This window comes from Lytechinus variegatus, chromosome 19, assembly GCF_018143015.1.
Source record: "Lytechinus variegatus isolate NC3 chromosome 19, Lvar_3.0, whole genome shotgun sequence".
Lineage (NCBI taxonomy): Eukaryota > Metazoa > Echinodermata > Echinoidea > Temnopleuroida > Toxopneustidae > Lytechinus > Lytechinus variegatus.
The window spans coordinates 15,598,820-15,742,998 of record NC_054758.1 but is presented as its reverse complement, the minus strand read 5'-3'; the positions used below and the strand labels follow the sequence as shown (position 1 = coordinate 15,742,998).

Below are 144,179 nucleotides of genomic sequence, written 5' to 3'. Positions count from 1 at the left end.
ATTCAGACATCCAATACTAGTCCATTTTCAATTTCGAACGAAGAAAATCGACCTTGAAATAAGGAAAGTAAGCGAATAAAAATTACGGTATGCTTAGCATGCAAGGACCGCGATGCATGCATAGTTTCTGTCCGTCCAGCAAGAAAATGGGTTCACTCGCGCAATGATACAGTCTTAACGTTTGAAAAATAGAAGTAATGGCATACCAACATACAAAGTATAATAATCATGCTGCTGATATGCACAAAAATATGAAATCATTATTTTTTTTACCCCAAAGTCTTATTCATAATTTAAATACAAACTATGCCTGTAACTATTTTTTAATCGCAAACGTATTATTGCACCATACGTGGTTCTCCGGTAAACTGCCCATGTGCGCTGCATCCATTCCACCGTTTGTTTTGGGTCGTTTATACTTTTAGTTTCCACCATTAAATGTCTAACTTAGATATGTTGTGCTAATTTTTTTGTAAGTCAAAATGTTCATCGTTGGAGAGCGAGTTCAGGCGATTGATGAGTTGGGAAGATGGAGTGTTGGAAAGATCGATCACGTGTCTTAGTTTACAAAACCGCGTGCCCGTTGAACCCCGATCCCTTCAGTGCCCATTTTTAATATGTTCCCCTTCCTCAAGTACATCTTGTTGAATAATCACTTTAAAAAAAGTTGTTTTTTTGCCCCCCCCCCCCCTTAGCCCCCTTTTCATAGTGAAAGTTCCTTTGCAGTGTCCTTTTTTATCTTTGATCAAGCGACCCATTTGAACATGCCCATATTTGATTGTGATAAATGTCTGTTTTATTTTCTAGTTCAAAATTTATCATTCTGCTAATATGAGGTGATTAAAATTAGCGCCCTGTCCTTTTTGTCGGGAGAAAGAGAGAGAGAGAAATAGAGATGGGGTGGAATTTCCACCCCATCTCTATTTCTCTCTATATATCTTTAACAAGGGCGCCGGAAGCGAGGGGGGCAGGGGGCACTTGCCCCCCCCCCCCCAAATAAATTTTTTTGGGGGCAAAACGAGATTTTGCCCCCCCCCAATGTGCCCCCCTGAAAGTAGAAAAATGATAAATTTTTAAATATTTAAAGGACAAAAGTATACGATGAAGGCACTTTTATGCCCAAAAATTGTCATTTCTATTGTCAAAAATGAACAATTTTGCCCCTGACGGAGCAATGACATTATCATAGTAAGCCTGGCGTCTTTTGACGAACAGTTCCTCTGTGAAACATACCTTTGAAAAGCCCTTTTCCATCTTATTACAGTGTGATAACGTTTAACCTTTTAATGAATACATTTCAGACTAAAACCGAATGGCAAGCTAATTTTCTTTAATATCTAAACCTACAAATTATGAAAAAGATGGATATCTTCTTAGATAAATGATTTGATTTTATATATTTCGATCCAAAAAAGTGAAAAAAAATCAAGCACGTTTTGAAATAAAAAGATGGCTGTGTATTTATGCAAAGCGCAAGCGATTTTATTATTTTTATAACATGTCCTGAAAGTTTTCTTTTTTCCCAATTATTCACCTCCCTTCCATCATTCAACTTTCTTCCCGGTCCTATCTTTCTTCTTATTTTTCGCCTCACCTTCCGCCGCTTCGCCCCTTGATCTACCTATGATGACCCCTCCCACGGCAGGAATTTTGTGTAAAAATGGAGTATAAGTCTCGTTAATAGAGTGTTTAAAAACAAATTTGGGGGATAAAGCATAGTTAAAGTTCATTGTGAAGGATTAATCATAACTCATGAAAACTATTCTTTATACTGAGTACGCAAACAATGAAAATATTCTCAGTATATTCCAAGTAAATTTGGAATAAAGGGAAAGTGAATTGGATTAACAAAGGTATGATTTTACTGGGTATGGAACATTCTCGTCTAACCGTCTATGCACTAAATTCAGAGGCGATTTTCTTTTTTCATCATTTTTATTAGTTATGAAATTGACAATGGCCATCGATGTCATCAATGTCATCACTCTTTGGCTGGTATAAAGGGCTAGATGAGAGTTGGAGAATAGTTGGGCCGGTATGCCTTTTCTTTTCCTAACCAAGTTCTTAACAAAAACTATCTGTTTATATATATTTCGAAATTCGAGGATATAATTTCGATTTGAAATTATGTATTTTTTCCATAATAAAAGAGCACAAATAGTAGGGGGACATTTGATATTATGTACCCCTTTCCAAAATGGTAGGGGGACGCGTCCCCCCTGTCCCCCTGGGATTTCCGCCCATGGTGATGGGGGAGCTTTTGCATTTTCTAGAATAAAATTGAAAGATTTCGTGCACACTTTGGGTGAATTTTGCCCTCTCGATCGGTGGCCCCCGGATGCATACGGTCATGCATGTTTGTCATCTTAAAGTCTTTAAAAGGCCTATATTACATTGGTTTAAAACAATAGAGTTTGCAATAAGGCTCGTAATTTGCTGGAACTGCGACCCTGATCATGAAGAAACACCAGTCTGGGTCAGAAGGGAGGAAACAGGATCAAAAAGAACCCCAAGACTGTTTAATTCTCAAGAAATTTATTTTTGAATGCTCTTAGAAACGCAACTTTTACACTCAATTTTTACACCCTCAACCACACCCTCTCCCGCTCGATCGCTTCCGTATCTCACGCTTTCAAAAATATTGTGCCCCCTTCGGGATTTTGCCCCCCCCCAAAAAAAAAAAAAAAAAACTGAAAGTGTTCCGGCACGCCTTGGTGGAAACAAATCTGAAAGAAAACATGAAACCAAGAAAGGTATTTCAGAGGGAGGTTTACCGCATACACAGGCTATAGGCCTACAAAATAAGAACAATAATGGGAGATAAAGAAGATCACCTGCTAATAACGCATGTGAATTAGAAAACGTTCTGAATAGATATGAATAGAACATTGAAATGCTATCCAAACATTGTGATTCATAATGCTGGTCTTTGTATTTTAATGTTCTATGTATAGGCCTACACCTCAGCTTTGAGAAAAGGACATTCATAGGCCTTACTACAGATATGATTGGCAAATGCACGTTCTTTAGAGGTGTAGATCAAAAGGGGGTGGATGAAGAAAATAAGTCTAGAAAGAAAAGAATTAGACAGCCAGACAGAGAGAAAGAAGGAAAGAAAGGAAGGAAGAAAAAACTTTCTATCAACGCGTGTATACATCCATGGCCATGCGCTCGCCGGAACTACACACATTGCAATCCATCGTGTGTGGCCCCCTGCTGTGACCGTAGATGCTGGGGTGAATTATCTTCGCGGACCGAGGTCAAGAAACAGGTGTTTCTATACTTAAATTTAATCTCTTGAGGGCAATAGGATTTGTATTACTGGGAGAAGATATTTGTTGATAAGGAAAAATGGGGTATACAGCCCTCAAACGAGAGATTTTCGTCATGTCTCCCATGAATATTCCACTTGTCAGGCCAGATATTGCACTCATCTTCCACTTGAGTATTTATTTAATACCTCAATACTCGTGGAAAATTTCTGATATTTCATTCTGAGCCATGAAATATATAAATCTGGGTACCTTCTTCAAATTTGTACTCATGAGTAATATCCTCCCGGCACCGCCATCGGCCCACGTAGCCGCCTGGTCCCAATGGGAGTTTCTTCGTACTGATGAACTTCCCGACGACGTTCTTCTTCTCAGATAATATAGTCATTTCCGGTGGAAGTCCAAATCCTCTTTTGGTTGCCAACCAGGTTATGCGATCGCCATTGACCTCTGCAAATGCAAATCTACATGTAGCAAAAAGAAAATATACAACATACTAATATCAAACCGTTTTTTTTTTTTTAAATTAGTACTAAATGCTTTATTGAGCTTTCAAGGGGAAGTTCACCCTGGAGAAGTTTTGTTGTAGAAATAGCAGAAAAAATAATTAAAGTATTGGTGAAAGTTTGAGGAAAATCTGTTACAGATTAAGAGATGTATTAGAATTATAAGTTTTGGATTTGTGACCACATAAACGAGCAGCTGCCCCACATTTTATGTTATTTAAATGCATGAATTTCATTTTTTATGGTTCTTGATGACTTATTTTTGTTTTCTTTTTATGATCAGCTGTAAAATGATTTGTCTATTGATATAGAAAAGGTACAATAAAAAAACATTTTCAATTTTCTGAGAAAATAAATTTTTATTGATTTGTTACCATTCCCTATGTAGGAATGCTGCCTGCATATGACGTCACAAATCAAATCATCAAAATTGTAATAACTGTTTAATTCTTTAATGGATTTTTCTCAAACCATCAGCAATAATTTTTTTATTATTTTTTCTGCTATTTTTACAATAAACTTTTTGTCAGGGTGAATATCCCCTTTAAATATAATCACACGTTATGGATCATTATGAATATATAAATGACAATATAAAAAATATACAAACTGTTGTAAATTTATTCTAATTTATTCTAAACTCATAAAAAGATAATCATGATTTAAAATAATCCCTCCTTCCATTGATGATTTGTTTCATTCTTTTTGACCAAAATGATGGTGATAACCATAAAAGCCGAATTAATGGATTACTGGAAGCAAGGTCTGGATTTGCTCTTGATTTTTGTGTACCATTGGAAAGAGAGAAACAAGGACCATATTTTTTCTTTATCTTGGACGTGTTACATACCTCAGCATTATGTAGGGCTCTCATAGCATAGGGCTAGACAAGCCTCTAATCACTGATTATTATATTCACTATTATTATCATCATCATGACTTTGGCAGATTCACCAGTACTATCACATCTTCATTAATTTTACAAATGTCTAAATAAAGAGAAAGAAAGAAAGAACTCACTTGGTGTCATATTTCAGGTAAGTCAAGCCTTGCTTGATGGCAGTTTTTGGCGAAGGCCCCATCTGGAAAAGACCTGCATGGACAAACACAGATGGTATGGTTAACCTAAGACAACTCAATGTCGCATGATTCAATTTTAAAGAGGTTGAATCAAAACTTAGGTCCTAATTTTTCTATGTTTAATATCAATTTGATAACTTTGTGTCTAACTTGAACTTTATAAGTCCGATGAAATAAAAATTGAAATGATATTGGTCATTCAATTTGGTTAGGCCGTTTTCATGACGTCCCAGAGCAAAAACAAATTATGTCTCACTTTAATAGACTAGATAAATATTTAACATTAATAATAATCATTTCAGTTGGCATCCCCCTAAGGTTTATAAGAAACAGGATGTACTGTAAATTGAAAACTCAAACTATTTTACCAATGATATACATGTATAAATGTGGTGTCCATGACTTTGGTGAAAGAATCAGTTTGAACTGCAACAAATCTTTAAAGAGATTTCAAATGAAATCATGGATTGCTATCCTAGAAGACGTAACTGATATTGACACATCAAAAGTTACATGGCCACATCTGCATTGATCGTCACTTTGAAATGAAATGGTTGATACATATGTTACTTGGACATCTTTTAATCTTTGCCCCCATGCAACCCCAAGGAATAAACCACAAAAAGATTTTAGCTTTTGGATTAAAATAACAATATCAATAATGATAATATAGCACCTAATAAGAGCTCACTTTGTAATTATTATTACCCAAATCACCAGATCCTTGCTCGCCCTCACACAAGGTATGCCCTTTCTCCACACCCTGGGGAGCATTCCAACAAGAGTTCACAACTAAATTGCTAGGTATACTACATAGGCTTTCACATCCTACCAGGTGCCCAATTAACACCTGGGTGGAGAGTGGCAAAGTGTGTATCAACACCTTGCCAGGTAGTGATGGGATTCAACACATGCCCTCTGATCACTAGACAAGAGTCAAAACCACTACACGAACACTTTCATCAAATCTTATCTTTGTTAGTTTCTTGAGGAGTCTTACCTTTGCTAGTTTCTTGAGGAGTCTTACCTTCACTAGTTTCTTAGGGATACTTACCTTCACTAGTTTCTTGAGTTGTCTTACCTTCACTATTTTCTTGAGGAGTCTTACCTTTGCTGGTTTCTTGGGGTGTCTTACCTTCGCTAGATTCTTGAGGAATCTTACCGTTGCGAATTTCTTGAGGTGTCTTCCCTTTGCTAGTTTCTTGAGGAGTCTTACCTTTGCTTGTTTCTTGAGGAGTCTTACCTTTGCTTGTTTCTTGGGGTGTCTTACCCCACTAATTTCTTGAGGGAGTGTTACCTTCCTTAGTTTCTTGAGGAGTCTTACCTTTGCTTGTATCAAGGGGTGTCTTACCCCACTAATTTCTTGAGGAGTCTTACCGTCCCTAGTTTCTTGAGGAGTCCAACCCTTGCTAGTTTCTCGAGTAGTCATACATTTGCTAGTTACTTGAGGAGTCTTACTTTCGCTAGTTTCTTGAGGAGTCTTATCTCGCTAATTTCTCGAGGAGTCTCACCTTCACTAGTTTATTGAGGAGTCTTCCTTCGCTAGTTTCTTGAGGAGTCTTACCTTCGCTAGTTTCTTGAGGAGTCTTACCTTTGCTTGTTTGAGGAGTCTTATCTTTGCTAGTTTCTTGAGGAGTCTTAATACCTTTGCTTGTTTCTTGAGGAGTCTGCTAGTTTCTTGAAAATTCTTACCTTCGCTAGTTTCTTGAGGTGTAGCATCGATGACCTGCCACCCGCCCATCATGAAGGGGAGATCAGGCCGGCTGCAATAAACCTCATTCCAAACGTGAAAGTTCCACACAGAATCTTGACTGAGATAGTCAATCTGCACACAAAAGAGGAAATCATGTAATTGTTTTATAAGTAGGCCTATTTGTCATATACTACTGGAATTCACATGGGGAGCTTGGAGAGGCCAAAAAAAATTTCATCATAAAAAAAAAGAAAAAAAGGAAAGAAAAGGGAAAGTACAATGTCATTTTCTAAATATGTCAAAATTAATGACAAAATTTCGCCAATAAAACAATATACCATCGAGTCCGAAAATTCATGATATACATTACGTTCATTATGAACTGCAAATCAGTACAACTTTGGAAAGTGGAAAAGAAGAGTAAGACATTGGTGCTTGTCTTTGAAAAGTGGACATTAGGGTCCCAACTTAAAAAGTTCTAAATTGGTTTAAAACAGTGGCAGATGATGGGAGGGGGAGGGGGTGGGGGGATACGTCTGGCCCGGCCCATCTCCCCCCCCCCTTTGAGAGCCATAATCAAAACATGTAATGTAAATATGCCGTTCTTACACAAGTGTGCCCCCCCTTTAAGTAATCCTGGATCTGCCCCTGGTTTAAAGCAATACAGAGCAGCACTTGTGTTCAATATTATAGTGATTATTAAACTTCTTAATTGACAATATTTTGGCCCAATCATGTTACCGCGATACATTTCCATAATCATGAAATTATTATCAAATATCAATATTTTTTCAATACCAGCAATTTGATTTATTTGTTTCCACATTCAAATAACAAAAGCATACACAAGTGTAATCATTTCTTTCTAGCAGAACATAGCAATAAGCAAATGACATTCGTGTAATAACATACATGTATGCATATATACAATCAAATAATCTAATTTAAATATATGTTAACCTGATAAATTTCTTTTTTTATCATTATTAAAACAAATAGCAGAAAAAATTATATATATAATACATTTGAAATGTGGGAGACCTTCATCTTAAGCTTATATATAGAGCTTGAAATTGATAAAGGCCTCAAAAGGAAAGGAAAATCAGACAAACAGTGCAATAATTTCAACTAATAGCGAAAAATCGTCCAGCGGTAATGAGATGGAATACCTCCTCTTCTGTTTCAGCGTCCAGCACAGTATCCACAGTCATGCTAGCATCGGTGTCATGAGCCGAGGAAAAGTTGGTCACACTTCGGCAGGGAATACCTAGGCAACGCATGACGGTGCACAGCACCCCGCTGAACACCCAACACTGGCCATACTTGACAGCCTTGCCTGACTTAGCGTACGTTTCAAAGATTTTGGTACTGCCAGTCCAAGTTGTTGGTTTCTCACCTGAGAAGTAACAAAGGATACACCTCATGATTAAGAGATTTGCTGTAGTTCTTCAGAAAGCTGTACAGAAATTGCATTAAAAATGTACAAACTTGTATAAAATTGCAGAAAATTGTATGATATTGTATGAACAGCTCTGTCAACTCTTTCAAAAACTTTTCCAAAACCATGTTATTTACCTCTTGATTCTTTATGATGGGGACATCTTTAACCCATCACCTACTGGAACCAGATGGTCCCCTGTACAAAGCCTATGGGAATGGCAGAATTCAGTCGTCAATAGGTTAATCCACTGCCTACTGGAACCAGGTAACCCCTGTACAAAGCCTTTGGGAAGTATATCATTCAATGATCAGTGGGTTTAAGAGCCTACCTCCTTCATAATCTCCGCTCCAGTTTCCGACGAGCAATCCTTGCTTATCACTCCCAGAAGATGAATTCACAAAATGGGTGAACATTCTGGAAACGATGACTGGGTCACGACGAGATTTCTCTCGGACCCATCTAATGGTTATAGAAAAACAATTACATTTCCATTTACACGTCCAGTTTCATAAAGAATTAAACCTAATTCAACTACTTTAAAGGCCATCGCACACCTTACGACCCGACTGGTCTATGACTGGCTTGCCACAGAGTGAGGGGAGATGTGACGTCACAGCTCTTTTCAGTTCGAGAGTCGCAGACCGGTCAGAGACAAGTAGTAAGGAAAATCGTAAGGATTTGAGATGACTGGATCTCAAGCGCAATCCAACTTCCAGCCAGTCAGACAGCGCATATACGCAGTAGTAAGCGCACTTTCTCAGTTGATATGGCAAAAAGCAAAAAGCGCATGCTTGAGTTGCAGACACCATGGTAGTCGGATCGCAAGGTGTGCAGTGTCGAGGCTTATGACTACCTTGCCATTCATCTCTACTCACTCAGTCGCAAGCCAGTCGAAGACCAGTCGGGTCATAAGTTGTGCAGTGGCCTTAACAATATTATTACCCAATTATTACTACCATGGAACTCTTGATTGTAATTGGCTGCCCTCTTACCATAGTAGTATGGCAAGGTTACCACCGTGAAATTAACAAAAGGCTGCCAAAAATGAATTTTTGAAAAATTTATTGGGTTTGAAAAGGCACATTCTAAGCTTTGAAGGGATATATAATTTTGTTTAAATTGACCAACAATAACCCATTTAAATACTGGTTTGAATGGAGAAATTTGGTGAGAGCTTAAAAAATTAAAGACAAAAGAAGTTTTAAAGATTGTGGCTCACTCAAGCATGAGATATGTGCACACTGTACAATCTCCGTCAAACTTCTAAGCAGTAAGTCCAGGAAAAATTGAATAGGAAAAAATCTTGTCTGTTATTAACTTTACAAGTTTTATTTTTACTTTTTGAAGAATGTATTATTGTTTGAGAACCTTGGTGACTTTACTGTTGACTCTGATGTGGCTCATCACAAGCAATCCAAACAGGCCCTAATGGTGTCAACAACATTTATAACTATAGTTCCCACTGTCACAATTTGCGCCACGATTCTAACGGAGTACTTAATCGTAGAGTAATCGTATTGATGTTATAAAGTCGTATCAGATCATATCAGACCAGTCGTGGCAATCGTATTGACCGTAGAGAAATTTTGAATGGTTCAATAATTTTTGTGATTAGTTGCGAAAGGCCAATCGTGGCTTTTGGAAAAGGATCGCATGACAGTGTGAACGAGGTATTAGTCAGATTCATTTCTATAATTAAGTATGGAGAAAATGCAAATATCAGATACAACTTGAATTCATTTGATCAAAGCAAAAAAGATGTACAGACGCTTGAGCCCTGGTCTCACGAAGCAACAAGTTATGCCAGTCTAGTCTCAATCTTGATCTGTGTGTGCAGACTATGTTCATACAGGGTATTGATTTGCACCTAAATGCAGGACCTACTGCAACAAAATCCAGTAAGCGACAAAGGTAAAAAAGGCATACCAGTAAGAAAATTAGTCCAATTTCCCAAACCTACATTAACTCAAATCCCCAATAAGAAATATACAGTCAATAGTGCTTGTATGAAAATGGAAATATCTGGGTTATGGATATGTAAACTAAATCTGTATTAGAGACTGGCATGCATGCCCTAGTCTCCTTGCTTAGGGTGCTCTTTCAGGAGCAATTCTCATGGATTCAGCTGCCCGCTTTTCAATGGAAGTGACCGCCTGTCACCATATCCAGGAACACATTAACGTTTTCACCAAAATTTTTAGAAACAAATAACGATGGCATCTTACGTTTCTAATAGATCAAACACCACTTTGGTGGTTACATCTCCAAATTGGCCAAAGACCCACGGTCGAGCAAACTGGTTTCCAGGTTGATCCCGTCCAAAGAAGATGAAGCCGTAGTCGTTGAGAACGTACTCCCATTTTTCAGTGTCTCCGTCCATATGGACGCCATCCTCACGGCACCACGCATTGAAGAGCATGTAGATTGGGTCAGTCTGTTTGAAATATCTCGGTTCTACAAGGAATAAAAAATCATGAAATATTATTTAGAGGGTGTCATCTTGATCGTTGTCATTGTCATCAAAGACAGCAGCTCTGCAGCAGCGCTGTCATCAACGGCACCATCATCAGCATAGGCAACATCATCATCACAGGCATCATCGTCATCATCCTCATCACCATAATAGGCACCATTATCATCACCATAGGCATTACATCATCATCAACATCATTGTCACAGGCATCATCATCATCACAGGCACCATCAGATCATCATCACCATCATCATCACCATCATCATCATCACCATCATCGTCATCATCATCATTGTCATCATCATCACCATCATCATCATCGACATCATCACCATAGGCATCACCATCAGCATTATCATCATAAGTATCATAAGTTTTATCACAATGCACTGTTATCATCATCAATTTCATTATCATCACCATCGTCATCGATATCATCACTACAACCCCCCTCATCTATTTTTCAGTACCATTCGGGATAAGAACATTCTGGATAAACTCACATGTAAACCTGGTTTTTCTGGTGTTTCATAAAGCTGTTCGTAATTTAAGAGCTACTTTAAGAACGACTGGTGAACCCCCCTTGTGGTTATTAAATGGTATATACCAGAATGTTCATTGGCGATGGTTTAGAGCGTAGGAAAGGACCACCAGTCATTCTTAAAGACGCTCTTAACTTACAAATAGCATTATGAAACAGACCCCCTGAAGCAATATCCCTGCCCTCCAATTTTCTACCCCTAAGAAAACAACACCACCCCTTTATTTCTGATGATATCCTCTATCAAATGAAAGACCCTTTCCTCCTCTCAGGATAAAACCACATACCTGCATCCACTTTATCCTTTATGATGACAGAGGCGAGATACCGGCCTACAATGGCATCCGGAGGACTGCTGACCAGGAGGGAGTACTTGGCACCATCGACGCCTCGAACGTAGACTCCCCAGTCGCCTCGGGTTTCTGACTCTGACCGACTGAAGGGCAAGCGAATCACCGTTCCGCGATTTTCAGAATAAACTTTTGAACCTGACAATTGTAGAAATAAAGGAAAATATTCATCTCACTCTGGTTCCCTAGTTTTTCCCAAATCTGTTAAGACATGGGGGCACAGGCTTTTGCTCACGCTGGCCCTGTTCACTGGAATTATCTTCCCCTGGTTATCCGTGAACTTCCTGTACTTCCAATGACACATTTAGAAGCTACCTTAAGATGTGTCTATTCGATGCTTCCTATTCTTAATTGTTCCTGAATCTATTATTAATATATTTGTAATTTTCTCTTTCTTGCTTTCGCTGCATCTTAGGCACTCTGCCGAGTGGATTTGGTGCATTACAAATCCAATCTATTATTATTACATATTGTAGTGGTAGTGGGGAGTCAAAGTCTGGGCCCTGTCTAACAAAGAGTTAAGATAGATCCGATTAATCTCAATCTCATAATTATTATCAGCAGGAAATTTGTACAATATCCATTATAACCAAAGAAAATCTCACTGAATTTTCAAGAAAATGATAGATATATGAATACCTGTACTCATCATATCTAGAAAACATTTCTAACAAACATTCATTTCAGAACTGAAACTGAAATATGGTATCAAAATGGTGAAATGCAAACAAAACACATAATTGATGATGTCACATTTCGGTACTCTATACTAACCTATAACAGCCAACTGAAGCGTCAATAACTCCTCTCTTGGGGCCTTATTGAAAGTGACAGTAAGCTCAAAGGGCTGCCCTCGCCTGACGAATAGGTTCCTGATCTCATAGTCTGCGGTGTTGTGATGTTTACGGTTTGTCACCAACTGTATTTTGAAAAGAGGGCAAAAATTATTCCATTCATATTATCATTCTTAATTACTGAATTTCAATGTTGATAGTTATTATCAACATTAAAATTCAGTAATTAAGAATGATAATAGTAAGACTTGCTTACATAGCGCTAACACTTTATCAGAAGTCTCTCGGCGCTCTACAGTAAAGCAGCATTACCTACCCTGACTTTAACAGCTAGAACAGCTGTTACACGCACTACGTTTCAAGGAGTAAATTCCTGCCAGGTACCCATTTATCTCAGCTGGGTCGAGTGCAGCACATCAGGGATTAATTTCTTTCTGAAGGAAATTTCACTAGATATGGGCTACAACAATCCAGAGCATTTTTTTCATCCGAAATATATGATTCTATGAATGATTGAACTTTTTGAAAAAAAAAGAATCTGGTAATCAACACCACCTCCCTGCAATTCCATAGCACAATAAGAATCTATGCAGTAGATTCAAGAGAATAAAATAATTCTCTTGTTGACTATTATGTGTTGACCATATGAACACACTGTGTTTACTATGTGTTGACCATAGTAACACACTGTGTTTACTATGTGTTTACCATAGTAACACACTGTTTACTATGTGTTGACCATTTAACACACTGTGTTTACTATGTGTTGACCATAGTAACACACTGTGTTTACTATGTGTTGACCATTTAACACACTGTGTTTACTATGTGTTAATACCATAGTAACATACTGTGTTTACTGTGTTGACCATAGTAACACACTGTGTTTACTATGTGTTTACCATAGTAACACACTGTGTTTACTATATGTTTACCATAGTAACACACTGTGTTTACTATGTGTTTACCATAGTAACACACTGTGTTTACTGTGTTGACCATAGCAACACACTGTGTTTACTATTTGTTGACCATTTTAACACACTGTGTTTACTATGTGTTTACCATAGTAACACACTGTTTACTATGTGTTGACCATAGTAACACACTGTGTTTACTATGTGTTTACCATAGTAACACACTGTGTTTACTATGTGTTGACCATTTTAACACACTGTGTTTACTATGTGTTGACCATAGTAACACACTGTGTTTACTATGTGTTGACCATAGTAACACACTGTGTTTACTATGTGTTTACCATAGTAACACACTGTGTTTACTATATGTTGACCATTTTAACACACCGTGTTTACTATATGTGTTTACCATAGTAACACACTGTGTCTACTATGTGTTGACCATTTTAACACAAGTGCTGTGTTAACTATGTGTTGATTATATCAACACTATGTGTTGGCTATGTGTTACCCATATTAACACACTGTGTTTACTATGACCATATTAATACACTGTGTCTGATTTCTTTTGAACTTCTCTATTCTGTCATATATCTTTCTAATTCCATATTCTTCTTATATTTTTAGCTACACCAGAATGTCTATTTTCATTACATGAACGTGCTACACTGTACAAAGTAGTAAAATTTTATCAAGGGACATCTTTAAACAATATGAACAGGGAGAGTTTAGGAGTATTATTTAAGTACACTTATCTACATAAAACAAATCCTGCTAAGCCTGATCTTCAATGTAAATTTAACTACAAAATATCAGTAATAGTTTTAACCAAGGAGAAGTCAACTGTACCTTTCAGGGCATGTTTTGAAGCTAAAAGAAATTATAATTAAAGGCCTAGCAGAAAGAAAATGATTTTGATGTACACACATATCCTCACCTCTTAAATCCATCCATATTTTATTTTTCAAAATGGACATGAAATGAAATAGTCTGAAAAATTTGCTTTGCCCGTAATGAACATTTGATGACCCAATATAAACATTTATCTAATATCAAAGCATTGCTGATTCCCTACCAATTACAGGCTTGATAATTTACCTCAAAGTCAAAATTCTTCACGCCGAGTTCATCAGGTTTGGAGGGGGCTTCCGCTCGATCCCATCTCTCTCCGAGATATGCCCTCTCTGCCTCGGCTACGTTGACAGAGCGACCTGCAGCCGGTGGTGGAGCAAGTCTTATAGAAGCTTCACTCATTTCCATGGTGTGCTGTGTAGTAGGGAGAAAAAATGTTTGATATAGGCCTTTTTACATAGATTTCATATCACCGCAACTATTAGATTGAAAGCTTCAGCCTCTGTACAATTGGTTGGTCCACTGATCCTATGTTAGCTACACTAGTCAGTACACCAGTCCGGGGATGATAGTAAAATGTCGGGAAATTGTTCATAAATCCCCAGAAAAACCTGTCTACTCAACTATCACAATCATCAAACTGTCATCTTGCACGTACACCACGTCAGCCTAATCCGGTTTTACAGCAACCTGCATTATTATCACGTATGAAAATCAAAATACCACAAATTTGCATTTTTTTTCTCTATAAGTCTCCCAATGAAATGTGTACCGCAACGCATGATCAACCACACCACAAGCTCATACATACCACTTGTCTATATTCGAGTCCCTCTTGCCCTGTGGTCGTATTAGACTCAAACATTAATACTATAATTTCATTCAGTAACAATCACACCATACCCAATTCATCATACAAAACTACAACTGACCTAGCCTAAAGCACTCTCCAACCAATCGTAGTTTGACTATAAGCTTATAGGCCAGTACAATATAACAAACAGAGCATGATATATCTCATAGTCAATTACCTTACCTATGTACATGTAGACCAAAATTCAATGTCTATTGCTGTTCTGTTAGTTTCACTCTCAATACTGATAAACCTTCTGAGGCACCCATGCACGATCTCGAGTTTGTTGTCATTATATAGGCCTAACTGTGAGAGAGAATTACACAGAACCAGCTCCCCTCCCCTACACACCCATGCACTTTCGAAACCCCACTCGCAGCCCCTTAAGCAATAATCATGAAAGAACCAGCAAGAAGCCCATCCCCCTCACCCAACAACACACACTTTTGAAACCGCTTGGCAGCTCCTGGATAAATCCGACCTGAAATTTCTTTTTATTGTTTTCTAATTAATTCCCCATACATGCCCTTATAAATTCTTTCTCAATATGTTTTTCCTTCTTTTTTAAAATAGTTTGTCCTAGCTCTCCTTCCCCTTTTTCCTTCTTCTTGGTATTTTTGGGCTCACCTTTAATTTTGCCATGCACAGGGAGAAGGCTTGCTGCTTTGCCCCCCCCCCCCCTCCCCCATCAGCAAAGTGCAGAGCCCTGAATTTGAACGCATTAGTCTCCTTCAGTGTATGGAAGTCAAAGGGGAGATGTCTGACTCTGGGGTTGGTAAAATCAGTCGTGCAGGTATTTTGATTAACAAACCCTTGCTACTTTAAAGGGGAATTCCACAGAAGAGAAGAAAATAGAATGGAATCTAATAGAGCATAGAATAGAAAAGAATAGAATAAAATAGAATAGAATAGAAATGAATAGAGTACCTTATGCTTGGCACACGTACTTTGCATGTTTACCAATGTCCCTCTAAAATCAAATTGCAGAAAATTAATGTTTAAATGTTTACCTAATTCATATTTGTTGTGATCAACCGCAGCTGTTACAAATTGAAACAGCTGCATCTCATTAATGTGTCTGTACATGTACATGATTACAGCATTGACAAGCCCGTAATTTACTGCCGATCCTGGAGTTCTGGGGGACTCCATGACATTTGCTCTGGCGACAAATGCTCCACTCTAAATTCCACACTAGTCAAAATAACCAACTTCAACCCTGGGTTTAACACTATACCCTACCCTAAACCTAACATAAACCTAATTATTGCAAGTTTGGAACCCTTACACCAACCCTCCTTCTTAGACAAAATTAAGCCCAGAGCAATTGTCGCAAGAGCAAATGTTGTGTCACCTCTGAGGGAGGTACAATTATCCAGGGTTGTCACTGACTGCATGCAGCTATAATAATCAGTAGTCTGGGCTTAAATTAAGTCAATAATACACAACATCATAGGGGCGTGATGAGCCAAACATTTTGAGGGGGCCAGATGTGGCGTATCGGGCAAAATTTATAGAAAGTTGTGAGCGACAGAAAATTTTGAAATTCTTATTAATTACAAAAAATTCAATGTTATGATAGAATATGATGTAATATCTGAGAAAAAAATATATTTCACCCTTCTCTCTTTCTATTTTTTTTCTCCTTTTTTGGGGGGTCGTAAAAAATTTTGGAGGGCAAGGAATCCCAAGCCCCCCCCCAATCTGAATGCCACTGCAACATCAAAAACACAAGGACTGTGTGTAAATGTGAAATTCACTTGGGCCTTTGTGAGATATTCATGCTGGAAAGAACACAGTGTCTCAAAGTGAGTTCACAATGTGTTCACCGTGTGGGCTGTGACGATGTGAATCACACTGTTAAAATGCAGTGCAGTGTGAAAATAACTTCACAGTGTGATCATATGGTGGACGGTTTGAAGATGTGATTCACACTGCTTGAATTTAAGAAATATATAATGGAGAAATCCCTGAAACATTGGAAAGAAAACATTGAAATAAAAAAACATTGTTCACAGTGTGGGCTATGGGAAGATGTACAAAGTTATGTGGAAATACTCAAATTTCAGTGTGGAGATAAATTCACACTGTGGACACCTACACACTGTAAGCCTTCACATGGAGTGTGTTCACATAATGGACTATGTGATATGATCCACAATGGAAAAAATGTTCAAATTTAATAACAGTGTGAACTTAATTCCAAACAATGGATAATTGAATATCATTCTCAACAGTATATATGAATCTTCAGATTGTGTTCACATAAAGTGAGCTATATGTAGACATGTGATTTAAACAAGGCAAACGCCAAGCGTTGTCTCGCCTGCATATTGCAGTCATGAAGAGAATGTATGTCAAAACTATGCTATTTGACTTCCAAGGCTGTCAGCAGTTTAGGGGGTGAATTGTGGTTGACAGTTTACATATGCAATAATGCTATAGGCCTACTTTATCCCTAGGAAATGAGATAACACTAAGAATGCTGATAATATTATGAAGCTATAATGATTTCCATGGAAGTAAGGAAGTGAATGTTAGTGAAAAAGAATGTAATTCATAATAATGTGAGTGAAAACTTTGACAGCTTTTCTATTGTACCTTTGGCAAATTTGTGTGAATATTATAAATGGTGCCAAGAACTATAGCTCATTAAATAAATAACAACAACAGCTTTTAAAGAATAAACAAGTAAAACACAAAATCTGGTTCAAGTATAGAGAGTACTGAGTTCTGAAGTAAAATGTTCATTGACCTTTGACCTTAATCAAATTCAACTCACATTCGAACTTGACCTGCACCTTCAAAAGATGGACCTCTTGTATGAATTTGGCAATCCTACCTCGAAGCTGTAGAAAGTTATTGGGTGTACAACACAGCACAGTGCCAGTCATGGAAAGTTCATTGACCTTTGACCTTTAACCTTATTCAAATTTGACTCATATTCGAACTTGACCTGTGCCTTCAGGAGATGGACCTCTGGTATGAATTTGGCGATCCCATCTCGAAGCTATAGAAAGTTATTGGGTGTACAAAACAGCACAGTGCCAGTCATGGAAAGTTCATTGACCTTTGACCTTATTCAAATTCGACTCATATTCGAACTTGACCTGTGCCTTCAGGAGATGGACCTCTGGTATGAATTTGGTGATCCCACCTCGAAGCTATAGAAAGTTATTGGGTGTACAACACAACACAGTGCCAGTCATGAAAAGTTCATTGACCTTTGACCTTATTCAAATTCGACTCATATTCAAACTTGACCAGTGCCTTCAGGAGATGGACCTCTGGTATGAATTTGGTGATCCCACCTCGAAGCTGTAGAAAGTTATTGGATGTACAGCACAGCACAGTGCCAGTCATGGAAAGTTCATTGACCTTTGACCTTATTCAAATTCAACTCATATTCGAACTTGACCTGTGCCTTCAGGAGATGGACCTCTGGTATGAATTTGGTGATCCCACCTCGAAGCTGTAGAAAGTTATTGGGTGTACAACACAGCACAGTGCCAGTCATGGAAAGTTCATTGACCTTTGACCTCATTCAAATTCGACTCATATTCGAACTTGACCTGTGCCTTCAGGAGATGGACCTCTGGTATGAATTTGGTGATCCCACCTCGAAGCTATAGAAAGTTATTGGGTGTACAACACAGCACAGTGCCAGTCATGGAAAGTTCATTGACCTTTGACCTTTAACCTTATTCAAATTTGACTCATATTGGAACTTGACCTGTGCCTTCAGGAGATGGACCTCTGGTATGAATTTGGTGATCCCATCTCGAAGCTATAGAAAGTTATTGGGTGTACAACACAGCACAGTGCCAGTCATGGAAAGTTCATTGACCTTTGACCTTATTCAAATTCGACTCATATTCAAACTTGACCTGTGCCTTCAGGAGATGGACCTCTGGTATGAATTTGGTGATCCCACCTCGAAGCTATAGAAAGTTATTGGGTGTACAACACAACACAGTGCCAGTCATGAAAACTGAAAAGTTCATTGACCTTTGACCTTATTCAAATTCGACTCATATTCGAACTTGACCTGTGCCTTCAGGAGATGGACCTCTGGTATGAATTTGGTGATCCCACCTCGAAGCTGTAGAAAGTTATTGGGTGTACAACATAGCACAGTGCCAGTCATGGAAAGTTCATTGACCTTTGACCTTATTCAAATTCAACTCATATTCGAACTTGACCTGTGCTTTCAGGAGATGGACCTCTGGTATGAATTTGGTGATCCCACCTCGAAGCTGTAGAAAGTTATTGGGTGTACAACACAGTACATTGCCAAGGTCATGAAAACTGAAAAGTTCATTGACCTTTGACCTTATTCAAATTCGACTCATATTCGAACTTGACCTGTGCCTTCAGGAGATGGACCTCTGGTATGAATTTGGTGATCCCACCTCGAAGCTGTAGAAAGTTATTGGGTGTACAACATAGCACAGTGCCAGTCATGGAAAGTTCATTGACCTTTGACCTTATTCAAATTCGACTCATATTCGAACTCGACCTGTGCCTTCAGGAGATGGACCTCTGGTATGAATTTGGTGATCCCACCTCGAAGCTGTAGAAAGTTATTGGGTGTACAACACAGCACAGTGCCAAGGTCATGAAAACTGAAAAGTTCATTGACCTTTGACCTTATTCAAATTCGACTCATATTCGAACTTGACCTGTGCCTTCAGGAGATGGACCTCTGGTATGAATTTGGTGATCCCACCTCGAAGCTGTAGAAAGTTATTGGGTGTACAACATAGCACAGTGCCAGTCATGGAAAGTTCATTGACCTTTGACCTTATTCAAATTCGACTCATATTCAAACTTGACCAGTGCCTTCAGGAGATGGACCTCTGGTATGAATTTGGTGATCCCACCTCGAAGCTGTAGAAAGTTATTGGATGTACAGCACAGCACAGTGCCAGTCATGGAAAGTTCATTGACCTTTGACCTTATTCAAATTCGACTCATATTCGAACTTGACCTGTGCCTTCAGGAGATGGACCTCTGGTATGAATTTGGTGATCCCACCTCGAAGCTGTAGAAAGTTATTGGGTGTACAACACAATTGTTGACGACGCCGACACCGGAAATAGTGATACCTATGTCTCGCTCCGCTACGCAGGCGAGACAAAAATGATCAAATTGAACAGCGTGAAGATGAATTGACATGTCAAAAGTGGACTTTGAGAAAGTTTGATTCTCACTATGCAATTATGTCCAAATGAAAAATTATAATTTCACACTGTAGAAATCTCATGTAGACATCTCAACAACATGAGTGTTCGCTGCTTTTTCGCATATTTAATTATGCGAATTATATGATTCACTTTCATAAAATGTTGGAAAGAAGGTAGGTACACAGTACACACTGTGGACATGTCAGTAGTTGGGTGTACATTTTGTGATTCACACCAGTTGGTCAAATTTACCAGTGTGAAGATGATTTCACACTGTGAACATATCAACAGTATGATTGTTCACAGTGTGGTCATATAGTGGAAAATGTGAGAATATGAACCACACTGTTCATATGATGAAAAATGGACCAGTGTGAAGATAGTTCCAAACTGTGAACACATCGACAGTATGATTGTTCACAGTGCGTTCATACAGTGGAAAATGTGAGAATATGAACCACACTGTTCAAATGGACCAGTGTGAAGATAATTCCACACTGTGAACACATTGACAGTATGATTGTTCACAGTGTGTTCATACAGTGGAGAATATGAACCACACTGTTCATAAGATAAAAATGGACCAGTGTGAAGATAATTCTTTACTGTGAACACATTGACTGTAAGATTATTCAGTGTGTTCATATGGTGGAAAATGTATGAATATGAACCACACTGTTCAAATAGACCAGTGTGAAGATAATTCCACACTGTGAACACATCGACAGTATGATTGTTCACAGTGCGTTCATACAGTGGAAAATGTGAGAATATGAACCACACTGTTCAAATGGACCAGTGTGAAGATAATTCCACACTGTGAACACATTGACAGTAAGATTGCTCAGTGTGTTCATATGGTGTAAAATGTATGAATGTGAACCAAGCTGTTAAAACAGACCAGTGTGAAGATAATTTCACACTGTGGAGACCTAACAATATGTTCACAGTGTGCTCACATAGTGGAACATGTGATTCACATTGATAAAATGATCAGAAATGTAGCAGTGTGAAGGTGATTCTAGCCTGTGTTCCACACTGTAAACATACTATGTGGCAGTGTTTTCTTTCCTGTACATAATTCTCATTCAATCCATTCATTCAAGAATTAATATTACTATATTTTTATTCAATTTTCACAAAATGCCAATTCCCACATAAATAAATCATACAAGATTATTTATCAAAAAAGTACTTTAATTAACTTGAAGTTGAAGAGATTGTTTTACCAGAATATGGCATGACCATACATAAGCAATAAAGAGTAGCAGAATACACCTTGTACACATAAACCATATACTAGTAATTCAACAAGCAGAATAGAGAGGACAGACATATTTACTCTGTTTTCTCAATTTGTTTGGACAACAAGGTCAATTGGAAATCAATGAATAGGGCCTATCACAGGAAAGGTAGCTAAATTATCCATGATGATAAACACATGATATTGATATGTAATCCGGCATGTAACTTAAGTGCAGTTTCAAGGCCATTCGTGTAGTACTTGACTTCCCACAAACAGGATATAAACAGGACAGGCCTATAAAACAACAGTGCAGTGAACATGAGTTTTTTCTAACATACAATTCAGTGAATGAGTGTGTGTGTGGATGTGTGTGATAGAGCAGTGCATGGGATGATGGGAATGTGTGATATTTCATGTTACTGGTACGAGACCTTGTAAAACTAACAAATCAGGGTATCCAATACAAAAAAATCAGAAAATGTTTTTTTTAACTCCTCCAAAAAATATAAATCTAATCCAATAAATAGGCCCTACCTGTCAATAACTAGTACCTACTTCATTGTCTCAGATACATGTAGTATTATAGAACTCATATGTATAATCATTATTATTATCTGAAAATAAATTAATTTCATGCATAACCAGGTTTATATAGTTATTTTATAAGTTTTATATAGTTTTATATCTTTTATATATTTATACGTTTTGTTTTATAGTTACATGTTTTATATAGTTATTAGTCAAAGATTATAGATACTTTAGTTCACACTAGTTCTCATTGTTTATACCTTCTAATTCTTATGCATTATTCAGATTGATATTGTAGGCCTACTTTAAATTTGACTATGTATTGTTACTTTGATTTTGTTGTGCTCTGTGAATGGAAAATAAAAAAAAATCAAATCAAAACCATTTGTAGGTATGATACAGGTGACATATGACAATACTATTCCAATGTCCAAATCCAATTTGAAATTGTCCTATGGATTCAGTAGTCCAGTAGGAACCAGTTTTCTATAATAGGCCTACACTATTGACATGCAATCCCAGCACAAAACACATACACACACATCCTTACACCCTCACACACCCCCATAATGAAACAGACTGAAAAACTAGTACAGTGTTGATTTAACACCAGCCCGACACCAGACATGCCTGAGAAGTATTGAAGCAACACCAGTACCAGTTTGGAATCAAACCATTGCTGATAAAATACTAATTGGTGTTGTATAAACACCCGCCCCCCCCCCCAAAAAAAAAAAAATGATGTACGTTGCTTAACACTTCTCTGGTGTGGATGATATATGATATAGATACACATCAGGCTAGTGTGTAAATCCACACCGATATTTTGCAGTGCAGCTGTACGCTATCATCAATTCACAAGCAAATCATTATATATCTCCCTACCTATCCAAAATTGATGAAAATCATACTCACATGTTAATAAAAAGGGGTATTCTCCACAACAAGAGTCAAGAGGAGAGCTCCCTCCGAATCCGTTACAAGGCTTGCAGATTAGAATGATTTACCATGCAAGGCCGGCCAGGACACGAGATGAATGGGGCGAGTGGCAGACGATTCAACCAGTACGACAGCCTATGGGGTCATCGAATTCATAGTCCACGTTTGCCAACAGCCGTACCATATGGAGCTCCGTGATTCCTGATTGCACTATTGGAACCACCCTGGCATTGAATATCAATTACTATCTCTGCAGAGGCTAACTGTCAATTACTTTCATTCCAGAACGGCCACGTCCTCATCAGACGAAAGTTGTAGGCATTTGTTCATCTGAGTCAATCTGATCCATCAAAATTAAAACTGTAGATTAATTATGAATGAATATGTAATGGGTACGTAGTTTCGTGGGCAAAATTCTACCTCAAGTTACCCACATTTTTGTGACTTGCAAAAGTTCTTTTTATCAAACCAGGTTTTGACCCTCTGAGCTACTGATCTATTCAAATAAGTTGACCATCAAAACGTGCGCATATCCAGGTTTTTGCACACCGGGGCCCGACCTAATTTTGGTGCCTCTGTGAACTTTTCGAAAAATGGCGCCTCCGCCAGGCAAACATAGGTGCCTTAAACATGTTAAATGCATGTTGAATTATCTTTTTTTTATAATCACGTGAAAAAAGCAATCGAAGATCACTTTTTTTAATGTATTCATGAAAAAATATATATCCATGAATATTTGGTAATATCACTTGTTGAAAAGAATGCGACCAGAAAGCATCTTTAGGCTCCTAGAATTTTAAGCACTTTGGGGTTTTAATGAAGTTTAATTTATCGTTAGAGTAGGCCCTACTAAAATTATGTGAGCAGGAGTTGCATAATTTCTTTACCCGGGGCGGATCTAGCTTTCTAACTCTTTTTTTTAATGTATTCATGAAAAAAATATATCCATGAATCTTTAGTAATATCACTAGTTGAAAAGAATGCGACCAGAAAGCATCTTTAGGCTCGTAGAATTTTAAGCACTTTGGGGTTTTAATGAAGTTTAATTTATCGTTAGAGTAGGCCCCACTAAAATTATGTGAGCAGGAGTTGCATAATTTCTTTACCCGGGGCGGATCTAGCTTTCGGCACTTGGGGGGGTATTTTCATCTGTTTCACGGTCGGACGTTCTAAACACTATTTGTAACCGTGAAAATAATGGGTATACGTATGAATAATGATGCGATCGAGCGCGAAACGCGAGCTCAATCTTTTTATACTATGACCTAAACTTGGGAAAGTCTGTAAGCGCTTTTGGTATGCAGGATGCGTATCCATCATCAAACATTTTATGCGAGGGCAATGAGCGCGAGATAAATTTGTTTGATATTCCCACTTAAATTTGCACATGCTAAGCACTTTTTGTAACCATGAACATGATGGGTATATACCTGAATAAATTATGCGAGCGCGAAGTGCGCGCTGAAAAAGTCATATTTTGACCTAAAATTGTTACATACTAAGCACTATTTTTAACAAGATAATAATAATACATAACATGTATAAGGCGCTTACTACTGGTGTTTTTAAGTGTGTTGTTTTCTGTTTATAGGTTGCACTTGGGATTAAAAAAGGTGGCAGGATGGGTATCAAACAAATCATTTCATGCGAGCGCGAAGCGCGAGCTGAATTTTTTTTTATATTTCGACCCAAATTTGGACATTTTAAGCACTTTTCCAACCATGAACAGGATCGCCATCTAACAATCGATGCGAGCGCGAAAGGCGATATGAAAACTTTTGATATTCTGACCTGAAATTGGGACTTTGGCGTTACTGAGTTCAAATATGAATTTGCTGCCCCTCCCTAGGTTGAACATGAATTTGGCGCCCCATGACAAACATCAAATTAGCTCCCCATTATGTCGAACATCAATTCGGCGCCCCTTTAGGTCGAACGTCAATCCGGCGCCCCTTCTCTCTCTCTCTCTCTCTCCCTCTTCCTTCTCTCTTTCTTTTTCCTTTTCCTCTTTCCGGTACCGGTCGTGTTACTCTGTACTACCCCGGCTATTTTAATACAAATTAAATTTTACCCAAAACATATGACGTCACAGTAGGTCGCCCCCCCCCCCATCATAATATCCTGATGACACCCCTGCTATATATACACTCTAAACTTCAAGGATTTACAATAAATCCAGATCGGCTATGGCGGAAGTGACAAGTCGGGTTTGTTTTTAAAGGTCAGGTCCACCCCAGTATAAGTTTGATTTTAATCAATGGAAAAAAAAATCAGTCAAGAAAAACACTGATTTTTTTTCATTACCATCAGCTGATAATGAGAAAAATATGACACTTTTAAAGTTTCACTTGTTTTTCACAAAACAGTTATATGCACAACTCAGTGATTATGTAAATGAGAGGGCCGATGATAGTTTTACTCGTATCACTTTGTTTTCTTTCATTCTTTGAATTATACAATATTTAATCTTTTATTATTATTTCTTGTACAGATTTGCAAATAGTAAAAACCCTCTTGATTGGAACAAAAAATATTGGTACTTCGCATGTTAAGTGAGGAATAAAACTGTTTTTTACATGTCAATAAGGTGAGAATTTGAATATTCAATATTTCATTTACTAAAATACACTAGACTAGCTATAGTGAGTGGGTGATGTCATCAGTCCCCTCATTTGCATACTGACTAGGATGTTCAAATACTTTATTGTGAAATTCTGCGAGAAAAATCGAAATATCACAACTTTCTTTAATAATTTACATAAGATTTTAATTAAATTTTAGTTTTATACTTTTATATTTGCATAATTTTATTCAAATAACTCTAGTTGGGGTGGACTTGCCCTTTAAACTTTCAAATCTCAAAAGATTTAAATTAAAATATTTTGGCCTTATTAGTTTCGGTCATGTTCGCTCATTTGGTTTACGTAGCAGACGATACTAGCCTGTTATACCTACGCAAACCCTATTCAAATCAAAATCAATTCCGGACTCGATATTTGCTTCCTCAAACTGTTACAGCTATTACAAATATCATTAAGCAAAGCTTCATAGTACATGAACGGCTACTTTCAACATTAAATGCGTAAATTTAGTTTGTTTGGACTGTATTAATTGTTTCAAATTAAAAGGGTCTAGGAACGGAAGCTATCATACATTAGTCACGTGACGTACAAAGAGATATGGCGTGTTCTGCCTGCTCGATCTCAAAGTTTGGGGAAAATGAGTATACATCAAAATGTAGGTAATCTATTAGCATTGAGATGACAATCAATCTCGACCTTTTTTACCCTTATGGATATTCCAATGGAAAAAAGGTGCCAGTGTCTCGAAAATATGGGGTGATTTCAGACCGTTTGCCAAAGCAAGAGTTGTGAACATATAGACATTTTCAAATGCACAGCGAGACGTAAATAGGGAATTAATTGTAATAATATTTACATCAAATTAATGAAAATGGATACAATTTTCACACTATTGTCAATCTGGTGTGAGTTATAAAGATATACCGGATTTCTGCAATAATATTACGTTCATGAAAACCACTGTTCATGTTGAAGCTGTGTGTGTGGACTTTCGGACACTCAAATGTATGCGATTAACCATTTTGATTTATTTTAATTATGTTTTAGTTATTTCTGGCATGTACATAGTAAGGCATCTTTGTATACATTCCAGAAATAACAAAAATTACTCAGCGTATTAAATATAGGCATGCCTAACAAAGCTTTACTGAGATATTATGGAATAATCTTAATCACTCTATGCTATGAATATCCTTAAAGAGGAAATAACTAAATAAATGAATGTGATTGCTTTTACAATTATTATATATAAATAAACATGATGACTCTTAGTCTCCCAATGACTTTGTACACAGCGAGCACACATACACTGACACGTACGAAGAGAGAGGTGACTTATTTCAGGATATACAGGGCATAAGTGCTGTGAGTGCCTCCCATTCTTATTATACTCATACCTTGGAAAATATCATTCTCTGACCCTTCATTGTGAAAAGGTCAAATTCTTCATTTTGTTTAGTTCCCATTTGAAGAAAAAAAAGGTTTTCCTTTTTTAATTTGATTTCTCAGCAATACCGTACTTTGGTCGCATGCGGAGTCTATAGTTTCGGTATACGGTGGACTCGGAGTCGAGAGCCCGGGCACAAGAGCTGAGGGAAATAGGTTAATATCTAACGTTGAAAGTCTACTCTGATAAGTAATTGACGAATAATGAGGTGAGTTTTGTTGTTTTAATAATCAGGTGGTAGGAGGACGGAAATCTTTGTATAACGTTTGACGATTCTAGAATGTAGTGTTGGTCAGTAGTTTGTCTTTGTCCTAGGGCTAGCCTAGGCCAGGCTGCCGCCGCCCTGTGCCTGCGCCTGCCTGGCTGGGGGTCGGAGCAGTGAGCCGAGGCGAGGAGCAGGGGGATTTTGGTGAGGCATGTAAGTGTACCTAGCCAGGAGGCGTTCTGGGGTAAAAATCATAGTACTATTCGTACCTTTTACCCCCTAACGCCAGGCGCTTGCAGGTATAGGGCCGCACGTCGGAAAGGAAAATGCAACTATACAAATGCACCAAACAGCGCCTTATAATTTGAATCTGACGTTAACACTTCTGTACATGGGTATAAATATCGGTTAGGAAAGTTTGGTATGTTTGGTAATGAAAGGGAACAAAAATCGCAGAAATGGGATGAAGAAATAAAAGTAGAAGAGAGTTTCCTACTCACATTTGTTGTCTTCGCCATCTTGGATCCATTGTTAATGCAACCTAGTTACGTGACGCTTATAGAGGGCGGCAAAATCAAGTGCTAAAATGTCCCGCTTCAACCACTGAACCAGGGGGGTGTTTCATCAATATTGTCGCGCGACAACTATCAGCGCTGACAGTTGTCGCGTGACAATATTGATGAAACACCCCCCTGGTTCAGTGGTTGAAGCGGGACATTTTAGCACTTGATTTTGCCGCCCTCTATAAGCGTCACGTAACTAGGTTGCATTAACAATGGATCCAAGATGGCGAAGACAACAAATGTGAGTAGGAAACTCTCTTCTACTTTTATTTCTTCATCCCATTTCTGCGATTTTTGTTCCCTTTCATTACCAAACATACCAAACTTTCCTAACCGATATTTATACCCATGTACAGAAGTGTTAACGTCAGATTCAAATTATAAGGCGCTGTTTGGTGCATTTGTATAGTTGCATTTTCCTTTCCGACGTGCGGCCCTATAGGGGGTAAAAGGTACGAATAGTACTATGATTTTTACCCCAGAACGCCTCCTGGCTAAGTGTACCAACAACCATGTGTACGCTTTCGCGCCCCGCCAATTTTTGACCGTTCCGAACTCGAAGCCCGCTGTGCCAGGATTCAGGAATATGCGGCGCGAATTTCAAATTCTTAGAGCTATTTTGGCACATTGTGTTACTGTAGATCTATTTCAGTATTTGGAGATCTAATTCTAAGTTGTTGTTGACGTTAGCACTAGATCTATTTCAACTTCAAGTACCGAACATTTACCCAGCATGCCCAGGCCTGCATTTAACAGTCATGACAGACAAATGACATCAAAATAAGTTTGAATCAAAAGACAAAACAAAATAAAGTCATGTAAAAAAGTTGCGGCATAATTTCAGCAAGCCAAGTGAAAGAGCGTTTGTTGCATGGTGGCGCTATCCACGCAAATAATGTTACGCAAAGGAAAGCCTATGATGATCGCAATGAAACGACCACTTTCATTATGGGGAACCATATGTACATACATTACAACTTCATGTGCGTGGTGTCACTTGAAACCTTTCCTAGGCTTTCTTTTTAAAAATTGAAATTCATTGTGTTTGATACTGGAATCTGGGTTTAAATGTATCTTACATGTAGCCTAATCATAATGTAGGGGACTGTCATTGTGATGATATTTTTATAATTTTTGTCTTTTCATCAAAGAGCCTAGACACGGGCTATATACTACTACCTGTGTTTCAAACATGGTAAACATTGATGGATTTCCCAAGAAAATCCACTTTAAACACTTTCATTTTTTTTAGAAAAGACAAAATTTATCCCCTTTTTCTCACAAAGAGCAATCATTGTATCAATTTTCATTTGCTCATTGCAAGCAGTTATATCATAACCTTGTTCATTGAATGAGTGATTGCAAGTATGAATTCAGTGCTCAAAGATTTTCATAATTTTCTAGAGCTGAACTCGAGCAGTAAAGTGAACAGTTTACCAGGTCAACAAGGAAAATCATAATTTTCCAGTAGAATCTAGGCTCTAAAGCCTTTTGATCCCCTTTTCATGAGAAGAAACGATGACTGAATTTGAATGATCTACATGCACTTTATAGTCTATGCGTGAATGGTGTATGAATGTGTTTGAGATAATGTTGAGCTGTTGCATTTCAAATAGTTTAAAGATGTTGAATTGAAAAAAAATGGGAATGTTGATTCATTGTTGTTGAACACATCTCATTCTTTAAAAAGAAAGCACCATTCACCACAGACATTTTTGCAAAACATTCCTTGTCGCCTGCATCATGGGCAAAATTCTAAAGAAATGGAGACCCCGGTTTGATAGAAAACAGTGCATTTTGCAAGACTTAACTTCTGACTTTGCCCTATTCGTCAGTGTAATTGCACATTCCATGATTACATAATCACAGCAGATGGCACCTCATTGTGAAGAGGAATAATGAAGCATTCCAATCATACCAGTTTCTCCTTTGTAGTTTCAGTAAAAAAAAAATCACCCCTCAAACTTGACTTGCAGAATTTATTTTTTAAGGAGTTAATTTGCATCTTCCATCTCTCTTTCACTTCTGATAGCTTTCTCACTTTCTATTGAAAATATACAATTATTTTTCTGTTATAGAGTACATCTTCAGTCACTCTTAGTTTCATCCATAATTTTGCAGAGCATTCATAAAAGGGCAAAACCAATATTTTAATCCTACAATTGACAACAATCGTTGATTTACTATTCATTTTCATACTTTGCAATTACATGCAAGTAAAACATTGGTATAAACAGCAATCAAAATAAGAATTGATTTACTGATCAGTTGCCTATTTGCATTTTTAAACCATGATTTTCTATTTTTCATTGTATTGCCAATTTAGAATGAGCAATGATTAGCTCAAGTTAAACAGCTTTTATTCAGGAAGGACACCAGATACTGTATTGGGAATGATATCATGTGTGGGAGTAAATTTTTTCTCTTTCCAACAATATTCCATTTTCAATTGCTAATATTCAGGACAATGTGAGATTTCAAAAGGAAAAGGAGGTTATTTAGCCCCTGAATGATCAAAGTAGACCTGGAAACTACTGGGCGTTGTGGTGTGCGCCTGTAATCCAAGCTGTGGGGAAGTTACAAATTGATGCAGAGGTTCGAGTCCTGGTCACGTCTTTGGGATGGTGACGTTAAAGGTCGGTCCCAGACGTAAATAATTATCTTGGCAAGTACATGTACAAGAAATGGTCACCCCAGAAGGCAAAATTTCATCTTTAATTTAAGAAGTTATCTTTGGTGGGGTAAGAAAGCCCAAGTGTTGAATTTTCAAATTTCATTAAGAAAAATTTGATAATATGCATATTTATGCTAATTTGGGGCACCTAATTTGCATAATTGTTAAAATGGGCGTTACGTATGGGACAATTATAAAAACTCATAGAAAATAAAAACAAAACTTCTGAGATTTAGTCATAGGTGGGACATGGACCCCCTAACATCTTATTACTTTTGAGGGAAAAAAAGTGGTGTCATCTAATTAATTATGCAAATTAGGTCTTGTCCAAGGATGGAATGTCCCATACGTAACATTTTGAGGATGTTTTTTTATAAGTTATTTCTCATAATACAATACTTGAATTGTTGCATCTCTGGGAAGTTCTAATTTATTAAGTATGAAAATGTTATACCACAAAAAGTTTCAAAAATAGAGTTTACTTTTTAATTAAGAGTTAATTAAAAAATTGTTACGTATGGGACAACATGTTACGTATGGGACATTTACACACAATGTCAATTGGGAGATTTGTGTACAAAGTGAATGGAGAAAAACAATTCTCAAGAGTGCTCTAAAAGGTGATTATTTACCTTTTCTTTGGTTTTTAAAGACTAATTTGTTATGAATACTGATTAATGAAAACTATTGAAGCAAAAAAATTGTGAAAATTGAAAAATATGAAAAAAATAAAAAACAATAGAAATACATAAGAAATTCATGAAACCATGAAAATCAAGAAAAAAATGTTGAAATTACCAATTTCCTTTTCAGTCATCTCAAATATGTCTCAATAGAACATTGTAAAAGAATGACACTCTTGTTATTTCTATATTTTAAATTATTTCAATTATTTGAATTATATGGAAAATTGTGTACGTTCTCTATGGGGACAAAATGTCCCATACGTAACTGTCCCATACATGTACGTAACATGTCATTAATTTGTTTAATTAGAGTCTGTAATTAGAAGTATTTGGCATATGACATGAAACTTGCCTTAGATATACTATAGTATTGTGACTTCTATCACACTAAGTTACAAGTTGTCAAATGAAATACTTTCAGAGAATTCTCAACTTGAAAAAATGTTTGAAAAATTGTCTTTTTTCTGCGTCCCATACGTAACGGCACATCTTTTCTCTCTAAAAGGTCAAGGTCGAGGTCATATGTCGCCATTTTTTGCATGATTATTCTCCTACATGTAGATGTCTAACATCATGAGGGTATTCAATCTAATCAGTCATTTATTTTTCAGGTCATTAAAGCCTCTGAAATGTCCCTTACGTAACGCGCGCAAATTCTTGGACTTGCCCATATTTGATTGATACACGTCTGACAAAACTCAAATACACAATCATAATAATTTAATGATGCAGATGTATGCTGTTTAGTTTTGAAAAGGAGCCCCCCCCAAAAAAAAAAAAAAAAAAAAGATCTAAAAATTTCTTTTTTACCTGGGTCAGACTTAGTGATTGAACAAAAAAAATTTTGACAAAGTTATTGATGTGAATTTATAAACAATTTTGTTGCTTTCACCATGTTGACAATTTATAGTGTGAGGACTAGCTCAAGTTAAACACCTTTTTTTTTCAGGGAGGATACCAGACGCTGTACTGAGAATGGTATCATTTTTTGGTACTTATATTTTTCTCTTACGAAACTATATTCCATTTGTAATTTGCTAACATTCAGGATAATAGAAAAATGTCAGTGTCTCCTATAAAAGGAGACTGTAAATCTATGGGTTGATTTGATTAATTCAGGTATTTTGAATCCTTCAGTTCCACAAGCTATGCCATTGTGTGCTTGTATTAAAATATCTGAAGGAAAACAGTCTATTATCATAGACTATGTCTGGCAGCTGGCCAGAAGGATGCTTTTTGATCACTAGACCATCAGATCAACTTTTGAAATTATCCTGGCATTTCTGGTCTGGCGCAACAGAACAAAAAAGAAAAAGAAAAAATTCAAGGCTGTTTAAAGATCTGATTAATTATTTAATGAGATATTCAAGGTTTTGACTCTAGTACGTTTCTGAATCCATTTTGGATTTCCTTTTTTGAATTTTCAAAACCTTGTCTTTTGCTACATATGTATTTATAGTTTTTATAGCATATTACAGAAATAGGCCTACAGTTCATTGATCCATTATGTTGATTTTGTTACACATATAAACATAATGGAGACTGTGATATTTGATTTAATCAGGCCAGTGAAGTTGCCGTTGATAAGTTGAAGGACAGGCTGTAGATATCAATACTGATGTCATGTATCGTAACCTTCATTAGCAAGTTATCTTTCTGTTAATTGTGTGATATTATTTGTGAAGCCGATATGAAACAAATTTCGATATATATATTAATAGACAAATATATACAATTCAATTGACAATGCACTTGTTTCGGCTTGAGATTTTTCGTACAGGTATGACCCCACCTACAAATTTAATCAAGGATCCGAAATAACTGTGTATGCTCCTATAAAAGCCCATGAAAGTTGATATTGAACTATTATCAGGCTGCTGAGTTGCAAGGCACAGTGTGGATTGATTTCTTGCTTTAGGAAAAATGTTAACAATTCCATGACTGGGTTTCGATCCCATGACCCTCGGTTTCAAAGTCTGGCAGACTCAGTACCCGGTAAGGCGGTAAGGTTTATTTATTCAGACTGTCTATGCCTCATGAGTATTCATGGAACAGAATAGGCCTATAGCGTAACTTCCAATGTATCGATCTTCTCGACTGGCGTGGCGCGATTGCAAACTGATGCGCTATTGTGCGAGTTTACTGCAGTCAAGATCATTATCAAAGACATAGTTTTCAATTTTCGAGTCTCGAAGTGAACGATTATTGAACAATTTTTCGATGTTTTTTTTTTTTTATTCAAAATTGAGCTAAACCTTGAAAAATAAAAGTCCAAGATTTGTAGTCAGATGTAAGGCCTCCAAAACAGAGTTATCCTTTCATTTTGTTGTGAATCTGCCTGATGGATGCTATTATAGTCTTAACCATTATTAAGGCAAAAATCTTTGAATTGTTCAAACTCTGGCTGGTTGAGAGAACTCCCTTTAATACATGTATGCCAGTGGGTATGACCATACTTTTAGGCTTTTTACACAGGATTTTCTTAACCTCGGACTATCGCTAACCCCGTACTATCCTTAACCCCGTACTATTTATTTTCCTTTTCACACATGCCAAATTGTTTTTGCTAACCCCGGATAAGGAATGCTTGCTTTTTACACACGAAACTCGCTAACCCCGCACTATTGGTAGCTCATGAATATTCACGAGCGCACTGAGGGGTCATTCGGGTCATATCCAAAATCGCTGACTTCTGGCGCGCGCTTTTTTTTTTCATCGCTGTGATCGCTGTTCATGAATATTCATTATACTTACCTCTGATTGGACAACAGGGCCGGCTCTGTTGCGGAGCATGAATGGGAGCGCTTAGCCCACTTTCGTTTTACACATGCGATCTTAACCCCGTACTATTGCTCTTAGCACCGCAATTAGTGGGATAACCCTGCTTTTTTGCAGGGCCAAATAATCCCGTACTATAGGTGGGGTTAGCCCACTTTGCAAAAACGCTGTGTAAAACGAAAGTGGGCTAAGCTTAACCCCGTACTATATGTGGGGCTAAATTGTCATTTAGCCCCACCAATAGTACGGGGTTAAGGAAATTTTAGCCTGTCCAAAAAGGGTAATAGATATAATTGCCAACTACTGTTAGCCTCTTGAGGCCTTTGCCTTGTAATGATAGATGGTAATTGATATTACAGTACAAGGATGTTTTCATCTGGCGGTTAAAGATACTGTATTGCCAGTTGTGGTACTGTAAGAGGCCGTTCTCATTACGTTTTCTATAACTAGTTTACTGGAAACCAGTTTGGAAGATCACGTTGCTAGCGTTCCCAAAACACGTAAAGCAATCTTGTTGCTGTGGAACGCTCTCAGTGGGATAACACGTTGCGCAAAATTCTACACCGCAGCATAGGCATTCTACACCTGTCGTGTGGAGGAGCATGCCCAAAATGTGCGAAGAACGGTTGTGTCCTCTTGCTGCAATCAGTTTAATGAGGCAAAGCGGTCTTCAAAACTACATTGCATAGTGGTTTCTGAACCGATTTGGAAGATCGCTTTGATCGTTCTCACTACACGTCAAAAACTAGTTTGCACTAAATTAGTTTTAGGAAGGTAGTGAGAAAGGTGTCAAACGCTCTCTACTGAGATGCACACCGTATGTAAACAGATTTCAATGTTGAACCACCACCTTTGTGTAGTGCTGCAAGTCAGGCGTCATGTTCGGGTTCGGTTCGGTTCGGCAGGGTTCGGCAATTTTTTTCTGAACTTTGGTTCGGTTCGGGGTTCGGCAATAAATGCCAAATTAAATTAACATGTAAGAAATAAAGATCGCCGACCTACAAACAAGTGATCTCATGGATGAACTGTCGTGTATTAATAATAAATTTTGTTTCTAAAAAGAATAGTTAAGATAATTGTTGAACTTTCTTTTGTTTTAATAAACAAAAAATAAGTCATTTCTACTTTCATTTTTAAAATGAAAATAAAAAAATCAAAAGAAAAAAATATTGATAACGAGAGAATCAGGACAGAAATAGAATTACAAAGATCAGAATATTTTTTTCACGATTATTTCATGTAGCTATGATCATGATCGATTACGATGTCATTGCAACGCAGCTTCTCAAATTGGAAAGTGTTGATCGGGAATGTCGAAATAGTAGACAAACAACCTCCACTCAACTGTTATTATACCGGTAAAATTCACATTCCAAAGAATATGAGTGTTTTAGAAAGTCCCTATTTCCTGAAAAGTGGTAAAATCTGGTCAATGAATTACTTTAAAAAGATAAAATATCAGTCCATTCTTGGTCCAGAAAGATCGACGCTACGTGACTTCAAACATATTTCTAACACGAAAATGAGTACATGGGACTGTACTGCGTATTTTAGTGTTGTGAAATCACTCGGCGTTGATCGTCAGAACTAAGACGGAACTGATAATTTATCATTTCATTTTCAGTAATTGGCCAGATTAAACCACTTTTAAGAAAATATTGACAATAGAAAAACGTTTCAAGTTTGGAATACGAATTTTACCTGTATAATAGCAACCGAGAGCAGGTTGTTTGGACTTCCTGTTTCAACTTTCCTTACCAACCATTTCCGGAACATCGATCAGGGAACATGCGTTGATTTGGTTTGAATTTTTATCTTTTTTGTTTTTTTCACCCTCATTCCTTCATCTCTTATTTATTTATCTTTTATATTATTATGGAAATTTCAGAAGGTGGAATATATATACTTTACCATTACTTTGTCAGTCACAAGGAATTAATTTATGTCTTTTCAATTAAATGTACATCCGATTACAGCAATACGTAATTCAACTACACTTTTTAACTGAGTTAAGCTTAAAATGTCCCCACATTTTATAAGGAAAAAATATATTCATGTTTAGGCCTGGGACGATTGTTATTATTACCATTCGATTATTTCCTGGAAAAATAATTGAATGATTCGATTGTTCGTCGGGAATCACGTCTTTTAAGTCACAATAGTTGACCTACTTTATGGTGACCCCCCATGAAGAAATCTCCATAAAAGTCACATGTTTAGCATAAATGAGGCCCTTTTCCCCCTTCATGATTTTTTTTATATCAAAAGAAACTTCATGAAATGAGATTAAATCTTTCAGTTTATTGTTCCAATGAAAATCTTTCCTAAATTAATACTGGTACCCTGGTATTATGCATGCATCCCTCCAAGTGCTACACCCCTGCATATAAATGAATCAGCCCCGCCGAGTCCAAAGACGTAAACAACTCATTCATGAAGTATATTCTTTGAGACTGAGCCCAGGTGGAGCATTTCACTTGAAAAATTTCATCCCTTGCCCACACCATGTCCCCGCCTCCACTTGTGGCACTGCCCACGATGCTACACATGTATTTAAAAAAAAATATTTCATTTGAAATACCTTTCAAAATTACGATTTTTATCATTTGAACCCACATGTATAACTGGGTCTATTTTTGGAGACTAGTCGAGAAAGTACTGGTGAAGGCGGGCGCGTGTTGGAATGTAGTTTTCATTGGTTGAGGGGGATATAAAAAAGGTTGCATTGTTCTGAAACATGAAAGAAATTCTCCGGCTCCCATCCCCTATCCTTCCCTCTCTCTTTCCCTCACACGCACACACACACACACACAGATGGGGGAGGGGTCAATTTATTTCTGAAGTCATGACCTTTCCTGATAAGGGAACCACATGCCTTCCGCTTCTTTGTTTCCCAAAGTTTCATTGGCTATCCGAAGGTCCAATCAGCTCAAGTGAGCTGGTTATGTGTTTACTTATTATTGTGCATGCACACAATGACTTATTTTGTGTATGAGGGCAAGGTCGGGTGGGATTAACATTTTCGGAGCGCTATCATGTTGGTATGTAACTGTGAATGTGATACAATCATTGATAATTTTGAAACATTACCTCGGTAACATAATTTTTTAACCTGTAAAAAACAGCTGTCATCATAGTTTTCTTGTCATTTTATTAGGTGGTCTGTCTTTGACAGATCACCTCTTAATTTTGTCGAAATTTTTTTATTATTATTTATTTATTTTTACGGATTTTCTTGTCGCCAAGTTATCTCAAAATGGACTTGGTCAATTTCATTGAATTTCATGTCATCTATAGGATCTGTCATGGACACGTCAAAATAAGCTTTTCAAGGTCATCAGGTCATGATGACGTCACGTTTTGTAAAATCACATTATCAATCATATCTCCATTATCAATAATTAAAAATCAATCAAATTAACATCACATCAACTTCAGGTTAAGGGTCATCAGATCATGTCATCAAAAGTCACCTGGAGGTCACGACGCGCGCGTCAAAATTTCAAAATGCTCAAAATCACTTTTTGACCAAACGAGAGTACGTTTCAGGTCATTTTAAGCATTTCAAAATTTTGCGCGCGCATGCACGCATGCGTTTCCGCGTGTAACGCCTTAACGCAACATAGAAACACCGTTTTTTTTACATCATTTCATTAATAATAAAATTCTGAACAATTTGATACCTTGATCATCCTTCTACGACCATTAACAATGAAATTAACAACCGTTAAAGTTTGCAGCACGTGTGCGCGCGAGCTCTCACTATAGGCCATATATGGGCAAAAACATGCCTATTGAAAATTCACTGTAGCTCTTTAAATAGTCCGTTGACCCCCAATTTTTTTTTCATATATCGATAGAGTATGAGTTGTAGATTTGATTTCATGTCACCATTGTCCCTAAATTATATCGTGACGTCATCAAAATGGCGCCTAAACTAAAAATTTCATTTTTTCAAAAATGACGTCATCAAATTTATGCAAATTTGGTTGTAACTTCTCGAATATAGATCATTTTTCGCCCAGATTTCGATATGTTGTAGTTTAGAATGTACTCTTTCTCGTCAGTAAACATGAATATTCGTTTTGAGAAACGCATCATTGCGTAAAACAGCGATGAAAAGAGGCATGTCATTTTTCCTCATTTTGCGTGTAATCTCTATGGGACATGACTTTTTCTCAAAACTAGATTCGACATTCCTCTATTTCGTGAGCCATATCTCCATTTTTTCTTGTCAGTTTTCTTTAAGCTTTTAGTATGTTGTAGCTGAGATTCTAAGCTTTCGCAGGTGTGCCCTTCATTTTTTGATCAGATGCCGGGATCATGCCCGTATTTCACTTGCAAAATTGGACTTGTAATTCTCAAAATTGCTTACGTGTATTCTCTATGGGGAATATCGTGGCTTTGACTGCTTTCTAAAGGGCGCGGGTTCGAGTCCTGGGGTGAACAAGATGATTTTTTTTCAATTTTTTTTTCTTTTTGCCACCTCTTACATGATCCTTTATGATAATTAAAAGGCATAAAAGTTTAAATTTAGCAAGATAAAACAGATTATAATTGCTTTTTTCATATCACAGGTATTTTGCGTGTAATCTCTATGGGACATGACTTTTTCTCAAAACTAGATTCGACATTCCTCTATTTCGTGAGCCATATCTCCATTGTTTCTTGTCAGTTTTCCCTGAGCTTTTAGTATGTTGTAGCTGAGATTCTAAACTTTCGCAAGTGTGCCCTTCATTTTTTGATCAGATGCCGGGATCATGCCCGTATTTCACTTGCAAAATTGGACTTGTAATTCTCAAAATTGCTTACGTGTATTCTCTATGGGGAATATCGTGGCTTTGACTGCTTTCTAAAGGGCGCGGGTTCGAGTCCTGGGGTGAACAAGATGATTTTTTTTCCATTTGTTTTGTCTTTTTAACACCTCGTACATGATCCTTCGTGATAATTTAATGGTATAAAATTTAAAATTTCGCATGATAAAACAGATTATAATTACTTTGTTTCATATCACATGTATCGTCATACATGAAGAGACCCTTTTAACAGTGCTTCATCATCTCCCGTTTTTCACAAGTATTCCATCCATAATGAATATTCCGTCGTCATCATGAAGATCATATTGATCTGCATGAACATGGTAATAGTGATTACGATGGCGAGAATAAAGACAGACCACCTAATTCGTCCGCATGACGAATTAAATTCTAGTTATTATTATTTGGGTATTAGAGTTATGCCAACGTCATAATCGGGATCTGCCGAACATTCGATTAGTGTATATTTTGCTAATCGATTGGTGATTGGCGGCATGCCAATCGAACCATTCGATCAATCGATGTTTACTCCCAGGCCTATTCATGTTTATAAAAAAAATTGAAAATGATAAAAATTTAATCAAACACGAGACCGCGAAACTGTCATACTTTGTCATTTACGAGGAATGAATTTATGTCTGGTTCTTTTTCTTTATTAAATACAAAATGATTAGGTCCGATTACGATCACGATCGATTACGGCAATACGTAAATACACCACACTTTTATACCGAGTTTAGCTTCAAAATGTCCCCTCATTTTATCAAGAAAAAATATATTTATGTTAATAAAATATTCTTAAGTTGATAACAGTTCAATCAAAGACGAGATGGGAGCTATCATGGTGGATTTTAAAAATATATTGAGTGGAATTCTCTTTGTGCACAATCGCTAACCAAAATATATTTTGTTAATTTTATACTTAAATCTATGTAGTCATCGGATTCACGCATTGCATGCAAACATACTGTTTTTTACCGAACTTCCGAACCAGGCCTTTGAGTTCGGTTCGGTCCGGTTCGGAAGTGCCAAGTTCGGCGAACTTCCGTTCGGTTCGGCTGCAGCACTACCTTTGTGTTTTACATACTTGTATGATTAGTTTAGAAAATATGTGCTAAATGAAACTGGAAGAAAATTGTGTGATTTCTGAGATATTAGCAAAATAAACTTGACATAAGTCAGATGCTGGGTCTCTTCCATGCAACAGTGATAGGCTGTTTATGTCAGCGATCTTCAGCCTGCTCATTACTCAGCTGAGATTTGATGAGTTTGATGGTCTGTACACTTATTGTACAGTGGATACAATCTAGAACCATGATATGGTGACAAAAAAGTTAAACTTTGATTTTCTCTGACTTCAAGACTTCTCTCTCAAGAATCATCGCTTGCTTCATCAATATTCTTAGCTTTTTAAAATAAATTTATGGTACTAACTATATGAACATGTAGCTTGGCTGTATGGAAGCAAATATGTACTAATTACGTGCCCCCTGTAAGCTGTGTCGAACTGATTAAGCTTTGGCTGTATATATGACGTGTCTGCCATACGTCTCCCATTTCTTTTGTCTAAACATGATTGTCTGTATTTTCATAACATTGGTTTAAAGGGATGAGTTAACTTTGTCAGTAGAAGAAAAATAAATTTGCTACTGACAGAATACATGGCTCCTCCCGTCCTCCATTTTGTAGTCAACATTACCCAAATTAATCCTCTTGTGTGTGAAATTAAAAAAAAAAGGGAAAACTGTCCGAAAATCTTTAGCCCATGATATGTTTTTTTTTAGGGAAAGCTGTTTTTGCTATCAATTGTTTTTTAACTTTGGCCTTGAAGGGGAAGCTTTTCCCCTTGTAAAATGGCAGATCTCTCAAAAAATATTGGTGACGGTTTGAGGAAAGAAGATGGAAAGAGACATTTAGAATAGTTTTTGCTTTGTGATGTCACATCATAAAGCGAGCAATTTCCCCATTGTATTCTGTTACAATCAATGAAATATTGTTTTCTCCAGAAAAATGAAAAGATGATCTATTCACACCTGCTCCTAAAAGGAAAACAAAATAGTCATCGTCATCCATTACAGAAATTTATGCATTTTATATATTTTTAGTGCTTGTATGACATCACAAAAGAGCTGTGTAATGGATTAATTTTTTTAAATATCTGAAAATAGCTTTCTTTTCTTTTTTCTTTGATAGATTTTCCTCAAATTTTTACCAATATTTCTTTATTACGTTTTCTGGTACTGTACAACAAACTTTTCTTCAGGGTGAACTCCCACTTTGATTCTGGAAGGGGGGGGGGACTGTTTTAGCTACCAGTTGTATGCCTAAACTTTTGACCTTGGCTGTACGTGTTAATAAAATATTTTCATCAAGACCTTGAACAGAGCTGGAAAATTACAGATTGGTTCCTCCTCCAGCTTCATAACATGCACAATGTCTGGGATTTTCCTGTTGTATTGTATATTTGTAGGGAAAAAAGTACAGCATTCTATATATGGAATCACAATATGTGCATTTACTTTCAGTTTTGAAGTCCATTGAATTTGAAATATTTTTTTAGTAGTACATGTAGGGATATCCCTGGTACAGTATAAGAGGTGTTGTCCTTGCTTGTACTACATTATAAAACAGATATTAAAGGATTACATCAATCAGCTTCAAATGTCTTCTGCACATATAATCCAAAGAAATATAAAGTGCGATTGGGCACTGTTTAGTAGAGATCTTAAGTGGAAAAAAAATAAAAATTGAAGTACAAATGTACATGTTCTAAAGTACATAGTACTAATTTAATGTCGACTATACACTGGCATTTTAGGGGAAGAATAACTGAAATAACTGATTTTTAAATTGTGCATCTTAAAAGCTTTGTTTTACCAATCAGAATTGATTATTTAAATTGTTGTTTTGAAACTGAAAACACCAGAATCTACAGACAATTTGATTTTTGATTCTTGATTTTTGGGATACCCATTCTGTCAAAAATGTCCCATTGAAATTTGAGTATTTTTATGCATTATGCGGTTATGCAATCAGCTAGGCACGTTGCTACGTCAGTACATTGTTCTAAAGGCATGCTTCAGGCCTGCATACTTGAACCCCCCCCTCTGCTCTTTCCTAATCTATGTAATACCGATTTTGACAATGGCAAGACCTTCACAGAAGAAATTTCATAAGAACAACGAAAGCACCTTTAATCAGTTATGCAACCAGCCAGGTGCGTTGCTATGTCAGTAAATTGTTCTAAAGGCATACTTGCAGCCTCCCCTCCGACTCTACTCTTTTCCATCAAACCTAAATACTGATAACTTGCTTTATTTGACAATGGCAAGACTATGAAGGCAGGAAATTCATAAAATTTGTATTGTTTTATTCTCCGTTCGGAGACAAAAGGTTTTGGATACAAAGCTCCATGGGATACCAGTTTGCATGCACCTTTTGGGTTTTGAGGTTCATTGAATTTCAAAAGGAGATTTTTAACATCATTGGAGAGTAGACTTTGAGGGTGGGCAGGGAGAGAGAGAAGGGTGAGGGGGGGGGGGTAGAGAGGAGATGGGTCGAGTCACTGTATTAGTGTACTGTTTATTTCCAATTGGTCTAATTACCAACTCATTTACTATCATTTGGTCTAACATCGATTTGTCCGCTATCCACATGGTCTACTTTCATTTAGTCTAAAGCCATTCCGTCTCATAATTAGATCATGGGCCAGTGCCTTTGACATGTTGTCCATATGGTCTAATTGGACTACCGGTAAGTGTTAATTGTGCAAAATGAATGAAATGAAATGGATATTAGACGAACTGGTTTATGAGACAAAATGGTCAGAGAAGAAATGGTGATTAGACAAAGTGATGATTGAACCAAATGGTTTTTGGACCAAATGGTTAATGCGAAAGATATTGTATGTTTGATTTTGCCAGCGCCATAATGAGGCTGCGATGAATGCAAGGAATGCTCCCCAGGGAGTGGAAATTGTGCACTTTCGTGCGGGATTGAAATGAATCCAATGACCGGGGTAATAATATGCTGTAACGCGCTTTGGGCCATTCTGGGAAAACCGCTTTATAAAAATTGGGTATTATTATTATAATGGACCGAATGGTTGTTGGACGAAATATTGATGGACTTAATGGCATTTGATTAAATGAAAGTAGACCATGTGGTAAGTGGACGAGTTAGCAGTAGACAAATTGGCAATTTAACGAAGGGTGGGGGGGTTGGAAGGGAAGAGGAGACCGGTCGAGTCACTGTATTAGTTTACACAGGCGTGACCAGGAGCCTGCTTTATTATCAAAAGCACAAACGGACTGGCAGCCGTAATAGTGCCGCCTCAAGTCTTCAACTATTCACATCTGACCAGCCTAATGCAACATTCTGAGCTGTGTAGTCTTGTAATATAGACCCACTTGAATGACAATACAGTCTTCAACTATTCACATCTGACCAGCCTAATGCAACATTCTGAGCTGTGTAGTCTTGTAATATAGACCCACTTGAATGACAATACAGTCTTCAACTATTCACATCTGACCAGCCTAATGCAACATTCCGAGCTGTGTAGTCTTGTAATATAGACCCACTTGAATGACAATACAGTCCTCAACTATTCACATCTGACCAGCCTAATGCAACATTCTGAGCTGTGTAGTCTTGTAATATAGACCCACTTGAATGACAATACAGTCTTCAACTATTCACATCTGACCAGCCTAATGCAACATTCTGAGCTGTGTAATCTTGTAATACAGACCCACTTGAATGACAATACACTAAATATGCTTTTCACACTACAGAAATTTTCCTTAGCCCTGAGAAATATTAAGGGGATGCCTTTTATATATAGCCCCACTAATTTCCTGTGGTTGATGTACAGTGTATGTAGGAACCAATGCAGAACTGCCAAGTAGTACAGATTTTCAGTATTTAGTACTGAAAAATAAGAAGGATACAGATGGTTTCATGCCAAATAATGAATTCTAAAGTTTCCGTTTTATGTATTGTCTTATGGTATTTCATTGAAAATACTAATGTCATCATCAAAATACTGATTTTCAGCTTTAAAAATACTGAAATGTTCTTTTTCAGGTTGGCAGCTCTGACCAATGTACAACATTAAAAACAGAACAGAAAAATATGAAAGAAATTGGAAAGGTGCTCTTGTGAAATGCATTTCTAGTTTTGTTCAAGGATTTTCCATAGTTGAATGATCTTGAATTCACTACACTGTGTTGTGTACTGAAGAATGGTGTTGGGATTTTAATGGTCATTCATGTGAAATCATGGGTGACGTTGTTTCCACACTCATTCTGTGATCAATGTCCCTCGAAACAGAAAGAACTAGCAAGCAATGAACCTGTACATGTATGTACATGTATCTCCATCATTGAAACCTATTCTAGTATAGTAAAGAATTTTACCTCCGACGAACATTCTGCTAGGATCGAAAGCTTAGGCCCCTTTTGACTCTCTAATTTACTTCATTGGCTCTTTTTTAGATAAGCAGTTTTCAGCAGCTTCTTTTTGCCGTAGTAAAGAATTGTAATAAAAAAAACAAGAATCTTTTGAAGAAAAAAAAAACCTATTTTAGGTCTTGTGATTTTAAAATGATCATGTCTACACAATAGTGCATTAGTACTTCAAAGTAGCAATGTATTTAAGTACAAGAACTAAGGCTTTGTCCACGTACCTACAGGTACTGTACTAGGGATGTCCTGCTTCTGTTCAAGATCAATGAAACTCCTTAACAACAGAAAGAGGTATATTTTGCATAATCTATGAACCATTGCATCTCTGAAGTCTTGTTATTATTTGTTTTGCGTCACCTGTGCCTGGGAGGCGAAAAGCGAACTGAATCACTATGACCCGCAGGTCTCTCCTCCTCCCGATATAACTGATTTGGGGAATGCAGGTGGACCACTACACCGGGGTTTCCCCTCTACTCGTATACGAATAGTGCAGTGGGTTCTTAACGTGCAAAGGTGGTGACTCTCCTCTACACAGGGCCTCCATTTAACGTCCTATCCGAGGGATGGAGCGTTTTCCATTGTAACATAGCCTGCATCTATGAAACATGGGAGAGACGTTTACACACGACGCATTGGCTTCAGTCATCCGCCCGGGGTGGACTCGAACCCACGATCTTTGGTTCGACAGGCAGGCGCGTTTCCGACTGAGCCAACACCGCTCTCGATTGTGATTGTCAGGTGATCACGTATAGTACAATGCACTCAGAACAGATAGGGCCTACATGTTTACATGCATGTAGCACTGGGTGACACAACATTTTCTCCTGTGACAATCGCTCCGGGCTTAATTTTGTCTAAGATGTAGGGTTAGGGTTGCAATTGGGTTTTATGTTACATGTAGGTTTACAGGTAGGGTATAGTGTTAAACCCAGGGTTGAAGTTGGATATTTTAAAATAGTGTGTTGAATTCAGAGCAGAGCAATTGTCCCCGGAGCAAATTTAATGGAACTGTAGAAATATGAATGCAAGGGGAAACCAAGGACGGCCATGCTCCTACAAAAACATCTTGTCAAAATCAGTGTACCTCGGAAGAACAAAAAGGGGTATCTTTCGCATAAGTCATTCTCATACATGTATCTGTTAAAACCTCATGTGACAGTAAATTGATTAAACATATAGTACAATATACAGTACTCACAAAAGATACTTTAAGAATCTCCATGTTTAAAGTTCAATTTGAATGCAAGGGCAAAGTTTTTTATACCCAGGACATCGAGGCTGTTCATACCCAAAATTATTTCCAAATCAATGAACTTCGAAATCAATAGTCACATAATCTCCGTAGAGGTATTATAGGAAAAAAAGCACAGCCACATCCCAGACATTAACAGAACATAAGCAGGGAGTCCCAGGGACCATCTCAAATGTTCCTATAATTATCAGGGTTGGTGAAACAGCACGATTGATTAACTTCATATCTGTATGAGACAACATCTATCCTTTTTTGTTCTTTATCCCCATGAGCGAAATGTCACGTGCGTGTGATCATGTGCTTGTCACGCCCCCGTTCATGTTGTCAATCACGGCTTGCTGGGGTGGCGGAATGTTTTCTCCACTCTTTTCCTATTAAACAACTGTCGCAGGCAGAATCCATGTTAAAAGGCCACAGTGCTAAGATTTCAAAACCTCTGGGCCTCTTATTCATAGACCTCGATATGACAACAAATTTACAATGAAAACGGTTTGAAGCCAATCATTTTATTTGATTTGCTGATAGTAAACAATTTATAGAAATTGTGCAGTTCTTATTACAGCAAGTCTTTTTGAAACAGAACTCAAAAGCTCTCATTTCACTCAGGAGTTCAGTAAATAATGAACTTCCTGTTCGATTTTTTTAACATGCTGTAAACCCTGTGGCTGTTTCATTATGGGGCTCTTAGATTTTTGCTTTAAAGCAGATACGAAACGATAGCGCCATCTCGAGTCCTCAACTACTCATACATGTACCTGGCCAGTTTCCTGACCCATAATGCTAGTGTAGTCTTTAGACCCACTTGAATGATAAAATGCTAATTTACTACTCAATACATTTATACCTCAATAATTAGGTTACCAAGTAGCAAAACAACTACCTTTTCTCTCAAAACATTTTAGTTTCCATAAACAAATACAATTTATTCTCTGTAGTATTAGTAGATATCTGAAAATGTATATTTTAAGACTATGTACATGTATGTTTAACACACAGTCAATAAGAGACCATACAAAGTGCACTTCCCTTTAATATTAAAGATGTCTTTCCTTGTCTTTGTGGTATTTTTGGACTGTCAATATGGTCTTCGCAAGATGAGGACCTCAAAAAAATATAGTAAAGGAAAAAAAAATCTGTTGCAATTTCTTGCATGTGAAAAGTTGAAAAACACAGGACTTTAACCAAGTATTTGTTATTTTTTTGCTCATCCCTTAATAGTACCCCAATGGAAACAGCAGCTGCTACCCGTGCTGGCCGTAATTCGGGTCGCTTCGTCGACGTAGCCGAGGCAGAGAGGGCGTATCTCGGTGATGGACGGGATAAACCCGAAGCACCCTCCAGACCTGATCAGCTGAGCCTCAAGGAGTTGGACTTCCAGGTAAAATACAGTGTAGTTTATTTGTTTATTTAAATCAATTGTTATATCCCAGGTGAGGGTTAGTCTACAAGCATAGACCCAAAATTTGACACCTTAACCATTATATAATGTCTGATGTAAAGACTAGACTCCGCACTCTATACCTGTGTCAAATAGAGGCAGCCACAGTACATAGTGAGTCTAGTCTCACTACTTCAGACTCTGTATTATGTACTATGCGAATTGCGAAAATAGAAAGGTCTGTGTCGCCAGGCTAGTTGAGGGTGGGGGGTGGTAATTTTTTTTGGGTAAAATGAAGAGAGGCTAGCTGTCAGACATAATCTATACTCAGTTTTGTTGACAAACAGCCGTACATAAAGTTGGGGGGGGTTGCCTAGCCATAGCTATGGTAGGAAATCATGAAACACATTTTTCAATAAAACTAGAAATGTATTCATTATTTCAAAGAAACAGTATATTGATATTTTTCATTCAACCCCCCCCTCCCTCTCTTCTGACATAGTTGGAAAGAAACCGTTCACTCCATCACACCTCTGATTACGAGATTAAAAACCTGTTCGTCAGGCGAGGGCAGCGTTTTGATCTCACTGTCACGTTCAACAGGGAACCGAAGACAGAGGTGTTTGGGCTGGAGTTGACTGTTCGTGGTAAGTATGAGCAAATCTTGCCTGGAATTTTGATGCAGTCTTGTCGCCGTTAGTAATAGTAGTAGTGGTAGTGGTAGAAATAGTAGTAGTAGTAGTAGTAGTAGGAGAAGTAGAGTTGGTGATGATTGTAGCAGTAGTAGTAGTATTGGCTGCAGCAGAAGCAGTGGTAGAAGTAGTAGCAGGGTGGTAGTTGTGGTGGTGGTAGAAGTAGTAGTATTAGCAGCAGCAGCAGCAATATTAGTAAAATTAGTACTAATGGAAGCAGTAGTGGTGGCGGTGTTGTAGTAGTTGTAGTTGTAGTAGAAGTAGTAGTCGATCGGTAGGGCAGGATGTCATGTTAATGATGGTATTGGTATTGGTTGTTGTGGTAGTGAATGCATAAACCTTGAGTATCTTTTCCTTTATATTCCTTCTAGATATCAACAGCAGAACTCATTAGATATGGATACGCTCATGAACATTTTCTTGTCCCCTTTTGACACGCAACTTTTCCCACAATTCTTCCTCACAACCTTCATTCGATTTCATCTTTGAAATTGACAGGTGCCAAAGTTTCGTCTGCCCACAATGGCACCGTGATCCGTATGCCCTTCAGTCGGAGCGAAGAAACCCTCGGCGAATGGGGAATCCGTGTCGTCGGTACCAAAGGTCCGGAGTACCAGCTCGTGGTCAGCTGCCCTCCTAATGCCATCGTCAGTCGTTACAATGTCGCCGTCGTTATATTGGATACTGAAAACGCAGGTATGGCAATGTAGGGATGAGGCAAAAAAATGTTGCGCTTTAACCCGATAGTGATTTCTACCTAGTGATACCTACAGAATTTTATTTCTTTTTTCAATTTTGTTTTTGTTTAGGCCAAGTTAATGTCAAAACTGAGAGTATAAATTGTACAATATCTGTATATTGTAAATTCGGTCTCAAAAGATGCGCCAGACTTGAAAGTAAACAGTCTGGAAGCGGCAAAGTAAAAAAAAATTGCACGATGGAATGGTTGCAGAAAATGTTGGATTTGATTCAACCCCTCAGCCTCGGCCGTTAATTTATTTTTATTCATTTGGTTTTGGTTACCCAGGGTAACCCTGTCGGTGGACTAAGCACTGTTTTTCTTGGGGGCCCTGCTAGTAAAGAAAATTCATGCATATATAAGCAATTACAACTAACAAACAATGAACGATGCATATGATTACCCTGGCTATAGTACGGCTACCCTGACAATGCCTTGACTTATTTAGCTCCTTCGGAATAGCACATCACAATGAATTCTCTGTTTTGTCTTTTCGACATAGAACCCAGGTACTTCAAGCAGAAGGACCCCATCTTTGTGCTCTTCAACGCCTGGTGTCGTGAAGACACGGTCTTTATGGAAGGTGACGCCGAGAAGGACGAGTACGTGCTCAACGACACGGGATGCGTCTTTACCGGAAGCACCAGACGTCAGTATGCCCGACCGTGGGTCTTTGGCCAGTTTGAGGATATCACCACGGACGTGGTGTTTGACCTACTTGAAAGGTAATTATTATTATTATTTGTTTGGCGTCACCTGTGCCTGGGAGGTGAAAAGCGAACTGAATCACTATGACCCGCAGGTCTCTCCTCCCGATATAAATTGGCTGGAATACAGGTGGACCACTACACCGGGGTTTCCCCCTACTCTTATACGAATAGTGCAGTGGGTTCTTAACGTGCAAAGGTGGTGACTCTCCTCTACACGGGGCCTCCATTTAACGTCCTATCCGAGGGACGGAGTGTTTTCCATTGTAACATAGCCTGCATCTATGAAACATGGGAGAGACGTTTACACACAACGCACTGGCTTCAGTCATCCGCCCGGGGTGGACTCGAACCCACGATCTTTGGTTCGACGGGCAGACGCGTTACCGACTGAGCCAACACCGCTCTCTTCAAATCTTTCTGCTTGATCCAATCAATCTCAACTATGGTTAGCCACCAGTGCCATAATTCAATATCAGGGGTGCCACTTTTCAGGCAAAAGCCTGAATTCAGGCTCTGGCAATGTATTTTCAGGCCATAGTTCTAGCATTTTTGTGTACAAAATATTGTATTCTAGGTGATATTCAGGCCCTCTGATCAGTTCCAACTGGCACCCCTATTCTTTATGTACGAGCCATACCTGGCAACCTGTCTAATTTTAATGTATGTTCTTGGTTTTTTTTTTTAATGTCATTAATGCCCATGGAATTGGGTTCATGTAAGCAAAACTGGGCCCCGTTTTACAATGAGTTGCGATTGATGCGATCAATTGCAACTATGGACGGCCAGCAACGTCAACATGTATTATGCATGTTTGTTCAAAATATTTTCCAGCTATGATGTATATTTATGCATTAATTGTTTTTTTTTTAAATTCACTGTGCTTCTCTTTGTTTACAAAGGACATTGTGCAAATTTCCTGTGGAAAAATTTATGACACTGATGGATTTCCATAGAGTTGCCATTGAAATGATAAAACTATGGAAAGCCAGCAAAGCCAACATCTACTATGCGTGTATGGTCCAAATGTTTTCAAGATAAATAGTACTCGTACATGTGCATTCATCATTTTCTCAACAATTCAATGTGCTTCCTCTTGATTTACAAGTGACATTTCCTCAAATTTATTGTTGGAAAAATTATGATGATGATGGATGCTGTTGAGGTTGATTGGATCAATCGCAACTAAGGTGGAACCCCAAAGGATCTGTTCCATGATACAGTAACAATTGATTTTAAAGAGAAATTCCAGTAGTTGCAGTAAACACTGATTTCATGAGAAAGTCTGTAAAACAAGCTTAATTGTCAGTATATCATCGAGGATCTAGATCTGGTACAGTTACTTTAACTGAACTTTGTGAAATCTTGAAATCTACGCTGAAAAATGTTCATGCCGAAGATCCCCAACGCAGATAAGCGCACGTGGGACAATGTATAATTATTGCTTAGGGCGTCGGGCCCGACGCTCTACCCGAATCCCGTGCTTATTTGCTGATTTCTCAGCAATTACACAATTTCTTCCAGAATCCTTTGGCACATGCGTTTTATTTATACAAACAGACACTTTGGTGTTCATTTCATTGGATTCTGTACGAACTTCATTGTAATTATTCTTACTGCATACTCCAAAAATTCATTTTGGCCAATTGATCATGGGACCAGCAGCCACTGTGCATTGCCAGATTGACAGAGCACTATTCCTTAAATCGTTGGAACGCCAAACAGGATAGTAGCAACTTCCATCTTATGATCTATTGACATCTGTTTCGTCGGACGTGGCCATGGCTTGAACTGCAGACCTCCTGGTGATGAGTCAGATGCTCTACCAACTGAGCCAACACACTTTACCTTATGGTTATTTTTTTCCTTCAATCTTTAGATGGGTGGAAAAGGCAAAGTCTCGTGCAGACCCTGTAGTCGTTTCTAGAACGTTCACTCATCTCATCAATTACTTGCCTACCGATGAAAAGGCATCCAAGGTGGGGCTTCTCGTGGGAAACTGGAGTGGAGACTACGACGATGGTAAGAGAATGTTAAAAGCATATCATACTTCTGGTTAACTCCCCCAATTCAATGGATTAAAAATATGGTGCGCCTTCTATTGGTCGCAGTGGACAGGCCAAAATTGGCAATGCCTCAAGGGAAAAAGTCTACATTTATTGCGCGGTCATGTACTAAAGTGAATGCATGCATGCGATATTTCAGCGCTGGCGACGCGGCTCGATCAGATATGCTGTTTACTCTGGTCCTGGAGTGGAGACTATGACGATGGTAAGAGGAGGCTGCACTCTACAAGCTCCGCTTTTTAGCAGCCTCCTCCATTTCCAACCTGATTTGTAATAATCTTGAATATAATTTTTTGTACAGGAATATTTGAAATATGTTTTGTTATTTATATATGTCAACATGTACAGAAGAAACTGTAAGTGTTGAAAATGGAAATAAACGAATGAATGAATGTTAAAGCATATCATAGTTTTGGTTAACTTCCCCTATTCGGGTGATTCACATTACGGTGTGTTGCGTTTGGTTGCAGCGGACAGGCCGAAATTTGCAATGCACCGTGGGAAAAAGTCTACATTTGTTTCGCTTGCTAGTATTAAAGTGAATGCATGCATGCGATTATTCAGCGCTGGCTGACGAATCTCGGGATTCGATCTTTGTCAGTAGATTTCAAGCAAATTTGGTAAAGAAAATGAAAGACATCGCCAAGAACGCCAGAAATATGCCATATTTAATTTCTACTGGGTCAAAAATGCATTTAGTGACTGCCAGGCTTTTTTAGTATAATAATTGTAATCTTCATTGATACTCAAGCATGTCCAGTACACTTCACATACATGTAAGCCCTTTTTTAGACAGGCATTAATCAAGCCCACCTGACAATACCGATCCACTTACGAAACAAGTTTTGAGCATTCAAATTTTGCAGTAAAAATGAAAGATCCATGACGTAAAGTCATTTAAGTTATTTTTATGCACAAACCTAGGAATACTGAAGATACTGGTCAAAAATGGAACCCACTTGATAAGATGGCATATTTAATCCTATTTAATGGGTGCAAGCCAGATATTGTATCTACACTATCAAATTTCCCCAGCAATCATTGAATATCCCATTCAACGTGTTTTCTTGTGATCTAAAGGCATGGTCACACCGCCCGAGTTTTGTTGGAGCGGTAGGGAGAGGGGGTCGAATTTCGCTCACAAAATCAAAAAAAAAAATCGAAAACAAAAGAAAAACAATCGAAAATGGTGAACGGGAGCGAGCGGTGATGATTTTTTTCTCTCTGCTCCATGACCGCTCCAACAATGCTCGGGCGGTGTGACCATGCCTTTATTCTTCGTAAACCTTGCAGGAAAAAGTCCATCCTCGTGGACAGGCAGTACAGCTATCTATGAGGCGTACGCCAAGTCGAATTGTGAACCCGTGAAATACGGCCAGTGCTGGGTGTTCAGCGGTGTGTTGTGCACCGCCATGCGCTGTCTCGGTATTCCCTGCCGAAGTGTGACCAACTTTTCCTCTGCTCACGACACCGATGCCAGCATGACGATCGATGTGATTTTAGACTCCGAGACCAAAGAGACGGTATGTAAGCCCTACATTTACTTAATCCTAAAAGGATTAATCCTAAAAGGATTAAGATGTGAGATTTATTGATTATCTTGGGTAGGGGGATGGGCTATGATAGCCCCCAATTCTAATCTCGGCTGCTGTTCGCACAACCGTGTTGAAAAAAGGTCCTCACACTTCTTACAACAAACTACAAGCTTGTATAGAAAAATTAAATAGTATTTTTGAAAAATTATTGTGAATGAAATATGCAAATTTATTTTGGAAACGATTGTTGCATATTTAAAACCCAATTTCACCAAGAATTTTTCTATGATGGCCCCAATTCTAATCTTGGCTGCTGTTCGCACGAACTTGCAAAAATATGGTGCGCACTTTTCTAACAACAAGCCAATATGACAAAATTCATTCAGTAATTATTTTTCAATTATTTATGAATAAAATATAGAAATTTCTTTGTGAGCAACATTGTTTGCATATTTAATGCACAATTTCACAGATCGACAACAATTTCTTTTTTTATTCCAGATATCATTTTTGTCATCGTGTTTGTGTCATTGTCATGACAATTTGGTGTGCACCTCTTTCTTTTAAAGGAGACAATGCGCAAATATTTCATGACATTTATTAATTGCCAAAGTTGAGACTAATCGGATCACTTGTAAATCTTTGTAAGTTAAGGGCAGTTTACTGTTAATTTTTCACTTTAAAAAGAATGGCTATTATTCATCTCTTCTGAGAACCTTTGTGAAATGTATTTTGTCTTTTCCTTTTGTATGCAGCTCGATTATATGTCCGACGATTCAGTGTGGAATTTCCACGTGTGGAACGAGGCGTTTTTCACCCGCCCAGACCTTCCCCCGCTGATGGGCGGCTGGCAGGCCATCGACGCCACCCCACAGGAGAGTAGCGAAGGTAAATTTCCTCTTTATGTTTGACCGGCAATCTACCTCGATGAGATTACTTTTTGAAATCCTACTTTGTTTCTTAAAATTTACAGATGCATACATAATAATAATAGCTGAATTTATAAAGCGCCTTTTGCCTGAGGATACAAAGCGCTGCTATTATTACCCCGGCTTTGGCTCGAGCTACCATCACCGGCGCTCAGTGCATGCAAGGAATCAATTCTGCCGGGTACCCATTCACCTCACCTGGGTCGAGTGCAGTACAGTGCGGATAAATTTATTGCTGAAGGAAAACACACCATGGTTAGGATTCAAACCCACGACCCTCTATTCGAAAGGCGAGAGTCAGAACCACTAGACCACGAGGCGCCTGTGTCGTGAGACATGAGATATTTTAAAAGAACTTAGATTTTTAATTGCCTCAAAAAGTAATGTGCACATCAGCGTGTTTGAAAATCATTGTTTTTCATTGTACTTCATTCAGGCTTTTTCCAAATGGGTCCCGCTCCAATTGCTGCAATCAGACAAGGTTTGACCTACATGAACTATGATACCAAGTAAGTAGTTTATTGATTGATTGATTGATTTGCTTAATTATTTATTTATTCATTCATGTATTAATTTATTTATTTATTCATTCATTTGTTTATTTTTTCATTTATTTATTCATTTATTTATTCATTCATTCATACATTCATTTGATCATTCATTTATTCGTTTGTTCATTCATTATTTATTTATTATTCATTCATTTTAATTAAGTTTGATTATTCATTTATTAAGCATTTATTCATCTATTTATTTTTTTCATTTATTCATTCATTTCATTTAAGTTTGATTATTTATTTATTTATTAATCATTTATTCATTAGTTCATTCTTTCATTCATTCATTTACTCGCTCACTCACTCACTCACTCACTCATTCATCATTTGATTATTCATTTATCATTCATTTACCATTTAAGAAATTAATTCATAAATCAACAAAATCATTTAGCATTTTATTTGCAATGCCGTCAAAGAATATGGAGAAAATCCACATTTACATGTAGATGGCCAATAATCACAGATAATACAACATTGCAAATTAAATGTAACACAATTTTAGCCAGAGTAATAGATGGGCCTTATCACGAATGGGTCAGGGGAAATCAGCAAATAAGATGTTTTAAGAGAAGTTCCCAAGGTATGGATCCCAAGAAATTTGCCAAGAGTAGGTCTTGAATCATGTGTATCAATTTCCATGCATAATTATGATAATATACATGTAGGTATATTTGAGTTCTGAAAACGGTTCTCCCATTAGGCCCTGCTATGTTTATTACCCCTGTCTTAGATTGGCAGGCTGCCTAGGAACTCCAGCATTCAAGGAATATCTTCCTACCGGGTACCCATTCACCTCACCTGGGTTGGGTGCAGCACAATGTGGATGCATATCTTGCTGAAGGAAATTACACCATAGCTGCGATTAGAACCCACAACCCTCTGTTTCAAAGTCAGAAGACTAATCCACTGGGCCACATCACATTTAAAAAAAAAATGAGCACATGCTTATGTTTGTATCAATATAGCATTTTCATTTATTCGATGCAATGTATAAAGATGGTGGAGGTGCCATGGCCTAGTGGTCTAAGGCGCAGCCCTTGATTGCAGATCCGAGGATTAGGGGTTCGATTACCTGCACGACACTTATGCCCTTGAGCAAGGCTTGAGCACATTGCTGTTTTATCATAAATCAAATAAATGAAAAATGCTATATGCATTATGAATACCAATGTGTGGAGTTTTAAAAAAAGATGGTAAAAAGCAGTGTAGGTTTAAAAATGCCTTGCTCAAGGAAAGTGAGTGCTGGGAATCGAAACTTGGACTTTGATGGTGTAATCGGGCACACCACTCACGATGGCCTACTTGTGCAGTAGCACAGTTCGGTTGAATGCAGAAAAATCAGATTGCATGGATGTCAGTACCCATACTTCAGTATTAATTGTCACTCGACAGGTTTGCTTTTGCTGAGGTCAATGCTGACCGAATCTACTGGTTGGCAACCAAGAAAGACATGGGCCCCCCGGAGCTTAAAAGGCTTTGGTGCGATACCAACGCTGTTGGCGTAAGGATCAGTACCAGGAAGCCAGGCAGAGAAATAGGCAACATCAGGGAGGATGTTACCGCCCATTACAAATTTGCAGCAGGTAGATGATGATGATGATGATGACAGTACTGATGAGTATGATGATAATGATGATGTTGATGGTGATGATGATGATGATAATATATCTGTAAAGCGCTTAGAGACGTTCCGAAGTGTTAAGCGCAATATATATGCGAAATATTATTATTATGATGATGATGATTGTGGTGGTAATGATGATGATGGTAAGGATGTTAACAATGATGATGATAATGATGATGGTGATGATGTTGGTGATGTTGGTGATGATGATGATGGTGATGAGGATGGTGATGAGGATGGTGATGATGATGATGATGGTAATGAGGATGATGACGATGGTGATGATGATGATGGTGATGATGGTGATGACAGTGATAGTGATGATATGATGGTGATGGTGATAGTGATGATGAGATGGTGATGGTGATGATGACGGTGATGATGATGGTGATAGTGATGATGAGATGGTGATGGTGATGATGACGGTGATGATGATGGTGATAGTGATGATGAGATGGTGATGGTGATGATGATGATGACGGTGATAGTGATGATATGATGGTGATGGTGATGATGATGGTGATGAGGGTGGTGATGATGATGATGATTATGGTGTTACGATACTGAAACAAATCCGAGTTGGCTGGCGAAGATTCCGTAAATTTAATTTCACAATGATGGCGATGATGAAATTGATGTTGAAGCACGATGAATAACAAGAGTCACTGTAACAAGTTGAAATGTCCGTGAAGATGATGTTGACGATGATTAACAGTGGGTTGAAAGTGTTCATTAAAACAGCTTGATGATCTCGATGAGAACTAAGAATTCCCCTCTCAAAATAACTGCAAACAGGTCATTGATGGTGTGCAAATAATTCCACAGAAGATAAATGTATATCAGTTGGAAATAAACTATGCTCTGACATCAAGTCTGGTTCTGATCTGATCTAATGATCTTGAAGAAATTGCCAGCTTTTGTAATTATTCACTATTCTGGCAGCTTCTAGTATTGTCTACAAAAAGAACATTCTGCCAATTTCTAAAGCAGTCTAATTTTAGAACATTCTTGGATGATTGTGATGATGGTGATGTTGATGATGATGGGGGTGGATGATGAAGATAGTGATGATGATGATGGTGTGGATGTTGATGCTGATGATGATGGTGGGATGACGATGATGATGATGATGATGGAGATAGTGATGATGATGATGATGATGGTGGTGATGATGATGGTGGTGATGATGATGATGATGGTGGTGATGATGATGGTGGTGATGATGGTGATGATGGTGATGATGATGATGGTGGTGATGGTGATGATGATGATGATGGTGATGATGATGATGGTGATGATGGTGGTGATGATGATGGTGGTGATGATGATGGTGATGATGATGATGGTGATGATGATAGTGGTGATGATGATGATGGTGATGATTATGGTGACGATGATGATGATGGTGAGGATGATGATGGTGTGGATGGTGATGATGGTGATAGTGATCCTGATGATGGTGATGATGGTGATGGTGATGGAGATGGTGATAACTGTGATCATGGTGGTGATGATGATGGTGAGGATGATGATGGTGTGGATGGTGATGATGATGGTGATGATGATGATGATCATGATGATGATGATGATGGTGATGGAGATAATGATAACTGTGGTGATCATGATGATGATGATGATGGTGGTGATGATGATGGGGGTGATGGTGATGATGATTATGATGATAGTGATGGTGATGATGATAATGATGGTGATGATGTTGATAATAATGATGATGATGGTAGTGATTGGTGATGATGATGATGGTAATGATGTCATATTTTATCTGTAAATACATTGATCCTTTGTTTATCTTTTACCAGGGAGTGATGAAGAGAGGAGTGCCGTGGAACGAGCTGTTTCTTTCGGCACCAGACCGAACACCTATAGACCTGACAGGAAGGAGGACGACGTTGAGGTCGAGGTCTTGCTGGCCGAAGACACACCCAGTGGAAGCGACATCGAACTCAAGGTGGCCGTCAACAATAAAAGCTCGGTGTCTCGCACCGTCTCCTTCGATGTTGTTGCCTACATGTGTTTCTATACAGGTGATCTTCAGAAAGTTTTTTTTTATTTGGCACTTACTCAAAAACAAGAAAGCATGTACAATGCAACATTGAGAAATAGTGCAAATATACAAATAGTTTTTAGATTCTTTCTCACCCAACCAGGTAGCCTGGGTAGGGAATAGGTCAACTTAATGGCCATGGCCCACAGGCCTTCCCTCCCACACTCGATTGGGTGAACAAAGATCATTACATATAATAGGGTTACAAAATGGAAAAACAGGTAGGTTGCACAAAAAAGGAACCAACTTACGTTTGACATAGCCATTCTAAATCGGCGAGTCGCATGGGAAGGTTTTCTGTAGAATAGCAATAGAATAATTTGGTCTTCAGAAAGGGAATATTAAAAAGTTAGCTTATTTTGAAAGAGTGAGACTCCTTCATTTTGTCAAATTCGAAGTTGTGAAGTTAAGTGAAAGACAACGTAGGAGAGTATATCTGACACAATAATTTTCTGCCTATTATGAATAAACTCCTTCATTTTTTTGGTGTTTTGTTTTTGAAGGTTTGGGCAAAGCCAACATGAAGAGCATGAAGAAAGAGGTGACCGTTCCGTCTGGCAAGTCGGTCCAAACCCTCGATGCGATTGGCCCAGACCTCTACTGCCGCTACCTGGTTGACCAGCCTTGCATCAAGTTCTGTGTCTTCGGAGAAGTCAAGGTGAGACGATATGAACCATACTGCCACTTGGTCTAATCCCACATGGCTTAATCCTTGTTCGTCAACAACCATTTTTGCGAGAACCCTTGCGTTATTTCAGTTGCTTTGCTTCAATTTACAGCTGTTACTAAGCCTAAATTTTTTACTTTGACAGCCAATCATGTTAAGCGTCCATTGTCTCTTTCGTTTCTATTCTATATTGGTTCGTTCTAGTGTTCTGGTCATTCATGCGATTTTACTCCGATGATTTCATGTTGAAAAGCTTCAGTATGTTCGTTTATAAGGCTATTTTACAGCCAGTTTGTCTACTTACTTGTTGGTAAATTAATGAATAGTACATGTAGATAGATAGATAGATAGATGGATAAACTATCCTACCTACAGTACCTACCCTCCGTCAGCTTCAAGATGAGTCCTGATAATTCGGCTAAATCAAAGTTTGTGAATTTGTATTTCTTAGGGTTTCATGGCAGTCTTAAATCTTAGTAAAGAAGGTTGAGTCAGTCTTCCATTGTTCTTTCCAATATTTATATTGTGGGTATCAACAAAAAGACAAGACAAAGATAATCCTTGGTCTATACCCATTGCTTACCGTGTTTGCTCATTTTTTTTCTTCATTCATTTGTCTTTGACCAGGAAACATCCCAACTGATCGTATGCCAGGACACGGTATCCCTCACGCCACCGGAGATGAAGACGGAAGCCAAGTTGGTTGGGTACGAGGTGAAGATTGAGGCGGAGTTTGTCAACCCCCTCCCCATCGCGCTCACCAATTGTACCATCCGCATCGAGTGCCCGCTCATTGGCCGGTCCATGACACTCGGACAAAAGTAAGATTGATTGATCATAGGAGTAATGCTGAAAATTTGTTTACAAATTATAATTTCCTCCTATTAAATCATCTTTATTTACTATTAATGTCTAACCATCTGTAAAATAAAATGCTTCTATTCTTTCTCTCCTCTCTCCTCCAGTGATGTCCCTCCAAAAGGGGTCTACAAATTCGGGATGAGCTTCCCGCCTCAGAAGAAGGGCAAGAAGCACCTTGTCGTCGACTTTGACTCCAAGCAGATGGGCAACGTCATGGGCGACATCATGATGGAGGTCTAGGTTCAAACACTCCATTTCTGAAGTGAACAGGTACTCCACAATAGGATCAATGGGACAGACAGACAGGTGTTTCACAAAACTATCCATGAAGTTATGAAGGACTTTATGAACAACAAGACCATGGCGAGCTACTCAATCATAGTTTTCAATCACAGTTTTCAATAAGTAGAACCACATTAGCTCAACTTCAAAGTAGGTTCATTTTTTTTATTAAATCCGTTTTTTAAAGGCAAAGTTTGGTAGACCAGGGGTTTCTAATACTGTTGACCCAGGTTCGATTCCAACTTGGCGTGCTAGTCCCCTTTAGGAAGGCAATTATCCTCATTACCAGGTCCCTATAAGAGGACGTGAAACCTTTGGTCCTCTGGTGCCTTGCCTACAAGCATTCCTCCTTTCAAAATATTCAGGTTTAAGAAGAATCACCACCAAATTGCCTTCACAGTTCATGAAAAGTCCTTACAAACCTCTGGGTCCTTACAAACAAGGTCACAGGTTGTTTAGGTTTCAGCAATTGTTTGGGGTTTAAGTTTGGCTCTCCATACTCCTGTTGTCGTAAAGTTATGTTATGGAAAGCTGCATGAAACATACCTCTGGGTGTAATGGGATGGATGTTGGAAAGGAACTTCAACATGACTTGAGGACTAGGTTCATGGTATATCGGCTTTCTTTTGAGAAAACGAAAAGCAGCTTGTCAAAACAGCTTTTCAAATGATTATTCACGCTCGGGATCTCGTTCCGTTCATTCTGTTGTGGCAGTATTTTGTCAAAGTAGAACGATTAGTCCAAAGATTACTCTCACATTTTTTTGTCAGTTTGTATGTACATTCAGTCATTTTATTTGCTTGTACTTTTTTGAGAGTGATTAATAGAATAGTTTGGATTTTTTCCATTTAGTTAGTATTGATCCAAGTCGTAGAATTACAAATCAGACATTGTACTGATTTAGAATAGTTGGAATGTTCATGAAATGGACTCATTGATGTTTGACTAACAAAGTTGGTTTTGAGAACAGGTACTTTTTCTTTATATGTATGTTTCTAGTACTAGTTAGATTTATTTTTCAGTATCAACATTATAGAATCATGTCCAAGTAATCAGTTTAAGAAGTGAAACTTTTGTGCTCAATGTTAAATGCTTTATTTTGCCAGCTGGAAACATTTTCCGATATTTTTAAAATTATTTTTCTAAGAGAGAGAAATGGTTAACCACTAGGTCCTTATTTAAAGTCACTTTTAAAGTGCATGGAATTTCAGAAATTCTATACATTGTCATTAGATATTGAAATAGGCCAGGTATTTAATACTTTATCTTTTGTACTTCATGGAAAGTTATGCGGTCACAAAGACTTTGTGAGGATTTAAAAGGGAAACTTGTGATATTTTGCCCCAAGTATATATCTATATTTTTTGCATTGCCTTGAATATTACTGAAATGTGTTCTGTACCTTTCAAGATTATGATCATGAAACTAAAATCATGCAATCAACAAATAATTACATCAAATCAAATCAAGAAGGAAATTGCTCTTTGATAGGTATCAAAAGATTTTCATTATCATATTGAATTATAGCAATTATTGATACTTAATCAAAAGGAAAGTGCTCTGTTATTTTGTATTCAACTGTTACTTTTAAATCAAACAAAAATAATCAAGTCAATTCATTAAATCAATAAAATCAGAGGCAAAATATTCCTTTGTGAATAGATATTCACATTCTCTACTGATTGTGATTCATGAATATTGATGGTAAGCATATTTTTGTTATCACTTTTGTTTGAAATCTTTGTTTGAAATCTTCATAAGCTGATACTTGTCTATTCATGTTTTTCACGCAAACAAAAATTCATTGTAGTCTGGATGTAGTAAATCCAATGTCATTATGAACTTGATTTATGAATTCTTTTTAGATTAGATTTCATTGTGCCTTAGATTTTCCATTTGATTTCTAGTGTTTTGGATAGGTCTAGGGTTTTAAGGTACCCATGTATGTGGTAATGTCTGTGTAAATGTACAGTACTTTAAGTTAGTGTGTGATTTCTAGAATACTCAATGGGTCGTAGGGTTTATATATATATTCCTCTCTTATGTCTAGTTTTTTGAATGAGTAACGTTTTTTTCTACGGAAACAGTCTTTAGTGGCTTTCGGTATTTCTATTCAATAAATTTCTAATGGATACACTACAAATTCATAGATGCTATCAGGTACAGAGTGCCTTTTCTATTTCTGAAATAAATTTTCTTTTAATTTCTATGGAATGAAATGAGTCACTCATTCACGATACAGCGACATTGCTTTTAGAAGCAAAGACAATTTTCATTTTTCTGGAACGAATTCACACGACTATTCAGGCAACTTTTGATAACAACGGTCAGCATGAATTTGATACAGTGCATGACTTTTCAGATGGGGCTTCCTAGTGTCCTTTGAAATTTCCCAGCACCTTCTCAAATGTTTTTTTTTTATCATCATAGGTTTTGGGGTAAAAGACACAGCTCAGTCAAAAACCTCAAGGAGCCTGTTTCACACACACACACACACACACCCTCGCACGCACATACACACACACACAATAAATGAAGAAGCATGTTGGACAAACTGATGCAGCACTAGCTTTTGAGACAATTCATTTTAATATTTCCTTTTATACAATGCTCAAGTTCTGGCTGAGTATTCATTATGGGATAAGTTATATTGTTCATTATGTTATTTCATGAGGCTGTCCATCAATTGTTTAATTATATACTTGTGGTTAAGTGTAGGTTTTAAAAATTGACCTGTTTTATTTTTCTTTCTCAATAGATTAGTTATTTTGATTATTGAGAACAGATAAACACATATCCCACCTATTTAGCATTAAATATGAAAAAATTATGTTTTGTGTTAAATACTGTACTTGAAATTTGAAAAAATACAAGTACGCTATATGGGAATTTGATTTGATAAGTTTCTTTCTAGTCATTTAAATACCTTGGAGACCTTGTTAAAACCTATTCATGGAAGGGTGCAAGTTCTACTGGGGAATACATATTACACATGTATGAAATCATATTTAATATGATTTCTCATGTGCCTTTAATAATCAATGGCTCACATTATTCTACGCACAGATTCAGTATGCCTTTGACAGAACAAAAATGAATTGTTTGTAAGCTTAATTTTGATATGAAATACCAAAATTTTATCAGTTTCGGGTTTCTTGTACTAGACAATTGTCATTTGTCTATCCATCTATTGGGTGAAAATGAGAATTGAGTATGAGATCCATGCCATGGCTGAAGAACAGTTCACATAATTTTGTTTGCACATTTTAGATTTTTTTTTTCTCAAGATGCTTATTCCACAACAATCACACATATCACTTTTACTTGCCACATTTATCAGTATAAAAATCTATGCAGATTAACTTGCAATATGATACAGGGTTGCCCCCACTATGCAGCTTCAACTCAGTGTATCTCTAGGAACTAATATTTTCCAATTCCACTAATTCTGGGCATTTGATGTTTGTGCTCTATGTGTCTATTTGAATTTACAGTACTTTTTGGAAACAGTTTTTTTTTTGTACAGGGTATTGTGAGGTACTCAAATTAAAAGTTCTTTTGTGTAAGCCTTGGATAGGAAATGTACATGTATTAATTTAATTGTTTTTTTGTTCAATGTAGAATACGACATGAACTCGAATAAATGATTTCCCATACGATGGGTTATAGATTAGCAAACATCTATAGTTGTAATCGAGTTGTTGCATTACCCCTCTCTCCCCCTACCCCACCCTCTCCCCCTACCCCACCCTCTCTCCCCTACCCCACCCTCTCTCCCCCTACCCCACCCTCTCTCCCCCTACCCCACCCTCTCTCCCCTACCCCACCCTCTCTCCCCTACCCCACCCTCTCTCCCCCTACCCCACCCTCTCTCCCCCTACCCCACCCTCTCTCCCCCTACCCCACCCTCTCTCCCCCTACCCCACCCTCTCTCCCCCTACCCCACCCTCTCTCCCCTACCCCACCCTCTCTCCCCCTACCCCACCCTCTCTCCCCCTACCCCACCCTCTCTCCCCTACCCCACCCTCTCTCCCCCTACTCCACCCTCTCTCCCCTACCCCACTTGATCGCTCTCCCCCCTCTTCATCTCTCCTTATCTCCCCAATCTTTCTCCCTCCCCACATTTGATCTCTCTAACACCCTCACTCCTTCCCCACCTTCATCGCTTTCCACCCCAACCTAACCAGCTCTTTCCCCACCACCTCTCCCCTACTTTCCTTCCCCTATCACCCAATCTCCACCTCCCTACCCTCTTTTTAATCCCCACTCTCTCTCACTCCTTACCCTTTCCCACCCCCCTCTCCCCATCCTAGTCTTGTCAGATACACAAGAGAGGGGGGGGGGTGAAATAAAGAGAGAATGACAGAGAAGGGTATGGGGTAAGATGGAAGGAAGGGTAAGATGAAAGGAAGGGGAGAGAGGAAGGGAATGAGAGAAGGGGGAAGGGAGGGAGAGAAAGGGGGAAAGGAAGAGACCCATCACCAGAATGAGAAGTAGACAGGTGCACGGGCAATATAAAAAAATGCACTTCTACATACTTTAGTATTCACACGGGTTATTGTGTATAGGAACTCATTTTATCTTTATTGCTATAATGAAAATACATAATACATGCCCAATTTATTTGTGTGAGAAAACAGACCAAACCACCAAATTACACCATACCTTCACTGTATGTCTATGTATAATATGCAGTCGAATATGAATATCCAATTGGAATTACAAAGGAACGATATAATACCACGGTCCATTTCACACTACGAGGGATTACCTTTTCAGTGAGCTGTACCCGTAGCCGTACTAAACCCGTTCCAAAACAAATCAAGAAAACCTAGCTCAAGAGGTGGTCTGGCGCGAACTGATGCTTACCCGGTCCGGACCATTTACCAGTGTCCTGGGCGACTAGCGCGAGCAATGGCTTGCCGTGTACTTGCCTATTCGGAGGGTACCACGATGCGAATGGGTGTTGCACTGGATTTCTTTTCAGGTGTGAACGGGTATGGGTACAGTTCACTTTGATCAAGGGAGTCAATGCCCCCTTTAATTTGATGGGATAATGAAGGGATATACAAAATGATAACTTCTATTAAAAAAATTGTCCAATACAATATTGACCATTACATTATACAGTACAATCATTAATCATCAATATCCAACAAATGCTATCATACCACATACATTAAATTGAATTTTCTCTCTATTTTCATTTATAAAAAAGGAAAACAAGGAATAACCAATCCATGTCATTTCATTTAAAAACAATCAAATTTTGGGGGACCTTTTCATTCACAAATGCCAAAAATTCAGTAAAGCTACACATTTAATTTTTCTCAAATATTCTGAGATAAGATTTAGGAAATAAATTTGTGATGCATGATAAATTACTTTTACCAATATTTTCGCTTCTCCTTGCCGGCTTCAAAAAAGAAAGGAGGAAAAAATAAATACTAAAAATTCTGGTCAATGCAAAATAAAGACTATTAATGCAAAGGTATAATACAAATGAAATTAATTAAATATGAATAATATAAGGCTTACAATATCTTAGCATATTTTCAACCTACACTTAACGTTCAGCCTTCATATTTTTTCAGTAGAGATAACAGGAACAAAGTATGATTTTCTTTCCTATCCTAAAAATCAAATTTTCAGCCTACAAATGATCCTTGAAATACATAATTCAGCCTTCATCTATTAAAAAAAATCATTATTTGTTGGGAGGGGACAGTCAGGCCTTAAAGTTTCATCAAAAATCAGAGCAAGCAGTCTTCCAAAGCTTCAAATCCAAACTTGGATCAAAATGGAACATTTTTTTCTTTAAATAACCAACCCAAACTTTTACCTAAAACTGTTGGCTAAAAATTAATCACAAATCATCTGGCATGCAAATTTGTTTTAAACAAATAGTTGGTTAGTTCATATTCTAACAAACTTACAAGTTGGTTGGAAACATTTCTGAAAGTCAATAACCATAACCCTGAATTTTATCATCAAAACACTAATGGAAAGAGTAAGTTCTCCACTTCCTCATTCAAAGGAGTTTAACAGATAGTAGAAGGGCTCTAATAATAAAGATACGTCAAGTACGTTTTTAACACTTACATTAAAATCAACTTTCACAATTATCTCCAAAATTACTAAAACTTCATCAATACGGCTCGTAATACACATTGTAAACAACGCTCTACTTCATATATATTGGATGGATTTCTTTTTCTCATTTTGGATAAAAAATAGCACAAAACTATCTTATCCATTAAACGAAACAGTGGTATAAAATAACACAATGAGTCACAATACATACTTATATTTACAAAAATATGAGTAAATAGATTGTTCCTATATATGTATTCTAAAGAGTAAATATATTTATACATAGAATATACAGGTTTTTTCTTGCTAATACTTCAAAGTCATCATCACCATCACAGAATTAAGACATTTACAATAGGAGCGCCGATGCGCTTAATATGAAAATAATTATGAAAATAACATGATATCTTGCGAGATCGCTTATTTTGGTCTCAAAACTAAACTTTTACCAATCATTCCATCTTTCCAATATTTTTTTTGAAAGTCCTAGAGTAAAGCCTCAAAATTGGTAAAATGAAACTTCATGATTTTTCCTTTTATCTATGAACTTGTAAAATCATCTTTTGGTGAGATGAAAATCTCGCATTATCCACTGAAAAAAAGTAAACTGCAACTTTTGCCAAAATTCATAAAAATCATACTGAATTCAAAAAATTTAAATGAAAACTTTTAATATGTACAGCCCACTATAGTAGACAAACACAGAATAGCCCTCTTTCCATTTTTTTTCTCCAAACGCAAAAGCCCTTATAAATGTAAACATCTTCACAAAAAACATCACATTCATCCAAGCTGTTCCACTTTTTCCACATTAGATTTTGATAATATATCTTGTTAATGTATCACAAAAGTTACAAGTGCAAAAATACAAATCGGTATACCAAATACATCATTGTACACAGATCACGGTAAGATGGAAGGGATACAAACATTGAAATTCTGGTTATATTCTGTACAGATTATACACTCACTCTATCTTACCACCCAAAGTGATATATACATGTACTCTTCTGGAAAGTTTATTCAAAACAGAGAAAAGACTAGCTCCATACAAAGACTAACTTAAATACTAACTTGTTTGGATCGATAGGATACAGTTTGGAAGAATTTTGTGATGTAGTACAGTGGATTTCGTCTGGAAATAAATCAAAATAATTCTTTCGAGTGACTTGAATGCATATTTGAATGATGATCACATTTTCTGAGCAACTGACCGGTACTTTGATGGCTTTACTGTGGAGAAAGCATTTATTCTATGAATGCATTCATTCTATGCATATGAATGCATTCATTCGATGCATATGAATGCATTCATTCTATGCATATGAATGCATTCATTCTATGCATATGAATGCATTCATTCTATGCATATGAATGCATTCATTCTATGCATATGAATGCATTCATTATATGCATATGAATGCATTCATTCTATGCATATGAATGCATTCATTCTATGCATATGAATGCATTCATTCTATGCATATGAATGCATTCATTATATGCATATGAATGCATTCATTCTATGCATATGAATGCATTCATTCTATGCATATGAATGCATTCATTCGATGCATATGAATGCATTCATTCTATGCATATGAATGCATTCATTCCCATGCATATGAATGCATTCATTCTATGCATATGAATGCATTCAGCAACAAATTTTCATTAATTGCACTCTTCACAGCTGAAACTGATGAAGTAAATTTGAAGAGTTTACTGACTCATTTATCACGGACAAGCATTGAAGTTCATGCATGAGAATTTATAGCAACCATTGCGACCGAGGTCTACGCTTGGTTCTTTTGGAAATGGCAAAATCTGGACAAATCTTGGCAGCATGATAATTTTCTTATGTAAGTGATATATATAGAAGTAGATAACACTTTTTTAACATGTTACTTACATCAACTAGGCAATCCATGTACAAAGTTAATGGTAATCAGAGTGTATGGCAGTCAACAGGTTAAGCAATGAATTTCACACCATGCATATTTTGTGCTGAAAACAATCTTGATAATTATCATGACTGCATTATATGATTTGACAGTATTGATACTAGTTCACACACAGATGTCATTTTGAATGAATGACTATCAACCCCCACCACAGTGAAAATTCATTCTTATGGAGACCGAAAGTTGATACACGGTCTAAATGTGTATGTTGATTAAATGAAATCCAGGTCCCCATTGCATAAAAGTAGTACTATTATGTTAATATTGCCATTCAATGGTAACTGCCATGGTAACGCTGATCAACAGCCAATCAGAATCAAGGATTCCATGCAAGGTACCATAGGATGGCAGAGTTACCATAATGGCAACTTTTATGCAACGGGGCTCAGATCCACCATTTTTTCTTTAAATACCTTGAAAGAAAACAAACCTCGGTAGAGACAGAAAAAACATGAAGAAAATTGGAATCCTCTTTGGCCCGTATTCTGAACTCAGGTTTAACTTAGACCATGGTCTAACTCTGTGCTAAAATTATGGGAAGCCAAAAGTGTCAAAATTTTTATTAAGTTGTATGTTTCTAATTTTTTACTGTGCTCTTTCCTGATTCATCGATGGTAAAGACAATCATCTATTTATACTTCCTAGACAATTATAAATGATTTGAGAGCCGAATGAGCTGATTATGATATCTTTACTATTAGTGATTTATGTAGCAATTGGCTTTCCATACTTAAGCCACAACTTTAAACCAGAGTTTAAGTTAAACCCGACTTCAGAATACGGGCCTTTGTATTTAAAGGGGAAAATCAGAGTCCATAGAATAATAGAACAATCTCACAAAACAACTGATAAATTGTACATGACTCACTCTTATACCAACCGTATGCTAAAAAAAGTCTTGACTCTTACAAAATTACAAAAAAATTATACTTTTTGTTTTTTTCTCCTCCCTTTTTGGAGGTAGAAAGGTGATTTCTAAGACTAAAGACAAATACACATGGAAGGTATTGCTCAACTAACGGACATAGATCTACATGTATTTATTTTTTTTGATTGAACACAGGCCATACACTGCATGTAGTACAATAATTTTAATACATGTCTTTTGAAAAAGGAGGATAGACTTTTTTTACAGCCCTGGTGTCCGTAAAAATAAACCCTGTACTAATTATTGGCTAAAATACGAGATGTACAAAATCACCACATTTTATACTGATATCCAATGTACAAGAAGTGAATTCATAGAAGATACAACAAGATGAAAACTTTGCAAAGTACGTGTAACAACGGAGTTGAAAAACTGATAAGATATAATGCTTATCACTATTTACACTATTTTGAGTAATATTGATTATGAGAGATGGATGTGAAAGAAAAGGGAGAGTTAGTATCATATTCAAGTTCCCCTTTTTAATTTGAGTTGTAAACTAAAAAACACCTAGGCATCCTGACCCCCCCCCCAAAAAAAAAATTAGTTAATTAGTCCCAAAACTGACATCAACTGCCAAGGGTGTTAAGAGCAAAAATTAATCAACACATTCTCATTCAAAATAGCATGTAATATTACCCCCCCCCAAAAAAAAAAAAAAGAGTTTCGCTTCTGCTAGCATAAAATATATTTTCTAACTCCCTAACAAGTCTCAAAATAGACCAGCTGAAAGAGGGATGGTGTTTTAGAAATCTATCCGCCAGTTTTATATCATCAAATATACAGGATGTTAGTAAAAAGTATCCACCAATTTTATACTACATGGGCCATGATGCATAAAGCACAAATAATTTCCAAACAGAGTTTAATTGCAGCATGCAAGATACTCTCATGTGCGTCGAATCCGTAACAGTTTGCTGCTCGACATAAAAATGACCTACAAGCGTTGTTTCAGCCCGGAAAGATCATCTATACATGTACCTTACAGATGGTACTAATATTTACAAATGAATTCCTAAAATGTATTCCTTTGAAAAATAAAATGTTATTCTTCAGGAATAATCAGTACATGGGATATAATCACTGGTATAGAAATGTACAGATCAATTTGTGCATTAGTCATTCCTAAAATACTGATGTGTTGTGTCAGAGAAAGATTTTCAGTCGATTATACAACGTAAGTACACGTTTGACGACACCCGAAGAAACAATCTCGACATTCATAGGGTCAAGACATCTGATCTCCGACCTTAGCGGAGGAAGAACACAGGAGACAGAGATGATAATTTTCAAGCAAAAGATCCAGAGACTTGTCAGTCGGAACAATGGTATGGATAAAGGCCAGCACACACCTAATGACCCGACTGTGGAGGGAAATGTGACATCACAGCTCTTGTCAGCGTGAGTCGCAGACCGGTCAGAGACGCAAGGAAAATATCAAGGATTTGACATGATCACAACCTCAATCCAAGTTCCAGCCAATCAGACAGCAGAGTCGCATTAGACGCAGACAGGTACATGATATGCATGAGTCGCAGACAGCAGGGTGGATGGATTGCAAGGTGTGTGGAGTCGAGGCTTATAACTACCTTGCGATTTATCTCTTCTCACTCAGTCGCAGACTAGCCGTAGACCAGTCGGGTTGTAAGGTGTGAGGTGGCCTCAAAGCAATTGATTCCTTTAACTTTAGAAAAAAATAAAACCTCTTTCAAAAGGAGCTTTCATTGTTTTATTGGGGCCTATATCATAGACCTACATGTATTAAGATATCATCAGTTTGACCACTTACTGTACACTCCATAGTGGAAAATGGACAGAAATATATTGTGTGTCCAAAAACTGACAGACTTTGATGTTTACTGTCAAATTGGCCTATGCTTATTTTTTGTAAAATCCCACATCAAATACTTTTTACCTGGTTTCAGAGCCTCTTGATTTAAATGTCTGATATGATTCTGTTATCAACATTCAGAGATAATCATGTTAATCGCAAGATTGAAATAGAAAAATAACCTTCCTAGGTCTGACATTTGCATTGCTTTTGAGAAAATATTTTACAAAAGGTGTCAAATAAGCTTTCTTGATGCTTTCTATCTTTTTTAAAAGAAGTTTTCCCTTACTTCCTTTCCTTGATCTCTCTTGCTCTCTTTTAATCACACATGCCTTTTTTGCTCTCTCTGCCTTGTTCGCGCTCTCTCTGCCTCTTTCCCGCTCTCTCTGCCTCTTTCCCACTCTCTCGTCCGCTTCTTTTTCCCCCTATCTCCGACTCTTTCCTTCCCTCCCCTATTCCCCCCCTCTCTCTCCCTCTCTTTCATATATATCACTCACCTCTCTTATTCTCCTTTCCTTCATCTTCCTTTCTACTCCCCATCCTTGTTTCACTGTTCCTTTATCATCTCTTCCTTTCTTTTCAACTTAGCTTCACCATTCATATCCCAACCCGTCATTCAAGCATCATCCTACGCACTTAACCCACAATGAATTTCAACAATAGTCACATGATCACCGCTTCCACACTATATATCAGAGCCACTTCTTCCTCACACCTGGCGATTTTCGCAACAGATGCGTTCGAAAACAACCTCATTACCATAAACAACAACGTGCCTTATTCTTCAAAGACTTGCCAAAATATATATATATACATATATATCTATAGATATATATAATATATATAAAAAAATGAAAACAGAAAAATACAAATGTACACAAAAAACAGCCGTTATACCGAGAGTGGTATGAATGGCCTGCGGGGGTGTAGTCTAAAACCCAGACTCCCAGTTGTCGCCGTCTTTCTTCTCGACGTCGGCGACGACGTTGCCGTCTCTCATCTCAGGCTTGCCGTTGGCAGTGTATTCCAATTCCTTTCCAGCTTCCAGCTCTAACTCGGCTTCCTGTAAACAATTTAGAGATGGAAAAGTCTGTGTATCAAATGTGGAGAGATCTCTAAAAGGCATCCCAGAAAAAAATAAAATAAACTCAGACAAACGAGATTTTCGTAATATTTTTTTTCAAAAGAGTCAAATAATTTGTTCATATCAAAGGTATATTAATATAGAGTTCACCTAAGAAAGGGATACACAAAAAAAAAGATTTGTTGGATTTCAATGCACACCTGAAGATCTCAAGTTAAGCCATTCAAAGTTGGAATGTTTTGTGCATCAAATCTTGAGAACTGTACATGGCGTCCCAGAATAAAAAAACAAGGTAACTCACACGACTGAAATTCTCAGTCATTTTCAGTTAAGAACGGGATACACAAAAAAAACCCTCGATTATTAGATTTCAACGCAAACCTCAAATTCTCAAGTTATGCATAATAATTCTACTTTCTTAAAAACTTTTGGGTTCTTTATGTAAATGAAATGGGGGGGGGGTATTGTTTCCCTGAAAACATTTATGATAAATTCTTAACACAATGTATTAACAAGACTAATTACAGAACCAAAAATAAAATAAATTCATGCATAAACCTTACTATCATTGCATTAATTAAAAAAAAACATTACATTGTTTTGGGAAGAATGAATGATATATTCTTTGAGACTATGTCTTAAACAACATTTTGTGCTGATTTTCATCACAATCATGGAGTTAATGCCATGGGGTAGGGGTTTTATAAACCCCTAACGCCCCCTTCCCCTCCTCCTTTCGTCCTTATCTATGTAATTTCACAATAAGCCCTTTAGTTATAAGCTAGAGATCAACTGCTTGTAAATGACCCTTCCTATTTTTTCAATTGAATAGGTACTCAATTAATTTTCAATCTTTTGAAATAAGATGTTGCGTAAAATTTGCCTGGCATATCAATCTGCAATATTCAAATCTAACGAAGGAATCTCTGCTTATTAAGCTATTGACATGATCATTGTAGATTATGTTAATTGAATACTAATGAAAAAAGTTTTTATCTGATTGCTTCATATGACCTGTTGCCATGCCGATACGAAATATAACTGAACACTTTATTGTTACCCTTTACATGGGATAAAAAGCACATTTAAAAATAACATGAATAATCACATGTACCTCAATAATTAAAAACCCACTATATACCGATTAACACCAATGACCTTCACCCGCTCTTGCGGAAACTGTAATTATAAAATGGCTATATAGGTTATGTTTTTACTATAACTTAATTAGTCCCCCTAAAACGAAATATAATTACCTCTCGATCTAACGCATCTAATTCTTTCCTAGAAAGATGATGCACGATGGCCGCTCCGTACGAGTCGCCAACCACGTTGATAGATGTACGACAACGATCCCTGTCAAAAGTTAAGAAAAAAAATATTTACTGAATTATTTCTTTCTTACATTTTTCGTATCACAGTGTTTTTTTTTTCTTTTCCATTTTCCTCTTCATTTATAAATTCAATCTTTAAAAACATTTTTAAAGAGAAAATACACTTGCTGTGAGCATAGCTGACATGATATTTCATGTTGTTCAAATGTCAAGTCTGTTACTCTCATCTTCTATACAGATGTTCAATTAAATGTTGAATAGATTTGTTGCGCATATTACTGAATGTTGAATGTGTTTGATAGGCTCGGTCTGCAAGAATTGTTTGAATACTGTTAATCTTTAAAGGGATTATGAACTGGCAGCACTAATAGCCCCACCTCAAGACCTTAACTAGTCATGGCTGGTCAGCTAGGATAACCATATGTCAGGGTAGGAATTAATTTTTTTTTTTAGGGGCTACTTTTTTTTTACATTGGGGCTACCACTGAATATCTTGGGGCTATTTTCAAATTCATGGGGCTACTTTTTTATCGCATATCAGCAATTACCTTTTGACATTACGAGACTCACTGTGACGCCTAACAGCTCAGAACATTATTTTTTTATCTCTTGGTGGTGAGGGAATGCCCTACAGGCCTTACAATAATCAGCTTCACACACTTCAGATTTGAGCCAATCGAGACCCCAAATGGCTTATTCAAACATTTAAGAAATCAGATTTAAATGTTTAAGTGTGTTTTGACACCCTCACTCCACATCCCCTTTACAACCACACACACATGGGCTTATTTATTTTTCTTCTTTAATGAACAATGAACCCGCCGCCCCCCCCCAAAAAAAAAAAAAAAAAAAAAAAAAATCTAAATAAAATTAATGAATAAAACAAACATAAAGGAGAGAGGGAGAGAGAGAGAGAATTCAGATCAAATAATAAATTTAAAAAATCACGGGTGTGGGTGAGTGTTTGTGTGTGATTGTGACTATGAAGTGCACTTGGATTGCATATGAATTATGTTAAAGAAATGAAATCAATATCTTACTCAGTCTATTCAAATTCCGACACATAGCCATAGGCTATGTACATAATATTGTAGGTTCATGTACCTTAAGTTTTTCGCAAGTTATTTTGAAAACGCAGATCTCCACAGAAAATTCCTTTCATTCTGGGGGAGTCTCAAATCGGTGAAAATGTATTCATTAATAACTTAAATATTAATCACAATGAAGAAATCATAAAGTGTTTTGACAGTTTTCAAAAATTAACATGAAATCTAAACTCTATCTGAAACAGAAAATCACCATCACTTAGGCCATTACTGATAGAATTCTCACCCAGAGCTCTGGCACAGAACATGAGCTCTAACTGGCTAGCTAACAGCATGCAAGTACCACACTCAAGCGCACGGCGTCCTCCTATTTTTTTTTTTAGATTGAGCCTTGTTTGATGATTTATTGTCTGATATTTACCCCTCCTCAAGAAAGAAATTAAAAAGTTATAGTTCACAATTATAAGCGAAGTGATTTTGGACAGCGACTGTGAGGATAAAAGACTTGCAAATCTTATGTGCTGTGAACAGGGATTTATTTCCTGAGCAATTAAAATTACGATATCACAGAATTGTGATATCCCAAATGGGAAATGTGTGCATTAGATATTGCACATGGTGAAGTATGGAGAAACCATGCTATTGAAAAAGAGACGCACTTGGCAATTTGAAACTGTGCTTATCGTAAATTGAAAGTTACTTGATTTTAGCTTTCCAGATATTTAAATTTATACATGTACGATATGGCTTCGCTGCTTATCCATCTCGCACTCCGACTCGACGATGTCGATAAGCAGAGCTGTCACAATCACCAGCTGATTGCTTACACCGCACGATGCATGTGGTCTCGTTACCAGCTGTGCAGTCTAATCGTGCACGCATACATATACATAAGCCATGCGGCAAGTGCGTCAACAATTCTAAAAAGCCTGTGCTAAAGACTATGCGTACTCCGCATCCCATATTGCATTGCGCGTTTATTTACGATCGCGAAGCTTCCGGTGTTGCGGAAGGCTCGGATATTGCAACTTGAACTTGAACTAAGCTGGCAAGGGCGATATAAAAGATGCGCTTGCTCCGCCGCCGGGGAACTTAATTGTGTGAAGTATTTTTTGCATTGTCGATGGTATTTTATTGGGGCGATTCTAAAATAAATAGTCGCCCCAAACCATTGGGTTTTGAGAATTTTTAGGGGCGATTTGGGCTGTCATGGGGGCGAAATCGCCCGTCGCCCCCGTGTAATTCCTACGCTGCCATATGTCCATTGGTATATATACAGTGCGTCCCAGAAAAAAAGTAAACCGACATGCTTATGCCTTTCCCCTTTAAATGCAAATGAATCATATTTCATTTACAATCACCATAAAATTCAGTTAGTCCTCTAAATTTTGATATCTAATATGAGATGGAGCACCTCATGCATTCATGAGAAGGACGAATTTGAATGTCAAAATCAGGTTGCGCAGAAAAATCGAACAGGATTGGTTCATGATGCGACGACCGTGCTTCTTCGACGATTTGCTCATTTAGCATTTCTTTCATATTCTTTGTTAAATCTCACTCATCTCTCAAATGAGAATAGATTCAGATTTACTTGTGAGTTTCAGCGCAAATCGTTTCTGGCTTAGCTCAATTTTAATTCCGCCAATTCTGCCATACATGAACGGTTTGCTAAGCCTTTGGTCTCAAAACTACAGACGAGATCCCACTCTTACCATAAGTGTCAAATTTATCTCTGAAAACAGGGTTTCCTTTTATGTGGAACGCACTGTATATTACATTGTAAACTTATATCGGATGAATAAATGCAATCAATCAATCAAAACTTAAGTATTGAAGACTTACAAGAACCAATCTACGGTGAAGAGCAAACTGACATCTTCCACAGGGAATCCTGCCGCAGTGAGCACCAAAAGCATGGTAATCAGGCCTGCACTGGGTACGCTAGCAGCTCCAACACTTGCTAAGGTTGCTGTTAAGCTGAAAAAAAAGATATCCATTCATATTATGTAAATATAGGTGTTGTGGCTCAGTGGATTAGTCACCAGATTTTGAACCACAAGGTCCAGGGATCGGATAACATCGCAACAATCCCTGCCTATGGCGAGGCGTTTATCTTCATTTGCCATTCTCCATCCATGTTTAGGTAATGGGTACCCAGTAGGAAGAAATTCCTTGAATGCTCGAGCTTCCGATCAAGGTAGCAATGCTAAAGCCGGTTTAATGGTATGCAGCGTTTAAAAACATTGTATTGAGCACTCCACTCACTTAATCTGAAGATGCACTGTCATATTTAATCTGAAGATAAGAACTTATATGTATTAAAGCTTTTAACTCATCACTCTCATAAGCTCAATGTCACTCTGCAATAGCACTGGGTTACAGCACATCATTTTACTCATTGCACTTCCTAAAAAAAGAAAATGCATTTTGGTCTATTTCAAGTTCAAATTCAATTCATCAATTCCCTTCAATTATCAATCAAAACAATATTATACAAAAGTTAAATGCAACAGTCCTAATAAGTATTTCAACTTAAGATTTCATGATGGAACTGGAGACTAAACTTTAAGTTATCAAAATCACCAACAACACATGAAAGAAACTTTTCTAGGGTGCATCACTTCATGCCTGAACTTTCGAAATTACCTTCAAGTTGGCTGATGTCAAATTTGTTTAAGATATTTTGCATTTTTTTATACATAAAAGTTTTTCATGAAATGCTCTTCAGTAACCAAAAGCATTCACTTTACCAAAAATAGTCATATAAGTCTGTGCCACGTTTTTTTAGCACAAATCCTGCTTTAAAAGCATGATGCATCATTTCATTGCAGCTTTCATGAATTCTCTGTTTTTTCATCTATGAAGAAATCTGAGTATCAGTAATGAAAATCCTTCCCGCAGGATTCTAGGGGAAAAGATCCAGGTCGGACTTTGCACGAGGTGCCTCTCGCCTTTCGGGTGACGGGTGACCTTACCTAATTGTGACGATTTTGCCGATGGTCAAAGAGTAGCCATTGAGCTGACCGATAAAGATGGTCGCTACTGCTTCGTAGAGGGCGGTGCCATCCATGTTCACTGTTGCTCCGATAGGCAAGACAAATCGGGTGACCCTCTTGTCGATTCCAAGATTCTCCTCGAGGCAACGGAATGTGACTGGGAGAGTCGCAGAGCTGTAACAATGGGGAAAGCACAAATTCATTATTGTAAAAATATTCTTGTTGGGATTCTCTTTGTTTAATTGAGGAAAGCACAAATTCACTATTGTAAATATGTTCTTGTTGGGACTCTTATACTCCTGATCGGGGGTCGACAGAGTTTAATAAAGATATTACATCTCATCTTATATTATGTATAAATGGCTGCTCTGGAAATCCCTCCCAATGGCAACATATTTTACCAGAGTAGTCACAGTGCTGCAAAATCGGGCAAGGCACAGGAAATTATTTCACAGAAAGTTTGTTCCGGACACCTCTCCTCTAGACGTCTGAAAAGGAATGGTACGACGGGGGAGTCGCAGAGCTGCAAACTTGGGGGAAACATGTTAACTCATTATAAAGAACAGTTAGATGCACTCTTGTCATCTCAAGAGACAGCAAAGATGTGACGAAAGTAGTACACTATAGCCAGGTTCATTTGGGCTAATAATTCAAGTCACCGTTTACTGACCATGTAACAGCCTAGAGCACAGGTCATACGCATTCGCTTAAGACGCCACAACAAGGTGGCGCTATTTTAATACCACTCATTGGTTCAGAGAGAGAGAAAAAGAGAGGCCAACAGACGATGTGACAATGGGAATACACTTAAAGACTGATTTCACTCTACCAGTCAACAGGCACTTCTCACCTTGAGGAAGTCGCGAGGGCTGTCAGCCAGGCCTGTAAGAGACCCCTGAAGAAGGTGAAGGGGTTTTTGCGGGTGATGGTGAAGTAGATGGTCATGAGGCACGCCAGATGGACCACCAGCCCGAGAAGGACCGTCACCATGTACAGACCAAGGTTGGAGAAGACCACGGCAGGGTTGTCCATGTCTAGGATCTTGGCACAGATCAGGCTCATGATACCGATTGGTGAGTACCTGGTAGTGGAGAAGATGGTACAAGATTGTTGTTATATTAATGCACTATTGCAAATTAAATGATGATGATGGTGACCATGGCCGTGATAATGATATTGGTAATTGCAGCCATGGCAATTGTGATGACGATATGGTGTTGGTGGAAGCATGAATGACAATGATGATGAAGATGACAATGATTGTGATGGTGAAGGTGATGGTACTGATGATGCTGACGATAATAGTGACGATTTTCATGGTGATGATGATTGTAATGGTATTGATGATGGTGGTGGTGATGATGAGGCAGATGATGATGAAGAGGATGGTTATGATGATGATAATTGAGATGTTAATAATGACAATGATGGTTATGATGATGATAATGGATATGGTAACCATGGCAATGTTGATGATCATGATGGCGATGATAATGATGATGAAGAGTATGATAATGTGATGATGGTGACTTTGATGGTGATCATGATCATGATGATGATGGTGGTGTTGATGATGATGATGGTGGTATTTACGATGATGACAATGATGGTTATGATGATGATAATGGAGATGGTTACGATGGCAATGATGATGATGGTTATGATGACGATGATGAAGTTAATGATGATGACGATGATGAAGATAATGATGATGATGGCAACGATGAAGATGAGGATGATGGCAATGATGGTGATGACAAATACCCACATTATCATCATTATAATTACTTACCACATGATGATATTGACCATCTGCATGGTCAGGTCCGAGAGGATGTCAAAGAACTCGACCATGACACGACCTCGCTCTCCCATCTGACCCAGAAGAATACCAAAGAAGATGCAGAAAGCAATGATGCCTGTCATCAAAGACAAAGAAAAAATTCCTAGGGATGAGCTTTAAGGATTACCTTGTGCGAGAATCACAGACATGATTTAAAAAATCACAACACAGACAATAGATGGACAGGATATTACGAAACAACTAGTGATTAAAAAACAATGTTTGTTTTTTGCTGTGATTCTGGGGGGAGTTTCATCAACATTTAATGTCCGACAAGTTTCAGATCTGACATCTTTCCCAGTTTATAACACTGTAAAAACTGACACCAATTGGTGTTAATAGAGGACCAAACCCTGAGGTGTTAAAATTACACCCTAGAGAACATAACAACAAAGAGTGTAAATGTAACAACCAAAAGTGTCGTAATAACACCTGTAGGTGTAAAACTAACACCATCAATTTAACACCGGTGTAAAAGAACTGGTGTGGTCCTATATGTACACCGGTTAACACCACAGTTTTTGCTGTGAAGGGAATAGGTGGATGGGGGTGATGTCAGTAGGTGGTTTCAGACCGCCTCAAAGTTCGCCAGTTCCAGGTATTCTCTGATCGGGAAATCTACCCCGATCAGAAAATACCAGGTATTTTGGTAATGTGAAAGCAAACTACGCGTAATTTCCCCGAAAGAAAATACCCGCTAAATAGTAGGTACTTGGCGAAATTACGAGAACTTTCGTGGGGATTTTTCCAAGGTCGCAGGTATTTAGGCGATGTGAAAGCAAATTACGGGAACTTTTATCCCAGCGTGTCGTTGGGCGCGGCGGCGTGGGTGGCTGCTGGGCAAGTGATTTTGAATCTCCCGCCTTGCCTGCTTATCAGACCACACTGCGCATGCTCGTAACTTCGGGAACTTATCCCGAAGGATGTGTTTCGGGGCGGTGTGAATGCAGGAATAATTAACGGGTATTTTTTAGCCTTAAAAAGTTCTCGTAATGTAACGGGGATTCTTGTGATCGAGGCGGTTTGAAACCGCCTAGTATCAAAGTTTGGCATGTACCCTTTTAAAGAGTCTCTGTCGAGTCCAAATAACATATCCATGTATTCAAGCGACTGGAATAGAGAGATCAAGCTGAAGTGGGATGGCAGACAGAAAAGAGGTGGGTGGGGGTTGAAGGAGACAATTACAGAGAGAGGGAGGGGTGGGGGATCACACGGATTCGCATTTCACGCACACAACCGTTAAAAGACATCTCTGTCAATAACTCATCTTAGAGAGAAAAAAAAGAGAGATCAAGATCACAGAAGGTCCAAATAACATTATTTTGTATTCATCTTATTCAAGAGAATTAAGGAAACAGAGAGATCACACACACACACTCATGGCAGGTTCCCACCAAAAAGTACTCCAAAGAACATTCCCCCTGAACTTTGACCTCAAGTCTTGGCAGATAATTGGACGTCTGTTTGGGGTTAGCTGCCAATCAGGTACAAATTTCCCATCACTCGGCCAACACAGGCCCGACACAGGCGATGCCGCTTAAACTCTGCCTGGCCTGGCCTACCTCACATGAACAAATGTTGTTTTTCAACATGGTTGTTTTAAGCATTAGCAGCACTGACTTTTTACATTTATGTGCATGTAGGTAAAGCAATGAAAACCCAGTTCCCTAACTTCAGTCACTGTGCCTACAGTGTATATCCACTTTCAGACATACTACATGTAGGTAACTCTGAGGTCTTTGAGCAGATAAAAATTGGGGAGTGTCTCTGTATCAAAGCATCTTTTGAATGGTTATCACTAATTTGTCAAGAGCCAATCAGAGGCAAGGAATTCAGTAGCTTTTTAAACAAAAAATCCTAATTTATTTCATGAAATGCTGTCCAGGTATCTATAATACTCACTACAAACAATGATACCTACAAGTGCTTTTACACAACCCATAGTCAGGTTTAACTCAGACCAGGGTCTAACTCTGCTAAAATTATGGGGGCCAAAAACTCAAATTTCTGTATATAGTATATTTCTTATATTTTTTATTTTGCTTCCCTTAGCTCTTATAATGAAGAAGATATTTCAGTTATCATCCTGAGACTGTTATAATTGATATGAGTGTCATTTAACATGTACTAATAAAGATTTGTGGCCCAATTGGCTCTCCACAGTTGAACCACCACTTTTAACCAGGGTTTAATTTACACCCGAATTCAGGATACGGGACTAAGACTTTGTGCACTTTTCATGGTTAATTCATAAATCAAACTAAACCTAAAATTGTTGCTGGCTGTATCAGAGTTAATTCATAAATCAAACTAAACCTAAAATTGTTGCTGGCTGTATCAGAGATGGTAAATGTAGTTTGCTGTGTAAACCCTTCACTCAAGAAAAGTGGTCTTAATATGTAGCCCAAGGTCCTTGCCATTGACTCATATACAGAAGGTACCTGCAAGTTGTATTTGGGCTTTGTACCTCCATGATTTGGGCTAGTCTTGTGTGCAGATAAACATGCATATCAAACTTTCAATCAGGGTCTATGCCTGTATAGGGTACACGCATGTATTTATCACAGAAAGTGAAGGCCTGGTCCCACTGGCCGACAGACACAAAACGTATTCATAACGGACACAGTGGACAAGCAAAATTTTGGGGTGGCTCCATCCGTTTTCATCTGCTCCAGACAATGGACAAAATGGGTGAACATTGAAACCAAAGTGGACAGATGCTCGATGGATAGTGTCTAAAACACATATGCAAAAAGTACACAAACGGATACATAACGTTTTCCACCGGATGGCAAGATTCTTTTCCGTTTTACATCTTCGCTGTATCTGTAAGTGCAGTGCGACGAAGCCTTCATAGGGAAAATCAGAGGGAGGTGGGTGGGGTTTCAGAAGAACATACAGCCTGTAGACCACCTGATTTAAAAAAAAAACGTGTTCATGATGACAACTACATCAGACCAGGTACTGACGGACATTCCTTTTAACGCTTCATGGAGCAAACACACAATGACATCCTCTATCATCGCTTTCCTGCAAGGCTAGAAATCAACCTATTCACTGAATGTCACGAAAACACATCATTTCCAAAGCAAATGGGGAATATCACTTAACAAGATTGCAATTTGGATGATTTTCAGAGTTCAGAAGAAAAGAAAAAAGTTGTTGGTAAGCAAGCTCAGAGTATCATGACCAGAGACCATTTTCAAGAGAGCGATAAATGGATAAATTGCCAATTTGTTTACTGCCAACTTGTCCACTCACCACATGGTCTACTTTCATTTAGTCTAATGCCATTCCGTCAATCAACATTTCGTCTAACAACCATTTGGTCCATTCCAATCATCACTTCGTCTAATTCCTGTTTTGACTTAGACCTTTTCGTCTCACAACTAGTTGGTCTAATATCCATTTCATTTTCAGTCATTTTGCATAATTTAACACTTAGTCCAATTAGACCAAATGGCCATCGACTCAATGGTTATTGGACCAACTGGTTATTACACGGAATAGCATAGACTAAATGAAAATAGACCATGTGGTGAGTGGATGGACTGACGGTAGACCAAATGACTAGAGATGATGACTAGTTTTCAATTGGAGGAATTGGCATTATAAGACAATTTGGAAACAAAACGATAAACGTATGAAGTACACCATAAAAATATTCTGAACCAATTTGCGTATTAGATGTTGTTGTTGCCGGCCGTCCATAGTTGTGGTTGATCGGATCAATTGCAACTCTTTATAGGACAGCGCCCAGATGGCAATTTACCCTGATGCAGCACCAGCTAAGATGAGCTGATCAGGCTAGGGTCGCTGGACCAAGCAAACTTGGACCTGATGAAAAACCAACCATTGTCAATGACCAACTGACCCACTAAGACAGCCGAGGTGAAAGGGCAGTTCAACTGAATTTGTTTTGGCTTCAGGAAAACTGGTACTTAGGTGAAGCCAACAAGCATCAGTAACACACACATCAATCTGAACTCTGACCTTGATTTGTTTGGGAATTCCAAATCAAAGCCATGTAAGGAACACTGATGGCCTACTTTAGATATCCCCAGGTTAGAAAAGAAGAGTGAGAGGAACGGAGTGAGGAAACAGAAGAGATTTACGAAAAGAGAAGGGAGGGGGAGAAAGAAGACAGAAAAGAAGAGATTGCGGAAGAGAGAGAGGAGAGGGGAGAAAGGAAAGGGGAATACAAAGAAAAGGTTAGAAGAGAGGTGAGAGGAAAAAATAGAGAGAAAGACAAAGTAGGAGATACAGACCCACTGGAAGAGTTTGAACAAGGAGCTCCTTGAAGCTCCTTGGTTTGAAAGAGATACCACATGGGAGAGATGAGACAGACAAACACATAGAGAGACAGGGAGACACAGAAAGAAAGAGATGAAGAAAGACACATAGAATAGAGTAAGCGAGACAGACAGAGGCACTTGGGTATACAGCGGGAAAGTGAACAAGATGCAGGGGGGGGTTGAAAGAATGAGATATAAATAAATGGGGAAAAAAGACAGAGATAGACAGAGAGAGAGGAGGTTTAAAAAAGAGAAAGGCAAAAATAGAAGCCATAGCAACATTTCTATAGGAGCTACAAAATTGGTAGGGATACACAACAAGGCAACTGGTTATCACCCATTCAAAAGTGAGAAGAAAAAAAAAATCTTGGAAAATGTGAGCTTGCTCAGACCGCAAAACTACCCGATTTCAACAAGCTTAAGAAAAGAAACACGCCTTCAGCCGCAAAGGAGGATAACTTTCCTACACCTATGGATATTTATGACATTGCGGTCAGGTTTCACTCTTTAAAGAAGTAACCCTTCTTGCGGTGAGACCTGCCCCCGAACCGCAAGGGCCAAGGCAAGATGTTTGGAGAGAAAACAGCCGATTGTTGGCGCAGTGTCTGTGTGTATCGCGGGCACAATGCCGGCCGTGTCAAAAGGCTATTCAGTACGGTGAGAAAAGTTGGGCAATTCAAACTTTCCGGCATGGTGCTCCGCCCAAATAGACCATCCATAAATTCCTCGAGTTGGATTGGCCTCAATATGCATTTGCATGCAGAGAACATGCGGACATACACCACGACATAACATCCTATACCTTTGCCATTCCTGGCCATTAAGTCCAGGGTTCATACCCTTATATATATATGCAATTTAAAAATTCCTGATTTTCTGCGAATTTCCAGGGCAGGAAAAGAATACATTGTAGATGCTTTCTCCTGAAAAGTGCAAAAATATAAGATGACAATGCTCGGAAGCAAAACACAGGACTAATGTGTATACTCTGTCAATATATCTACTCTGTTCTGAAAGAAGCCAGCCTAGTTCTTGTACTTACAACAATTTGAGGAAAGAATACATGACGGTAGTTGCTAGACCACAGTTCTACCCTAATTTGTTTTGTTTCGGTATATCATTTTTCATTACTGAGGGAAAAATCAATGCAAAATATAATTCCAAGAGAGCTAATGTTCTAACATCTGAAATAATATGTCAAAGAAGGTTTAAAGGAAGCTCCATTTAGAGATTCAAGAATAAAAGCGAATGACATTTTCTTTCAGCATTTCAACCATCAACACTGGCCTGAAGGCAACAACAACACCACCACTACCACCACCATTATAAACAGAAACGCAATCATCAACACCTCTATCACTATGTGTGAGCAATGCGGTGGTCAAGTGGTTCTGCCTCTTGACTTTAAACAGAAGGTCATGGGTTCGAATCCTAACCATGGCATGTTTTCCTTCAGCGAGATATTGGTCAACACTGTGCTGCACTGGACCCAGGTGAGGTGATTTGGCAGGATTAATCCCTTGAATGCCCTGACACTATTAACAAGGTCGTAGCTCAAGCTAAAGCTGGGGTAATGAAAGTTGTACTTTGTATCCAAGGGCTATAACACTAGATCCAGCTAATATTGTTTAATTATTATCAATACCAACGTATCAAAATAAACAACACCAACATCATCACCACCACTACCATCACCACAGATACCAACATGACTAATCAAAACATTAACACCAAAACACCAACACTAATACGGACATCACTAACACCAACACCAATAACATCGCAAACACCATCAACAATACCAACACCAACAACACCATTAACACAGCCACCAACACCTCTACCAATACCAACAATATCACCACCAGCACCGTCAACAACACCTACATCAACATCAGCAACACCACCATCAAAGACACCATCACCAATAGCAACACAAACGCAAACACTCACTACTTCTTACCGAGTACGTTCATGCCATTCTTGAATCCCTGCTTGCGAACAATCTGCGTGCCCACTGTGACGTATTCGTACGTGACGTTCACGGGATTCGTTATATTATCTGCACTTTCGGCATATGAGGCCGTGGAGTTTAAAAGCGTGCCATTAACGATTCTTCTCTCCACAACATCCTCTTCTGCTTGGTATGTTTGTGTCTGGTGTAAAATAAAAGAGTAAAAGTTTTTTTAAAAAGCTGCATGAGGGCCGCATGATATTGCATATCTACCACATACCCAATATTAGGTAAAATATCGCTCTGGGCCTCGTTGCTGAAAAGTTGCTACTATGGTAACTTTGCCTTTCAAAGGTAACTACCATGGTAACATGACCCAACAGCCAATCAAAATCAAGGATTTAATATTCGGTGGCAACGTTACCATAACAGTAACTTTTATACAACAGGGCCTGGTAGTGATAATTCACTTATAATTGCAATGATTTTGTAATTTGCAGTCCCACAACCAGATCCCATAGCCTAGTGCCCTTTGGTGATGTTACGGTCAAACCTTAGCTAACATTACTGCATATTGCCAAAGGACACAATAAGACAATCAATAGACTGAAAGGTATTTACTACCCGACTGTCCATTGTCGCCCTAGTGGTATCGCCAGGGTCGGGCTATGGCGTAACAAAAATAAATTGTGACATTTTCATGTATTACACTACCAAATATGTGACATAAAAACACTACCAAAAAATGAACAGGAGATAAAACAAACTCACAAAAAGGCAGTTCCAATATTTTTTTTTTCAATGATTTAAAAAATACAAATCTACAGTGGTAACAATATATGTAATGAAAAATATTTGTTTGTCATTTTACATCATGTTTATTGAGTTTGTTTTTCGTTTTTCAATAACTTTATCAGTTACTTTATTTGGTAAACTGTAATTAAATTGTTCGTTCTAATTGCATTTTCATACTACATCAAGCTGGACAAATGTAATGAATTAAGCATACCTGCTGGAAACAAGCTTGCACCAAATTTGTTGGGAAGAAATTCCTGTAAAAGAGAAAAAAAAAATTTAAACATTGAGCACAAAATAAAATTTGACAGATCAGGGATAAACGACAAGGTTTATATTTTGTACCGTCTCCTGTTGTTAAATGACCACATATTGAATTATAACAGAATGATATACATGTAACAATTGTGATGTATCACTTTCATCGTCAAGTGTACTACATTTCTTATAATTTGTACCGGTATGATAAATCTGTCCCTCTATCAGACGATCAATACTTTATAGAAATCAGCACTTGTACAATAATTTAAGAATTTCTATCAAATATTTAAAAAGTATGGTCCAAGTCACTGGCAAATGACCATGAGTACCACAAAATGACTTGTGGGGTGTTGCAAGAAACTTGTGATTAATTGCAAATCTCTTTTCATTACCTAATTCAATCACACGTTTTTGCATTAATTGCGAATTTGCAAAATTTGATTTCTAATCAGTTTCTTGAAACAAGCAGTGTAATATGTTTAGCTACAGATAAAATTAATGGTTCATTTGTCAAATCACCCAATGGGTTTAACCCGACCATTTTTTATTTTGATAAAAATTGGTATACTTGTTTAGTGTGATCCCACAGTACCAAATTTCAAATTTTAGGTCAATCGGGTCAGGGGTTCGCGAGATACGGCCCGTCGAATTTTGAGATTTTCGGCAAAAATGGGTGTGGCCGCCTACATTTGAACGCTTGTATCTCATAAACCACTGGGCCAATCTTCACATAATGGGTATTGTTGGAAAGGGAATTGAATAAGGATTCTAAATCTGCAATCACTTTTAAGATTGGAACATGTTGAGGTGTTTTGACCTTTTGACCCAACTTTTGACCTTGAAATTGACCTTGTGGATCACGTGACCTTGAAATCATTTTTCATGAAATGTAAGCTCCAGCATGTTCTTTACAATATATTAAAATTCAGAGACGCAATATTTTTTGTTAAGAAGTAATTAAGATTGAAAATATGCATACCACCAGAAATTCATAATGAACCATATTAAAACATGTATGTCATATGTAATGTGTATAAAAATACATGCAATATGCACTGTATACATGTACATGTCAACTTACATTGTACATGCATTTGCCACATCCTATTTTGTTTTACATCCATTCATCCTAAATGTTAGCAGTACTTGGAAAGATACAGGCCTGAATGGTCAACATGATTGTTTGCCTATTAACATTACTTGGATATATATCCCAAGGTACTCTGGGCCATTTGCTGTGAGCACATACATGTAGATAAATTAATTTAACCATATTCGTCCTGGGGTATTTGATTCTTGTCAGTCCCGGTATGCCCCCCCCTCCCCCTCTTGAGATCTCGGCCACGGATCGCAACAAAAATTTACAAGATGGTAGAAAATTACGTAATCTATGCATTTGCATTCACTAAAAATTCATATATTTTATTTTATATGAATTAATTATGCTAATTTATTCATGAAATTATACTTTTTGCTCTAATTCACTTAATAAAGATCCTACAGTGTAGAATGGTAATTTTTGATGTAAATATTCCTTATAGCATTCTGAACTATTGAACTTGAAAAAAATTCCGGTACCAAAATCAATTTCTTATGTATTTTATTGTTTAAGTTGAATTTATGTATTTCTTTGTTTTTTGTTCTTTTTATTTCTATTGTTTTTTTATTTTACAAAATTTGTCGGCAACTTTATTTTGGTCATAAATAGCATCAAGTTAAATGACTGTTGACCATTAAAGCAAAAATAATCACTCATTTATGAATTTTAGCTGAAAACACATTTTGTATTGACTTTGTACACAAAATCAAAAGTGAGGAGCTCAAGATGTACAAGTGTGTATTGTACACGTTAATACTGTACACTATAAATATCTGGTGGTATGCATATTTTCAATCTTAATTGCTCCTTAACAAAAAATATTGCGTCTCTGAAACTTTTTTATATTGTAAAGAACATGTCGGGGCTTATATTTCATGAAAAATAATGTCAAGGTCACGTGATCCACAAGGTCAATTTCAAGGTCAAAACTTGGGTCAAAAGGTCAAAACACCTCAACATGTTCCAATCTTAAAAGTGATTGCAGATTTAGAATCCTTATTCAATTCCCTTTCCAACAATACCCATTATGTGAAGATTGGCCCAGTGGTTTATGAGATACAAGCGTTCAAATGTAGGCGGCCACACCCATTTTTGCCGAAAATCTCAAAATTCGACGGGCCGTATCTCGCGAACCCCTGACCCGATTGACCTAAAATTTGAAATTTGGTACTGTGGGATCACACTAAACCAGTATACCAATTTTTATCAAAATAAAAAATGGTCGGGTTAAAATTTTCATTTTTTTTGGGTGATTTGACATGGAATGACCCTAATATTTCAATTGTAAAATCGCATTAGAATATTTTCAATTGATTGCAAATCATCATGTGTTTCTTTTAACTTTTATAATGGGCTCGTAGTTGACTAACATAGATGGACATGCTCCTGATGTTGAGAAGAACCTGCTAACTGGGTAATTTCTTTTGAGAATACTAAAAAGTACATGTGTCCACAGTGCCAAATAAATTATACCGAGTATATTTTGATCTGGATAGAATTTATAAACACAAAATAAGACATATTTTCTGTGGCTGAAAATGTACCAAAGCTCTTTGTTGGAGCCCTGGGAATATCTTTGGATCACAAGAGAGCATTCTGGGTAAACCTTGCAGTAAATAGGTTTTTTAGACTTGGAAGATATGAAAGCCCTTCGTTGCAGCCCTGGGATTGTCTGAAGATTTTTAAAAGGACTCTGGGAAGAATAGGTAAACAGAATATACTAGGTATTCTATGTGACTGGGGAAGGGGTGAAAGCTTCTTCTATTAAGTCCTGCGAATATCTTGGGATTGCAAAGACAATTCTGGATAATATTTGTATGAAATACCAGATATTTTTTGTTGACAGGGAAGGTATGAAAAAGATGTGTTGGAGCCCTGAGAATGCCTCTGGATTGAAAAGATAAAACTGGGTAGAATCTAACCCAGGGAACTCCCACCCGCTACGAAAAGTTCTCTCCTTCTACCCCCGTCTTGATCGGCCATTTTTGTTATGAATCGTAACAAAATGGCCGATCGAGACTGGGGTAGGAGAGAACTTTTCAGTTTTTTTGAGGTTCCAGTTTGTGCCCAGATGTCAGGAAACTGCCACTCGTTAGACCTTCATCCATATAATCGTGGTAAGTGCTTGATTTCTGTTTTAACTATTTATTCGGAGAATTATTTTGACCATACTTCACGCTAGTCAGGTGAGTATGGTCAATTACAGGGTAAGGTCCTGGGTACGCGGGCGGGAGTTCCCTAGGTTAGGTAGAATCTGTCTAGAATAGCATGCCATAGATTTCCTGCGACTGTGTAGGTATGAAAGCATCTTTTTATTAGTCCCGGGAATAACTTGACAAAGCAAAGAGAATTCTGGGTAAAATTTGTAGACAGAAAATCCTAGGCATTTTCTTTGACTGTTTTGGTATGAAAGCCCCCCATTTCAAATCCTGGGAATGTCTCGGAATGGTAAAGGGAAGTGATGTATGGAGGCAGTAATATAGATGAGAGGAAACAGGCTAGATCCCATTCGCATCTATCAAACAATATCTATCTATCATTGTCGATTTGCAAGAATATAAATCCTCTGATCAATTTATGCTTGGGTTTTCTTTGTTGTTTTGAGAAGGGTGAGGAAAATGGGATAAGGGAGAAGGGGGGAGGAGAGAGGGGAGGGGGTATAGAGTAAAAGATGGATGACGAGAAAGATGGAAAAAGAATGAGGATGAGGGGGAGGAAGAGGGAAAGAGATAGGACATGAATTTGAGAAATAGAGAATTCACAAAAAGAGTAAAAATATTTTTGGCATTGGTTTCTCTGTCTCTTTCCTATAAACCATTTCTCAATCTCAATCATGAAATAGGCTGAAAAATCAGGATTCAATATTTTTGTGGCTTTCTGATATGTAAAGTTTGTATGATATGTGTCAAAATGGAGTCTTCAAATAAAAATAAAAAATATCCTCAATACAGGGCACTAACTTTCCAATAGGACAACTTTAAAAATCCCTGCTAAAATACCTTTACCATATTGTGATGTTCAATAATACTCAAAGCGTTGTTGTGTAGAGGTTATGACTCCCGCCTTGTAATCAAATCAAAAGTGCTTGAATCCCACTATGGCCTAACACCCTTTGGCAAAGCGTCAATCCTCACTTTGCCACTCTCCACCCAGGTGTTAAATGGGTACCTGGTATGATGCAAAAGCCATATGTAGTAGGCCTAGCAAATGAATCTTAGAACTCTTGTTGGAATGCTCCCCAGGGAGTGGAGAAAATGCATACATTGTATGTGAGCATGCCAGGATCCGCTGACCGGGGTAATAATATATCCATAAAGCGCTTAGAGACATTGTTCTAATGTATCGAGTGCTATTAAAAAGAGCGGAGTATTATTATCATTACTTCATTCACATTACTGAGCCTTTATCAAAGGCTTTAACTTAAAGAAATTTTTCATTTTTGTAGAAGAAAAAAGACTGTGCAACCCGGACCCATTTCAACAGCTAAAAAGTACACTTACACACCAAATTTTACTTTGCCCAGCCTCCGGCAATCGCCTGAGTGCAATTCAATAGGGATTATGTACAATAATAACAACAGAGCAAGATGTATTTTCTACATTTCATGCAAAGCGAGTGCAAATCATATTTTGCATTGTGTAGGACTCAAGTTAGAATAGCACAATAGTATTATGACAGGGAAAGAATGCGCTGTGCAAACTTGTCAGGGGGAAGTTGAATGATGCCTTTCGTGGCTTTTGTTGTCCTATGGTTTGAAGTCAAATAGAAATGGGTAAATGTGCTTGGACTTTGGCTTTGACAGCATTTAGACAGAGAGAGATGGGTGGAAAGTACAGAAAGGGAGGAAGGGAATGAAGGATAGAAAAAGAGATACAAGAGAAAAGAAAATGAAAAGAGAGGGAGATAGAACTTAGAAGGGGGGTTGAAGAGAAAGAAATAGAGAGGAAAAACAGAGTGGAACAATTGTCTTGATAGAAAACAGAAAGTGTGATGCCACAAAAGGATGGGAGATGAAGAGAAGAGAAGAAAAAGAGAGGGAGATAAAACTTAGAAGGGGGGTTGAAGAGAAAGAAGTAGAGAGGAGAAACTGAGAGGAACTTATTGAATAAAAAAACAGAGAGAAAGAGTGATGTCACAAAAGGATGAGAGATAAAATGAAATAGGGAGGAAAAGGAGAGAGAGGTGTAAAGAAAGGGAGATACAGAGACAAAGAGAGAGATGGAGAGAAAGAGGAGAAAGAAATATGTATGGGTTATTAGGAGAGAGAAGGGGACAAGAATAAAAAGAATATGGAGACAGAATTTATAGGAATCAAAAGAAAGAGATAGAGAGGGGAAGGGAAAAAGAAAAAAAAACATACAAGATATTCAAGGAAGAGAGGCAAAAAATAAGAGACAGGAGAGAAGAACAACTTTAATGGAGTGACTAGTGTGGAAGATTCATCCATCAACTTCTGAGCTTCATCATTCCTATAGACTCAACACTGGGGACCGCCACATTGTACACATTCACTTGAAGGCAAGAAACATTAGTAACACCAAAAACTGGTGGGAACATTTGGGGTAGAATAATTTTTTTTTAGTTTGAATTTATGTGAGTGAATGATCAAGCTGACATTTCTCACATCCTGTCGGAAAATATCACAATCACATGAATAGCATTATTCTACAACGTGGACTACATCACTCATGCATGTCTTGTGCTTTATCCTATCCCGGAAAGGAAATTTTGGAAATTCCATCTTTTAAGCAATCTCTGTGGTTTCTGCACATGTAGGAACTATGTATTAGGGCGGTCTTATTTGTAGAAAGGCAATGTGTTATCAGAATGACTGGGCAAATCACACCTTTCGCACATGGTAAACTGCCAATTCGTTTATTGCCAACTCACATGGTCTACCTTCATTCAGTCAAATGCCATTCCATCCATCAACATTTCACATAAGAGCCATTTGGTCCAATAACCATTTGGAGAAATAATAAATTGTCTAATCCCAAGTTCGTCTATGAGTATTTCCTCTTAACCAATTGGTTAACGACCCATTTTGTTTTCAATCATTTCTTCCGATTAACACATGGTCCAATTAGACCAAATGGTACATTGACTGAATGGCTATTGGACCAAGTGGTTATTAGACGAAATGGTGAGTGGACGAAATGGCAATTACACCATGTGGATAGTGGACAAACTGATGGTAGACCAAATGATAGAAGACAAGTTGGGAATTGGATGAATTGACAATGGACAATTGGAAATAAACATACACATATGGTCTTCTGCAATCATGATGGTTAGTGCATTTCATGTTTGACTTGAATCAAACATGTCAAAAAGTAATACAGTGAAACCTGTCTATAGTGACCATCCAAGCAAAACACAAAATGTGGTCTCAATAGACAGGTGACTGCTATAGATTGCTATCCACACAATCTGCCTCCATGGGAATCGATTCTAGCGGTTACTTTCTGCAAGTGGTTGCTATAGACCAGTATCATTATTTCATCTTTCACCGAATGACATATTCTGTCCATTGCACTCATAAACATTCATTATTTGGTTCTTATGACACCTAAAATGTGATTTTTTTTCCATATGAAATCCATGAATTTTGATGCAAAACATGCTCATGCAGTACGAGTTCGGTCTGTTGATTTTTACGTCATTACAACATGCGCACTGCTGGTGCATGAGCTGCAGTCTCGGTGCACGAGTGCAATGGACAAAATCGTATGGATCCAAAATTGCAGGGTTGATGACATCATTGCAAAATGGGCTGAATGAACGATATCAAACAACCAATCAAATCATAAGGATCTTTCTAGGTGTCATATAATGGCCACTAACACATGTTTGACTGCATAATAGATCTTGATCAAGGCCTCAAAATTCATCTTACATACTCATTTTAAAATGATTGTTCACAAGACTGCAAAAGACATCTATCTTATCACTGTTCATTACACTGCGCAGTCAAGAGTTCATTATTTGCAGTGAACGCATGGTTGATAATGTACATTGTAACAGACAATGCATGCTGGTATCCAGATTTTAGCAATTTAAAGAGACATTTATCACAGACACCATTCTCACAACATAAAAATCATAAACCCTTGTCAAATGCCTATATAAAGAAGGGGTTAAATCATCTTAAATGAACCCCTATCACCAACCCACTTTTTTATGCCCAACCACACACTCAAGGAAATTTATGTTTTAATCATATTGTATTAAAATTATATATTACATTTCAAATATTGAAGAAAAAAACATACTATGGGAACTGAGTTTGGACCAAGAGGTCATTTTTTTGTCACTACCAGGAAAGGACGAGATAAAGAAATCTGTTCAATATATCACCTCCATTTTGGGGCACTTGAGGTCTAGCAATTTCAAGCAGAATTCATGTTGATATGATATATTTCGAGACAAGATGAATAGCTTATGTCTCACAATTGTGGCACATAACCTCATAAAATCAGATCAACCTCGAAATTTGATGTATTATTCCATAAAGAAATTAAAGATAGACACTGTTCTCATTACAAGCCTAAAAACTGGTTTATTGGAAACCGGTTAAGGAAACCAGTTTTGAAGATCGCTTTGCTAGCGTTCCAATTTGATCACCCGAAAGTGGTGTTCAAAACAAATTCACAAAAAGCAATCTTGTTGATATGGGTACGCTCTCAGTTTCGCATGAAATTTGAAACCGCAGCGTAGGCATTCTCCACACAACATGTGGGAACATGAAACCACTTCATCGTGAGTTGGTTTTCTGAACCAGTTTGGAAGATCGCTTCTGAGACCCCTTCGACTGTTCTCATTACACGTTCAACTAGTTTCCAGTAAACTGGTTTTAAGGACAGAAATGAGAAAGGGGTCATAGATTGTAAACAACAGGCATCCTTGAGTCTGGCTATCATGCATCATTCATACATGACCCAGTTATTTGGAAATGGCAATAAATTAAAAGAGATGTCCACCATGAATCAAGGTGGTTTTGATAACAATAAAAATTATGAAAAACATATTAATGGAAGTCTGATGAAAGTAAATGAAGAATGAATATCGAAGTAATGAACTATTAGGATTTTGTAATGTCTTCCACAATATCAGATATATGGTTCATGAACTGTCAATGGTTTGTGATGACTAAATTTGGTCTACTAGCTGTACAGTCTACACTTAACATGGTCTAATACCCACACAATCTAATTCTTTTAACAAAGCTCACATTCTGTAAACAGTCATCACTTTTGTGTTAGACCAAATGGGTAAAGCCTAACTGAAAAGTAGACAAAAATGGGAAATGGGCTAATTGGCAATTAAACCAAAAGGTACTCGATGACATGAGTGCAGATGAAGGATTAGAACAAGTAGGATCAGATCAAGCAGAATTAGACCAAGAAGGATTAGACCAAGTGGGATAAGACCAAGCAAGATTAGACCAGATGGGATTAGACCAAGCAAGGTTAGGCAAGTAGAATTAGACCAAGCAAGATTAGACCAAATCGGATTAGACAAAGTAGGATTAGATCAATTAGGATTAGACAACGAAGGATTAGACCAAGTAGGGATTAGACGAAATAGGGATTAGACCAAGTAGGTTTAGACCAAATAGGATTAGACAAAGTAGAATTTAGATAAAGTAGGGATTAGACGAAGTAGGGATTAGACAAAGTAGGGATTAGACCAAGTAGGTTTAGACCAAGCAGGATTTAGACCAAGCAGGAATTAGACCAAGTGGGGCATGACCAAAGGAGAAGAAGTTGAAGCATCTGTAGACCAGTCACTAATTTATGATCAAGTGGGTTTAAGACGAAATAGAAAAGCCTAAATCCTTTTTTGGGAATGTCAATTAGATCAAATGGTTCATAGATCATATGGACTGGTTGTAGACAAGTTAAGATAAGTCCATGTGGTATGAGACCAGAGGGAATGCATAAACGAGAGAAGACCAATTCCCAAGTTATTACTTTTTTCATACGTGTGAGTGTGTTTTAAATGTTCCTCAATAAAGTTCAGTGATCAGACACCAGTCTCAAATCACCTTGTGTGATGATTGTGAATGTAAAGAGATTAAATTTAAACGGACAATGCTTCCTTCATGGCCCGGAGCATGAGCTAGTTTCGCACGTCATGTTGAGTCACGCATGTTTCAATTCAAAGTCTTCAGAATTCTCAGCACACTTTGACCCTGTTCTCATCCACTTTCCAGAACTGGTTTCCCTGAAAACCAGGTTAGGAGAATAGAGTTTAGGCAGTAACCCACCAGGACCAAATGAGACACTTCAGCCATTTTTTTCATCATTATTACTATAAATGTCACAGAAACAGTTTGTCTGCTGATGCACTGCAGACTTTGGCCAGATAAAGCAAGCTTGAAAACCTCTTGGACTATTGGTTTGAAACATTTGAATGATTTAGATTATTAAGTTATAATATTTTTTACAAAGCGAGTATCACAAAGATGTCTCTAAGCACTTTTGAAAATAGGTGAAATGACAAATAATTTCAGCCAAAAATTAATCACTCATGCAAAGGTATAAATGTTGATTGATTAGGTTTTTGACATGGATATTACTTTGTTTTTTGAGTCTGCTTGTTTCATACAATGACGTAGATCATTCAAGATTAGAGGAGGACCATGAGATCGGATATAGTGGCAGGAGCCAGTAGGCGGTGCTGCACCATCCCGAGTTTGCTCAATCTCGAGATTTTAGCCCAATCAGCCCTCTTCGCGATTAATCTCGAGATTCAAAAAACCCCGTCTCCACCATCGCAAGAAGAGCGATTCTTGCTCGAGCGAGGCAAACGAAATGCTATGCTCACATTTTGCGAAGGAATAAGACGACACTGCTGTCAGTATTGTTATTGACTACGACCATCGTTGATAATGAGCGCCTCCCCCATATTGGTCTGGTCTCTCCCAAAATCCATTCACGGGGGGGCGGGGGACACCATCGTTGCTGATTGGGGAATTGATGAATGCTATTCGCGATAAAGTTGACTTTCGCATGCGTTTGGTACAATCGCGATGTGTTTATGTTTTGACCAAGGCGGAAATGGAACGCGAATTGCATTATGGACTGAAAGTCATGAATAAATTAACCCAAGTCCAAACCCGAGTGCGTCTGCACCTACGAATTAGCGGGATAATTCGTAAATAGCGCGCTATTTTGCAAATAAACCCGAGTTGACTTGGGATTGCAATCTCGAGATTAATCCTACGAACTAGCGCGATAATTGCGTCTGCATTACAAACAATCTCGAGATTTTTCAGATCGGGATAATTTGCCGGATCAGAAATAGCGCGCTAATTTGAAAACTCGGGATGGTGCAGACGGCCCTATTGAGAGTTATGCATGAGTGCAAAAGGCAAGGGGGGTAGTATTTCAGTATTAACTTTCAAAGATAAACAGGAGATGACTTCTTATCAGGTAAGCAAGAGGAGCTTGAAATTAATTCACTCCTGGACCCTTGGCATATGAAGCATATTGAACATTTATTCCAGTGAAAAGGGTTCAAAAGACACAAACTCACACGCCAAGATATTCTAAAAAGACCATGATAAGAGAGATTCTCAAAATACTAAATAATCAAGTATCCATCTTCCTTAGACTTCGTAACTTAGGATCCACATAGAGTCAGGGGCATGGCCTGCAAAAATATGGCCTCTTGGTCTGCCTTGGAACCATATGTCGCAAATACCATAATGAGAATTGAACTTCATTGCTTTGATTCACTTGAATAACACTTATATGATTGAAACATGAAATGTGACTGAGTTTGAAATATCTTCATATTTCTTCAGCTTTATTTTATCTGAACTTGTATGCCAGAAATAATATTTTGAGAATCTGTCACCCTATGGTCTTTTTAGAATGCCTGATGCTTCTTTTGTGAATAACCTGCTTTCGTTTGAGACCCCTTGGCAGAATTATCCTGCTGATAACCTGAAATTTTCTTCTTGAAAGGAAGGGCACGTATGAATGCTTTTTAGTCTCTTTTCTTTACCAATACCATCAGTCAAGTGGGGAAAAAATAAAATCCCCTTCTATTCTGCATGCTTTAGAAATCAACGATCTCCTTGATAATGTGGGCCTCTCGAGTTTGTGTCTATTGAACTCTTAACACCTGAATAAATCACCCAAATGATTCATATTCTAAGGGTCTGGGAACAGATTAATTTTAAGATCCTCTTGCTCAACGTCCAATGCTTGATAGAATCAAGTTTGGTATCTCTCCTTCAGGCAAACACTAATATTCGTGTCACACGGCCTGGGATATTCTTACCTGAGGAGGTCGAGGAATGCATCTAAGGTCGTTAGCTCCTTCACTTGGTTACCGTCTCCGAGGTTCTTCTTGATGTTCTCTCTTCCGGGGCGGATGGCGACCACCAGGATAATTCCAATAATGACAGCGATGCAGGTCGTGCAGAAGTAGTACAACAGCGCCCTCCCGCCCAACTTTCCACTCGATCTGGCGTCGAGGCCGGTTAGACCTGGATAGGGTGTTGATGACAAAGACGATAAACGAGTACATTTGTCCCTCATTAGCATTTTCCACAAGACCACAATATGTTGATAGTGAGGAGTCGAAATAGCTTGGGCTTCATAATCAAAATTTCAGTAAATGATTCATCTGAAATAGTAACTCCTCCTCTTGACCCTCATATATATATATATATATATATGACTGAGAGACTCAATGGCATTTTCAAGCTAAAACACTGGCCATCAAGCACAAATGTGTTGTAAGGCCATTTATCCATTATTGCTTGAACAATTGTAACAGAAACCATGCAAGATATTGATTGTTATGAATGTTATGCAAAATTGTTTGAATTCTCAAGCTTAAACACTCACTGGCCACCAAGCAGATAGGAGCAATGGCAATCCATTCATGTTATTCCTCGTACAAAATGCATAAAGGGATGCTGAGGCTACAGGCCAAAGATGGTTGGGATAATGAATCGCAACATTTTCTGAGAACGTCCCATGAGATATTTTAGTAAGAGTGCAAGGAAAACATACTATAAAGAAATCAATTCGGTAAATTGCCAATGCGTCCACTCACCACATGGTCTACCTTCGTTTAGACTAATGCCATTCCATCCATCAACATTTCATCTTAAACCCATATGGTCCAATAACTATTGAGTCCAATCATCAATTCGTCTAATCACCAGTTCGTCTATGACCACTTCATCTCATAACCAGTTGGTCTGATACCCATTTTATTTTCATTTGTTTTGCTCAATTAACACAGAGTACAATTAGACCAAATGGTATATGGACTGAATGGCGAATGGACCAACTAGTTATTAGACGAAATGACAATTAGACGATGTGGATAGTGGAAGAACTGATGGTAGACAAAATTCTAGCAGACAAGTTGGTAATTGGACGTATTGGCATTAGACCAATTGGAAATAAACCATCAAATCATATTCAACAGAATCAGAAAAAAACCCACCTGTAATCAAGCTGGAGACAATAAGGGGTAGGATAAGCATCTTCAGGAGCCTCATGAGGACATCCCCTGGGAATCCAATCAGAAGGATGGCATCTTTAGAAGGTTCTGCTGCCCTAAGCCCCATCCCCAGGAAGACTCCAACAAATACTGACACTACCGTGAAGATGATGAGGAGGTTCCGCTTGAACCAGACCTTGGTCCTCTCCTTCCAGTCCCGGTTCCGTGGCCTCAGAGTGTACTCCTGCTTCCCGCTCTCCACTTCGCATGCGTCGACGTCGCCCATGGTGCTGTTGGTTGTCTGTGGTGTTCTTGCAATCTTGTTGATGCTGCTGTCAGTGCTCTATTGCCTGAGTGGAACAAACCAGAGGAAAATTAGAACCTAATCCTATTAAATTGTCTCAAGAAATATGATGCTTGGTACGTAATAAGAAGCAGTTTTACACTTGATCTGCAGAATAAGCTTGAAATATAAAGAACACTGCAGTACATGAGGGTGATCCTACCTATTCAATAATGCATTATCTACAAAACGCGCTATTGGTGGTGAATTTAAGTGCAATCTATAGTCAGACTCAATTCTTGGGACACCCCAGAATCAATATCATAAAATCTACCACTCCTGCTCATAGAAAAGACACTGCTTTGGATGAAAACCACCCTGAACCCAGCTGGACAAACTGCAGTAGAATTTCTGCAAGTGCAAGACTTCAATAAAATCAACTCTTCTGGAAAAAATCCTCCTCACATGCTTATGATTCCCTTTAAATCTGAAGCTGGTGATAGGCTAAGAGAGTCGACCTTGGAGCTGGGTTCAGCTCAGAGAACACAAAACTTCTCGTGGGGAGCAACACAGCAACCCTTCACACCTTGTCTGCTCCAGAGATAGGGTATGTCCCCATTAGCCCGAACAAACACGTTCCTAATAGCTAACCCTGAGATAATACACAAAATTTGAAATTTCTCTACCATTTCAATGAAAACAACAACCTTGTACATTTTGGTTGATTAAATCTGTCCCATTCTAGAGGTGTATGATCCTTATTAAAAGCCAGGCAGTACTTTATCAGTAGATGACAATGGTAGAACATTTTGCTACATATAGGAAGCGGGTTGTACCGCTATCAAGGTGGTTACATGACATTTGCTATGGCAACAATTGCTCCCCTATAAATTCCACACACGGTGACTAACATTAACCACCGATTTAACATTATACCCTGCCCTAAACCCGACCCTTAATCTTACATAAACCCTTATTGAAACCCTAAACTTAACCCTCCATCGTGGAAAAAATAAAGCCTAGAACAAATGTTGCACAAGCAAATGTCTTGTCACCTTCAACATAAATAGGTCGTTAACACATCATAACGTGATTAAATATTATGGCCCGTAAGATAGTGAAACAAGGATACAAATCTAATACTCAAGAATTATTTTATCAATACAATGTCTTGTCAAATATTGTTTCTATTGTGCAACAACTGTACATTTTGTTATTCTAAAACATTTCTTTGATACCAATCACAGGTTAAAAAAAGGCTAGAAAATTCATGGGGTATCATATACTTAAGATCTATAGGGTAGTGATGTCCAAATTTGCTCTTAATGCTTGATCACCCATGCTTGATTTGATTAATTTCATTTTCACGCAATATATAAAAGTAAGCTAACCAGTGTAGAAATTCACTACAATTAGTGTCAAAGTACTTTGCTCAAACCCTTTCAGCTATTAAATGAAAAGACGGGGAGTTAGTGTTTTTTTTCCAGTGATCACTCAAAGGTTAATATTCAGAAGTGAGGTTTTACTTAAACTCAGGTTTAAAGTTGTGGTTTAAGTATGGAGAGCCAATTGTTACATAAATCACTAACAGTAGAGATATCATACTTCAGCTCATTTGGCTCTCAAATCACTCATAATTGTCTCGGAAGTATAAAAAGATTATTGTTTTCACCATCGATGAATCAGGAGAGAGCACAGTAAACATGAGAAATATACAACTTAATAAAAAAAATTGATACTTTTGGCTTCACATACTTAGACCACAACTTTAAACCTGAGTTTAAGTTAAATCCGACTTCAGAATATGGGCCAAAATGTTTTAGGACAGTGAAGACCCATCTCCGTCTGGCCCAGACTAAACAGATCATTCCCATCGTGATTTGAAGAAGATACGTCACATCAAATCACTAAGCCAGGCTGTGATGTGTGAAGTCTTAATAGGATACGAAGGTCTTCAATAATTCCTATAAACAATCGTCTTATTTCTTCAGCTGGTTACTGGTACATGAAGTTTTATCTTGTCTTATCCCTTTCGTTTCACCTCTGAAACCAATTTGGGGCGATGTTTATGCTCCAGATTTGAAGGTAGAACGAACGCAAGGATGCGATATGAGCTCCATTATCCATTTCTTCTATAATCTACCGAAAATCTGCAGGGAAAGTTCTTTACAGAAAACTGTCCTCAGATTTAAAGAAAATGATATGTGTCTGTAATTTATTCCCTCACGTTCACAGTAATCCCCCTCCGACATCGGTCTGGATGTACATGTATATGTGATTTTTATTTTTACTTGACAAGGGAAGCGTTTCAAAGGATTGGTTAAAAGACCCATGCTCATGCGTATGTATAGGGATATAGTTGAAATCCCTCAATGTCCTACCCCCCCCCTGTTGAATCAACATTTATGGAGTTTGCAAAGAATCAAACAACTTGCAAATGGACCTAGGCCCTTGCAAAAGATCTGTCCCTGAATGGAACTCCCGAACCAAGTAGTCAATGCAGTTTTGCTTGACAATGGCGGTTTCCAAAATCTCCCCTCATTCCTCCTCATACCGGGCACAAATGTAATTTCATCTCCATCATAGGCTGCAAGTGGCTACAAGAGAAGAACCGCATCATAAGCATCTCTAAATACCCCCCCCAAAAAAAAAAATGTATTGAAACTTAATGAATGCAATACGATCTTGTCAAATTCTAAATATCCTAAAATTCTAGCAACATATGGTTGGCTGGTTCTGGCTGGATCTACATTTGAAACTAGATGAAACCATTTTCTTCGTTCAAAACTAAAGGCCATCTAGCACCATTCTGGCGTGCAGACACAGAACCTACAGGTTGCACGGGCCTATTCACATTGGGAAGGCAAAAGATACTCATTCCAGCCAACCCATTCTCATTTTTTTTAATTTTGATATGGCTGATTGACAAGGTGTATGAATGTGATTGTCCATCTACCGCTGCTTCTATTTTTGGTAATTACTGAACTTCATTTTCCCAAATTGGGAAGATATATCACCAACTTTGGAACTATATTTTGACTGGGGGAAGGATGAGGGCTATTTTACTGTTCCAGGTGATAAATTTGATCCCTAAGAAGATTGCTTTATAAAAGCCTATTTTATTTTTAAAATGAACCGGTCCAGGGAACTTTTTTCTAGTCAGATATGGATTGTCAGATATATATCCTATCCACTGCTAGAAAACATGTGACCCCTGAATTTTATCTGAATTTTTAATGATTTTTTTAAAAGTGCCATTTTATCACAAGAGTCTACAGGGAAATGTTTTAGGCCTGTGATACCTATACCTGAATGATGGGCAGTACAACCTGCTGGGTCGTGACCTTGAGTTTGATGAGGGCAATATGAACACATCTAGACATTCCTAATTCAAGTTCTAATTTCACTTCCGTTTGAACCACATATTAGGGCCAATGAAACATTTGAAAATGTGTTCGAGCATGTTAGTCCATGATGTGATTAACTTAATGACATCAGGATATTGCGATGTCTAATGTCTTGGCGCAGTATCCGAAAACTTGTAACATGAAAAAGCAGATATGGGGTGGAGCCAATGGAATTTCTTTGGCTAGAATCGCAAACAACAATCACCAATCACAAACCCCTAAATTGGTTGTTTTAGGAGAGCATTGAATCACATTCTTTCCTCTTGCTTTAATCACATTCTTTCATAGGTCCTTGGTTTAATCACATCCACCACAGATTTTACATAGGTGGATGTGACCCCCTCAAAATAGGTCAACCTTGGACTTGGAGTGTACATGTCTGCACTAGGAAAAGAGATCTTTCTATTGCTTTTGATTGACTGAAAGAACTAGAACATTATGAATGTCTCTTTCAAGATATGGGAATTCTTACCAAAAGTGCAGTTTTTGGTGCTGTCCCATGCCCCAACTTCCTGCACACTTCCGAAAAAATGCACTTTTTGCATCACATTATCAGGCCAAATTGGCTCATTATCAAGATGGCCTAAATACAGACTCAGATTTTAACTGGAGAAAATCATTCATGAATCCATGAAATGGTAAGTTTATTCTTTTTAACTGAAGAAAATCATTCATGAATCCATGAAATAGTAAGTTTAATCTTTTTAACTGAAGAAAATCATTCATGAATCCATGAAATATTAAGTTTTATACAAGGAAAAAGAGTAACAATATTAACATCTTTTCGTTCCTATTTTTTTTCCCCTTTTTTTCATTTTCTTCCCCTATTTTTGTCATTGCCTGAAAGTCCATAGGGGCCAATTACCCCTTATGCCCCACCCTTGCAAATAAGTATTGAGATAATGAAAGCTCATCAAATTTCAATGCCATACCCAGTGGTTTTCCAATGGCTCCCTACAACATGATCTAATTTGAATCATGATGGAGTTATAAGCTAGTAATTCTATAGGTGCATTCAGACCCCCTCAAATTTTGAGAATAGGTGTACCTAGGATTCTCTGATCAGGAAATTTACCCTTATCTGCCAAATCAGAAAAGTATGAGGTATTTTTGCCAATGTGAAAGCAAAACATTCATTAAAGAAGAATGAAACCTTTGGAACAAGTGAGCTTGTGTCGAAAAAGAATAAGAACAAAGAAAATATGAGAAAAATCAGACAAATAATGAGAAACTTATGAGCATTTGAATATTGCAATCAATAATGCTATGGAGATCCTCCCATTGGCAATGTGTGGTGTCACATGTGAACAACTTTCCCTTTGATGGACTATAGGCTACCCTAAAAATGTCTCTTTTTGCTTTTTCTTATGGTGATACAAACTCTTTATCCATGATGTATTCTTTAAAAACCTGTATTACATGCCCTCCTATAGAAAGAACACATGATCTACTGATGTGATAAAAGAGGCAATTTAAGTGAAATATATACTACATTAATGTGGAGAGTTGTTCACAAGTGACATCACACATCTTTGTCGCATTGCCAATTTGAGTATCTCCATAGCATTAGTGATCGCAATATTCAAATGCTCATAACTTTCTTATTATTTGTCAAATTTCTCTCAAACTTTCATTGATCTGTTTCTTTAATTTTTCTGTTTTCACACAAGCTATCTTGTTCCAAAGGTTTCATTTTCTTTTAATATCTATGAAAGAAAGAAAATACCTGCTACATAGTGGGTGCTTAGTCTGCAGGCGAACTGAACTTTGATCAACAAGTGTGCCTCCGCGCAAAGACTATAATACCCTTTTTACACAGGCTAAAATTTCCTTAACCCCGTACTATAGGTGGGGCTAAATGGCAATTTAGCCCCACCTATAGTACGGGGTTAAGCTTAGCCCACTTTCTTTTTACACAGCATTTTTGCAAAGTGGGCTAACCCCACCTATAGTACGGGATTATTTGGCCCTGCAAAAAAGCAGGGTTATCCCACCAATTGCGGTGCTAAGAGCAATAGTACGGGGTTAAGATCGCATGTGTAAAACGAAAGTGGGCTAAGCTTAACCCCGTACTATAGGTGGGGCTAAATAGTGAAGTACTTGTACTACGAATGATCGACAAAAACCACTAGTCCGGGGTTAGCGAGTTTCGTGTGTGAAAAGCAAGCATTCCTTATCCGGGGTTAGCAATAACAATTTGGCATGTGTGAAAAGGAAAAAAAATAGTACGGGGTTAAGGATAGTACAGGGTTAGCGATAGTCCGGGGTTAAGAAAATCCTGTGTAAAAAGGGTATGACACATACAAAACTTGCTGTTCCAATACAGGCATGAGTAGGCTGCACATTCAGACCCTTAACTCGAGTGAAGTGTTTGCCCGGCAGACTAGTGGGTGCTTGCTGAAATTTGTCCAAGGTCATGGGTATTTTCGGCAGTGTGAAAGCAAATCACGAAAACTTTCTCAAACCAGTGGGTAGTCAAGTACAAGTGCCGTGGGCTGCTTACTGCAGAGCTTCCAACCAGAAAAAGAACATTTCAGTATTTTTAAAGCTGAAAATCAGTTTTCGGTGAGGAAATCAGTATTTTCAAAGAATACCATATAGGAACACATGTAAAGCTGAAACTTAAGACATCAGTATTTTACATTAAACTATCAGTATTCTTCTCATTTTCCAGTACTAAATACTGAAAATCAGTACTACTTGGCAGCTCTGTAATACCGTTACACCCTACCGGCTTATCACACAATACTGTGCATGCCCGTTACTTCTAGAACTTACCCCTAATGGGTCTCTTTGGGTCAGTGTGAATGCAAAGATTATCGGGTATTTCGAGGCCTGAACATGTTCTTGCAATTCAACAGGAATTCTACTAATCTTGTTGGTCTGAATACACCTCATGTTTGAACGAGAAATGTGAGCTTAACAAGACAACCAGAGCTATTTCCGTAACAGCATGGGGTTAATACAGAAACATTAGTAGTAAAACAATGTGTCAAGGAAATTTGATTTGATGGGAGGAAGGAGGAGAAAATGAGAAAAAGCAACATGAAATGAAAGATAGAAACAGAGTAGAACACAACAGGAATTTATTTGAGGCTATAGAAGACCATGAAAATGACTCGAGAGTCTTGCTGTTGGCAACATACTGTATAGGCCACAGGAGTTTATATGGAGAAAAAGAATGGCCCAGTGGGCAACTCATCACATGGTCTACCTTCATTTAGTCTAATGCCATTCCGTCCATCAACATTTCGTCTAACAGCCATTTGGTCCAATAACCATTTGGCCCAATCATCACTTCATCCATTACCATTTTGTCTTATAACCAGTTGGTCTAAAACCCATTTTCTGTTCATTCAGTTCGCTCAATTAACACTTTATCCAATTAAACCATGTGGTATATGGACTACATGGCAATTGGACCAACTGGTTATTAGACAAAATGGTGAGTGGGCGAAAAAGCAATTAGACCATGTGGATAGTGGACGAATTGATGATAGACCAAATGATGGTAGATGGGTTGGCAATTGGACAAACTGCCAATAGACCAATTGGAAATAAGTCACGTCTTTTGGATGGTCCAGACGCAAATGATCACATTTAAGAGAATAAAAACAAATTTATGAAACTTGAAACTTGCTCCTCTGGGCATACAACAGAAAGTCTACAAGCTTCTGGCAGTGTAATAAACTTTGAAACAGCATCTCAAACAAACCACCAATTAAATGAATTACAGCAGTGACCAGGCAGGGGAGCTGATAAATGAACTCTGAATTTGACCAAAAAGGCACACTTGATGTCAAATCAAATCCATAATCACGACCTCAACCTGTGGGAGACAGATACCCCTTTCATAAACCCAATTAAAATGAATTAGGCGGCTAATAGCAGCATAATTTGGTTGTAAAATTGGAGGAGGACAAGAGTTATCCGCATTACTCTGATGCTGCTATTATCCGCATAATAGCGGCATCGGGATAAGATTTTGAGTTTATGAACGCATTTCCAAATAATGCGGATAATTGTCATGGTGCAGTCACAAGGTCACCCTTTTCCGACACAACCGCATTGCAGGGGGCGTGTCCAGTTGTCATGGCGATTATCTGCCTTTTTCAGGACGGGCGCTCGTAAAAATAATGCGGCTTATTTTCGGAGTTTGTGAACGCAATTTTTATTGAATTATCCGCATTACTCTTAGGCGGCTAATTGGAGGATAGGTTTATGAAAAGGGTAAGAGGTTAATCAGCCCTCCTTGTTCAGAGCTTTCTGTTGCTAGGCAACCCCATCCTCCAGGGGTAATAGCTTGGATGGAAGCATTTTCAAACTGCAAGAACATGAAGAATGTTCTGGTTAAAGAGTGCAAATTCCTTGAATACAGAATCTTTTCACACGCCAAGTTTGGCAGATTGGCACAAAATGATAATTCCTTGAGAGGATTAGAGCTGTGAATCATCTATTGTAGTCTGGTAGAAGTTATGTTATAAATATGAATATAGTAGCCATTAAAATATAAGGAAATATTTCATGCAAAGTTAAACCAGAGTTTTTAACTGAATTATTTGCTCTTGGCCAATCAGAGACAAGGATTTCAGTAGCTTTTAACATTTGTCATTGGCCATTTGTTTTTTGAAAAGCCCTCCAGATGCTTCCCAAGGTAGCTGTATACCTATTGCCTTTTCACAAACAAAGTATGCCTTTTTCATGGACTTTTTCTGTAGAAGAATTCACGAAAGGGTTCATCAAAATGGTTTTGACGTAAATATTTTGGTCAAGTGTAATTGACCCTTTATTAGGCCCTAGTGAAATGTAAGACAAGGTCATCGATTAGTGAGGTCAATGTGCTGCAGAATCTGGTCAACAAATGACCGAGCCAATAATGCCCAACTTTTAACAATTTCTTTTATTTTGAAATATAAGATATTCTCATTTTCGTAGACTACATAAGTCATAAAAGGAGTTATTGAATGACTCATGATTCCAAGGTGCGTGGAGTCAATTCATGTTTTACCTGATACTGTGATAGGAATAAAATAACCTTGAAATTATTCATATCTCATGAAAATTGTGACTGTGTGAGGTCCCTCAATTGCAGAGAGTCTGCACATAATTATTTTGTGAAAATAGGAAAAACTGAAAAAAAAACCTTTATTTTGCAACTGATTTTGATGAATCTCCAGCATTATGCTCATTTCCATTTTCTCTCAATATTCAAATCCATCTGATGAGATGGACTTGGCAAATCTTTAGAATGGAATATCCTTGTATTTCCCTAATAGGTTCTAGAATGCGATGACGGGGCTAACCCGTGTCCAACCACCCAACCCCCCCCCCCCAAAAAAAAGGAAAACAATCCACACGGACGTGTCTTTTGAAATGAAGAAGGTGAGACCAGTCACATACCATTCTTGATAGAATGTAAACAAAATATCATAAAACAGACATATGAACTGTCAGAATCCAAATCATATCGGTGTGCGCAGTGATTGGGTCGCTAAGTCAACAGTACTCCTTGACAACCTGACTTCCATTTCAAGTTCATGGAAAATATTTTGATTGAGAGGAATTTCTAAAAATTATTTTGCAAAGTCTTTTGAGTAAAGACAGTGTTAGAACTGGTCAATGTCTGGTGGTGATAATCATGTAGTTTCACAAAAAAATTATAATCAGCCACTCTTTAAAAGATAAATGAAAGTATTTGCAGTCAACACTGATTTCACTAGAAAGTGTGTAAAACCAGGCTTAATTGTCACTATACCATGGAGGATCTAGATCTGGTACAGTTACATTAACTGAACTTTGTGAAATCTTGAAATCTATGCTGAAAAATGTTCACACTGAAGACACCAAAACAGATAAGCGCACGTGGGACAGTGTATTATTATTGCTTTGAACTTCGGCCAGACGCTTGGCACGAATCCTGTGCCTATTTGGTAATTTCTCAGCAATTACACAATTTCTTCCAGAATCCTTTGGCACATATTTTCTTATTTATACAAACAGTCACTTTAGGTGGTTTCAGACCGCCTCGAAGTTCGCCAGTTCCAGGTATTCTCTGATCGGGAAATTTACCCCGATCAGAAAATACCAGGTATTTTGGTAATGTGAAAGCAAACTACGCGTAATTTCCCCGAAAGAAAATACCCGCTAAATAGTAGGTACTTGGCGAAATTACGAGAACTTTCATGGGGATTTTTCCAAGGTCGCAGGTATTTTGGCGATGTGAAAGCAAATTACGGGAACTTTTATCCCAGCGTGTCGTTGGGCGCGGCGGCGTGGGTGGCTGCTGGGCAAGTGATTTTGAATCTCCCGCCTTGCCTGCTTATCAGACCACACTGCGCATGCTCGTAACTTCGGGAACTTATCCTGAAGGATGTGTTTCGGGGCGGTGTGAATGCAGGAATAATTAACGGGTATTTTTTAGCCTTAAAAAGTTCTCGTAATTTAACGGGGATTCTTGTGATCGAGACGGTTTGAAACCGCCTTTTGGTGGTCATTTCATTGGATTCTGTACAACTCATTTTGAAATTGTAACCACAACTTGCATTAATCTTCAAATGCCAGTTCTGGTAACGATATCAAAATGAATTCATACAGAATCCAATGAAATGAAAAATGAAATGAAATCGGAGGAGGACCAGAGTTATCCGCATTATTTTGATGCTGCAATTATCCGCATAATAGCGGCAACGGGACCAGATTTTGACTTTATGAACGCATTTCCAAATAATGCGGATAATTGCCATGGTGCGGTCACAAGGTCACCTTTTTCCAACACAACCGCATCGGAGGGGGCGTGTGCAGTTTTCATGACGATTATCCGCCATTTTCAGGACGGGCGCTCGTAAAAATATTGCGGATTATTTTCGGCGTTTGTGAATGCAATTTTTTATTGAAATATCCGCATTAATCTTAGGCGGTTAATTGAAAGGGGTAATAGACGTTCATACCCATTTAACCTGTTGATAACAGAGTTCAGTGATTCTCATAGGCTTTGTACAGGGACCATTTGGTTTCAGAGTACAATGGGTTAACACCTCAATGAAGGGTGACACGACATTTGATCTGGCGACAATTGCTCTGGGCCTTTTTTAGGTAGAGAGTAAGGGCTAGGTTTTCAATGGGGTTTTATTAGGTTTAGGGTTAGGTTTAAGTTTTACGGAATAGTGTTAAATCCAGGGTTGAAACTGGTCATTCCATGATTGGGTTGTATTTACAGCGGAGAAATCATCGCCAGAGCAAATGTCAAGGAACCCAGTTAAGAGTAGCAACGTGATTAGATCAATATAAATACTGACTTTTTATCAAAGGAAATAATTTGATTGCCCTTTGCACGGGGGGGGGGGGGTAATATGACATTTGTTTCCAAGTTATTTTCTTCAATTCAAGATTTCCATATTGCTCCATTGATGCTTATCATTATTATATAGATGTTATCCAAGAACTATTGCCTTTTATTAGCTTATCTGATTTGAAGTTTTGGGGAGAAAACTCATTATTATAATTGTTGAATTTAATTGTACGAATGTGCAAGATTGCAACATCAGCGCACAAAGGGTTACATGTAATTATCTCATGCTTAAACATTTTCAAATAGCATTTTACACTAGAAATCTTTGTAGCATTTCCATCTTATGTGGTATTTTTATTTTATAAGTTTTCCCCCACTAATAATTCAAATCAATTATCTTTCCTCCTGGTGAACTTGACCTTTAATGTTGGGACCACCCAACTCCTATACTCAACAAGTGAAATAACATGATTTCTTCATGTTCTGGAATGAACATACTGTACATTCTGCATCTGAACATGCTGTATAAACGAGGATCCTCCCACCTAAGTCCTGATCTTTCAATCAGCGAGAGCGAGAAATTGGTGCGAAAGGTTGGCGGGGATCAAACATTCGGGGGATAGAGAGATCATCTTGAAAATAAACAAATAGCATACATCACTGAACAGGTTTACCAGAGCCCATGGATCGTTTCCATTAGCACAAACAAGGCGAGAAGGGGAGTATTACATGGAATAAAGAGTCAGTGATTTCCACTGACTGTTGTGATAAGCTACTGAAATCCATGCATCTGATTGGTCTAGAGCATATATGATTAAAAATCTCTGAGAAGGTGCCTCATGACACATACTGCCCATAAAGGCGAGGAGGGGAGCTTTTCATGAAACAAAGAGTCAGCGATTTCCACTGACTATCGTTACAAGCTACTGAAATCCAAGCTTCCGATTGGCCGGGAGCAAAGTTGTGAGTGAAAAACCACTGGCAAGATGGTTTATGAAACACTCCCCTGGATGAAAAGTATGTTTTGCACAATGATGGATTTACCATGTTTTCTGTTCTGGTATGAAGTCTCAGCTGAAACTACTTAAGGCTGTGCACAAAGCTTGTTCGTCAATTTGCCCAACAAAGCAAAAAGAGGTATCCTACAGTACCAGCAAACTTGGCTTTTCAGACTCAAAGAACACATGATACCTGTACAAAATCATTAGCCATAGGACTAAACAAATATCTGGGCTCCATCTTACAAAGAGTTATGATTGATCTGATCAACCTCAAGTACATGGAAATCAAGGATCATCATATCATGAACATCATAATATTTTCTTCTGGTAGTTTGTACAAAATAGTTTCCTTTTGTAATCAAAGAGGAGCGCATCGAACATTCAAGAAAACTATATGAATAATTATGAATATCATCATATCTAGAAAATATCATGAACAAACATGTATTATAGATGTTGACATTGCTGGCTTTCCATAGTTGTGGTTGATCGGATTGATTTGAACTCGTTTGCCCTTTTTACACAGGATTTTCTTAACCCCGGACTATCGCTAACCCCGTACTATCCTTAACCCCGTACTATTTTTTTCCTTTTCACACATGCCAAATTGTTATTGCTAACCCCGGATAAGGAATGCTTGCTTTTCACACACGAAACTCGCTAACCCCGGACTAGTGGTTTATGTCGATCATTCGTAGTACAAGTACTTCACTCGTACACTTTTTACACACGCTACAATTTCCTTAACCCCGTACTATTTAGCCCCACCTATAGTACGGGGTTAAGCTTAGCCCACTTTCGTTTTACACATGCGATCTTAACCCCGTACTATTGCTCTTAGCACCGCAATTGGTGGGATAACCCTGCTTTTTGCAGGGCCAAATAATCCCGTACTATAGGTGGGGTTAGCCCACTTTGCAAAAATGCTGTGTAAAAAGAAAGTGGGCTAAGCTTAACCCCGTACTATAGGTGGGGCTAAATTGCCATTTAGCCCCACCTATAGTACGGGGTTAAGGAAATTTTAGCCTGTGTAAAAAGGGTATTTGTAAGATAGGGCCCTGGACAGGAACTCTGCCAAAAATTTTCAATCCGAAGGAACATAAAATCACTCCTTCATTATTCGGGAGATTGGAAACCTCCCCCTTGATGTCATCCATGCACATGCATGCTCATGGTGTGACGAAACAAATTTTACTTTCCAATATTCTTGCCAGATGATCAGAAACTGCTTTGGCAAGAACAATCAACCAGACAACCTGCTCTGTGTTAAACCCCCGCAATACCGATACAGAATATTTCACATCCCATTAACTGCTTTTATGTAACCCAAAGATCACAGGGATGGGCTATTCAAATACATAATCATATTAATCAAGTAATCACTTCTTTGAAATGCATAATACTACGTGAATAGACTCTGCAATTGTGAAAAGGTAAAATCTATATCATAGAACTGATGGGCCTACTAAAAATAACTTTATTATATTTCTATATGCAAACTTCAAAATAAGCCACTAAGTTTTGAAGGCTATAAAAAGCCTTTATTGTTGTTTATAAAAAACTTGAATATGGTATTGCCAAAAAAATAATAAACTTACCATGCATTTTCAGAAATGGAGATTTAACATATGAAAACTGATATTGCTATTTAGCACATGAAATTTATACATGTATCATGTGTACATTTCTATCTTCATTTAAATTTACTTTATCATGTTTATGGGAGTATTTACATGTACAGTCGTCCTCAAAATTATTCATACCCTTGTTGATATTTGTGATTTTTCAGGTTTGTGATGAAATAAATGCATTTTATCAAGTTTCTCTATGATTTATGTGTGACCTACTAGTGAAAGAATAACAATGCACAATTCAAGAAATTTTTCTTTTCAGGGGTATTTTATTCATAGATATTCAAACAATGTCATGTTCAAAATTATTCATACCCTAGGTTTTCTGAGTCCATTGTCTTTCATTAATAGTCGATAGCATAGCCTTTGTTCTTTACGACTGCTTCTAGACGATTCCTGTAAGTGTCCACAAGCTTCCTGCACGTCTCCTGCGGGATGTTGGCCCATTCTTCCTTGGCGTAGGCCTCAAGCTGGGTCAGGTTGGTCGGGTTCCTAGCCATCACTCTGACTTTCAGGTCTCGTCACAAGTTCTCGATCGGATTCAGGTCAGGACTCTGACTTGGCCATTCTAGGACGTTGACATCATGGTCCTTGAACCATTTCTTCACCAGCTTGGCGGTATGCTTTGGGTCATTGTCTTGTTGGTACTTCCAGTTGGGGCCAAGCTGGAGTTTTTCGGCAGATTCCTTCAAGTTCTCATCAAGGATCTGGATGTAATCCTCCTTTTCATGATTCCTTTGACTCTAACGAGGTTCCCTTTGCCACTAGAAGAGAAACATCCCCATAGCATTATGTGCCCACCACCATGCTTGGCGGTTGGCACAGTGTTCTTTGGATTGTATGCTTCCCCTTTCTTCCTCCAGACGTATTCAACATCCATATGGCCAAATAACTCCAACTTCGTCTCATCAGACCACAGGATGGTTGACCAAAAGCTTGGATTTTGCTTCAGATGACCTCTAGCAAAGGCCAGTCGAGCCTTCAGGTGTTTCTTCCTGAGCAACGGTGTCTTCCGAGGCCTGCGTCCATGGAGACCTCCTTTGTGCAAGACTCGCTCGATGGTGGACCGGGACACCTTCGTCCCTGACCGGTCAAGCGTTTCAAGTAGGGCCTTGGTTGTGGTCCGGGGGTTGTTGTTGACCTCTCTGCAGATTTTCCTGGCAAGTTTAGGGGACACCTTGCACTTCCTGCCACGCCCACTAAGGTTCTTCACAGTGCTGTACCTCTTGTGCTTCTTGATTACGCTCTGGACTGTTGCCACAGGGACGTCATACTGCTTTGAAATGGCCTTGTAACTTTTTCCCTCAATGTGGGCATTCACAAGACGTTGCCGTAGGTCCTCACTGAGCTCCTTCTACTTGGCCATGATTATCAGAGACGGAGAATAACCAGAATGCTTTCCTCTATACCCTTTTAGAAAGATGCTATTTTCCATCATTGTTCAATGGCTTGTTTAACAAAGAGGGTATTTAATTCATTGGAACATCTTGAAATAACTATAGAACAAAGAATAGCACATTCCCAGACAGTGAAAATAATGCGCATTGTCATAAAAGGACATTTTTGTTGAGGTATTGGCAAGGGTATGAATAATTCTGAACAAGTGCAAAAAATAACTTTCGACCCTATCTATTATTTATTATGCTAATGAAGACTTGCCAGCTCATATGTCAAATCATGCATAGCAACAAGCAGACAAAAGATACAAAGAAAGTTACATCATAATAGCTTTTACAAGTAAAGAATCTACCGAAGAATGTTTTTCCACAAGGGGTATGAATAATTTTGAGGACAACTGTATGTCTTCTTTTTTAATGATTGACTTTTCGTTGGGTTTTGCTTTATAAGTGGTGTGTAATGATTATTTGGTATCTTATGCTGCAGTATTTATATTTTGGTGTTTTATATGTTTTATTATTATTCTTATCATTATTGTTATTTATTTTTATTTTTGCTGATTATTTTTTTCTTTTGTTATTTGTATATTGATTCAATGATTGTAAACCTTTGAAAATCAATAAAACATAAAAAAAAATAACTTTAGGCAGAATCGGTCATTGAGCTAATATCATTGGAAGTGCTTAATTGGTCCATTCATTGTTTTTATGCAATTCTCCAAAGGCTGAATCTTGACATGTAAGGGATTATTTTTTTAATTGGAGATTATTTGATTGGATGACAGAAATTTCAAGTATTCCAATCAATATAAAACAGATATGATTAAAGTGATTAGTGAGTACCGTGTAACAACCTCTGGTTTTGAAAAAGGGGAATTCCCTGGTTCAAAATTGCTTTCAGTCTTCTAGAAATAAATGATCAATACAAAGAATGAATTCAGACAAGAGAGTAAAGAGATTTTATACGTATACATTCGCAATTCCAAAGCTTCGTTATTCCGAAGGTTCGTTAATCCGAAAGCGAAATAAGGTTCGTTATTCCGAAGGTGCGACAATCCGAAAACGAAATGAGGTTCGTTGTTCCGAAGGTTCGTTAATCCGAAAACGAAATAAGGTTCGTTGTTCCGAAGGTTCGTTTATCCGAAAACGAAATGAGGTTCGTTGTTCATTTCGTTTTCGGACTAACGAACCTTCAGAATTACGAACCTCATTTCCTTTTCAGATTAACGAACCTTCGGAATTACGAACCTCATTCCGTTTTCAGACTCACGAACCTTCGGAATTACGCCAAAAATGTTCGGATTAACGAACCCTTTTTCGTTTTCGGATTAACGAACATCGAGGTATAGGCAATTTACGTGTTTCGGAATTACGAACCTTCGGAATAAAGAACCTTCAGAATTACAAACCTTCGGAATTACGAAGTGTAACCGATTTTATAAATATAATTGGCTTGAATGGAACAACAACTCAGATTTCTATCAAGACTACCTTGTTTTGAGCAGGTGGTGAATATATTCCACTATATACCCTTTATCAGGCGTTATCACCTGATATCACACTTCTGAATGACTTCCTATGGACCAATCTTATATCACCCGACTTCCTATTACCTGTGCAATAAAAATCTATATACACTGGTAGACAGGTTAATAGATGTTACTATAAATCAATTGCAAAGTGCTTTTCAAGTTTGACAAAGAAAAATATTTGCTTTGATTCATAGTTTGAGGTAGAGTCCGCCATCAGATTTTTCCGCAAAATCATACTTCAAATATGATGTCACCATATCATGGAGGATCTAGATCTGGTACAGTTACATAAACTGAACAAATGTGATATCTCCTAGTGTCGTGTGTGTGTGTGTGTGGTGGGGGGGAACGAGGGGGGGGGGGAAACGAGGGGGAGTGGGGAACTCCCTCTCAAGGCTGGTGTTTTGTTTGATATTCTAGTCTGGATGTTATCATATATCTCCAGAACTCAATATCAGAAATCAGTAATTGCAGGAGCATATCATGCATTGGTGTGAAACAAGTAATATTCACAAAAGTAATGCATCAGTGCAAATTTGAATTAAAATGAATGTTTGCAATCCACCATTTCCCTGTATAGTAAATAAACTCTACCTTCACTACTTATGTTCATTGATAACCTGATGATGTTGATGATGATGATATACAACATTTGTATAGCACCATTTACCTGTAAAAAAACATCCAAAGGTGCCGGCGTCCTAATATGTTACACATTATTCACAAAGTTGCTGGAATAGAAGAGTCTTCAGTTCAGATTAGAAGGTCTCAATGTTGTTACAAGTACAAAGTTGGATTGGTAGAGAATTTGAGAGATTTTGACAATACAAGAGCCAAATCAAACTTTCGCTCCCATCATATCCAGCAACTGGGGTCAGCAACAGGTCAAAAAAGACATGTGCTTTATTTGAACTTTGAACTTTTACTGAAAGAAAACACCTTTCAGCCCCCAAGGGTCAAAAAGGATTCTAAAACCAAGAATATAAAGCAAGTAAAAAAAGAACATTAAAATGCCAATCATAAACAAAGCGAGGAATGTAGGCCTACTCCAGTCCAAGAAGGAAAGGGAAATGTGGTATTGGTTTTTAACATATACAAAGGAGAGACCTGAATTAATTTAAATAATCACGCTAAAACTGATTTGCTGAGACAGTATGGGCATAGACCTATTATAGCTCCATGGTATTGGCCATTTCATAAATACATTACACACAATGACCTCTATGACCTTTGACCATGTGACCCAAAAGTCTCAACAAATCATTGTCACTCACATATGTATAGGCAGGCCTACATGAACCAAGTTTGAAGTTAAAACCTTCCCGTACAGTTCTTCAGTTATCACATGGATGTGATATTGTGGTGAGTGGAGGAGTTGGTAGTAGAGGAATTTGGCAATTTACCCATGCACCTTGGTTGTCATGCGCCAAAAATATGGTATAAATGTGGTTCTAGCCACTTTCTGACGGAGAAAATAGGCCCTACGGCCTTTGTATTACCTCTGACTGGTTCATCCCAACCATTTACAACAGGAAGAGCAGATACTTGTAAGGTGTTCATGGAAATTATTGTCTAAGAGATAAGATGGAGAAAGTTGTTTTTTCATGATCATATTGCCTAGGCCTCTATAAATACCTGGAATCGGAAGAAGTTTATGGGTAACCAGCAAAGTGAAGGAAAGAAAAAAAAATCAGACACTGCTTGGTGAAAATTTGAATAAAATCAGACAAAGAATCAAGAAAATTATTAATTCTAAAGGTGTAAAAAACACACATATAGACGAATTGCTAATTATCAAGTAAGCCTACATGACTAATGGAAGAGTTATTCAAAATTTTAATATTGAAGAACATATTCACTATGTTGCCAATTTAGGATTTACAACATCTCAATGATCATTTTTTTTTATTATAAATAGTTATTTATAACTCAAATAGGCCTAAGTTAATACTCGTTCCATTTTTTCCAAATTGCATAAAATTGACTGTGTTGTAAATGCTGAACGACATCAGCAATTTATTATCTTATTCATATAAAAAATCCAAATAAACATGATTTGGATAATTGGATATATGCAATGAGAATTGAATAGTTTTGTTTATGATATACATGGTACTATTCACACCCGTCCAGTCATGAAAATACGGCCAGAGCCATTTTTATAATTTACAATAGAGGAGAAAATATCACTTGTATCAGCTTGATAGATTTGTTACAAGTTATGTCAGACCAGAGAATCTGGCTATTTCTGAATGGTTACTGGCCCGACAGCAATTTTTACCGATCTGTGACCGTCAGACCGGACCGGTGTGCTGCTATAACCCATGAAAACATTAGAAGCTAAACAGCAATTTTCTGCATCAACATTCTGCCTATTGTCATCATATTTTTGTGACTAAATGAGTATGAAAGCTCCTGCAAATCGTATGGTTCAATAAAGATATAGCACTACCAGGTATGAAATGCTATCAATCAAATTCTAATTCCACATGTGGTGATGACTGTCGATTGATAGGAACCTGTATGAATAACGCTAATACTGTATCAACATAACCTTTGGGAATGACTGCCTGTGCCAAGGTATGTGTACCTAACATTCAGCATGGGAATAAGGATTAAATATGTTGATATTTTCAACCATTTCAATTTTCATGGTTATGAAGTGCGCTACATTAACAAAGGACAGAGTGGTCTGTAACAAATTAATGACAACTAAAAAATAAATGAAGGCTGAAAAAAAATACAAACAGTTGTGGAAAATCAAAACTCTTTTCATGAAAGGGAAATTATCGTTTTGAGGTATCCAATTATTTTCATGGTAGAGAGGACACCATTGAAATAATTAGAAATTAAAATTATTAATTTTGAACTATCATCCTTTTTTCATTATCGGGAGAATACCATGTAAAGGAATTTAGTGTAACTAAATTCTTTTCATGGCATTTATTAAGAGAATATCATATTCTGTCACAGAATGTCCATGGAGGACCACTGACAAAAATCCTGCGCATGAAAAATATAACAAATTGATGGCTGAATCTGTTGTCTGTCCTAATTCTCTTCTCCATTTTCAACCAGTTCCAAGAATGCTGATTTTCTGCGTGTAACCAGGGAAAAAGGAATGAGCAATGACAACGAACGCTTGACCATGACAGAATGAATACTTCTCACAGATCAACAGATTCATCTCTGACAACTCTCACTGCTCATATACCTATACGTCTTGGACGGTACCTTAAAACATGCAGATCAAAGTCAAGGTTTATTTACAAATCAAAGTTTTGTTTACAAATCTAATTTTATACAGACATTGCACTTGGTAGACATAGCAATAGATGATGAAGATAGTTGATTAGAAAAATATGTTTTAGTGGTGGTGGTAGTAGTGGTGGTGGTGGTGGTGGTGGTGGTGGTGGTGGTAGTAGTAGTAGTAGTAGTAGTAGTAGTAGTAGTAGTAGTAGTAGTAGTAGTAGTAGTAGTAGTAGAAGAAGAAGAAGAAGTAGTAGTGGGTGCAACAGCAGCAGCAGTAGAAAAGTAGTAGTAGTATCAGAAGTAGTAGTAGTATTAATGACAGTAGTAGTACTAGTATGATTAGTAGTAGTAGTTCATAGTAGTAGTATGAGTAGTAGTAGTAGTAGTAGTAGTAGTAGTAGTAGTAGTAGTAGTAGTAGTAGTAGTAGTAGCAGTAGTAGTAGCAGCAGTAGTAGTAGTAGTAGTAGTAGTAGTAGTAGTAGTAGTAGTAGTAGTAGTAGTAGTAGTAGTAGTAGCAGCAGCAGTAAAGTAGCAGTATCAGAAGGAGTAGACGTAGACATAGTAGTGGGCAAAATTATCGTAGACATAGATGTAGCAGATGTAGACACATCAGTAGATGTAGAAGTAAATGTAGAAATAGACAGACATAAGCAGATGTATTTTGGACATAGACGTAAACATAGAAATAGAATCGCATGCAGAAATGATGTAAATGACGTACAAGTAGAAGTAGAAGCAAAAGTATATTAGACATAGAGGCAGAAGTAGATGTAGAAACAGACATAGAAGTAGAACTTTAACAGAAAGAGTATACATACAATTGCTGTTTACTTACAAATTGTTGTAGTACGAGCCTTGTATTATTCCACTAGGACTTTGAACATTAATGATCTGGCAATCCTTTATTACTGTTAAATCCTTTTAGAATCTGAAAGACAAAATTGGTCAATTCATTTAATTCATGATGATTGTGATGAACAAGCATTCTTAAAAAGACTGAAGAATGCTCATATAAATTTTTTCAAAATAATCTCCCATACAAAGTTTTAAGAGAGAAAAAATGACAAGAAAGACAAAATGCTCCCTCATTTCATTCCTTAGCAAGTGGTTGTCAAATCAATATAATCAAGAAAGGGTAAAAATCAATCTTAAAATGGCAGAGATGAAGCAGCATTTTCAAAACGGGAAGAAAAACACTGTCACTCCTCTACCCTTTTTTTTCCATATTTTCCACCCTTTGTTAAAGAGTGTATACACCAAGGCCCATATTCTGATGTCGGGTTTAATTTAAACTCTGGTTTGAAGTTGTGGTTTCACTATGGAGAGCCAATACAGCAAAAACTGTGGTGTTAACCGGTGTACATAGAGGACCACACCAGTTATTTTACACTGGTGTTAAATTAGTGGTGTTAGTTTTACACCTATAGGTGTTATTACAACAACTATGGTTGTTACATTTACACTCTTTGGTGTTATATTCAATCTCTAGGGTGTTATTTTAACACCTCAGGGTGTGGTCCTCTATAACACCAATTGGTGTCAGTTTTAACACCACAGTTTTTACAGTGAATAATGGCATAAATCTCTAACAGTAGAACTTCAATGTATCGGATCATTTTTTCTCTCAAATCATTCTTAACTGTTTCGGAAGTATAAATTGGATAGTTTTTTTCACTTTTCACGAGGTAGGAAAGAGCACGGTGAACATAATATAGACATACAATGTAAGAATTTTTTTTACATTTTGGCTGTCCATAAGTTTAGCAAAGAGTATGAGCCAATAGATATAGGTCTATTGATAATTTCAGAATCACCGCCCCCCCCCCCACCATACCCACAAACATCCCCTTTCTCTCCCTCCCTCCCAACCACAACCACTGCTTTATCAAAGAAACGAAACATTTTATCTTCCAAGTTTTGAAATTCGAGAGGCAAGAAAATATAACTGAGTGGGGATTCGAGAAAATGAAGTGAAGATTACAAAATTCAATCTCAACTTCTTACAACTGCAAGAAACAAATTGACCTTGAAAAGAGCATTTGTAACCGGACTTAGGCAAGACCGCAAACAAATCGGTGGTCTTTTCTTAAACATGTTTGCAGGGCATATTTAAGTAGACCTACAAATCCAGGAATTTGGAGGAAATCTCCAAAATAGGTCAACGAAACCTAGCGGCAGGCTTGTGTAAGGTGCGTTGGGTTCAAACAATTATTCTATTTTTTCCACTAAGAATCACCATTTTCAAGACATTTTGGAAGTAGTCGGAACAAAGATTTAATCTAAACTCTGGTCTATAGTTGTGATATACGCATGCAAATCAAATTATGGCATATGAAAAAGTGTATAATTTGTCAGCACATTTGGTTCTCACTTCATTCTCAACCGTCTATGAATAAAAACTAAACACACATACGATGCTGAAAAATTAGCATATTTTGTATGGAAGAGAATCTGTCTTGATGAAGGATTTCTTAAATGCTCTTCCTCGGTGGCCCTGTTTTTGGTTCCATCTTTTGCTGTGATTCTGGCCAGGGCGGATCCAGGATTTTCCAAAAATGGGGGCAAATTATTCAAAGGAAAATTTTGACAAGCACCCCAAAAAAAGGTTTTCAACCACAAATAAAGGATATTTCGTACCCGAAAAATATGACAAGCAAAAAAAAAAACGTTTTACCTCTGTTTTAAAGGCATTTTTACATTACGAGTTTCAATTTTCCTTCTCATAAGGGGACATGTGCCCCCAACCCCTCAATCCCCCCTGGATCCACACCTGATTCTGGCACATGAAAATTGCTTGAACATGCCTGTAAAACTAACATAAAGAAAGGAGGTATACTAGAGGCAGGGAAGTATGGACAAATTCTGGAATGAAAAATATTATTCTTCATAAGTTTTTTCCAAGGCAAACTTGGCTCACTTCTTTGAGATTACAGAGTATCAGATTTCAGTACGCACAACAAACGGCCAATTAGTTTATTTTCAAAGGAGATTAAACACCACTGAGGAAACTTTACTGGGGCTAAAATTTTGAGCAAAATATTATTGAATCTCGCCTTTATGAATGAGAATTCGCTTCAGGATTCTTTTAAAGTAGGTGAGTTCATTTTTATGCAATTTAAAGGTGCCATATCTGCGTGTCTAAAAGTTTATAATTAAAGAACAAAAAGTGAACACATACTCTCGTTACTAAACTTTGATATCAATATATATTCTATAGGACATCTGCAGAATAATCTTATCATCATAATACCAGTTATGAAACCAGAGAGTGAGGTTGTCAACAATACTCTCCATACCATTACTGTGTGTCCTGAATTTACCATTTACAAGAAAATTCAATAAATTCCAGATTAGGATCAAGTAATCAGTTAAAAATAAACAATAATAATGATATCCCAATAAATTCTTTACTTGTTTGCTTTATCGCCAACTACGGATGCCACGATTTTCCTGAGCACACCAAAAAGGCTACTCTTCAACATTTGACAGCATAAATAGCTTTCTTTATTTGATCAAGCAACTTTTTTATGACATAGATAATTGGACTTAAGACCTTGTACAAAACAAATGGCACGCTGGGAGCATGAGAAACATCCACCAAATCTCCCAAGATTGAGTTCTGGGGTCCGTTGCAGAAAGAGGTGCGTTTAAATGCACGTCAAAAAATCAATCGCAATGCTCAAATGTGTGCTGTTGATTGGTTGATAATCAAGTTGCACATGAATTTTAGAGTTGCGATTGATTGCAATTCTTTGTGCAACAGGCCCCTGGTGCTCAAAATTACTTGATGGATACACGCTGGGTTTTACCAATGCAATCTAAAACGAAACTATATCATAATCGAGCCAACACAAAAAGAAAAAAATCACGAATCTACCAATGGCTGACTTCTGTCCTCATCATGAAGCTTAAAGCCAAAGGTGCGTTCAGACAGTTTTGTGAAGCAAGAATGGAAAACATAAATACCAAATCAAAGTAGAATTTGTTCGATCAGTGGGGAAGGGGGTTAAGCAGCGATTTTTGTTTTATCAATGTTGATTTTCCATATTTCACAAACAAGGTGCCTTCACAGCGACCAAAAAATTGAAATATTTTACTGAGTATTCTCTAATCGGGAAATTATCCGGACTTGGAATGCTGTCCCTCTTCCAAATTCTCAAAGTATTCTTGGCTTCAAATTTTGTCTCAATAATTCAATTTTCTATTTATCTTGTATGACCGATTGTGTTTATTATTGCAATCATTACTTTTCATACTTTGTGCGCACTATTGGACTTCTTGTTTTATTTTAGCGCCTCTTGAATATTACATATTTTTATTTTTCATTATCAACTAACTATCAGGTATTTTGTGGCCTAAACACAATAGTAAATTTACAGGTCTTTGCGAGATGAGTCAGTCTGAATAGTAAACTGGCATTTCGTCTACTGCCAATTTGTGCGTTGCCTGGTCTACCTTAATCTAATGCCATTCCGTCCAGCAACATTTCGTCTAACAGCCATTTGGTCCAATAATCACTTCGTATAATCACCAGTTCGTCTATGACCCCTTCATCTCATAACCAGCTGGTCTAATACCTTTTTTTCTATTCATTCATTGTGCCCCATGAACACTTAGTCCAATTAGACCAAATGGCATCCCACTGGTTATTATTAGACCGAATGGTGAGTGGAAGAAATGGTAGTTAGACCATGGGGATAGTGGAAGAACTGATAGTAGACCAAATCATAGTAGAAGAGTTGGAGAAGAAATTGAACGAATTGGCATTAAAGGGGAAGTTCACCCTGACAAAAAGTTCATTGTAAAAATAGCAGAAAAAATGATAAAAAATATTGACGAAGGTTTGAGAAAAATTCATCAAATAATTAAAAAGTTATTAGAATTTCAATTATTTGATTTGTGACGTCATATGCGAGCAGCATTCCTACATAGCGAATGGTAAAAAATCAATGAAATGTCATTTTCTCAGAAAATTAAAAATGGTTTTCACTGTACCTATTGTATATCAATAGACAAAACATTTCACACCCGATCATGAATAGAAAACATAATTAAAGTCATCAGGAACCATGAAAAATTTGAAATTCATGCATTTTATATTACTTAACAAATGAAGCAGCTGCTCGTTTATGACGTCACAAATCCAAAATTTTGAACTCCAATAACTTTCTTATTCTTTAACGGATTTTCCTCAAACCTTCACCAATAATTTTTACTATTTTTTCTGCTATTTTTACAATAAAGTTTTCTCTAGGGTGAACTTCCCCTTTAAACCAACTGGTCATAATCTGTCTAAATATGCCTAGAGAAATAAGGTTTTTCATCTTGAAGAAGGCTAAAATCTTGAAACCAAGAAAGTTGGGCTGACCCACTTTGACCCCCGAAATATAGGTCAACTTGGAGTGTACAAAAGCATCTCATGGATGTGGGCCACCGTGATGACATCACAGGATTTGATTATGATTTCTCTTTTGTTCAAATGATTTTTAGAGACACCATGCAGTTTCCAGAACAATGTTTTAAAATACATCTTTTGAATAAGCATTTTATGTTTTAGCTTTCAAAGATCTACTGGTATAGCAAAAAAACTGACAAACATTCTACATTCTAAACACCCTTTCACATGGTAAAAATAATTTGTAATTTGAATGATTCCAGTGAAAAAATAAGACTAATAAAGAATATGTAGCATATGTGAAACCAAACTAGAACATGATTAGAATCTTTCATGATCACAATAGGAATCATCATTACAATGATGATTCAAGATTAACATGTGAAAAGGCCCTAAATTTTACGTCTAAGAAAACTGCGATCGTAAGATAGTTACCTGAACAAATCTCAACTTCTTCAGAATTTAATGTTCTTGTTTAATATTTACAGGTCTTTATTAAGATCACAAGTGACAAATCCTTCTTTTTTATTGAAGATTTTATTGCTTCAAAATCAAATCACAATATATATAAATAATAGGAGCAATATAATATATCATATACATGAGTAGAAAATGTGTTACAATTTAGCAAGAACATCTAGAGTTCAATGGATTCCATTTGTAGAGGTGAACTGAAATTTTGCCTCGTTTTACTGCGATTGCTTGCTCTATTATTCTTTAAAAATAATGTCATTTTGAAAGTGTCCGAAGATGGAATAGCATTTTCTCATCAAATTTTTGTTTATATATAAAGAATTTTGCATAAAATATTATGGTATTGACAAGACTATTTTTTTTATTGACTCGAAAACAAATATCCAAAACAGGAATACGCAAAGTAAGAATGTTTAAATTGACTAACCACTTCATTCGAAAATGTATCAACAACTGGACAACAGAAAAACAGGTGCATACATCTTGGCTTTGGTACTGACAAAGATTACCAACAAAATTGACAAATACTTGCAATTTTGCCGCAATCCTAAGGTGAAAAGCAGTAAGCTGAACACATCCGAATACTACAAAAGTGCATTGTCATAAGATCCACCTGCCTAACAATTGGAAGTGTGGAGCAAAGGAAACAAAAATTCAATGCTATCATTCATCCACAGCATAACAATACACCAACCTCACAGACACAAAGCGGAGCAATTGATTATCGTGCTGATTTCCATGACCGATTGTATTGATCATTATCAGCAATCAATTTTAGCAATTAATTGTACAATCAACGGCAATGTTTTGTGCAACCGAACCCTGGCAGGTTGATTGATTTTAGATGACTGAATGTAACTTTTATCCTTCAGGGTTGGTTACACTTGAAAGGAACGGAACAAAAGTCTGCTTCTACTGCACGTGTCCAAAACCACCACAGGGATATATATACTACAAGAAGGAATCGCAGATATAACATGGCTTCCTGATCTATTTGGATTTATAAAATAAAGACAAATTCTGACTTTGACATCACAAAACCATCATTAAAAAGCCTGAAAGTTTGATCCCCTGCCATAGCAGTTAAATCCTGAGGCAAGGCATCTATTATAACAAGTGATTTTTGATTATCACTCCCAGACCCCAAATAAAGACAAGTTCTGACTTTAACATCACAAGACTGTCAGTGTAAAGCTTGAAAGTTGGGTCCCCTGCTATAGCAGTTAAATCCTGAGGCAAGGCATGTTTTATAACAAGTGCATTTCTGAGTATCATTCCAAGACCACAAATAAAGACAAGTTCAGCTTTAACATCACAAGACTATCAATGCAAAGCTTGAACATTTGATTCCTTGCTATGGCAGTCAAATCCTGAGGCAAGGCATATTTTACAACAGGTTAATTTCTGAGTATTACCCCCAGACCCAAATAAAGACAAGTTTTTGCTTTAACATCACAAAACTATTAATGCAAAGGCTGAAAGTTTGATCACCTGCCATAGCAGTTAAATCTTAAGGCAAGGCATCACATAATAGGTGTTTGAGCCCCAGACGACATGTTTATAACCAAAGCTGCTAGATAAATGGCTGGTCGGTTGCGATAAAAAACTAACAATCAATCACAAACCTCAAAATTAATAATAAAACTTGCAATTAAAAATTAGCGACTGATTTTTTTGCGGGGGGTGAGGGCGGTCTGGGTTTTTCAAAGTGTGAATTGGATAGCTTTAGTGAACATTGGCAAAATCAACGACTAAGCAATTGAAATAATTTAAAAGCGATTGCAAATAGGTTTCGTGCAACAGTCTGGCCCTTGGTTCATATAAGGGCCGTCTGCACCATCCCGAGTTTTCATATCAGCATGCTATTTCTGATCTGGCAAATTATCCTGATCTGAACAATCTCGAGATTATTTGCAATGCAGACGCAATTATCGCGCTATTTCATAGGATTAATCTCGAGATTGAATCCCAATCGGGCTAAAATCTTGAGATTGGGCAAACTCGGGATGGTGCAGCACCGCCTATAGAGTATATAGGCCCTTGTCTTGCAAAGCATTGCAATCAATCTTATCACTTGAAGACTAAATGGCAATTAGACTAAATTGATAGTTGACCAAGTGGGGGTTAGTCTATAGGTAGTTTCAGACCGACTTTTAGCCCAGCGTGTCGTTGGGCGCGGGAGCTTTGGGTGGCTGCTGGGCTAGTGATTTTGAATCTCGCGTCTTGCCTGCTTATCAGACCATACTGCGCATGCTCGTAACTTCAGGAACTTATCCCGAAGGGATATGTTTCGGGGCGGTGTGAATGCAGGAATAATTATTGGGTATTTTTTTGCCTAAAAAAGGTCTCGTAATTTAACAGGGATTCTTGTGATCGAGGCGGTTTGTAATCACCTCATGTAGTATTAGGCTATCAAATAAGTAGACCAACTGCTTTGTAAATCGAGTGAGCATGAACTGTTATTGTAAAATTGTGAATTATGAATAGTACAGAAGGGGAAATTTTTAATTTAAAGCTTCCTTTGTATTGGAAGCTTATTTATGCAATTTGAATTGAAAAGGGGGAGGAATATCGCAATTTTTCTTTTTCAACAATTTCATACAATTTCACATCTTGTTGGCACGTATTATAGCAGTTCCTGGGAACTTAACTGCTATAATTCCATCCAAAGGCTGCTATTAAACCTCTTTTGATGCTGGGCTTTTTGAAAAGCATAATTGAATGAAGTGCATCAACAGTGTAAACAAGGGCATAATGTGAAATGCCCCGAGCAGGCAAATGAACTGTGACAAATGCCCTGGTCAAATGGGCTCGTTCACACCCGAGTTCATCTCGCTTTAATCTAGGAATAAACTTGCACGATAAAGCTATTTTTGTCATGTTTTCCCAAAGTAAGATGATTTTGGAGCTGTATATTGTACAAAGCACCAAAATCTGACGAACTCCGCATAAGCAAATTATGTAAAAAAAAAAAAGTGCTGCACGATATATTGTGCTGTATTGCATGGTCAATCTAATAAATAATGATCATTAAGTATGATTATATTCAATGGATTTTTTTCAAGGGGCATCACAAATATTCCACTTGTTAAAGACAATATTGCATGAATCAAACTGCACACATCGACTTTTCATGCAATATTGGCCCAAACTAATGGAAAATTTATGGTTGCGAGCCATGCGACATATTGTAGAAACATTTCATGCCAATTTCCACTTTTAACTTTCAGTTTCATTTCTGTATTATTATCTTATCTTTAAATCTGCACACAAAGTTGGGGGTCTGAATGCATCATTATAATACGATCTTTAAAATCAATAATTGGAATACGCGGATTCGTCATTTGATTTGAATTTAACGAGGAGGGCAATAATCATTATATCTAATGGGAGCCATTGGAATTCTGCCCTCTTATCATCCATGCCCCCAAGGAAAAGAGATTACAACAAGAGATGTATACAGGCTAGCTGCGATGATGCCAGTTTATGCTCAAATCATTATTTTGCAGAGCTGCCAACCTTAAAAGTAAAAAAGTAGTAATCCAGAAGCTAAAAAGTCACGATTTTGACATAAAAGTCATACTTTCATATGCGCCTCTTTCTTTTGAGGCTCAGATTCAGAATTATCTCTGGTACTCTCTTATTTGCGTGCATAAATCCATGATAAATCCGAGAGGAAAAAACAAAGGCCACCAATCTAAAGCAGGGGTAATAATATAATTATAAGTCCTTTGGACGTGCTTAGAGATACTATAATCATACTGTGATATGTGTGCTTTATAAGAATTGTTTAGTATTATAATAGCAAGGATCATCGTTCAGTGCATTAAGTATGAATGTGGGTATATCCCCTCACAAAACATGAACTTTTCTTTTCAGTGCAGCTCTTCACCCAAAAAACAGATTTTCTTGAACACAAGATTTAATCAATCACACAAAGTAAACAGCTTCAAATTGTTATGTCATTCTTTTGACACTTCATGTCATGGGCAAAAGTTGGTATACTGGACCATAACAAAATGATGCAGAGCGGCAGAGGTCAAAGCTTCATGCCCTGCGTGGTCCTGTCTTTGCAAAAGTTTGGATTCTGATGCTTGACTTGAAATCGTTCCTTAACATGAATAATCATATACACGCCGGCCTGTAAAAATTCACACTCCCCTTTCTTGAATAATCCTATGCTATGTAAAGCTATCTATGGGCAGGACAAAAAAGAATTACTCAAAGTATTACTCTACTACGAGTACTAAAAAGTTTATAAAAAAGCAGAAATGTGTAGAGGAGAAAGAATTCCAAACAGGGCCTACACTAACCTGGAAATGAGCGCAATTCGCTCCAGGAAAGTTATCCAACTCTATTTACTTCCAAAACTTGACCACCAATGCCCAACAACTGCATAGACACCATCAAAGATCACAGTTAACTTTCCAACATACAAGTGCACTCCGAACTTCTTCCAAATGTAAATTCAGTGTGCAAGACAGCTCTTGTAGCTCCCCAGATTAGAAAGGACCGGAGAATATAGAAGCACGTATTGGAGGTCTGTACTTGCGGTGGAGAAGAAAGCAGACAAGCCAGCCAGCAGCCCAGCATGCGTGCCAACTGATGAACAGTTGTACAGTTAAATGTAAACCAACTCACTGACTCGGTACAATACCTGTATGTTCTCAATAATGGGGTCTTTTTTTTCCATAAGAAGCACTCACCAGTTCAGATTGATTGTCAGCACACTGCATTGTGTGTACTTGTAGAACCACTGGAGGGAGACAGAGAGAGAAGGAGAGTTAAGGAAAGAGAAGGAAAGAGAGGGGCAGAGAGGGACATATAGAGACAGACACACAGACAGAGAGAAGGAAAGAGAGAGACAGGCAAACATATCGACATGAAGAAAGACACAGAGAGGGAGAGCGATAAAGCAAGATAGAATTAGAATAAGAACAAGAGAGAGGGTGGATGGGAGGGAGGAATGGGAAGAGAGGAGTAAGAAGGGCAGATATGGATAAAATTTAAAAAATCATGAAGGAAAGAAAGAACCATAATGAAATAAATCAAAACAAACCAAAACAGACTATGGAAGTCCAGTATGTATATGTTTTTCCATCAATCAATGATGAGAGAGAGAGGGAGAGAGATGTGCAAAATGATGATATAGCAATAAACAGAGAAACAAAACATAAACAGACAAACAAACACGTGAACAGACAAATAAAACAGAAAGAGACAGGTTTACAGTGAAAGAAATACATGGTCAGATTAATAAACAGACAGAAAAGGACAACATAAAACACAAACTGTGACAGATGCGGAGTGTGTGTCTGTGCGTGCTCGAGGGTGGGTGTGTATGTGTGAGCAAGAGAGAACAAGAGTGAGACAGAGAAAAGATGGTACAGATATAATAAGAAACATATTCTCTCTCTTTCTTACTATGGACCTTGTGGTAGGTCCAGACCATGTTCTTACCAAATGATTTTTCCACCAGCCCCTGGCTCTTACTTGGCCTTCTCTGAATTCTCTGAAAGCCAGACAGGTGCATCTATCAGGAACACAAACTTAGGATCCTTGAAATAATAAGTCAGGGAAGAAAATACCCCCTTTAACACTTCAGAGGTCACTGGAGTTAAAATCAATCCTTAGAGTGAAGAGGAGTAAAAGGGGTCTTGGACAGTTGGCTTTCATTCCTTTCAGCGGGATCCCGCATGGTGCTTTGTAGCAGGGTGTGAAGCGCTACTTTGGGATTGAAAGAAAAGTTTCGAAAGTTGTGAAGAAGTGTCTGGATCAGAGAATGAAAGCCAAGCTGAGTGAGAGACAGAAAAAAAACTTGGCGGCTTTGAGCAAAACTGAAAAAAATTGAGATGTTCACTGCGATATTCAAATTGAGTTTGAAAGCAAGGTTATTCTTCGCTACCTAGAAGTTGGTCAAATCCTGCCTGACATCTCGTCTAAATTTCTTGGATTGAAATAGATTGCGATGAGGAACCAATCCAAAGTTGGATTGAAGTTTTTAATCTAATAGATTTAGAATTCAATCTTATTATATTGAACATTTTGATCCATTTTTGGATTGGTTCCTGTAATCAGATTGACTTTCAATCTACAGAATTGATAGAGTACCACTTTATACGGCTACACAACTACAATGAAAGTTTTTTACTGACAATATACCAAACTGTTGGCAAACTTAGTATTATTCAACAATGAGAGCTTAAAAGTTTGCCAGTTCCTCAAGGTGAATGAAATTTTAACACTAGTGAAAAAGGTGTAGAACGCCCTCTTGAGTTTTAAGTCACCACAAGATCTGTTTTCCTAAAAGCAAATGATATCATTATCTATGCATATCATGTGGAACTCCTCCAATGTGTCATGAACTCAGAAATTTCAAAGGGTTTCAATTTTTTGTCCCACTTGGTCTACTAGCAGAGGTCTAATTCTCTAATCGTCTCACATATGGTTAGTCCCACTTGGTCTACTAGCGGATGGTATATATTCTCAGCTCATCTAACACCATCATGATAAGACGTACTTGGTCTACTAGCAGACAGTCTAATTCTCATTATGGTCTTACACCATCATGGTTAAATGCACTTGGTCTACCCAGCAGATGGTCTAATTCTCACTTCGTCTCACACTATCTTGGCTAGACTTACTTGGTCTACTAGCATATGGTCCAATTCTCAGCACATCTAACACCATCATGGTCAGACCTACTTGGTCTACCAGCAGAAGGTCTAATTCTCATTGTGGTCTTACACCATCATGGCTAGACCCACTTGGTCTAATTCTCAGCTCATCTAACACCATCATGGTTGGACCCACTTGGTCTACTAGCAGATGGTCTAATTCTCATAGACCGACTTGGCACTCTATCAGTTTGGTCTGATTACAACATCACTTGGTCCAATACTCACTTAGTCTGATTGTCATTTAGTCTAATGCACAGATAGTCCCAATTAATGAATTTAATAAAAATGCCATTATTCACATTACTTTCACACTTGATTCACACAAAGGTTTTAAACGGATTAGAAAATCATGTGAAAGCTCTTTGTGAGATATGCGTGATGTCGTGTGATGTCACAGCAATAGGCTATGGCCAATGGTGGTGGTAAAGCACTTTGTCGGTAATTGGAAGGAATCCTAAGCATTGCTTGGGGTTATATAGTGTTGGCCATTTCGAAAGAAGGGGGAGGGAGGGGAGGGGAGGAAGACTAACAGAGATGGAGACAGACAGACAGACATAAGTGAGGGTGGGGGATGAGTAGCTTTGTATTCCAGGGGGCATCTGGCATGTGCACCCCCCCCCCCTTGAGAAACATAAAGATACATGTATATAGGGGAGTGGAAGAAAAGAAAGTGAGGGAGAGTGGACAGATAAAGAAAGGTTTATTCAAATTCGTCCAATGCCAATTCATGAAATTGCCAACTCTTCTACTATCATTTGGTCCACCATCAGTCCGTCTACTCATCACATGGTCTACTTTCATTTAGTCTTATGCCATTCCGTCTAATAACTAGTTGGTCCAACAGCCATTTAGTCCATATACCATTTGGTCTGATAAAACTAAAGTGTGTATTGTGCAAAATGAAGGAAAAGAAAATGGGTACTAGACCAACTGGTTATTAGACAAATTGATTTGACAAAGTGATGATTGGACCAAATGGTTATTGCACCAAATTGTTGTTAGACGATATGTTGATTAGACTAAATGCAGGTAGACCATGTGGTGAGTAGATGAGTTGGCAGTAGACTAATTAGCAATTCTGGTGTGCACAGCTTTTTGAGGAATTACTTCCTGCCGGTACCCATTTACCTCACCTGGGTGGAGTGCAGCACAGTGCGGATAAATTCCTTGCTGAAGGAAAACATGCCACGGCTAGGATTTGAACCCACGACCCTCTGTTTGATAGGCGAGAGTCAGAACCACTAGACCATGACGCACCCACCCACCACATATTATAGCGCTTTAATAGTGAAGGCAAAGTGGAGTTACTCTGGAATAACCCCGGGTTGAGTTGATCCGCTTGTACTGCGGACCGACTTTAAACCCCCTTTCATATTGGCAAGCAGCGCAGCGGTGTGTCCGCAGTCGTTGCCATGGTTTCCAAGCGAGTTCGCGCCATACGTGTGGCCGAATTCACACGAGATCACAGCGATAAGCGCATACCGCATTTCCGGTGCGGAGTAACTCCGTTTGTAACCCTCTTCTCGAAGTGGGTTGAGTACTCTGCTTTGAATCTGGATCGAACTAATCTCAGAATTTTCATATAGCCCTCCAAAGTGGAGTAACTCCTCCTGGACTCCAGACTAACTCCACTTTGGCTCTCACTATGAAAGGGGTATAAGAGTAGTCCTAAATGAGTATAAGAACAACCCACATCAAAGATCATTAAATAATTTATGGTAAATCAAGAAAATAAAATGATTTTTAGTGTATGTCCAAGCGAAACAGTGAAGTTCTAGCTGCGTTCTATGTGACATTACAAAATAAACAAATCCATTAGTACAAAACTTCTTGATGGAGCTTTGTGAAATCTCCATTGATAATTTTTCTCTCATTTTTTCTTCCTTTTTCTTAAACCAATACAATGTCAAATCAGTGTGTATTCCCCTTATATCTTAGTAAAATATTATCCCTTTAATATTTGTATTCTAAAATGAAAGAATTTTTGGGGAGGCAAAAGATCCCACGATTCTGCTCCAAAACAAACCAACAAAATGGATTGCAGAGTATTGACTCCGAACAGGTGTTTGGATCACAATTCAATTGAATTTGATGTTTAAACAGGGATGAAAATTAAACAATACCCGATGTTTAAACTGCCTAAATTGAAAGATAAACAGCGGGGGTTGAACGCAAATGTCATAATGACAATACACTTTTTATTGAGCGAAGCTGAGCTGTGATTGTGTCTGCCCTCGAAGGCAGAAAGATTAAATTATTTCTTTAAAATAAACTGAATGATAATAGCATGAAGTTATCTCATGTCGTTGACTCTCATTTTTTTAAACACAAAGGACAAACTGCCAAACTTGGTCTACTTTCAATTTGGTCTCATCCCACATGGTCTAATCCTAGTTTGTCTACTAGCCATTTGGTAAATTCAATTGAATTAATTGCCACTTGGGCTACACCCACTTGGTCTACTTTCCATTTGGTCTCATCCCACATGGTCTAATCCTAGTTTGTCTACTAGCCATTTGGTAAATTCAATTGAATTAATTACCACTTGGTCTACTTTCCATTTGGTCTCATTGTCTTCTAGCCATTTGGTAAATTCAATTGAATTAATTACCACTTGGTCTACTTTCCATTTGGTCTCATCCCACATTGTCTAAATCCTACATGTAGTTCGTCTTGAAGCCATTTGGTAAATTCAATTGAATTAATTACCACTTGGTCTACTTTCCCTTTGGTCTCATTGTCTTCTAGCCATTTGGTAAATTCAATTGAATTAATTACCACTTGGTCTACTTTCCATTTGGTCTCATCCCACATTGTCTAAATCCTACATGTAGTTTGTCTTGTAGCCATTTGGTAAATTCAATTGAATTAATTGCCACTTGGTCCACACTCACTTGGTCTACTTTCCATTTGGTCTCATCCCACATTGTCTAATCCTAGTTTGTCTACTAGCCATTTGGTAAATTCAATTGAATTAATTGCCACTTGGTCTACACCCACTTGGTCTACTTTCCATTTGGTCTCATCCCACATGGTCTAATCCTAGTTTGTCTTCTAGCCATTTGGTAAATTCAATTGAATTAATTGCCATTTGGTCCACACCCACTTTGTCTACTTTCCATTTTGCCCGATTCCACTTGGTCTATATACAACTGCTCCGTCTTTAATTTCCACTAGGGCTCATCCCAAATGGTCCAAGACTTATTCATCAACAACCAGCTGGTCTACTACCTATTAGGTACATTGCCCCTTGGTCTACTTTCTCATCGGTCTAATCCTGGTCTGTCTACAGCCAGTTTGTCTACTACATGTAACCATTTGGTAAATTGCCGCTTGGGAGTATATAACCTGCTTTGTCTGCTTCCAGAGAGGTCTTATGGAAAATGATGAAAATCCAAGCTGTGCAGTGCCAGATCGACGAGGCTCTAAGCCTCTATCTCTTTAATCATTGAACGCCAAACAGGGTAGCAGCATCTCCCGTCTTTTGGTCTGATGCGGCCGGGGTTTGAACCCCCGACCTCCAGGTTGTGAGACGTATGCTCTACCAACTGAGCCGACACACCGGTGTCAAGACATATTTCAATTCCAATTTTAAGACCAAATTCAACAAAATTGACCAATTTTAAGAACTCTGTTTAACAAGAAAGGATATTAAATTCCTTACAAGATGATACTACTTTGTTAGATTGTCAAAAAGGTAATATAATGACAAGATCAAGACTAATATTCCCCCTCATTCAGCCCCTGGTCAACTCCAGAGTTATAATGAATACACCTGACAGTAGCTTGGGTTCTACGTGAACATGGCTTGAGCTTTTTGTGAAAATGGTTCTATGTGAACATGGGTAGAGTACTATACGTGACCATGGTTTGAGTTTTATATGAACATGGCTGGAGTTCTTTGTGAACATGGTTTGAGTCCCATGTGAACATTGCTTGAATGTCTATGTGAACTTGGTTTACATTTCTCGGTGAACACGGCCTGAATGTTACCATGATGAGGTGAATGTCAGCTGTGAACATTTGTCATCATAATCATCATCTCTCATCTAACCAAACTGGTATATGTATTAGGCATACACCAGAAAGCTGAAACAAATAACATTATGCCAGCTTCAAAGATCTTACAAGGCACAAGTTCACTCTCCTTCAAATTTATAGGGGAATGTCACACTAGTTCACCCATGCATGTTTCCTGTAGAAGGCTTATGTGAATGATATAATCAAATCAAATAGTCAAAAATTTCCAATAGACAATTGATTGAATTTATTAAATTTATTCTTCTTCATTTCAAACAAATTGACAAAGTAAGTAGGAACAAAACAGAATATGAATAACAGAAATGAAAAACGGGAACTCACTGGAAAGCATCGCTTGTTTATGTGAGTCCCCTGAAATAAATAACTGATTAAAAATAAAATTTATCAAATACGAATAAAAATTAACAATGTTCAATACAATATTTGAAGAATATTATGGAGTCAAGCTTCGTATGTTTATGCACTATACAAAAGTTTGTAAAATTTTAGTCTGAGCTTGCAGACGTGTTTGTGTGAACAAACTACTCTAGAAGGTGAAAAGAGGGAGAATTGGTACATTGGTGTGTGTAAACAGGATTGAGTGTATGGTTTTCCGAACAGGGGCCTACGAAGTCCTGATCTAGACGAGGTGATGCCAAGAGTTTGTGCTTAAAGACCATCGGCGGTGCTGCACCAGCCTGAGTTTGCTCAATCTCGAGATTTTAGCCTGATCTGTCCTCTTTCATAGAACCCCCTTCTCCATCAGCGCAAGAAGAGAAATTCTGCTCAAGCGAGGCATCAATGCATTTTCTGACGCCGTGAATAAATGATCGCATTTGCAGGACAATTCGAAAATAGCGCGCTATTTTGCAAATAATCCTAAGTTGACTTTAGGATTGCAGTTTCAAGATTTATCCAGCATTACAAATAATCTCGAGATTATTCAGATCGGCATAATTTGCAGGGTCAGAAATAGCGGAATTTTATTAGAAAACTCGGGCTGGTGCAGACAGTCCTTACGTTATAGAGACAACAACTACAGTGTGAGAGAGAAATGTAATATATAAATTACAACCACATGAGGGCGTGTATTACAATCAAGTCTAAAGACATGGAAATATTCAAGGATGATATCTGTCTACCTATAACCCCCTAAATGCTATCACCTGCATACTGTTGAATAGTCTTCAAGAACAGACTCATGTTTGACACTTTTAACCAATTATACCATGTCTAGGGTAAGACTAGGCGCCACACTCAATGTCTAGTCTGCTGTACAAACCCTTCACTCGAGTAAAGGGTCTAAATTGCAGCCTACTCATGGCTTGTGTACTGGTACAGCAAGTTTTGTATGTGCTAGTTTTTGCTTGGAGACATACTTGTTGATCAAAGTTTCAATCAGGGTCTTTGCCTGCAAACTACTCAAAGTATGTGTCGAGCCAGCCACAGTACATAGTGAATCTAGTCTCAGTACTTCAGACTCTGCATTATGCACTATGCGAATTGCGAGAACCAAGGGTCTGTGCCTGTAGACTAGCTGTCGACAGTGGGGTTTCAGACCATGGTCAGACTGGCACCAGGCCTTCAGAGCCCCAAATCCTCACCCCCCCAAAAAAAGGGGGTTGGATATTTTCATTTTTATATTTTAACCCCACCCCCTCTCTTTTAATCTTTGATCCTTTCATAAATGTATTTATCTATCTATCCGTCCATCCACCCATCTCTCTGTCTCCATCCACCCAATTATCTTTCTTTTCTTCTACATTTCCTACGTTTCATCATACAAACCCGTAGTGTAGGCCTATTCCCCTTTCTAAATCCCCTTTTTATTAATTCTTTACTTTTGAAAAAAAAATCATTGTTACACCTCTCTATGCTGATGCAAATTTCACACTGACCTACTACACGATCTTTTCAAAGATTCCCCTTTTCTCCTCACTTTTCAGAACTCCCAAAGCTCTGAAAGTTCTTTCAAGCTCGACAGATACACAGTTGCTTCTTTCGCTTCTCGTACTACTTAGAGTTCTATTCAATACACATTACAATGGGCATTAGCAGCTTGGCAGAAGTGGGTTTGGCAAGACCTGTTGCTCCAAGTCGGAAAACAAACTTACCAAAGGACTTATTGCCTCTGTCCCCCCTCCCTTCAAATTTACCGAACCCTATTCAAAAGCCCTTGTTTAAGAATGCAGGCTGGATTTAAATCTCCCCTAAGTTGGCCTGTCACCAGTATCAACTTGATGAATTCAAAACACAGTTCTGTACGATCTTAGGAAGTTAGGAGAACTATCATTAAATACTAACCTTGTTGCCTATACTCTTGATCTATATAATTTGTAATATGCAACATAAAGCAAGATTATCATTGCACCACCATTGTTACAAGACCCTTTCTTTGAACTGCTTTAGTCATATTTCAACCTCCTGCCGTTACTTCATGGTGGTAAAACTCCCGAAGTATATCTTTTAAAACATTTGAAGTAAGGGTCCTACCAAATCCTGGCCTTGGGCGATCTTGACATACGATCCCGATAATCCAAGGTGCAAGTAGGCTGGAATGCGTCCACTTTGCTACTTGGATCGAGGCGAGGAACATAACGTGAAAAGGAAACATTTTTGCTGCGAAGAGAAAACGATGGACTGCAAGGAAAGAGGAACCAATTCAGAGGGTGAGATTGATATTGCCGCTAACTCTCCGGGGAGGAAATTACATGTCCGTTGTGAACTTGATACTAAGGTTCTCAGACATGGCAAAAAGAACCTAAACATCGGAAAAAGCCGTTTCCCAGGACCGTCTCGGAGAAAAATTTGAAAATGAAATTCAACCGTACAGGTGCATTGTTGCTATAGTAGATGCATTCAAACCAACTCAATCACGAATAATACCTGCAAATTTGAAAGAAATTGTTAAGCACACAAAATGCCCTTAAATTTTTTTCCGCATTTCGTATGAAGACCCTTCCTGAGTAAATTCGCCAGCCATGGCATAGTTTCCTTCAGCAAGGAATTCATACACAGTGTGCTGCACTCGACCCAGGTGAGGTAAATGGTCCGGCAGGAAGTATTTCCTCAAAAAGCTGTGAGCACCTATATAGGTAGCCTAGCTTAGCCGGGGTAATAATAATAGCAGGGCCCGCTGGGAGAACAGTTTTCAGAACTGAAGTGGGTGCCCTGGGTAAATATACCATTATTATCACTATCATAATTCTCAAGTTTATGAGCATATCAGCATAACCAATATGATCTGAGAAGAAGATGAGGTGAGCAATTCAAAATTGCTGGCTCAGCAAAACAATGTAAAGCACTAGCACCCCAAGTAATAGCCAGATGACCAAGTCCTTGGTTATTTTCACACTGGAAGAATACTTGAAACTTTGGAGAAATCTCTTTGAAAGTCGTCATAATTTGGACAAGTACCGACCAAATCACCAGTATTTTCTTCCAGGAATGTTACAAGTAATGTGCTTTTACCAGGCTGGCTTTCAAACTGGCAAATTTACCATGGAGGTGTTCAAAAAGATTAAGTGTGACTTAGTCGCACTAAAATGCCTAGTTATGTGCAGTATAAAAGGTATGACCGCATTGGTCAGATCATGCAGAGGATGCGCACTACTACAGCGTATCAATCAATGAGATCGCCCGTTGCATATCATGTACGCAACAGCATTTGAGTGGGACTCTAAGTCATACTTAAATCTTTGTGAAGCACCCCCAAGTCAATTCTAATTGACGAAGATCAGACTAAATTTGCAATCGGAACAAAAACTGGTATTCTCTACGCTTGAGTCGGTCTGAAAACTCCAAGCCGTGACTCTTCATTGTACAATGTTTCAGAACATAAAACCATTGCATCTAGAAATAGGAAGATTTCTGTATCAAATATACAGGAATTAAGCAAAGCTAGAAGTCAAAGAGGTTAATATAAAATAATATTGCGTTCTTCCAGGGGATATATCACATTAAAATGTGGCGTCCTGGTGTAACATGGCCTTTCTGCATGCAAGTGCAATGTAACCAGGTACAAGAGTGCGTATGATCAGAAATGCAAACAAAAGCTTGTAGTCATCCTCATGAAAAATTGATCAGAAAAGAAAAATATATTAAGGAACAGATAAAAATGGATATACATCATGTAAAATTACTTCCAATAACTATTCATTTCATTCATGTGGGTTTTTTTACCATCATTATCATGATCATGTTCATTGTTATTACTGTCACCATTATTTGTCATCATCATCATTGTCATCATCATCATCATCATCGTCGTCGTCTTTATCATCACTTTCATTGTCTAAGATCTAGGCCCCATGGTATACAACAAAAGTAAACCTGTAAAATTTATCAGCTGACCCAATTTCCATTATGTCAAAGTATTACACTATAGCCTACATTGAGAGTAAGAGAACGTTCACATGGGAACATAATCCTTTTATTTCATATCATGATAGCAGTACATCACATACATGTAAAATTTGACGGATCAAATTAATTTCACCTCGTGTGAAGACTCTCCGGTATCACTTTCCCCAGCACACCGAGAGTGGTAATGTGTAAACACACTAACACAGGGCATTGTGGACTAATCATTTGTCCACACTCATTATCTATTATACCAATCAATTACCAAAACAAATAAGGACGAGACCTACTCTAATAAGAGCATCAACGTTGGGATGAGAATCCACCTATGAAAGCTCGGTGATTGAGACAAGAGTATGTGATGTTGGTGTATCACAAGCCTGCAATAAATGCTTTACAGAGGTTTTCCTCTCATAGCACCACAGATTGAGTGATAACGTACTAGAGAGAGAAGTGATACTGAAATATCAACCCTTCAATTACAAGTTTGCAGATGTTTCTTTTCCAAAGATAAGCTCAAATTTCCTAATGATGTACATGTAGTTCCAAATTGTCAAAATTCAGTTTTAAATATGTATAATGATGTTTTCAGGTTATACTTAATGATGTATTTAGGTTTAATATTATTGTTTTTCCATTTCCATTTGATCTCTCTCGATTTTTCTTTAGCATGCTACCTTTTAGAGCGCTAACAGACTTAACTGTAATTTGCACTATGTAAAAATCGAGTATTATCATCATTATTACTATTATTATTATCATAGCACCTATGAACACATGTTACTAAGATTTAAAGAGAGATAAGCAATACTGGTATATACAACCCTTTGATTAAAAAATCCTTGTTAAAGGTTAACCTGCCATAGCATCAACATTGAGATGAAAATCTTTTATAGGTTATCAAGACTAGAATATGTGATACCAATATATTACAAACTTTCAATAAAAGCTTTGCAGATGTTTACCTGCTCTCCCACAGAAAAGCATGTAATCTATATGCGAGAGAAGTGATTACCATCATTTTATCATTACGACCATATCCATGTTATCCCAAAAATACAAATCTTACATGAATTTCCCTTCCATTCCATCCCAGCCATGGCGTAATTTCCTTCAGCAAGAAATTTATCCACATTGTGCTGCACTCGCCCCAGGTGAGGTGAATGGGTACCCAGCAGGATTAATTCCTTGAATGCATGAGTGCTGAAAGGCAGCTCGAGCTAAAGCCGGGGTAATAATAACATCGTGCCTCGGAATAGAATATTTCTAGATAGATGGCGCTATATAAATGCCTATTTTTTTCCATGATTCTCAAACGATCAACCCTGTTTACAGTCTGCAGATCACTGGATTATTCATAAGAAACGTTCGGTGTGAATTCGTGAACGTATGTGTTGATGCAGTTTAGCGTCAAAAATTATTTTGCACCACAAGTTGCGAACCTCGAGTCTTACAGCCATGATAATGACGTCATATTAGTTAGTGCATCCATATACATGTACATTCCCATTAGCATGATTTTTTTCTGGTGCTTAATTACCATACAAGTTGCAAACTTTATTTATTGTGAATAATATTTTGAGTGATTAAGTTTGCTCATTCATGATTTTTTATGGAAGTAGGATGTCCCTTGGACCCTTTCGAAGGAACCTCAACAACCTCAAAAAGCAGGGCCCTCAGTGATAGCAGTTTGTCAACTGAAGAGGCTACCCTGTTGAAATAAAACTGGATATAAAAACTACACCCATAAAAACTTCAGAGGTTTACCTGCTATAGCACCAAATAATGTATACCAAATGCCTGCATGTAGACCAAGTGAATATGATTGACCGGTGGACTTACATTACAATCCTTCAGTAAGAGTTTCACATTGTTACCCGACATAGCGCCAACCAAAGTGTTTGAATTGTAATCCAGCAATACACATCTATCGATATATCAGATTAATAGAGACAACTTCCTCAATGTTCTCTGAGTAAGGAAACTCTGTATCTCAAAGACTTTATTCATTGATTTAATAGGCCTTTGTTGAATTATTGATGGGTTTATAGCAACACAAACTAAAGACTAAGTGGCCAATTTTACAATACTGCACATAAATTGCAACATGATCACAAATCAATCAATGAAAAACATAAGCGCAGGATGCAGAATCATAATGCTTGCATAGCATAATAAATGGAAACTACTTTCTAGCAAATTATAGAAATATCTGTGGAGTTTTATCAGCCATATCTAGCTGCAGTTACAACACTTGCTGAACCCTTTTATTTCATGAGCCGAAGGCAAATTCATTTTAATTAGATTAGGCCAATGTCTCAACAAATCATCATCACGGGTACATAGCAACAGAACAAAAGTTCCACAACGCTGTGGTCGGGTGCAGATGCGACAACGACTAGTTTAGAGCAGCCTTAAATTTATCTACGGACTTACCCAATTATCACAGATACGTATGAAAATCCACTATCCAACGACAATACAGAGGATATTGTTCGTAGGTCTCCCTGTAAACTCCTAGGTATATAATCCACAAGACTGACTGACTGACAAGTGAAATCTCTTGATTGCAAGAGCTTCCAGGGTGCCTTCCAACTCCAGCACAGGAAGAGATCTGGGGGCACACATAACCAGCACTCTGCTTTTATAGTGCTTTGCGTGAGTGCACGGCCGGTGAGCTGGCTGAGAGAGAGAGGGGGAGAGGGGGCGTGTTGCGCCCACTTTTCAAGCTTGCATTCCTTTTCACCTGCTATTGTGGTAACAGTTCCCTTCCTCACGCAGATGAAGAACACGCTGATTGATAGTTGAATAACACCAATGAGACTCAAAAAGACTTTCTATGGGCAATGCCTTCTTAGAGTATTACATCTACAAAGCAATATGAATTCATGGGAGTCTTTCACGATACACCTCATCAGTGATTTCAAAAACTGATTCGCTCTAAGCCAACCAGATGCAAGGTTTTCAGTAGACAGTAACAGCTATCACTTGAAATCACTTTTTTGTTTCATGAAATACTCCAATACCCCAAGTGCCAATTCGTCTAATAAGCAGTTGGTCTAATAGCCATTTAGTCCACATACCATTTGGTCTAATTGGACTAAGTGTTATTTGTTCAAAGTGAATGAATATTAAATGGAATTTAGACCAACTGGTAATGAGACGAAATGGTCATCGACAAAATGCTGATTATACGAAGTGATGATTGGACCATATGGTTGTTAGACAAATGTTGATGGATGGAATGGCATTAGACTAAATGAAGTTAGACCATGTGGTGAGTGGACGATTTGGCAGTAGAAAAACTGGCAGTTTTCCATACTCCCTAGTGACTGTTTCACGAGGCACCTAGCACACTAACTTGATCTGAGCCAATCAGCTGCAAGGATTTCAGTAGCTTATAACTGATGTCAGTGGAAATTCACTGACTATCTATTTTCATGAAATGCTTCCAAGGATACTTGCCACCGTCTGGGATTCAACTTGTCTTCAAATCTCAAACCTTGAATTCAAACTACCCAATTCGCGGTTATCATTCTATTCAAGAATCCACTTACGGTTATATCAAAAAGATAAGTAAAATCCACAACAGCATGGACACTTTAAAGGTGTCTTTAACTTGTGACCATTGTGAACAAGTGAATATATTTTTGAAACTGGAATAATTGGAATGCAGTTGGCTCACACTGCATGTTGCTATATCTGGCAAGCCTCCAGCAATCATTCATGTTGTCAAAAAATACTAAAAGATTCGAGCGAGTCAATAAACAAATGTATGAATACACCTGGAAAGGAGCAAGGAAATAAACTATCGGTACCTTTAATTTTAGAATTTTAAATCATGACATTGCAGATTTGTTTCTATACCTTTAATTTTAGAGTTTTAAATCATGACATTGCAGATTTGTTTCTATCTATCAATCAATCAATCAATCAATAATTACTTCAGAATAATTTATTTGGCTCCTTATGATCTTGACATCAACTCCAGGTTATGCTCCTACCTCTGGATATGTTTTCTAAATATTAGAATGAGAGCTACAGAATCTATTTTGTCAATCCCATCTCTTTCGTCAGGGAGCGTAAACATTCAAGGCTTATTTAATTGTTTAGTAAGCTCACAGGAAGTTTTTTTTCTTCTCCCATACCAAACAAAATAACTCTCACTTGTATGATAAAACGGTAGCTCTAATACACAAATGGAGATAAATACAATTGCTTTTCTTGTCAGAAGAAGCAAAACAGACTATGGTGATTGTGACGTTGATGTGTAAAGTGGGAAGAAAGAGGGGATAATCTGGGCTGTTTTGCATGACTTGTTAAGCCTGCATCACTGATCCATTTGATTTCAGAGGGTATACAGAGCTGTTTGTGGAGTGCCTGACTGATTCTAATTCCCCCAAAGGATTTGTCTGTTTGAGATGCTGTAAACTGCCCATATTACACTGTGTGTGAAAATGTGAGAGGTATAGGTTCATTTGTATTACTGTATGTACAAAGTCGCATAAATTTTACTGCATTACTTTTCTTACTCTATCAGTTAAAATATGACAAATAACAACTAAAATAAATAAGGCCAAGTAAAAAAAGATAGTAGTTGATCGTCCGGGTTTTTTGAGAGCGGTGATGAGGGAGGTCCTTGCTATTTGCTATTTTACTATTTTTTTTAAGAACACAGAGGCATTTTCTCGGTCTGATTTTTGACATCAGTGATGAGGGAGGTCCTTACTATTTACTATTTTTTTTAATATTTTTTATTCAAATGATTGTCAGGCCATGTCAAGCTTGAATTATGTGATGGATGTATGCTCAATAGTAATAATAAATGATTAGAAACATATACGAGCGTATACATATTATTATATATGTATAAATATCTACGATTGATTGAAAATCTATGGAAAATAAAATCTATTGATGTATTATTACTGATGTATACTGGTACTGTATTGTTGTCAAACAGAATGTTCATGTCAAGTGAATAATTTAAACATTTTAATTAATGTAAGGGTAAAAAAATGCATGGGGGGTCTTTTTCATTGTCATGGAGTCTTGTTCAATTTTCCAGAGCCAATCTCATTTTTAGCTCTGGGTATGGTTTCGCATCGCAGGTTCCGGGTGCTTGATCGTGTACATAATGTTTAATACTACTGCTCAATTTTTATTCATTTTTAAAATTGATATTGAATATTAAATCCCTCATTGAAT

At 37.8% G+C, this 144,179-nt stretch overlaps 3 protein-coding genes across 4 annotated transcripts in view; 1 reads left to right on the top strand and 2 right to left on the bottom strand.

The window, feature by feature from the left end:
• The window catches only part of LOC121406000 (protein-glutamine gamma-glutamyltransferase K-like), a 23,724-nt gene extending 8,580 nt beyond the window's left edge, over nucleotides 1–15,144 (bottom strand). The window contains exons 1-10 of the mRNA XM_041596998.1: nucleotides 14,959–15,144; nucleotides 14,169–14,336; nucleotides 12,131–12,275; nucleotides 11,294–11,494; nucleotides 10,218–10,446; nucleotides 8,321–8,451; nucleotides 7,721–7,947; nucleotides 6,551–6,683; nucleotides 4,799–4,871; nucleotides 3,525–3,736 (exon numbers count right to left, since the gene is read on the bottom strand). Coding sequence (XP_041452932.1) covers nucleotides 3,525–3,736; nucleotides 4,799–4,871; nucleotides 6,551–6,683; nucleotides 7,721–7,947; nucleotides 8,321–8,451; nucleotides 10,218–10,446; nucleotides 11,294–11,494; nucleotides 12,131–12,275; nucleotides 14,169–14,330 — 1,513 coding nt within the window. The 5' untranslated portion in view covers nucleotides 14,331–14,336; nucleotides 14,959–15,144. The remainder of the gene's footprint in view (nucleotides 1–3,524; nucleotides 3,737–4,798; nucleotides 4,872–6,550; nucleotides 6,684–7,720; nucleotides 7,948–8,320; nucleotides 8,452–10,217; nucleotides 10,447–11,293; nucleotides 11,495–12,130; nucleotides 12,276–14,168; nucleotides 14,337–14,958) is intronic.
• Nucleotides 15,145–26,796: 11,652 nt separating this feature from the next.
• LOC121405709 (protein-glutamine gamma-glutamyltransferase K-like) lies at nucleotides 26,797–60,668 on the top strand. Its single transcript, XM_041596630.1, has 14 exons — nucleotides 26,797–26,911; nucleotides 46,365–46,524; nucleotides 47,027–47,171; nucleotides 47,715–47,912; nucleotides 48,458–48,680; nucleotides 50,542–50,684; nucleotides 52,022–52,251; nucleotides 53,019–53,151; nucleotides 53,629–53,701; nucleotides 55,145–55,335; nucleotides 57,197–57,421; nucleotides 57,945–58,099; nucleotides 58,736–58,929; nucleotides 59,074–60,668. Exons 1-14 carry the CDS (start codon nucleotides 26,907–26,909, stop codon nucleotides 59,207–59,209), a joined length of 2,211 nt encoding a protein of 736 aa, XP_041452564.1. The 5' UTR covers nucleotides 26,797–26,906; the 3' UTR covers nucleotides 59,210–60,668.
• A 7,697-nt stretch (nucleotides 60,669–68,365) lies between these two features.
• Nucleotides 68,366–141,886, bottom strand: LOC121405965 (excitatory amino acid transporter-like). Of its 2 annotated transcripts, none has more exons than XM_041596962.1 (12): nucleotides 141,408–141,886; nucleotides 118,876–118,968; nucleotides 98,253–98,599; nucleotides 97,071–97,278; nucleotides 85,632–85,674; nucleotides 84,632–84,824; nucleotides 78,323–78,449; nucleotides 77,381–77,611; nucleotides 76,510–76,704; nucleotides 75,377–75,511; nucleotides 72,408–72,507; nucleotides 68,366–71,130 (listed from the first exon to the last, which is right to left on the bottom strand). In XM_041596962.1, the coding sequence occupies exons 3-12, from the start codon at nucleotides 98,533–98,535 to the stop codon at nucleotides 70,999–71,001; spliced, it is 1,647 nt and encodes a 548-aa protein (XP_041452896.1). In that variant the 5' UTR covers nucleotides 98,536–98,599; nucleotides 118,876–118,968; nucleotides 141,408–141,886; the 3' UTR covers nucleotides 68,366–70,998. The 2 variants fall into 2 exon arrangements, with proteins under 2 accessions (XP_041452896.1, XP_041452897.1); XM_041596963.1 differs by lacking the exon at nucleotides 141,408–141,886 and adding an exon at nucleotides 128,223–128,538.
• Between the last annotated feature and the right edge of the window lie 2,293 nt (nucleotides 141,887–144,179).

Bases quoted from the DNA above. Each gene is read 5' to 3' on its own strand.
- LOC121405709 (XM_041596630.1), top strand. The intron at 55,336-57,196 runs GTAGATGATGAT...ATCTTTTACCAG, and splicing joins CCATTACAAATTTGCAGCAG to GGAGTGATGAAGAGAGGAGT. The intron at 57,422-57,944 runs GTGATCTTCAGA...TTGTTTTTGAAG, and splicing joins CTACATGTGTTTCTATACAG to GTTTGGGCAAAGCCAACATG.
- LOC121405965 (XM_041596962.1), bottom strand. From the start codon at position 98,535: ATGGGCGACGTCGACGCATGCGAAGTGGAGAGCGGGAAGCAGGAGTAC. The intron at 97,279-98,252 runs GTGGGTTTTTTT...CACCCTATCCAG, and splicing joins TGTCTCCAGCTTGATTACAG to GTCTAACCGGCCTCGACGCC. The intron at 75,512-76,509 runs GTAAGGTCACCC...CTTTTTTTTCAG, and splicing joins GGCAAAATCGTCACAATTAG to CTTAACAGCAACCTTAGCAA.